Source organism: Emys orbicularis, chromosome 16 (assembly GCF_028017835.1).
Source record: "Emys orbicularis isolate rEmyOrb1 chromosome 16, rEmyOrb1.hap1, whole genome shotgun sequence".
In the NCBI taxonomy this organism is placed as follows: Eukaryota; Metazoa; Chordata; order Testudines; family Emydidae; genus Emys; species Emys orbicularis.
The window spans coordinates 27,582,429-27,725,645 of record NC_088698.1 but is presented as its reverse complement, the minus strand read 5'-3'; the positions used below and the strand labels follow the sequence as shown (position 1 = coordinate 27,725,645).

The window sequence follows — 143,217 nt, the reverse complement described above, 5'->3', positions numbered from 1 at the left end:
CAAGAACAGCCTAGGCAGCTTGCCTGGAGACCCAGGGCGTCACCTGCTTTTACACATAAATATTGATACATTATTTAATGAAAACCGAGTGCCCATCATTGTGATAGCTGCTTGTACTTGACAGATGAAGAGAAATTGCTTGCTGGTCAGTTTCCCAAGCAATGAGACCTGCAATTGATCAACTCTGGCCTCACTCTGAAGTTGCAGGGAAAACAGCGGATGGGCACAGCCGGCATTTTAGTACACTACAAGCCACATTTGGCCCTTCAGCTACACCCTGGAAGATCCCTGCCTTAACCCTGCATTTGCCAGCAGCGGAAAGGGAATTTCGGTTGCAACATTCCGCCGCAGCAATTTACATTTGTAGTACAGCTAATTGGGAAAATGTGGATTTCTGTGTATTATGCTATATTACAAAATACGTTAATTTTTAAAGGCAGGGAGCTTGTTCTCAATGTCTAGGGAGTCCTAAATCCTGAGACACCTAGAAAATTCCCTGTTAAATATTCATAAAATTAAGGAAAATAAGGAATTCCCCGTACTCTGGGGAATATCTCAGAATGCAATAAAAACAAGTTTGCTAGATAGCTTTATATTCTTTCCCATGGAAAACAACAAAATCAGAGATTTGTGATAATTGTCTGAATAGATCACTCAAGTTTGGTTTCTTAGAGAGAGAGAGAGAGAGTGTGTGTGTGTGTGTGTGTGTGTGCGTGCGCACAGGTATCTGGATAAAATAAGAACCAACTGGCACCTCTGCCCAAACCCCGATTTTGGGGGGTTGGGGAATCATAGAATCATAGAATATCAGGGTTGGAAGGGACCTCAGGAGGTCATCTAATCCAACCCCCTGCTCAAAGCAGGACCAATCCCCAACTAAATCATCCCAGCCAGGGCTTCGTCAAGCCTGACCTTAAAAACCCCTAGGAAGGAGATTCCACCACCTCCCTCGGTAACCCATCTTTAGTTAACTTGCTCTAGTTTGCACTCCCTGGTTTCAGATAGGATGGGAAGCATATGCAGACTCAACAGGAGAAGTGACCCCAGGAAGCCCTGGAACCTCTCTCTTGACACTGGCACCCCGTTCATTCAGAGACTTTTGAATGATCTGAGCTCGGCAACCAAACAGACCTGAACCTCCATGTCTTGGAGACTGGCCCGACACTAGCTTGTGCTCTTCTCTCTTTGCGGCCCCGGGTCCCACCTCGGCCCCTTTCTCACACTATAGCCCTATGTTCTACATGCGCCTCACAAACAGCTTGGGTAAAATAGCCAGACAGCTCTGAACTGCCTCTCCATGGGGGCCAATGGGCCAAAGGCAGCGTTCCCTATTCAGGCAATTCCAGCCGGAGCTGGGCAAGCTCTGAGATCCCAGCTGCAGCTGCCTAAATACGGCTGACTTTAGGCACTCCCAGGGGGTCTGGGAGCACGGAGAAGCACGGCCGCCCATTTCTCCAGTCCTTCCCTATTAACAATGTCTCCAACAAACTGAAGAGTGTTGAAAGCAACTTTGCCCGAGTGTCTTGCGTCCAGTGGATGGCAACGTGAAGAGCCTTTATATAGCTCTAGGGTCTTAGGACTCTTGACAAACAGGTTCAGCTGTAACAATGCCATTTTCAGGGCGGCAAAGGGGACACCAGAGTAGCAGCTGTTGTTTGCATCTTAGATCCTGTAAGAAAAGAATCTGCCAGGGTGGCTAAGACAGCTGAGAGCCGGGAGGGGATCTGCAGGGCATTGTTTAACCAGGAGTGTCATTCCAACTCCATTGTACAAGTATGTCTGCATCGCATGTTAGACTTCAGGGGGTGGGGAGGAGATCAAATTAACAGGCTAAATATATGAAGGGGGGGGGGAAATGGTTACCGATGAGTTCAGCTTTGTGAGTCGATGGCTCCTTGGGCTAGTGAGACCCAGACGAGATGTAGCCTGTCCAGCCGGGAGGAGGATCCATCATCTCTCGTCTTCAGTAGCCTCTGCTACAGCTGTCTGTTCTTCCAGGACAAATCAATTGTACCAGCAGCAGCTGACTGGTGAAAGTGCAGCCACGTCTGGGGTGAAACATAGCAACTATTCAACAGCTCACTGCAACGCTAGCTGAAAATGAATGGAAGGCAGAGGGTTAATAACTGCATTGCAGTATGCTGGAGTTAAAGCCATAGTAGGCGTGCGGCATAACTAGGTAGCAGGTGGGTGCCCATCAATAAGGATCAGTAAGAGGGTATGGGCGGGGAGGGAGGGCTGTCCTAACCTGTGTGGGGCCAGACCAACCCCCAGCAGCCCCAGAATGGGGGAGGCACGAGCCGCCTCCTCAGGGTCTTATGCCAGGCACCTGTGCAGGGCTGAATCTGGCCCAGCGGCTCGTTGGATGCGGGACTGCTTTGTTCATGGTTCTGCAGCCCAGCTAGCAACGTAATCCCTGCTGCACTGCCTGGGCCAGGCTCCACCCTCACAGACAGCCAAGCATTTACCTCAGCAGCTCCGAAATAGGACCATGAGATGGGGCCTATCGGGACAGTGATCCCTGGGGGCAACTGGAGGCGAAGTGGGAGGGAGCAGGCCCCCTTCCATCAGGGAGATCGGAGATAGCAGCAGCTGGAGACTGGGGTCCCTCATCACCACCAGGCAGATGGGTGGGGCAGGAGCTCCTCAGCCCCTCAACAAGGGTCCAGTTGAAAAAGCACCTACCCCTCCACCCCAAACAAAGGGTTCTGGCCCACCCCGCCCTGCTGATGCCACGCAAAGGGCTACCTCAGCCCTGGCGCGGTGGCAGCTCACACCACCTGGGCCGTAGGGGCCTTTGGGCAGACGTGGATAGGGTTGGGTGATTGCTGTGCTGTGACAGCTGCCACATTCCATCCCAGAGGGGGCTGCATTTGTGTGGTGGGTGAAGCACTCTGGGATCTCCCAGGGTGGAAGGTGCTCAGAGGCAGATCTGGGTGAGTAGACTGATGTATCTCACTGTGCACAGAGGTCACCCCTAGCTCTATCATGAGGCAAAACAAAACCCTCCATCTGAATACTCCTGGAGTGGGGGGAGGGGGATGAAGTTCAAATCCTGGTTCAGATCTGACATTCACTGCACAGAACCTTCTTGATCTGCAGGCCAGATCGTCAGCTGCTGTAAATCAGCGCAGCTCCAAGAGCTGGCGCTGTACATCTGTATAGACAGACATCCCTAGCTACCGGGATAGATCGCTTCTAGCGTGCTTATCTCGGCCCCAGCAATCCATTGACAAACGCAGGTGTCACTCATTCTGCACAAAGTGCACCCATCTTCAAAGTGGCAGCCCCACAGCCTGCTAGCATTTCTCTAACCTTGAAAACCTCTGTGTCTCACATGTCACACAGTGACAACAAGCTGTTATTCAAGATGAGAGCGAGACAAAGACAGAGAGACAACAGGGCTGGGGGCGGCGGAGGTGGCAGCTAACTTACCTATTACAGCCAAAAGTGGGCATGCGTTTATTTTTAAACTGCACTGGGCTGTATTTATTGTTTCAGCGCAGAGCGGCCTGGGGGATTGTCTTTTGAATTCCTCTTGCAGGAACATCAGGGGCCGTGCAAAGCAACTCCGGTGATGGTGAGTAACGCGAGTGGGCAGCTGCGGGAATGACAGTGAGATGAGCTTGTCAGCGGTAGGATTCTTTACTAGGCGCATCTCTAGCAATCAGTGAGAGAGAGACGCTTTAGTACCCTAATGGCACACACATGCCTTATAGCTCCGGGAACAAGGTAAGCAGCCTAGGGGTGTTTAATTCACTGGTGGCATACAAATAGCAGCAGCAAAGCGGAGGGTTTTTTCTTCTAGGTTAACTGCTGCCCTGTCTTCAAATCAAGAACTAAACAGAGCTTGCAAAATGGTACTGAGCACCTTTTAAGGTCAAATTGGAATTCTTTCCCCTCATCCATGCACCTTCTAGGAAGTACATCTCTATCCCTCTATTTAAATCTTGTTATTCTTATTATTTGTGATTTGTAGTCCCTAGGAATACCAGACACGGCCCCTCTCCATGGGGTCGCTTATAAATCTGTGATTTTTATTTAAAAGGAAAAGATCATAGCAGATCACGTGTGCCGCTAAGGTAGAAAGGATCAGAAGTTCTCAAGAAGGTAGAAACTTTAACACGTGTGTTAAAACATTTCTTGTTTAAACCACAAGAATCTGAATCAACTAAATTCTGGGTTTCATCTTCTTTGATGTAGGAAAGGACAGATTTGACAGCGTTTTAATGTGAAGCCATTGCAGTAACATCATTCTTAAAAAAAAAAAGCAAAACCGTGATAAAGCTCATAATAGCTACAGCCATTGCATGAAATCTCCGAGATGTGCTTAACTATCTTTTCCACTCCCAGGGGTCCTGAATGTCTGTTGTTACAAGGGGAGATTTCTTTGCTTTTACTTCTCAGCCAAATGTCATTTGAACCGCGGCAGACATCACACTGTAGTGTGGCTAGTCATTTTTCACGTCGCTTCCCCACTAATCAATTTGGTGAAATGCATGAGGAGCCCAAGAAACTGAGCTCTACCCTACCTTGTGAGAAGAAATAATAACTCCCATCACTAAAGAACAGTATGTACTTTACCCCACACTTCTTCTGAGCTGAGAAACAGCGGATCATTTCAAGGAATAAAGTGCACCAGCAGGCAGCAGCCCCTAGCTATTCATAAAGATTTAGGAATAAATTCAGGGTAGTTTAAATTTATTCCACATTGAAAAATACAGTGAGTTAATGATAGCATGCTTGAATTCCCCAAGGCACCCAAGAAAGCTAAGAAGAGATCAGAAGGAGCTAATTCCAATGTCTTCTCTATGTTCGAACAAACACAGATCCAGGAATTCAAAGAGGTAAGTGGCCTTTGTTGCAATGACCATGAAGGGTAAAGCCAAGAACCACCAATGGGGTGGTATCGTCAAACTTTTCCTAAATGCTTTTAGGTTCGGTGACGTTGGATTTGGAACAAGAGTCCTAGAAGCTCATTTAAAAGACAACTGCTTTACTGGGGGAAAAAAACTTAATTCAACTACATAATCAAATATGAAGTCTTCTCCCAACTTCACGACACAGCACCCCCAGCAGAAGAGTGAGTGACAAGACCCTCGGCCAATGGCACACAAGACAGCAGCCCTGTATAATCCGAGCAAATTCTCATTGGCTGAGCTGTGACCATGAGGCAGGGCATTCTTACCGAGAACTGGTTAACCCTTTCACGGGCTTCACATGGTTACACATTTTCAGGTCTTAAAAGTTACCCACTGAGAGTCTTTGGATGTGGTGATAATGTGGGGCCTTCTCTAGCCGAGTGTATCCATGTTCTTCCGAGTACGATAACCGAGGACAAGGCAGTGGCCTCCTGCATGCTGGGGCCCGTGGGAGCCAGTTGGGGCAGATGACCTCATGCAAGTGAACTCCCCAACCCCTGTGCTCCACAACGCCGTCTCCTGGCTGATTCCTTCCCCACACACACACACACTCACTGGGCTTGCAAACCCTGTCATTGTTACTCTAACCCTTGGCTGCAGGCAGCGTGGTAGACAGCTCCAGGCCTACTGGGGAGGCTTCTATTAGAGAATAGCCACCATGTGGGAGAGAACATCTCTCACCCCCCACCTGACTCCTACAGAAGGAATTCTCCCACCTCTAGTGATACCTTAGGGATAATCTCCCGCCCCATGGGTCCTGATCCCTGGCTGAGCTTTTGGACAGGGAGATCTGCTCTCTTCTAGCTGATTGGCTGCAAGGTCCATCAATCAGAGAGGCCCATCCCCTGCTAGCATTCTCAGTGCATCTTCTAATGTCATTCTCATGAGCACAGTTGTCAGCTGGGCTCCCAAGACATTAGCAATTGATCACATAGGGTGAGGAGGTTGGGTGGAGACACCTGCTCTGGAAGGGGGACAGTTTTGGGCAGCTGAATAATGCCTCAGCCCACGTCACGCAGCCACTCCCAAAGGGGATCGGAGAGCAGCCTCCAGCCCTGCACCACTGGGCGCCTAACAAACATTGCTGAACAAGAGGGGCTCATTGGGCCTGATCCTGAACGCTGCTGGAAGCCCTCGCCTCCGCTCCCACTGGCATAAATCACTGCGAGAGGCAGGTGCAAGTACAGCTGTGAACAACCACAGTTAAAGCCATGGCTTATGTCTCTTGACAGTTCCTAGCCAGGCTGAAATGTACATGGCTAAACAGAGGGAGCGATATTACACTCTGGGGGAGCTGTGGGTTATTGTTCGGCAAGCTGACATTCCCCTTTCTCCCCTTTCCAGGCATTCACCATCATGGATCAGAACCGGGATGGCTTTATTGACAAGGCAGATCTGAGAGATACGTTTGCTGCAGTGGGTAAGCCTGCACCTTAGAACGTCCCTCCTTCCCCCCAGAAAAGGCTTTGATCGTGTTAGACTAATTATTAGATGAGAAATCAACGACTCTGCTTTCCATTTAATTCAATCCCTGGTTAATTGGATCTTCCATTTCCTCTGCTCAAAACCACTGGACCCAAAATCATTTCTATTACAAAGAGGAGAATGTTTTACCTTCAGCACATTTTTGATCAGTGTGGATCATTTTTTAGGATGACGTTGTTAAATAATTTAGGCCCTGGCTAGAGAAAATGGTTATTAAATTAATTAGGGCCCAATTCCGCCAGCCTTACTCCTGCTGAGTAATACCTTACTCTATGGGTAGTCTTGCTGGATTACGTGATTTATGGGAATTATGTACATCCTTGGAGAAACATAAGGCCTGGTTATCACCTCATTAGAAGGGTGCATATCTGGTGTGACGGCATTGTAATCCAAAGAGGATCGGGCCCTGTTTTTGTAGCTCTATGGATGACAATATGCAGCCGTTTGGTTCTGTTCGTTTTACTGACAAAATGTAGGTGGGAACTAATTCAACAAGTACCATGGTGCAGTTCTGTGCGTTCCCTAGACTCATAGAAATCAGAGTTGGAAATACCTCAGTCAGTGCAGGATTCTTCCCTATGATACATTTTCTAGTGCTTTGTCTGGTCTGGTTCTCTTTCTCTCCAAGGATGGAGCTTCTACCACTTCCCTGGGGAGACTATTCCCATGGTAAAAAATGCACCTTTTCTATGTCTTTTAACTCATTCATAGGCTCGTTTGTGTATAAAATGGGCTCATGTACCTTGAGATCTGCATAAAGTTTAATCCATGTCCCAGGTGATTTGTCTTTTGGTTTCTTGTCTAGGTCGTTTGAATGTAAAAAACGAAGAACTCGATGAAATGATAAAGGAGGCTCCTGGAGCAATTAACTTTACCGTATTCCTGAGCATGTTTGGAGAGAAGCTCAAGGGTGAGATGAGGAAGGGGGACGAAATGAGTGGAAGGATAGTCCGGTGGCTGTTACAGCGCTTGGGGGGGGGGAGGGGGAGAAGAGATCTGGGCTGTATACCTGGCTGTGGCACAGACTCCCTGTGTGACGTGGGCAAGTCACTTAACCTTTCTGTGCCGCAGTGGCCCATCTGTAAACCAGGGAGAATGACCCTGCCCTACCTCACAACGGGTGCTAAGACTTAGCGTGTTGAGATCCTCAAAGTGAAGATGCTAGGAAAGGGCAACGTATATTAAAGCATTAAGCAACTTGATTTGCAGTTTCTCCCCAAGGACCTGATCCTGCACTCAACGGGCGCCTTTGCATGCATTTAAGGGGGCTTTGGCTCAGGACCTAGGAGTCAAATCATCCTTTTCCCCTCAGAAAAGTACAGAAGGTGAAAACGTCCCAATGCCATTCCCTGGGGTTTCTCCTGCATCCTTCCCTCAGCATGGTGGGGCAGAAAATGGCAAAGACAGGGCAATGGGGTGTTGCCAGTCAAAGGCTCATACACGGGATATCCCCAGCAACTGTGCATCTAGGTCTAATGTACACAGCAATTGCTCCTATTGGTTTTCAGCCTCCTCTACACTACGCTATTCCCAGGTCTGCCCCATGCCTGTTGGGTGATCTTGAGCAAGTCGCCACTGCTCTGTGCCTCAGTTTCCCCACCTGTCAAATGGAGATAGCAATGCTTACATCTTTGGGAAGCACCCTGGGGCCTCCAGACGAGACGCGCTCTCTAACAGCTGCCCACGCCACTCAGACGGGTTCGGTGCCACAGACTCCAGACGTGCTGATGTGAACTAGTGTGGCTATTTGCTGCCTAAGTCCTGACAGGTTTTCAGGAGACGATGTTGCCTAGAGCAGCAGCTTCTCTGTGACTCTGAGTCCCTCCCACCCAGCGGCCATATCCCCTCACCCATTGTGCAACCCGAGCTATGTGACGTTGGTGCAGAATTCCTTAAGGCCACAGAGCCCCTGGCTCCTCTGAGACTGGCATGCTATAAATACACTGGGTAGATTAGCTACATATTGGGGGCGGGGAGGGGCAACATGAATGTGCATCTGTTCCTCTCTATGCCATGGTGGTCCAGACAGCAGGGGGTGGGTAGAGATATGTCAGCCGTTGCTGTGCATGGTGGTGGCAGGACAGCTTTCTCCACCACACAGCCTCTGTTTCCCGGGGGATGTCACAGGCTCTGCCATCCCCATCCCCAAAGGGAATGCTACTCTCCAGCGCTGCCCGCAGCAGGGACAATCCCTGCTCCGTGCCAGCAGCGGTTGCGTATGCTCCCCGTTGCAGGTGCCGATCCAGAGGAGACGATCCTGAACGCGTTCAAGGTGTTTGACCCCGAGGGCAAAGGCCTGAAATCTGACTAGTAAGTGCAGAGCAGTGATTGGGGTGTGCATGGGGCGGGGGGAGCTGTTCTGGTTTCCTCACCGTCCCTCCCTCATTCTGACAACATGCTCTTTTATTTGCAGCATTAAAGAAATGCTGATGACGCAGGGAGAGAGGTTCTCCCAGGAAGAGGTATGCATAGGGCTGCTTTTCTCCTCCATCCTTATACAGGGTGCACCATTCAGCAATACCTAGCACTGATCTGTTTACTGCGCATGCGTGGACAGCAGGCGCAGGCTGTAACAGGTCGGCTTACATTTCCAGTGTAGAGCACAGGTCCGTGCCTCAGTTTCCTTGTTGTGACTCAGTTTCCGCATTGGTCTGCAGTCTCCCTTTTGTGGCGGGGTGATCTAGTGCTTTGGGCAGAGAGACAAAGCAAGAGCCCTCCCTTATGGGGCAATCACAAGAGTTAAAATGAAACAGTCCTTCCCCTGCCCTGGACTGAACAGTGCCTCAGTGTTTCCCATAGGGGATTCTCCTCACCTCATGGGGACGATAGGGGAGCCCATGCCCGGCCTCTACGCTGGGACCCAGCCCTGGACCCTGCTGCAACCCCAAGATCATCCTGCGGCACAATTCCCACTGCCACTTCCTACCACTTCCCATACAAATTCTCTCCAGAGCTCACCAAAAAGTCCTCTACAGCCCATTTCTTACCTCTCCTTAGGGTCCTCTCATTGTTCACCGCAGCCCTCCTGGGCAGCCCCCCCAGCTCCCCTACTCTAGGGCTTGCCATGTCCCTGGCCGCTCCCACGCTGCCTACAGACAGTCCTTTGATTGTCCAGCCCTCGCGTGACGTGGGGGCTGGGGGCACCGAGCCAAGGTCAGAGCCATGACATAGGGCTCCGGGGTGCTGGGGGTCCATCACATCAGGCCATTGCACAAAGTAACAACAATTCAATGAAGCAAATCAGTCTATTGCAACAGAGCCCATCTCCCACAGCCTGTCCACCCTATATCCTGGGGTCCAAGAGCGCTGGGCTTTGGGGGAGTCTGGGAGCTAAATTTCACAGCAGGCCCCTCTTTCCATAACCAGTCAAACCCAACCCCCCCGCCCCCCCCGGATACCCCCAAAAGGTGAGAATTCAAACCCGGCCCGGATCCACATGTCACCATCTCTGTGATGGCCGGGACCAAGCCATCTCTGAATTGTGCGGGGGGTGTCAAACAGCACCCAGAGCGGGGCATGGACCCAACCACTGAGCGATGGAATCCCATCAGTGCTTCCCACGGCACCGCGCACCGCGGGATAGGAGTGGACTGGCAAGCGCCTTCAGTGGATTAGTGTAGATCAGGGGCCTTACAGTTAGGGGAGCGCTACAGACTTTCCTTTACCGCCCATATTTCCATTGCTCGGTTAAGAAGCTAGCGAAATAAGGGCAGGCAGCCACAACGGCAGTCTCCAAGTCCCATCCTGCTTCCATTGACGTCAATGGCAGAACTTCCAGTGATTTCAAAAAGCTCCCAGCCCCCTCCTTCAGATCTGCTGACCTGAATACCCAACCATGCTCTTTAACCCTTTCCCTTCTGGGCCCGTTTACATTGCAGATCGACCAGATGTTTGCAGCTTTCCCCCCAGACATCACTGGAAATTTAGACTACAAAAACCTCGTCCACATCATCACACATGGAGAAGAGAAGGATTAAGAACCGGGGTTGCGCTAATTCCTCAGGCACAGTCATGGGGATGGTACCTTGTAACTGGGGAAATGCATACCTGAATTGTGTCCACATTAAATTATACATTTTGCAGGAGGAAATCCAGCTGCCGACGTCAATAGTGATAAGGGTCTGTAAACTAAATGCTCTGTCTGGGGCAAATACAACCCTGCAGAGCTCCGGTGTGTGTGTGTGTGTGTGTGTGTGTGTGTGTGTGTGTGTGTGTGTGTGTGTGTGTGTGTGTGTGTGTGTGTGTGTGTGTGTGTGTGTGTGTGTGTGTGTGTGTGTGTGTGTGTGTGTTAGAGAGAGAGATCTCTCCAGCTGTGGGCTGAGTCACACAAGACTCGGTGAGCCAGATCTAGACAAGGTCACCACCGACAAATTCCTGCGACTGAATTTCTGATGACGAGACTCAGTTACAGGGAAGGTGGCGAAGGCTTGTCCGAGTGATACCGTTCTCACTTTGCAAACATCAAACAGCAGAAGCCCAGCAGGGAGGAAATGGGCTCATACTGCGTGACTCGCTGTCAAACTGCCGCTAATCCAATGGTGCACGGTACATCACTGGCATTAGTAAACTTCTCTTACTGGCCAGCATGCGCAGACCACTAAAGCTTCTCTTTCTCTCTCTGTGATGGGGATCATGCAAGGTATGGGGTGCTTAAAAGACAAAATAACTAAGGCTCAATTGTGCTTTTGATGGCAATGCAGGGCTACCGTGCCCCCTTTTCCAACAGCTACATGACTACGGCTGTCTGCCTTGAGAGCACAAAGACATGCAGCAATTTTATCCTCGCAAACACACTGGAGCAGGCTCCCTTCATTCACACCCCTCTGGAAAAAAACCCACTTCGGCAAAGCGCACAAGACTGCTGTCCCACGTGGCTACAAAACCATCACCACCCGAAGTGAGAAATCTTTCCAAGCTACCGCCACCTCTCTGGATCTCCCAGGCATCTTGTCAGAGTCTCCTCTGTCCTTGGAACAGGAACTGTCAGTGAGATCTTCAAAAGCATCTAAGGGTATCAATGTCTGTTTCAGACTGGAAGATCAGGCAGTAGCTAACAGTCAGGCTGGTTGCTTCCACTTTTGAGCTTTTCTATAGTGATAACAACACCACATAGTTCTTATACAGAGCTTTTCATGAGTAGATCTCAAAGCACTTTACAAAGGAGGTCAGAATCCTTATCCCCATTTTACAGATGGGGAAACTGAGGCACAGAGCCCTGGACTTGAGTTGCCTAAGGTCACTCAGGAGGCCAGTGGCAGAGCTAGGATTAGAGCCCAGCTGTCCAGAGTCCCACTCAAACAGTGCCTCTCCTGCTTTCTAGTTTCCCCCCGTATGTCTAGTTCTCCGGGATTCTCGCCAGTGTTTGTCTACAGATAGAATATTTGTTAACTGAAAAAAAAAACCCACAGAGATGTTAAAAATCATGGACTAGATCCTCAGCTGGGGTAAATCAGCTCTATTGAATTCAATGGCGCTCTACAGCCGAGGAGCCAGCCCCACGTACTAAGAGGTGAGAGGCAGTCACGGTCCAACAGAAGAATCATCTCAGGTCTGAAACACTTAAAAGTGCAGCATCAATTCAGGCCTCCATCCCTTGGTTTATTCTGTGGGGACTTTAAACAGGGGCCTGCCTGCTCTGTGCAGATGCTGAAGAGCCCATGGCAATTTGCACAGGCAGAGGAGATGGAGACGTCAGGTCATGCCCACCTGTGGCCATTAAATGCCTATGCACTTAGTGCACCAGCATTTTGCAACACAGAGGACGCTAGTCCCAGTGCCGCAGTCAAACTGTTGTGAACTATTGTTAGACGGCTGCTGCCCTCCTTTCCACCCCAGAAATGGTTGCATTTCATTATATGTGATGCCTGCCTATAATTTGTAGAGCTTTGTTTTAAGTTTGTAAAAGGCTTTGGGATCCTGCCGGATGGCAAAGGCTATTGTAAATACAAGACAGTACTAGCATTCCAGAGACTTAAAGTTAGCTTTGTTTAAATTAAGCACAGAATCGGATTTTGATTTCAAGTGAATTAAGAACCTATTATTTATACCCAGTGTATTTGCTTTCCCCGGTCTATAAAATTATCCCTCTCTTCTTCTCTTTGTCCAGCGAGATCCCACTGGACTTTTCCTTCTCGAAGTTCTCAATAATCAGGTTGCGCAAACTGCCATGGTCCAAAGGCCAATCAACTGTTTCAAAAGAAATTAGGGTTATTAGGGTGAAAAATCTGTCCAGAGCTTCAGTTAAAGTCCTAACTTGTCACTGCGCTTGCTGCAAACCCACACTTTCTGATAACTGTATCAGAAGGCTGCTAATACCATCTCATTAATAATATGCAAATCCAGGGGCCCACGGAGTTTCACCCACTCACATTAGTGTTAAATATGGCCCCAGCTCTGCTATTGCATTTCATTCCCACGGCCATCTGAGTATAACGTTTCTAAGTCCCCAGACTGTCAGAAATGTGCCCACTCTAATAAAGCAGTGAACCAAATCCTGGGTAGGCACTGAGCACATACATCTCCCATTGACTCCAGCAGGAACTGCAGGCCCTAGGGAACTCCCAGCATTTGGCCCCATCTTAGAAACTATGGGGCCTGATTCTGTGACTCCATTCCTGCGCTAGAGGCAGGGGTGGAGGTGACTTTTAGCCGCCTTTGCTTCCCTATATTTTGGGGCTATAAAGGATCCCGTTTTGTCCCTGGTTTAATTTAGAGCAGCCCCAGGGCTGCTCTTATGCTTCACTTCCCCTGGTCACTATGAGCCCTGGGAAGCAGAGAACAGCCATAGTGCAGTGCACTCCAGCCATCCCATCACAGGAGCTGGGAGCAGGGTTGGCGCAGAGCCCTTATGCCCACCGGGGCAGCCCCCTCCACAGGGGATATTATCGTAGCATCCTTTCCACCTGCTTTAAGGCTTCTTTATGCCAGGGCAATGTAAAAGGGCCTTGGCGTAGTTGGGAACCAGGCCCAGTTAGATCTTTCAGAACAGGCTCCCAAGGGAAGTCGTGAAAGCCCCATCACTAGAGCCATATCAAGCCAGGCTGGATGGAGCACAAGCCAAGATGGGAACGTATTGGCAAGTGGGTGGGGGGAGACGGTTATAATCCTGGGAGCCTTTTCCACCTCTGACTGCTGTGATCCTGCCATTTGATTCACATTCCCCATTTTGTTCCTTTTGCAGTCTCCTTGCTTCCGCCCCAGCCAGGCCTCTATGGTTCCGTTCCTGCGTGTGATAGGTAGCGTTTGGATGCAAGTGAGGCTGAGAGAGAAGGTGTGAGTACTTACAGTCCTCTATGTTCTCTCCCATGTGCTCTATGGTAGGGGAAGATGGGGGTAATTTTGCTGCATCTGTACTTTTAAGGAGTCCTGTGCCACCCAAAAATGGATTCAATAAAGGGAACGAATCCTGCTCTCCCTCGACCTCCTTATAGCGCAGGAAGGATTCAATGAGCAGGAGATCATTTGTTTTCTTTTCTATGATACCTGTGGGGGACAAGTTGAAACCGATGATGCCCCCCCCAGATTAGGGTTGCCAACTTTCTAATCACACAAAACCGAACAGAGCCTGCCTTAGTCCCAGGCCCCCTCTGTGCCACTGACCGGACTTTTAACGGCCCGGTCAGTGGTGCCAACCGGAGCCGCCAGGGTCCCTTTTCGACAGGGCGTTCCAGTCGAAAACGGGACGCTTGGCAACCCTACCCCAGATCCAGGCATAGATACCGTCCATTCCGAGACCACTTCTGGCAAAAGCCCCACTGGGAGGCAGGAACCTGGCTTCTATTTCAAGCTCTTGTGTGACATGGGTTATCACTGGCTAGGTGAGGCCTTGGGTTTGTGGGGCCCTATACAAAACAGACTAGACCCTAAGGTCCCCCCCTAGAGACAAGAATAGAACTCAGGAGTCCTGGTCCCCAGGCCTCTGCTCTAACTAGTCGGCAACACTTCTTCCCAGAGCGAAGAACAGAATCCAGGCTCCCCAGACCCACTCCAACCACTGGAGTGCTATACAAAATAGACCAGACCTCACATTCCCCCCCAGAGTCAAGAATAAAACTCAGCAGTCCTGATCCCCAAACCCTGCTCCAGCCCCGAGACCCCACATTCCCCTCTAGAGCCAAGAAGAGAACTCAGAAGTCCAAGAGCCCCTTGTTCTAGCTACTAGACTCACGTTCACTCCCACCATAAATGTGTGAGTGACTCACTTCTCTCTCAGTGAGTTTCTCTGAAATAGTTTGGGTTTTTTTGGAGCTTTAGTAAAATTCGGGCAAAGGAAAAATAACTCACAACTCACCAAAATACTGCATCAGGTTCAGATCCGTGATCTCCCCACTCTCACCAAGCTGCTCCATTATCTTGGTGTCCTCGCAGTGTATTTGTTTAAACAGAAAGTCCACAGCGGATTTGAGCTGGTCCAGGACCTTGCTGCTCTCTTTACAGGTGTACTCATACAGGTTGGCCTCTTCGATGGTTTTCTTCAGCTTCTCCTATCAGCACAAAGCAAAGCCATCCCAAGAGTTATCTAGGCTCCAGGGCTTGTACCATGTACAAGAGCTGGGCCCAAAGCAAACCCCCCCCAAACTGTGCCCCATCCAAATACCCCAAATTCTGTTTGCAGCTCAGACCCAATTTCAGTTTAGGGTTGGAGGGTTCGAGGAGCATCTCCACACAGAAGGTGAGTGTGAAAGACACTGAGCACAAACCAGTGTGGAAAGGTTTTGGACTGATCTCATCCCTGCTGTAATTCTACTGATGCCATGTGTCTGGGGGGAGTAGCCCCCTCCTGGCAGCCCCTTGAGGATGACAGAATCATAGGACTGGAAGGGAACTTGAGAGGTCTTCTAGTCCAGTCCCCTGCTCTCCAGGCAGGACTAAAGTATGCAGGACATCACCACCAAGTGTCCCCTGAAAGATCATGGAGCAGGAGATACTCAGCACTTAGGAGACAGGCTAACAACGCCCCACTTCCCCCAAGTAATCTCAATAAGTTGGGAGGCCCCAGGTGGCTAGGAAGGGCCACTTGTGGGGAAGAATGAGCCAAGGGCTCCGTGAACTGCATAGACTGGGCCTGGGGTGACTGACAGGGCTACACCCTGAGCGCATCTGACTTGGAGGGTGGTCAGGGTTGGTGTGCAGTTCCCAGTCACAAGGTCAGGCCTGCACTCGCAGAGCCCGCTCCAGCATCCTGAGCCGGAGGGGTTTCAGACAGGGGCTGAGAGAAAGGGCTGGCAAAAGCCAAAGCAGGGTCCTCTGCTCGGATCAGCCAATCACTGCCCCCTCAGCACACACTGGTATCAGAGCTGACAGGAGGGGAGGGAAGGGACACCCATTGTTGTCAAGGAGGGTCTAGAACTAAGGGTGCTGGAAGGGGCAGGGGCTGGATCGGAGGACCCTGAACAGTGGATCTGCACCCTGCACACTACAGAGCTCTGAACCCCACTGGGCAGAGGTTTTCAGGGGTGGCCTGGAGGCAAAGGGGCAGAGCAGGACCAATGGAGGGCAATGGCCATTCTCCTCCATAGGAGGGTAGCATTCGGCCTCAGAGGCTGCAGCACTGGCACTCGAATAGCTCCTTCTGCCAATGCCCATGCAGAGAAATCCCAGTGCCTGGCCAGGCCATGCAGACGGCATCCAAGGGCCCAGAATCTAGCCCATACAGTACATACCGTACAGCCAGGGGGTAAGTCACGGGCTAGTGAGGCTCTCCCCGGACAGCTCCTTACCTCCATCTCCTTGAGGCTGGTGTTGCTTTTGTCATCGGCAAACTTCTGTTGGGATTTTAAGTGAAGAATTTCATTCTACATAAAATATAAGCACATAAGACTAATGATTAGGGCTGCCCCACACTGCTGAGCAAACCATATCCTGGGACTTTGTATGCAGTGTCTGTGTTATACCCTCAGTGGGGCTGATTACACATAGGGTCTGCTTCCTGCAAGGTTCACTTCCTGCTCTCATTTACCCTGACTGCCAATGGGCTTGCGTGGGAACAAGACAGACCAGAGTACGGCTCCTTGTCTTCTTCCACCTTCTGGTAAAATAGTCCCTTCCAAAATCAAGCAGGATTTTCTGAAAGCAGCAGCAAGTCCTAGCAGTATTCCCTCCCTGGGTGTTGGAAGAGCAAATGGGAGAAAAGTTCTACTAATCGCAGCAAATACCATTATTCTGAGCTCATGCCATTGCAGCTTGAAAAATGTGGGCCAGTTCCTCATCAGCTGGTGTAAATCAGTGGGGCACTGCTGATTTACCCCAGCTGAAAATCTTGTCTTTGGTGGAGGGCCTGAAGCTCAGGGGATCGGTATCAATCATTCTCTGTAAGGTATCGATCACCTTAGGATCCAAGTGATTGGAAACACTTTGGGGCACAACCATCTTTTTGTTCTGTGTTTGTACAGCCCCTAGCACAATGGCACGTTTGTACAGCACCTGACACACCTCCTAGGCACTACAGTTATACAAATAATATATAATAAAAAAAATGCTGCCACCCCAATGCTATACCCCTAGTGGAAATGCCAGTGCACTCCCTTGAATGCTTCAACCTGTCTATATTCGTGTCTGTTGGATTCAACTGGAGGACCAGTAGTCCTAGGATCCAGTAGGACCAGTACCCCCATGGCTCTGCTCCAAAATGTAGTGACCAGCTGGAACCAGCTGAACGTTTTAAACTGGAGAATAAAATCACAAGAGATCACAGCTCATTGTGCTGTTCAACTCCAAGAGTGAAACGGGCGTTACAAAGTCAGCATATTGGATTTGTGTTAATTGCTTTCAACTGCCAGTCTGCCGGGTGACTAGAACAACCAGCCAATGCCTGACGGAGGTGTTCCGCACCTGGAAAGCACAAAGCAGAGCTCCAAGGCACATGTGATGCATCGTAAAGCTGAAGGAGCTAAGCAGAGTGTGAGTCCCTAATGTTCTATTTTCACCCACAATGAATACATTGGTTCTTGCATTGGTTGCATGAATTAGCCACTGCTTAGGACACGTTTCCAAACCGTCAGATCACAGTCACTAGGATATAACTGCTTCCTAGTTAGAAGTCAAGAAAGGAAACATTTTTGGTTAGTAGCCAAGATATTCCTTTCCCACCACTAGGCTTCCCTTATCTCCCAGCTCCCAGGCATAAGTATCAGGGCTGGTAAAGTGTTTTCTTCTTTAGTGCCACACAAACAAGAGGCAGTATTGGGAGGTAAAGCCTTGGAACTAATTCCTTCATCCCAGGGGACAATTAACTATCACTGACAGGTGTCCATATCACCAAATTCTCTGCTGGACTGACCCCCGTGTGGAAGTTTCCACAGAGCAGTGAAAGACTAATTGGGCCATGAGGACAGAACATCCTTCTCCCCTGTAAGAGTGGTCCCTCCAGATCTGGGATAAGGCATACTGGTACAGCAGCTGGCACTGCCTATGCTGTACCCTGTTCAGCAGGGGAACACACCTCTTATTTGCTGTCAACCTAAAAGCTTTCCCAAGCACTAAATCCCCATAGAAGATACATTTTAAAGCCCAGCTTTTGTAGAGAAAGGAAGCAGAAGAGATCGGCTGCTTTGCCACGGGGAGGAATTCTGCTGTGTCCAAACACAGGCCATCAGCAGCCTCTCCCTACAGTCCCACTCTCTTTGGCTGTGCAGAAGATGGAACCACCAGCACCCTTCCCCTAAAGGTCTCAGCAGCAGAGCCTGGTGGAAAAATAATTCCAGGCCCATTCTGCTCAAACACAGGCCAGAGAGTAATAGAGTCCCACTGGTTTTCTCACCATATTTTAGAGGTCCATCAGGTAGAACTGCTGGATATGCTGGGCCACGTTCCTCTCGGCGGCACAGAAGTCAGTGTGGCTGAACTGGGGAGCATTTGGCCAGCTATTCACAGCCATGCATCTCTACTAACAGGAGACACCATAGCCACTGAGGAAAACCTCAACAGCTGAGTGTTAAGGTCTGTCTTGAGTCTCTGGGAGACCCCCGGCCAGCTATGTGCAGTATGGGACCCCATTTTCTCCTGAAAACAATCCTCTGTAGCAAAGTAAAACCTTCTCTGAAAGGCTTCATGCTTCCATGCTCCCCCCACGCCTAACTTGTCCATTTGATGGGTCCCTCCCCAGCTCCCTGTCCTTGGTAGGTTGAGAGTGTCCCAAGGAATCCCTTCCAGCTGATCCTGCTTTGATTTAACCAGATTGCATGGAGGCTGCAGTCCGCAGCAGTAATGGACAGCAGGTAAAGCATATGAATTAGAGCATTATCCCATGGCTGCAAGGAGGCCGCGGAACACTCCATTTACCCGTCAAACAAGCCAGAGCTTAGACAGTGGGCAAAGTAAGATCTGGGGATCCGGTCCCTAGGAACTGGAGTGTGGTGCCTATTCAGTTCGAGTTTGGATTTGATGAAAATGTTATGGCAGGAGGGGAGCCAGGTTCCCGGGCAGGACAGAAATAGCTTTCTACTCACAGAGGTAAAAATACTGCTATCTACCACCAAAACCTCAAACCGGGGGCCAAATCCTGAAGTCCTCCAGCACTCACCTCTCTTGCAGCACTCAATGGGAGTCTCGCCCGGGCAAAGCCCTAGGAAGAGCTTCCAGGCTTGATCCCACCCAAGTACAATTTTTTGCACCATTTGCTGTCACATTTCTGTGCACATTTCCAGTGACGGCCACTAAAAATAACATCGGATCGGGTTTGGTCAGCATCTCATGCAGCAAACACCCCCAGCTCTGCACAGCTACTGAGCATCACTTCCTTGCAGTACCTCCTCTGGGTACAAGATGGCAGCAATGAGACGATGATTCTGTCTCCTAGACTAGAGTTCTTTTTTTGGATGCCCCATTTATGTTCTAAAAGTCACACGCCTGCGGTGGGATCGGCAGCTGAGGCCCTAGCGTGGGCGGCAACAGCTGCAAGAGCGGAAAGAAGAAAACCTCCGTCTAAAAGCAAAACGGCAGCGTGAAGGGTGTAGAAAAGCAGCCGGGACTAACCTGCATGTTCTGTGTGTTCTTCTGCAGCCTCTCCATTTCGTTGTTCAGCTCGGTGACATAGCTGAAATACGCAAAGTTCTTCTCCTCTTTCTCGATGAAATCTGCCACCAGCTGGCCAATGTCCCCGTCCTCACTCAGCTTCAGCAGGCGCATGTAAGCCACCTCGTAGCTCTCGAAGCTTTCGCCTTTGCTCTTTCTGGCCCGCTTGCTTGCCTTGAGGGCTGGAAGAGACCAACAGCAACGCGCAAACTGCTGGGGCAGCGAACTACCTCCGTTTCTTGTCATTTCGGCCATGCCCATCGCTGGGCAAACTCAAAAGAATTCACCTGAAAACAGTGGGGATTAAATTCATGCCCATCGGGGGAGGGGAGAGGGAGAGAGGTTGGGGGGGGGACGTGGAATGCAAACTCAAGAAGGCCAACAAAACCGAGAGCAGGGCTGGAGAACGGGCCATGCCAGAGAGACCAAGGGAGCTGATTTATAGAGACTAAGGGTACATCTACACAGCAGCTGAGAGTTGTAATAGCACTTAAAGATAGCAGTGTGGTTGGGCGCCTCGGGTGAACTCCTGCCCGACACCCTGGCTACGTACCTAGGGTGGCTAGCCCAAGCCACTAGCCAGGCCGCCCTGGCCACACTGCTATGTCTTGAGCAGACCTAGAGCGCGTACATCTACCTGACCTGGGATTACACCTCCCAGCTGCTGTGTAGACATAGAATAAGAAAACCCAGGGTGGCGCACATGGCCCATAAGCACCTGCAAGGTAACAGTACAAGTGGAGGATGGGAATTTCTCCCTGAGGATGGCAGGAGAAATGACCTCTGCCCTCAGTCCCATCGGTGCCACCTCACAGCTGAGGCGAAACAATAAATGATTAGCCCCCTCTAGCGTACACTGAAACTAGAGCCTGTTTCCCCTCCCCCACCAACACCTCTCTCCAGCGCCTCTCTCCCTCCTACTGTCGCAAGGTCCCATAGAATCACAGAAATGTAGGCCTGGAAGAGACCCTGACACCGGCTGCCCAGTTACACAGCTCACTGTTGGTTGCCTGGTTTAAATCAGGAGTAACACCGTGGAAGTCAATGAAGTTATCCTGGAGTGAGTGGAGAACCCAGACCATGGTGTCTCCGTAGCGTGGACCATATCCTAGCTTCCCTAAAGCCAATGGGATTTTTGCCAATGACTTCAGCACTAGCAGGATTTAGTCCTCTGTCCACAGACGCCCAAATGGCCTTTCACATCATCATTACTTTTATGGATAATGCCACCCATTCTGTGGGAGAGGGTAGGGGCACTCCCTGGTCCCCTGTGAGCAGGGGGTTAACCCCAGCTCAGCGTCCCCATCCCCTCACACCCAGACTCAGTGCTGGGGTTATCGGAGTGAGAGACACAGGGGTGAGAACCTCTCTGGGAAGGGCAAGACAAGGATGGACCCCAATCTGAGAGTGTTCTATCTTCTTGTTATGAACATTCTTCTCAAAGGACAAGACCCAGCTGATTGTGACCATGAGGTTTTATGCTGAGTCACACACCAGCTTCTTCTATATGGGGGATGGGGGGGGAGGGGTTGTTATCCCATATGGTACCTTCTTCCCTTTTGGCCTGTTCCTCAAAGTCTGAGCGATCCACTAATTTGATGAGCATAAAGGCTTTCAGCTTGGTCTCGTGGTCAAAGACACGTTCCAGTTCCCTGAATTCCACATTATACTGTGCGATGTCTTTGCAGCGCCTTTCCTTCATGGCGGAAATCCGTGCCAGTGCCTCCACCCTAGACCCAGCCAGAAATCACACAACGCGCCCCGTTAACTAGTTAGTCTTTACTGTGTGACAATCCACACGTATCGTTCCACTGGTTCAACAATTAGCTAGCAGCATGGACAGACTGTGGCTCCTCAACAGCACACCTCAGGAGAATGGGATATAGAGTCTTTCCCCTTAAGGACATTGGCTAGATTACGGCCCAGGTTAGTAGTCACCAAGTGTTGTGCCAGCTTAGCTGCTGTTCGGTGGTGCATGGGAAATGACTTGGTGTGGTTCAGTTTCCATAGGACAGAAGTTCACTACCCCATAAACCACCACTGCAAAGGGCACTGATAGACCCCCCAGTCTTAGCTAAGAGGCCAAGTGTTTGACTGGGCCATCCCTACACGATCCCGGTTGAGGTGCACTGGTAGTGGGCAGTTGGGTGAAGACCACCCCACTCTGCCTGTCCTATGGATGAGTAGAGGAGCTCAGATTCTAGGCCCATCAATCAGGCATCTTTCCTGGGCACTAGAAAACTCAGCTAGGCCCACATTTTCACCGTTGATTTTAACTTTGCTTTTGGTGCCCAGCTTTGGACATCTAGGGCCTGATTTTCACAGGTGCTGAGCACCCACAGCTCCAGTGGAAGTCAATGGGAGCTGCCAGAGATCCACCCTTCTGAAAATCAAGTCCCGAGTATTTAACGTTGAGCACCCAGAATCGGTGGGCACTTCTTAAAATCTGATCCTAGGTGGATATTTATGAATGAATAAAATGGGCATTTGTGCCCTGGAGAGCAATACCAAATGTACTGCCAAGAGCTAGCGCGGCCTGTGCCTTTTCCTCTCCCATTTACCGCTGTTCGTATGCTTGGCTGGACTGCTCAATTGCAGTGTCCATTGTTTTCTTCTGCTGATCTAGTGTTTTATGAAGTTTTGAATAGAAGTTGTCAAAAATAGCTTTCTGACATCGCAGGTTTTCAATCTCTTCTCTGAGTGTGGCATTCGTGGTCAGGATGGTGTCGAAATGGACAGTGACCTAGGAAGACAGGTTGCAAATGAAAAGCCTGTAAGGGAGGCAAAACAGGAAAGAGGAGCCCAGCTATTATGGGTCAAACAACATACAGCAGGGCTAGGACAAACACAGCCCAAGGAAGTCTTAAGTGAGCCCTCTGGCTACCCTTGTCTTTAATACAGCAGCGCAGCCCACTGAACCTATGGAGAGGCCACTTGGATCACGATGGAGCTGGGATCTGTTGCTATTGAAGTCCACCTGCCCTGTATCAAAGATGATTGGCTGCAATCAGCTTCATTTTGCTGCAAAGTAGGTGTAGCCCTTGGAGCTCCTGGGAAATTGCAAACATTGCTCTTGGATGGACAAGCCTGAAAGAGCCGAGGATGTGCAATATACAGCAAGAGTGAGTGGGTCAATGAAGACAGGAAAATTCCTTTGCGTTGCTTGGGTGAACCAGCAGTGCTTGAATTTTTAAATTATCTTCATAATAGAAAAACATCTTGCAAACACTCCACATACTGGTAGCCAGCTAGTCAAGGAGCTGCAGTGCAAAATGTATCAATAGCATGGGAAAGCAATTGCTTACATGGTTTAGGCGATTCTCCAGCATCTGAATCTGCTTTTGCAGCCATTTGCTATCATTCACTTGTTTCACCTTTGCTACAACCAATTTTTGGGTTTTGATCTTTTTTTCCATCTCCACTACCTAAAAAAAAATAAAAATAAAAATCTATTTTTACATTCTGGATTTTTGTCAGTGTGTTTAGCCAATGTAAATACCCATGTGTTGACCTGAACTACAGTAACCCATGTCAGTAATGATCTTAAATTTATAGAGCAGCTTTTATCCCAAACGATCCCTCTTTACAGACACTGAAGTACAAACTACAAACAGGAGTCACTTTATTTTTATGTCACCACTGAAATACGGCTACCTCTGGGGTGAAACAGCAGCTGTTTAGGGCACAACAGGCACAGCAAAACTATGCAACAGAGTAGAATAGAAAATGAAGAATATTTTATCATGCTACCTCTTGTGCCATGGTCCACGGGCCACCTACGGTCTGTGGAGCTCTTCCTGAAGGTGCATATAATGAAATGTTTGGAAAAATGAGGAGTTGGAAGAAACTCCCAACACAAAGTGGTCAGAAGAATGAAACAGTTGGAAGACCCCCTGAAACTGACCCCTACCAGCACGATGGTCAATGATTCCATATTGACTCACAAGGGAAGGTGCCACCTACTGAATCTCCCAGATCACTTCTGCAGCATTTGGGTGTTCCTTGGTCTCCTCTAAAAATACTGGCCAGACCCAACTCTGCTGAGCCTATAAGAGCTGAGGATATTTTTATTGTACGTATTTGGTTGTTTTACTTAAATGTCAAGTCTCAGGGCACATAAATGAATGTAACAAAAAACACTGTTTTTGCCTCTTTTCCAAGAAAAACAATGAGAGCAAGCGTGGGGTAGGGAATATTCCCCAGCAAATCCCACACTCACTTTTCCCCATCCAGACCACCCCCTCAAACCATAGTGGTGTATAGGAACACAGGGACCAGAGTCAAACCCAAAGTCACTGGGCGAACTTCCACTGACTGTAATAGGAACAGATTAGGTGGTCCATAATGTCTTCAAATCATGTGATCTTTTGCTCGAGAGGTGACATTATATTCCAAGGCCTGAGCTGACACATTTTATATACAAATGCTTCAAACACAAGATTCCCCCGCAAACAAACTGCAGACAGGCAAGGTTTTTTCCCCCTAAGATTTTAATTATTTGATTCAGAGCTTTATTCCCTTTGGCTATTTCATGCCATGATATTGCCATTGTGGTGATCAAACTTATTAGGTCATAATCCTTTGAGTTACGTTATCAGTTAGAGCAGAAACCTGAAAACATAGAGCCAATTTAGGGTCTGATCCCAAGACACTTACCTGAGTAGTCCTTACTTATGCAAGAAGTCCCACTTACTTCATTGGCACTACTCAGGTAAGACTTACTCAGGTGTGTAATGGATGCATTACCGGGAACCTTGGTAGCAATCAGTGAATTGCTCTTTTGACAAGCTATGAAATGTGAAGACACCTGAAGCTGTACAGCGGCACAGCTGCAAAGCAAAGAGCTACCATCCCAGTTGTGACAGATAGGAGGGCGTCGCTTGTTTTGTGGCTTTGCTAATGTATATCATGTTTATCCATTTAACTGTTCAGATACTCTACCTTATCGTCAAGTTCAGCTATCAGGGCTTTTGTTGCTCTAATAAGAGAATCATATTCCTCTTTGGTCTGTAAAAGAAATTTAAGCTCCATACAATTTCTGTCATCTAACATCATATTTCTCTGTGACTTTGTGAGGCTCAAGAGTAATGCAATCTCTTCATGGTCCTGCTTCAGTGAATATATTTCTTTTCTGTAGAAAAAATGATAAAAATACTATTTGGCACTTAGCATCTTCAAAGCACCATGCAAACATTAACTATTTTACCCTTGCAATTTCAGCTTCTAGCGAGGGAGAAATTAGTTTAGACAAATTATTTTAAAAGACATAAAAGACATTCCCCCAACCAAAAAAATTAAGAGTTTTTCCAAAAATGTATACACTTTATAGCCTAATCCAGCTGTCCTCTTGCATTTAAAACTCCCACTGATTTCAAAGGGAGTTCTGCATAAGGAAGGATCAGGACCTAAGCAAATAGATTAATTCTGTGAAAGCAGGAAATTCAAAAGGTTATCAAGAGAATAGTATCACATAAAGAACCCAATCCTGTATTTCTTGTGCATCCAATATTCCCAGTGGACAAACCTGGCCTAGAGGACTGGGCCCAAAGCCCATAAATGTGTGCTTTTCGGACCTTCAGTATCATGTAGTATGCAAAACACAGAGGGTCATATTCCCAGCTGGTGCACACTGGCATAGTTCTGTTGCAGTCGATGCAGCTACACTGTTTTACACTAGCCGAGGATCTGGCTCAGAGTGATTTTAATGTAACTGCTCCTGGCATAAGTAAGAGCAGAATTAGGCCCACAGAGGACATGTGCAGCCCAAATTTGAAGGTGTCTTTTCTTATTCAGTCACAGACTAGCAAAATGAAGCTGCCCTTACTCCTGATGGTACATTTGCTGTTGAGCCTTGACACCAAAAGACTTCCGTCTTTCTACCATGATCCGAAACTGCTGCTGCAGCTTCCGGAGCTCAGTCTCAGCCATCTTCTCCTTCTCCTTCTCGGTGAATTCCGAAGGGTCACTCCTGGACTGGGACTCTTTCCACCGCTGGGGAAATGGTACAGTTTTGTCAAAATCTTACTAACACTTAGTGCCTATATACAGTAACACCTTCTATTAACTAACATTAACTAGTTCAGCCTCATAGCCGTGCTGAGAGCTAGGGAAGTAGTCCTATTCCTGTGTTACAGAGGGGAAACTGAGGGACAGAGAGGGCTCTGTTATGGCTTTAAAAGCCACAACAGCATTAGGGGATGTCCTGCAGCTGACAGAGGTAGGCAAAAAGTCTGCAGGGTCTCTAGGGAAGCACAAGCAGGAGCAGCAATTGCTACACTCTTGTAAAGGGTGCAGCATTGTCCGCATGCCTGACTTTAGAAGTTATTGTGTACAGGAGTAGGGTGTGGTCATGGCTGTGATACCCCCATGGGCTGCCGAACACCACAGCAGGCACTAACACTGCTTTGCATCTGGAAGTCCGAATCTCAGGCCCCCAGGACAGGAGCACAAAGATGCAGGGCAAGGACTCACAGCACCTTCTTCCCCCGGTTCCACAAAGCCACTACAACAACTCGATGACAAAGGATCAGGCCATAGCAGTGCCTGGCTCCCAGGCCACTGCTCCAATCACTAGACAATCCTTCCCCTCTAAAGCCAGCATTTATTCATACGAGTTGAAATCCTGGCCCCTGGGAGTTCTGCCACTGACTTCAATGAGGCCAGAGTCTCACCCACGATCTTCTTGACAGCCGTGGGAGACAGTTTGTGCAGTTCTGCTCATAACCTTCCCTACAGTCTCTGATGTTGGCTTTGGGGATTTTTTACCTGAGAACCCTTCATTGTTTCCTGTTGACGTCAGCCTTCAGTTCTGGGCAGATACTGCGATAAGGTAAACGTAGCAAACCCTCCTCCAGAGAAGCTCTGTTCTTAAAGAAAAAATAGAGAACTAACCGGCTATGTCAGCAGATTCCCAGCACCGATTCGGGATTCAGTCTGTCTCCCCGCCCCAGCCCCAAACCCCCTTTATTATCTTTGGCACATGAGCAAATAATCACAGATGGCTGCATGCTGAATAAGAGAAGAACATTTGTAGTGATGTCACTGTGAAACATGTTCCTCCTATCCAGTTTATAATTAGGGGAAGAACAGATGGTTCAAGCCTATTCCAACCCATTCAGTATCTGAGTTTCCATAGAAATCATAGAAAGAGCTCATGTTTACAGAGCAGCTGCATGAACCATACAGCAGGCATGGGGACGAAGGGGTTAAAAGAAGATTGGGGAATCAGATTCTGCCCTCGGCTATGGGCACAGAACTCCTACTGCCTTCAGCAGGAGAAGTGACGGTGGACATGGGGGCAGAAGTTAGCCCCAGGATTTCCAACCCCTCTTCAAATACAGCCCAGACAGTCATTAGTCATCAGTATGGGATAGCTCAGTGGTTTGAGCATTGGCCTGCTAAACCCAGGGCCATTTAGGGATCTGGGGCAAAAATCTGTCTGGGGATTGGTCCTGCTTTGAGCAGGGGGTTGGACTAGATGACCTCCTGAGGTCCCTTCCAACCCTGATATTCTATGATTCTCCCACTGGCTGCAATGAGAGTTTGCACTGTGCCAGGACTGAAGGCCGGATTGAGCCAGATCTTTCGGCAGGGGTGTAAAGGAGACGAGGTACAAGGGGCCTTCTCTCCCTTCCCTTGCGGCATCTGCATCAGGGCCCGACCCTGCACTCTGCTCCCTCCCTACTCCTCCAGGGTCACCCGAAGGGGACAGGGATGAGGTAGGACCATGAATCTGCCCCCCACTCCACACAACAGGGTTTCAAGTGGCCCTCTGTATAAGAGATGACATATAAGGAACACTTCCCCGGCAAGTTCAGGTCAGGGATGCCACCCGCTTACTAGGGCTCGTGCTGAGTGGGACAGCTCTGTCTGCCCCTTCTTCTGGGCTGCGAAATTGTGCTGCTATAGCAGCCCACCGGCTTGCAATTAGGGCCAGATTTTTCAAAGAGCTCAACACATTGGATGCTGAGTGCCTTTGAAAATCTGGCCTGGATCAGGGTGCCTAAACAGGAGCTGAGCTGCTGTAGAAATCTGTCGCCATTTGTGGGTGCTGAGCACCTGAAAACCTGGCCCTGAGCTCTTTTGAAAATCTGAGCCTGGCAAACAAATCAGTGTTTATGAGAGATCCCTCCACAGCAACGGGTCAGTATCCAGCACACCCTTTCTGTCCACTACTGTTTGCTCTGTGCAAGGACTGTAAGTATATTGTGGTAACTCTATCTATACTCGGATCTTTTACAGATACCCACTAACAGTTAAAAATTGTCTATATTTGAGAGTTAATTCAGATTAAGGTAGGTGTAAATTTAGAGCACAATAGCTATTCCTGAATAACTCCAGGTGTAGGCAAGCCTTTACACTTAACCCGTAACTTTATTGGTTAAAAAAAAGAGTGCACCTGCTAAAGAAAATTGAAGTAATGAGAAACTATTTGTCCAGTTACTCGGTAAAAACCTCAAGGAAGGTAGAACTCTTTGACCAGTTGTGGATTAAAGTCATTTCAGTATTTACACACGTCTTGTCTTTGGGATACACGCAAGACGAGCACACGCACACACCCACTGACACCCTCGCACCCCACAAGTAGAGGAAACTTGTCACAAATCTCCTAACAATCAGGGCCAATCCTTGCAGAAATGGCCTAAAAAACTACCCATGAAAGCTTGGTTTATCAATCAACTCTCAGATGAAGGGCCAGGCCCAAACCCCACAGGAGTCAATGGGAGACTTTCTACTGACTTCCGTGGGCTTTGGATCAGATCCGAACACTTTTCTCATCGGATACCATCTTTATACAACCACAGGGCTTCAGAGCGGGTTCCACTGGGAGGAGGCAGCGGGTTGTCCAGCCTCTGTAAGGGGTGCAAAGGTTTCCTGCCCCAGGAAAGCTGTTTTTAATAGATGACGTTTAGAGCCACAGGGTGTATTCCAAAGGGGAACATCAGCTCCTGCTTTCTGAGCCGGGGCCCGCCGATTTGCCGAGGAAGGGGAGGGGAAGGAAAGAAAAAGGGCCCAGCCCCATCCCACCGCCCCGTGCGTCTCCCCGGCCCTGCAGGGGCGGCCCCAGCTGGCAGCCAGCCGCGAGGGCAGGACCCCACGCCCCCGCCGGGCACAGGGCGCCTACGCGGAGTGCGGGAGCCCGGCCGGGGCGCTGCTCTCCTGCGCTCCGCAGCCCGTAGAACACGCCGGGCCCGGGGGTTCCCTGCACAAACGGGGCCCCTTTGTGAGGCGGCCGCCTGCCATTGGCTGCCCCGGGGAGGGGCGTGGCGGGGACACGCTCCAGCGTCTACAGGGTCCAGACCCGCTCTCCCCCCGCCCCCCTTTTATTCTTTCGTTCCCCTCCGCCCCTCTCTGCTTTCCCCCCTTCCCCTACGTGCCCTCCGGCCTGTGCGGATCTGACCCCTTCTCTCCAGGGCACAGCTCGCTGCAAAGGGCCGGGTGGGAAGCCAAGATTTCCTGGAGCCCCACGGGTCACTCCACGCAGAGCAGTTCGCTGCTAGCCCGGCATTCCCGGGGCTCGTCTCCTCTCCGCTTTCAACCGCCTAGGCCAGGGGTTCTCAAAGTGGGGGTCGGGACCCCTCAGGGGGTCACGAGGTTATTACATGGGGGTCGTGAGCTGTCAGCCTCCAACCCAGCCCTGCTTTGCCTCCAGCTTTATAATGGTGTTAAATATATTTTAAAAGTGTTTTTAATTTATGGGGTGGGGGGGTCACACTCAGAGGCTTGCTATGTGAAAGGGGTCACCAGTACAAAAGTTTGAGAACCACTGGCCTAGGCATATTAATGGAACCACACGTTTGGTGATTGAGAAGGGCTTTGAAGCACGAGTGGGGTTTTGTCCTCGTGTGTCTTAGGGCTGGTCTACACTAGGGGGGGGATCGATCTAAGATATGCAACTTCAGCTACGCTAGCTGAAGTCGAAGTATCTTAGATCGAATTACCTGGGGTCCACACGGCGCGGGATCGACGGCTGCGGCTCCCCCGTCGACTGCGCTACCGCCGCTCGCTCTGGTGGAGTTCCGGAGCTGATGGTGAGCGCGTTCGGGGATCGATATATCGCGTCTTAACGAGACGCGATATAGCGATCCCGGATAAATCGATTGCTACCCGCGGGTGGTGAAGACGTACCCTAAGGCGAATGCTCGTATTGTTTCGCAGGAGGGTTATAAATCACGACTCCCTAATGCCACACTGTGCTTGAAGAGATTGATGTATTTGCCTGCATCTTTCTCTGTTAGATTCGGATGGAACGATGATTATTAGATCTTTTTATTCTCAACATTCTATTTAGATCAAACTGGCATAGCTGGAAATTTGGATTTTATTTCTGAGTTCAGAAGCCAGCTCCAATTATATAATCCAACTGATTTACACATGTATGTATATGGATGGATGCACTGAGATAATGAGGACTTGATTACAGAGCCCAGAGGTAGATGCATGTTTTCCCATTCAGATATTCACAACTAAGGGTGTCTATGATGGTATGCCTGACATAACATCTGCTTGAGTTCGCTTCCCTTATTTGCAATGGTACTTTTTTGCACAGAGTGGGTGAGGTAATATCTTTCATTGAACTAACTTCTGTTGGTGAAAGAGACAAGTTTTCTAGCTTACACAGAGTTCTTCTCTCACCAACAGAAGTTGGGCCAATAAAAGATATGACCTCACCCACCTTGTCTCTCTAATACCTTGGAATCAACACGGCTCAACACTGCAAACAAACTTTATGTACATTCATTTGGTTTATAGCTAATGGTATTTCAAATTTTGCATTTGAAAATGTAGTTTCAGTCTTTGTGGAGAATCCATCCCCCAAATATTAGCGCAAATAACAATGGCAGGCTATTACTGCTTACTGAGCCTTAGAAAGTAAGAAGTGAAGGACCCTGTTCTAGTGGTCGCTAACAGAAGAGGCCAGCGAGTCAAGCAAGTTTCTGGGTTCTTTTCCCAGTTCGGCCATTAACTTGCTGTGTTCTTGGGTAGGTCACTCTGGGTATGACTAACACTAGCATGCTAAAATAGCTGTGCTGATGTTGCAGCTCTGGCAGATATTTAGACTGGCCACATGAGCTCAAGCCCACCCAACCCCCTAGTGACACTGACCTATCAGGGGTTTTGAGAGGATCAGTTCATTAATGTTTGTGAAATGGTTTGACCTCCTTGTGTGAGAGGTGCTATAAAAAGGCAAAGTACCATAATTAAATAACCTAACTGGCCTACAGTGAGACGTTGCAGTACCTGGACAGTACTCCAGTCCCTATGAAATCCCTATTTTGTACTAGTTGTATTGCTTACTTAGCTCTGGAAAAAATGGAATTACAGGTTCACTGCTGGCAAGACAAGGGCATTTACACTCCATTTCATATGGCCAAGGTTAGCACAGTTAGTTTGAGAAAGTGAAGAAAACCCTCCACAAAAAATGCATTGCTCTTGGGCCTGGTTTGCCCAGTTACTCTAAAGACCTTAATGATCAAGTTTCAAGCTAATGCAAAGCCAGATACACGCTGATAATTTATTTAATTAAAGACGACTTTTGCTGAGGAAAATGGAATATGGCAATAGATAAACGCCAGCAGAAAATAATGAGCCTCGGGGAGGGATGATCTCAACAAAGCAGCCAAGCCTGCAGCCGCATTTGATCCTGGCTTGCCACCAAGGCTAATGAGAGATTTGCTGGTCTTGGTTTCAGTGCTGTGTGGTAAAGAGTCTGAGCTGCTTCCTACTGACTGAGAGCTCTGTGGAATTGGGCTCTCTCCTTCTTAGACAATCCTGACTGGGGCACATTGCTGTTCCCCCTTCCTCCTGTTTAACAGGCAACTTCATCCATTCTTCCCATCCATGGAAGTAGGAGCAGTACCTGCGCAGCTGATAGTAATGGTGCTACTGCAGTGTTTGGGCCTAACGTCTCATAAAAGTTGTAGTTGGAAGACCCAATCAAATGGCTTCTAAGAGGCCCTGGATTTCCTTGGACTGTTCCTGCTATGCAGCGTACACTTCAGCTTAAAAGTACTGGTCATATTGTTCCTTGCATCCATATTCCATGGACCTATTCCCAATTGTTTAGCAATCACCAAGGCGGTACATTAAATTGTTGAGAAGGGTAGAGTCTGTGTCTGTCACTCTACCGCAGAAGCATTTACTTTACCAAAAGGGACATATGTTTTTTACCGAAACAATGTCGGGCTTATCTTGGATGAATGTGACTTTATTGTCTGAACGGACTCTTATGCTGCTGCTCAGCAAAATGGTAATCAAAGTGGGAAAAGATCAACAGTAACATTTGAATCCAGCAGCAGCTCTATTTACTGGTGCATCCAGAAAAGGAATTAATCTGTATAGAATTTCCATGTTATCTAGTGCTCTTGAGTGCTGTTTTTAATCCTCTTTAAAGCTATGTGCCCTGATGTAGCTGATACACATAAAGCTGATTGACATGGAGGAATTATTTCAATTGCAGCTATTTAGACTAATTAAAATTACTTTTGCTACTTTGGGGACCAGATTCTGAACTCAGTAACTCTGGTGTAAATCCAGAGCAACTCACAGACTTCAACAAAATTACTCCAGCATTACACCAGTTTACCTGAGAGCACACTCTAGCATATCTAGATGGTGTCTACAGAGGGCTGTGACCACCAGTGATACTGGGCCAGGTTCTGGTCTCATGTGCACTGGCGTAACTGCACTTGCTTCAAAGGAGATTGCTTCCAATTTACATTAGTCCAGGTGAGAAGAGAATCAGGCCCATGTTTTTAATGCAAATATAATAAATTCATGTTACTTAATCCCTATTTATAACAAATCCAAAACTTAATTCTACTTAACCAATCTTCAGTCTTTGACACATGAAATCTGTGAGTCAGAGGGCTATATATGGAACTTCTTTTTTGCCTGGGTTAAATCATATTCAAACTCAGATCAGCTCCCGCAGCATCACCGGGCGATGCATGAAAAGACTGACAACCAGTAAGGCATACACTATGGTGGGAGGAATATTCCCAGCTAAGAATTAAAAGGCAAAACCTAAAAGTCAGGTTCTGATCTCAGATATTCATCAGGTACTGAGGTAGCCTGACAAGTCTGCTCCTGTGCTCATGCCAGAGACACGGTACATGTAGATTTATATTTTGGGCCTACAGTCAATGGCTTAATTAGTTCTCTGGCTTGTGCGCACAAGCTAAGCTGGTCTCCATCGGACAATCTTAGCCCTGATGTAAGTGGGTGACACTCCAAAAACATAGCTGGATTGGCGTGCTTTTACAGTGGGCTGAATTTTGCCCCTTGTGGTTGCTGTGTAAAAGTCAAAATGTTGCTTTATAAAAATACCGCACAAACCCCACAAACGTTGAAAAACCCACTGCATGAAATTCCAGTGCAATTCTTCTCTCTGTCCTTCCTTGGTTAATAAAAGATGCTAAGTAGTCCAATGGTGCAAGCAACTATTATTATTTTAATTAGTTAATATTTGTATGACAATAACACCTGGCCGCCCCAATCAGTATATAAAAGAAGGCAGGCCTTACCCCAAAAACCTACAGGATACAAAGTAACAAGCATGGCTCTAGCAGTAGTGTTACCAAACCAGAAAAAATAATGCTTAACTTCCCCCTCTCTGGAGGTTTTCCTAGACAGTCTATAACAGCAGCTGACACTATGTTTTAGATATCAGAAGCAAATAGATACTTCTCTGCCAAGGAGGTTAAGTTTCACATCTTAGTAGTAATTTTTACTAAGACGCTTTTCTGGATCTCATCTTGTTGTGCAGCAATAATTCCTTTTCACTTGAAATCTCCACTTACCTGCCTCTGAATTTCTAATTGTAAATTCCCTACAAACAGGTTTCCTCTGAATTATTAATAACCAACAAAATGGAATTTCATGCAGTGGACGTAGACTCCTTTGGGGTTTGATGATTTTAGGTGGTATTTTTAAAAGGAACATTTAGGGACTCATCCTACAGTCTTCAGACCTCTGTCAGGCAGTGTGAACCTAATGGTATAGATTAGTTTTGTTCCATTCTGCTAACTTACATGCTACTTAGGCTGTGACAGATATTCGGCTTATGATGTTGAATTGAACTGGGGTGAGTCAGCAGGGATTTGTGAAAGGGAAATCATGTCAGGCAAACTTGATTCCTTTTTTAGGAACTAGCTGTTGGTCTAGAAAAATGGAAACATTAAGATTTAATATGCCTGGCTGCTCAGAAAGTTAAACCAAGTGTAAGGTTTCACATGATGAATTACTGTATGAACACTGTAAATATGGATTAGGTCATTCATTTTTAAGACAGATACAGATATGGGGCCTGATCCAGAGCCATTTGAAGTCAATAAAAGGATGCCCATTGACTTCAGTGGGCTTAGGATCAGGGCCCTGGTTAGATAGCAGTAGGCACTCAGACATGGCAATGATAGAAGCCACGTAAGTATTTAGACATACAGACAGAGAGCAGACGACTGGAATTAAAGGCAGGAACTTTTTGTGGAAGCTGAGGAATCATGGGGTCCTGCAAGGTGGTATATTGGGATCAGTGCTTTAAAATGTTTTTCTTCATGATTTAGACAAACCTGTAAGAACATAACACCATCAGTGGATTGATGATACCAAAAGAAAAAGCGTGGTTAAGTCTCAGAGGGATGTAGCTGTTTTACAGGCTAAAACCAGCCCAGGGGTGGAATATGAAGTGCAATGTGTCTGAGTGTAAAGTGGTGGCACTTGGCTAGAAATGTTAAAAATAAGTACAGTTTTAATAATAATAATTAATAATTAATATCTTACATAGCACTTTTCATAATGGAATTGAATTAGCTAATACAGCAGAGGAAGGGGTTTAAGTCTATTGACAGAATGTAAATGCTGGTCCTGTCCAATGTATTGCAGCAAGAACACCAGTGTGATGTTGTCTTGTATCAGAGAAATAAACTAATTGCTATGGGTGTCAGAAAGGAAAATCTCTCCCTCTACCCCCAGTACACAGTTGGCTCCATGCATTAGATGGGCAGGTGGAGATGGGGAATACTTCACTTTCCTTTGAAGCATCAGCTATTGGCCACTGCTGAAGGAAAGATTACAGTTAGATTGACCATGGCCTGACCTGGGATGGCAACTCCTATGCTCTTGTTTCCTCACAAAAATGTTTAACAGTCAGAGGGCCAAATTCATTGCTGGTGTAAGTAGGCTTAACCCCATTGAAGTCAATGGAGTTGTGCCCATTTCTGCCAACACTGAATTTGACCAATGGTGTTTAAGCCCCTCATCCCCCAAAAAGTTATCTGAGCACCATGAGCCAAATTCTAACCCCACATTGGTTTAACTTTTGCATGTGTGGTTCTGTTGATGTAAATGGAGTTTCTCCTGTTTTTTATTGCTGTGATATCAGAACCAGGCCCAGACTGTGTTTACTGAATTGTTCTAATTTACAACACTGAAAGCAATACAAATATAGTGGCCAAGACTTGTTGGTGCCCACCTTGCCAAGCACTCTCCTTCAGGCTTAATAGCAGTGAAACAACCATAGACAATGGAAACTTCCCCATGAGGCGCTAAACTGCATGGCCAGGCCTGAGCAGAGCTAACCCTGGGTAAGATTAACAGTGCTTTTCCCAGGTGAAAATGCAGGGGCTAAGAGATTGGTTGCAGCTTGTGTATGTTGCAGCAGAAAGCCAGAGAAGCAGTGGTAAGCATGACCCTGCGTAGAAGCAAAGAGTCAGAGCTCCTTGAGCACAGAGCTTGCTAGAATGGCAGACTTGGGGATTTCTGAGCAAGGAAACTGCCTGCTGGTTTCTACTGTGATCAGGGAAACAGGACTTTGGGTACACATTTTTTTTAAATAAACAAAGATTAGACCAAGAATTCCCTTGATTCATGGGCTCAATTTCTCCTCCTAACAGAAACAACCTTGTAAAGCCCCAGCTAACCACTTGGGCCAAAGAGGAAACAATATGTAGCTAAGCCATGCATGTTGTATACAGTTTATACACACAATCATTTGGACCCCACTGTGCCTGTGCGGTTCCTTCATATTCCATTTATTGTGTAAAGAGCAAAGAACACAACAAAGCCAGCAGGGAACTTAGAGATAAATGATTCTGTTGAAGTGATCAACTCACGCATTTTTTTGAGTCATCAAATAATTGGACCATCTCTACTTTGGAATTTTACTCCCGCTTCCATTTTTCTGAACAAACATTTCAGTTTTTCATTCCAAAGAACAGAAGTTTTCCCAGCCTCCTTTTAACATGTTATTCCTCCCCGATAAAAGGAACAGATTGTTCAGAACATTCTGGTCCATTTGCTGTTTACGCTTGCTGGCTGGATTTGCTGTTTGTCACCACATGCTCAGCCACTGAGCTTTTGCAAGATCACAATTATTGGTCACCTCTTCTTCCATAATCCTTTGGGTTTTGCCTTCTCCTTTCAGCTGCAAGAATTTCAAGAGTGAGGTTGCTGTTTGTTGGCAATTGTCTGGTGTTACTCAATAATTTCTTTAAATAAAAACTTTTAAAAATTCCAAGGGTTTGAGATGCATATTTCTCTGGACAGCTTGAACCCAATTCTGAACTAATTTATATCAGTGTAAATCAGAAATCACTCCATAGAGACACAAGTATAACTCCAGTGAAAGTGGGATTGTAATCAGGATCATTGTATGTTTTGTTTGACATGTTAGTATGCATGTTTCTGGTGGCTAGCTCAAAGGGAGGCTGCATGAGCTGAAGGAATAACACAGGGCTGGGAAGCAAAGTCCTGAATTCTAATCCTGTTTTTGCCACTGATTGGCTTCATGTCCATGGGTAAATCAGTTAAGTGACTTGACCAAGGTCACACAGGAAGTCTGTGGCAGAGTCAGCAACAGAGGCCCAATCTCCAGAGTCCCAAGGCAGTGAAGAAACCACAAGACCATCCTTTCCCTCGTCAATTAAATGTATTAAATATCATTAACGATCTTCTATTTTACCTTCAGTATAGGGCCTCCTGTACAAAACATACAGATCAGGTTTTGGATCGCTGGCAGGGTGGTATGGAAAGGTAGATGCCTTCACCCTACTTTCTATTGGCCACGCAGACAAGTTCAATAGGCAGCAGAACTGTAGCAGTTGCCTAGCAACTTGAATGCAAATTTTCATCCTGTCAGAAAACATTTCTTTCAGCAACTTGGACTAGAGTCACAAAAGGAAGATCAGGCCTAGCTAATCAGATGGTTTAAAAAAATAACACACACAACCGAGGGGGGCTCTGGATCTAATTTATCTGGTCTTCAGGAAAGCTGCCATCCACAGGGCTGCACAAACAGACCAAACTAAAAAAGGCAGCAGTTAGTGCTGAATGGATGGGGAGGCGAACCACCCGCAGGACTGGTTTGGAGAATGAAGACAAAAAGTGCCCTGGAGTGGGATGAGTATTATAGCCATCTCAGAGAAGTGAAGGGTCTGCCAGAATTTCATTAATTCATAAAGGCTGAGGTTGAGATTTTTTAAGTGCCCTGGGGATTTTGACACAGTTCCCAGTGATGGAAGCTGTGCATCTAAATCCCCTAGGTGGCTTTGAAAATCTCAGCCAAAAGGAATAACAACCCTTTGTTCTTGTGGCCATGACAACAACCCTCCTACAAGGCCCTTTCAGCAGCAGTTTGGGGACCTCCAGACACTTTGAATCCACTTACTAGAGTAAAAATTGAACAGGGAGTGGTTCACTATCCTAGATTTAGGGTTGAATTGTCTCCTCCATCTTTGTGTGATGGATCTGCAGGGCCAGGGACACAGAAGGGGGAGCATCACCCCTGTGGCGTTGGTTCTTCCCACACACCTCATCTTCATGGTAACCCATCTGTGGGTGCTCACTGGGGCTTGAGATCTGCCTGAGGAGGGAGGAAGAGGACTCACAGCACACAGGGATTCCTCAACTAAGTTGATGCTTACTGGGCCAGCATTAGCTTTAGCATTAGCAGGTGAGCTCCCTGCTGTTCTTCCTGCTCCAGGGGCAGCAGCTGGCTGGCAAATCCACGGTTTCAAAGGAAGGCTGAACATGGCCATTTTTGTATGGCTGTAGGCAGGAGGCTGAAAGCGCTGTGCCTCACCACACACTGAAGGCGTGCACGCCACTAATCTTGTAATTGACTCTCTCCTGGTTTATTTCTCTATCGATTAAAATTATTAACTGCACACCCGTCATTTTGCATTACAGAAATGACATCCAGGGGGCGGACTGCTGGCATGGGATCACTGTCTCCGTATCTGAAAACAAACAGCCACTGCCTTAGCGCTTTGGACGTAGCAGGTGACAATTATCCCATGGCTGTGGTCTGTTCCTTTGAAACCAACTCTGAAGTATACGCCATTATAACAGTTTAAACAAGGCAGAGGAGCAGTCCTCATGGTGACATGCCCCAAAGTACACAAGGCGGTATGGCTTTTGACTTGTTTGGAATTATTTAGCCCTGAACAATATTTGTCACTTGTACGCAACGCCATGTGGCATATACAGAAGTTGGAAGAAATTACCTGATGCTTGTACTGAAAGGAAATTTAAACGAAATCATGACTTTTTGGAGGAGAGGGCTATATTTCCTAGCTGACTGGAGAAGAACAGCAAAGACTCACATTGACATAACCAGGGCCGGCTCCAGGTTTTCTGCCGCCCCAAGCGGCGAAAAAAAAAAAAAAAAGCCGATCGGTGGCACTTCGGCAGCAGCTCGATCGTGCCGCTCCATTCTTTGGCAGCACTTCGGCAGGCGGGTCCTTCACTCCCTCACTTCTTTGGCGCCCCTTTGTATAGGCCGCCCCAAGCACCTGCTTCCTTAGCTGGTGCCTGAAACCGGCCCTGGACATAACCACCTTTCATCCAACAGGACTTCAAAGCACTTTAGTATAGAATTAACTATCTAGTGTGTAGGTATACTGCTAGTGTGTAGGTATACTGCTGCAGCCTGCTGGACACAAGCAGAACTGCTAATCTGCATGTTAGGCCCTATATGGCTCACAGCTAAGGAGATTCTCCTTTAACTTAAGGGTGCTTCTGTGGAAGAGAAGCTGAGATACCACTGAGCTTTATGGAGTTCTCAGGGGCCTTGGTGTGTGTCATAATGACAACCATGAAGTCCTATGTGGCCACATATTTGTTACATTATGGGCCAGATCCTCAGTTGGTGTAACTCCACACAACTCCATTGTATTTATTTATCCACTTACAATTGAAACATAGCCACTTCTGGGGTGGAACACAGCAGCTGCTAGTGCCCAGCAACATCATGCAATAGTTTAGAATGGGAAGTGACTAATGCTGTATCCAGCAGGAACTTTCGGTAGCCTGGAAGTAATTACCCAAATGGGACTTTTGGCCAAAAGGACACAGGGGTTAACACTTCTACTCCTGGGAAAGGTGCCATAAGGCCTTTAATGATCCTAAGTGGTCATGTCTGCCATTTCCTCATCAGATAGTTGGCATCTCCAGAAACAGAGTGCAGCCAGCAGTGTTGATTTACTACTGATTCAGAGGACAGAAGGTCTCCTACTTCATCACCAGAGTTTGCAGCACCCAAAGCCTGGTCTCCCAGCCCACACATGGCCCTGTTTAGTTTTTGGGAATCTGATAATATCATAACCTAAGCAAGTACAGCTGCAGGAGAAGAGTGATTTCTGCAAGTGAAAAATCTCTGTGCAATAGGAGTGAACCTGATGCCTTTGTGGCTTGGAAAGCTGTATCAATTATCTGCCATTCTTGCTCTCTTTTTCTGTTACATCTTAATTAGGCCTGCACCACAAGTATAGGGTGGTTGTCATGGATCAGCTCTGAGTGACACTGCTGGCAATTCAATCAAGCAGAAGTCGGAACTGGCCCATGTGTATTAACTGAAGTGCTAGCGCTTTCCTGGCGAGCCTCCCTCAATCAAAGAGTGCACATTTAAACTCAGTTTTGAACTGACTGTATGTTTACAGCTGCAGCTGTGCATCAGAAAAGAAACCACATCGCCCTTGATCTGGGTGGGGAAATAGTCGACTCATATTTGTGTCTTCTGAGAAACCACCACTGTCATCACATGGTCACAAACATTTTGACTTAACTTGGGCCTGATCCAAACCCCATTGATATTAATGCCAGTCTTTCCATTGACTTCAATAGGCTTTGGATCAGGCCCTCAGTCTATATCCAGACTGTTTTATGCCTTACATTTATTACATTTGGGGCTGCTCTCTCATACACACACAGGCAGCTGCAGACCTGGTGCAAGCAGCTGCAGCTCCATGGGGGTCTTTGGACCATTTTCAGGGAGGATGTAAACAGTGGTGTAGGTCAAATGCCAGCTGGAAATTGGTCAGGAAATGAGTGCAAGTGAGGATCGTTTATTTTAGCTCTTTTCTGACTAAATCCCCGTTATCCAATAACTTGTTTTACAAACACTGGGTCAGAATCTGATTTCACTCACACCACCATAAGTCTGGAGTAAGAGCTAAATCCTGGTTTAAATTAAGCTAATAGGGCTTTTCCATTAAATAAAATGGGATCAGGATTTGTAGCTGACTCCATTGACTGCAGTGGAGTTACTCCAGATTTTGGGGCAGGGATGTCTCTTTGTTCTGTGTTTGTATAGCGCCTAGCACAATGGGTCCGGGTCCATTGCTGGGGTTCCTAGGGTTGTGGCAATATTAATAATGAATAATCATAATACACCACTGTAACAAAGAAGATTGAAATCTGAATCTCAGTCTCATCCCTTTACATTGAAAACAGAACAGGGGATATATATGGAATGGAATACTGTTGGGATCAGAACTCACTTTGATTAACCCGTCTGGGTTTGTGTAGGGTAGGTCACTGTGTACAGAAATACATTTCAAGGAAGGGGACCAAGAAAATGCAAACTGGCTCTGTATGAACCATTCTCTAGCATTCAGCAGGTGTCTGAACACACAATGTCTCTCTAGGTTTATGTTTCATTGCACCTTGTGTTTTCATAGCAGCACACTTGCCGACAGCAACTTATTGGCATTATGTTCTGAGATGTTTAGCTAAAAACCTGAAAGCAGTTCCTGCTGCTCCTGTAAATAGCCAACGTTCCAAAGTCTCAATTCATCAGGTTTGTTATAGGTGTGAATATTTCCAGAGGGGAAAGACAAATGAATTATCAAAAATCTCTGCTGGGCTACTGCATATTTTGCAGTTAGCTGATTTGTCAGTTACCCAGAACTAGCACTGTTCATTTTAGTTGGAGCTAATCAAGGACTGAATTTTCACCATGTCTCGATTTGTAGAAAGTGAGACATAAAGAACAGGATGACAGAGGTCTCGGCTTTTTTTTCCTATAGATTTTTCTCAGCGGTATTGGGCAAAATTTTCCTCTGGATTACACTGATACAACCCTGTCTACCTCAATGGGATTGCTCCAATGTGAGAGGAGAATTTGGCTCCCTGATACTATACATGAAGCTTCCATCAGGATCTGGCACTTCTAGAGAATCTAAGGTTACTTTGCAAACATTCATTAACCTTTACAACACAGCCGTAAGAGAATGAAATATTATTGTCCCCATGTTAAAGAGAGGCAAAAACTGAGGCAGAGAGAGAGATGGAATGAATTTCCCAAAGTCACACAGCAAATTAGTGGGAGAGATGGAAATAGAATCCAGTGGTGCTGAAGCCAAGCCCCTCGCTCTCACATACCCTCCCAAGCAAAGCAATCCTGTAGCATCTTTTTATATTAGCGCACAATCGCTCTCTCTTTTATATTTAGCTACCAAGTACTGTAAAGAGACGTTATATAACATCCCTGAAGTATGGCATTTTATAATTTACAAGGTCTACTTGTGATGCTTCTAGAAACACTCCTTTGGAGTTTATTCCATTGCACTGCCCAAATTCCTCTTGTTTCCTTTTGATCAGATACAAGCTTGCACTGGGCAGTTGTGTATCTTTCTGTACATACCAGCTATAAACCCCCCATTATTCTGTCTCTCCTGCTATTAGCACCGTTGTCAGCTAAATTCTAATTGTAGAACCTTTAGTATTGACAGTGCTGCAAGAGGCAGAAGAGTCACTTGAACATTCTGTTCTCCCAGGGAGCTTGTCGCTTTGGCAGATAGAAAAATCCTCTTTTGGATGGGGAGCTGATCAAGTGACCTCTGAAATCACGAAGAAGACATGAAGCGGGAAGCCCCAGGATGGCACTCCTCAGAATCGGAAAGCCGTGTGTTACCAACATCCATCTATTAGCTGGCTGCAGTCCTGGTAACTGTATATTATGCATAGCTCCATATTTCAGCCATAATTAAGCAGCTGGGTCTCCAAGTCACACATTGCTACAAACCTCTGTGCCTTCCCCAAATGAAAGGAACTGCTGCGTCATGGCACGGTGTGAGAAGTGCGGCTGTATGACTGCAGGAACTTTTAGCAAATTAAGATAGATGCCTGTTAATCGTGGCTACAATGAAAGAACCGTTCCGGCTGCCTAAATCACAGGCATGGGGAGGAAGGGAGCAGCAAGAGGGCCCGTCCCAACCTGCACACCTGTGTAGGGGGCAGCCATCTGACATTCGAGCACCCTGAACACAGTCAAGGGAGTTTTCTATTGCAGTGTGGCCCCTTTGCACCAGGTTAGCTTTCCCTCTGTAGAGAAGACTGGGGGCTGACTGGGCCCAAGAAGGGAGGGTGAATTAAGTACAAATTAAGGCAGCCTGTGTTGGGAGCCAAACTAGCCCCCAGCAGTCCCTAAACAGGGGAGATATAAGCCACCTCTCCTCTGTCCCTGCATTGGTGCCCAGATGAATTTGGCCCATTGGCTTGGGTAGTCATAGCACCAAAAACAGTGCTAAACCCTATATCCCTGCCCCAACTCTCCATGGGGGGCTAGTGCTCTACCATGCACTGCGTCTCAGTCATTCTGTGAAAGGGATCCCACCCTTTCAGCTAAAACTCAGTCTCCCTGCTAAGTACAATGGGTCAAATTCTGCCCCTGGGTCTTGATTCTGTTGACTACACTGGGGCTTACTCATGAGCATCCAAGGGCAAAATAAGCCTTGTCAGATGGAAAGCCCAATGGTACCGTATTTTGTGCAGCACTAAGGCCATGGAGCTTCAGCTTGGAAGGATTCTGCTGCAGAGATCAGAGCCTAATCCACCATGTTGTAATGCTGCAAAGAAAAAAGCCCCAGCAGCAGTGCTGCGGCTTTGATGTGCAGAGCTTCTGACAGCTTGTCTTGTCTTCTCTGAATCTAGTTCTGCAGTTCAGCACCGGAGAGCAATGTATGCATTAAAGGATTTAATAGCAGAAAGCGCTTGATGTTTTTGGAGGGCACCATTTTACAAGAGGGGGTCCTCTCTCCTGAATACACAGGCCCTCTTTCTGTGACTGATGGGAACAATTAAGCACAGATACACCTGTTTGTACAGGAACATCCTAGGGTGTTGTAAAGAGTACGGTTGCATAAGAACCAGATCTAGTGCACTCCCTCTCAATGCCTCAAGCAAGTTGGGTGTTTCTGCTTCTGCAGAGTTTGCATTTACAACAACAATTTCTTCTCTGCTCTCCCAGTGCAGAAATTTCTACACAGTTCAGCCCTCGTGTAACTCCACCAAAGCTAGTGCAGTTATACCAGGACTAGCATCTCCAAGGTAACACCAGCATGTGTATCTTGGTTTTTACCAGGGATTGAACCAAGGACCAATTCTTTTCTAGTCAATATAGATATTTATACCACGCTCATCACCATAGCATACGACGTCCAGAGCTAAAGCACTAAAATACAGATTTGTCAAAAGGCTCAGCTCCCATTTAGGCACCCAAATAAGTGCCCCATGTTGCTAAAAGTTCTCAGCATGCTGGGTGCACGTTGGATGCTGAACACTTTTGAAAATCTGGCCTAAGTTGTGGGGGCTAGTCACTTAAAAACCTGGCCCTGAGCTCCTTTGAAAATCTGTTTTTAAGTCCTCTGGCCTCTATTCACATCCTTTGTGCACCAAACACAGAGCAGATCACGTAACACACGCTGAACAGGGGGTTCTTACATAGGCACATTCAAGGCATCTTTTGGTAGCTATCAACGTCCAGACTTCACTGCACCGCTGGAATCCTCAAGATGTGCTGGTCCTTGGGGTGGAAGCGCAGAGCGGGAAGCCAGATTGACAGGGCGGGTGGCTATTCTCACCCGCTGTTTGGAAAGTAAAGACGGAAGCCACATCAAAAGGTGTTTGTGGAGGTGGCGGTGAGAGAGAGAGAAGTAACTTAATCCAAAGCTGGGCTCCTCCATGACCGAAAAAGAAGACATGGAAAAATTATATTTAAACATAGACCAAACACAACAGCAAAGCTGAGCCTCTGCTATGTTTTTTACCTTAAATGTGTATTATGTCCACACAAGACAGCTCAAAGCTCAACTGCGTTACAACCTGTTTATGGAGCAACTGCATTGGAGCCATATTTAAACACAGTTCTGTGGGCATTGTCGCTAAGGCAAGCACTGGAAATTGGCCAAAGGTCTTGAACAGCTAAGAAGAGGCTGCTTTGTGAATAATAAACTCAGCATCAGTGAGAGGCTACTAGTGAGACTTCATAGAGTAATACGTGCAGATATGAATTAGTGAGCCCTTTTGTCCAAGAAAGTGTGTGTGTGTGTGTGTGTGTGTGTGTGTGTGTGTGTGTGTGTGTGTGTGTGTGTGTGTGTGTGTGTGAGAGAGAGAGAGAGAGAGAGAGAGATGGAGTTTTTGCTTCTCTTTTGAGAATACATATGGTTCAACACTTGTTTTACAATTCCTTATGTTTCTTGGACATACTTAGCCACTAATTTCTGTCAGACTTATAAGTAACCCTGTTTTCCATTTTCCATGAGCCTACTGTTTATACTCTAAGAAACTGTAATGATCCTGACTCTGCATGCTTTACTTGTATTGAAAAGCCCTTACAAACTCAAGCAGTTCCCATAGTTGTCAGTGTATTAGCTTGCTTTTTAGGGTCCATCTGGCCACTATGCAAAACATTTTCAGCATTGCAAAAACTGTACACTTGGGGGATTTTCACTGTATTATTTCCATTAACAACTTAATTTTGATATGTTTGCTTTCAGGCTGTGTGTGTGTTTTATTTGTTTTAACAAGGCTTGGCAGAATTCAATTTTTATTTTTTTCTAATTTTGACAGATAATATCAATGTTTATTTGCAAGCTTTTTTCTATTTTCATCTGTTTAAATTTTCACAGTGGCAGGAAGTGATGGAGGAAGGGGGTCAGCCAATAACTATTTAATGATAGTAGACATTGAGATTCAAAAAGTTAAAGCTTTATAACCGTTAAAACACAAGTTGTCATCATCACATGTCAAAATATACAAAGTAACTATCCTTAAATCAAACTACAAGGAGTCTGGTGGCACCTTAAAGACTAACAGAAATCAAACTGTGATAAGTTCTCAAGCAGCATTTTTCCTACTTTGCCTGTCTGTGCATTTTGATTATTATTGCTGGAAATATTTGTTCACCAGTTTGGGTGCGTATGGTGAAATCAACATTTACTCATAAAACTCTGATACTTCCCAGCCTAGTTTTAACCTAAAATCAATAATCCTATTTATATCATATAATGACCTTGCACCTTCTTAGTAAGTAATCTTCAACCCTGATGTATGGCACCTCTCCTTGCAATGTAGCATTGTTTTAGACTTTGTTCAGATCAAAGTATCCTAGAAGTTTTGTTGTTATCTGTGACATCCAGCTTCTGGAGACCCCCAAAGCCCGAAATTAGCACAAAAGTCCGGTTGTGGGGCTATTTGCTTAAGTACTGCTTATTGTGAGTAAAGGCTGCAGAATCAGACATTAAATAGTGAAGGAAGAAATCTAATGCAACTGGTTTTGAAATACATGACTATACTGTAATGTTATAGAGTGGCCAGGGTGACAACCTTTAATCTTGAGAAATATACAAACAAAATAGAGGTTATTTAGTGGTTGTTTCATTTTCCATTTAAAAGCCAAATACCAAATTCCCTGCAGGAACCTGCTGGTTCAATGCACAACAAAAATTCAAGGTTGTTTTAATCTGTGAATCAGGAAAAATAACCGCCACAAACAGTAAATGCTGTATAAAACTGCAAGTGCAGTAAAAGAATAAATCCAACATGTTCAATACAGGCATTTTTTATCATCCTTTGAGGTGTATTAATTTTTTTACTAACAAGATCATAACTGTATCATCAAGAAAGGTGAAACTGAAGAGTATAGCATAAATAATCACTTAATGATATGGTGCTCAAAATCTTTTATCAGGTGAACCCTGAGCATACCAACGAGAGGCATTAAATGCTATTTTTCTGAATCACACCTGCTTTGCAGATAAATTATGCTGGCTTTGTCTGAGGAATTCATCAACCTGAAGGTCAAATTCCAAAATATAATAATAGTCACATAAAAACATCTTTCCCAGACCTGCAGAAGAACTCTGTGGAGCTCGAAAGCTCGTCTCTTTCACCAACGGAAGTCACCCACCTTGTCTCACATAAAATTATAGACATTTCAGTTGCAGATTTCAGTCACATGTTACAATGTTTATATTAATCAAATAGTGCTGCTAAAGCACTGATGACTGAGGCAAACAGCAGTGGGCTAGTTGACTTGGTCAGCCCTTCTGCTGCGTGAGAGACTGGGCGAGTTCTTGTTATCCTGGCTGCTTACACCTGAACTATTATTACAGCTCTCTCCTATTGCCCTGGTTTCAGGGTACAGCAAATAACAGCAGAGTTATTACAGTTTCACCAAGTGACTCACTCCATTTTGCCTTTAGATTTGATTTCCTCATCACCTTTCTGTTTCTCATGCAAATGTTATGGCTGGCGCCTGCTGTATTGCAGCTAACTGGGAACATTCCAACCCTTGCATGCAACTTTCATCAACAAAATTCTTGATACAGTTAGAGAAAGCTTGCCCACCAAAGATGGCCTGAGCTATCTTAAATAACTATGAGTAGCAAGTGGCTGCAGTATGCATCAAACCAAAAGATACCAAAGAACTTTATATTAACATATATTTGATATTTAGTAACTTTCATCCTAAAGAATTGCACATATTATGTACATAAAGCCTCATTGAAATGCAGCCACTTCTGGGGTGGCGGGCTGCAGCCAGCCAGCCAACACTGGAGCAGAGGAATTATTTGGTCAGTGACACCTCTTCCTAAACAAAAGGTGCTCTACATGAAGTGGGTAAGATTTAGAGGGGTTAAATCTTATTCTAATGACATGCTGCTCATTTTAGTTAATTATTTCAGGAGGATAAAGGCTAGGGTGAACCCTTCTGGCATATGATCTTGCAATACTACAAGAGCATAGGTTTCCAAGATCCAGGCAGAGATCTCTAAGCTCCTTTAGCTGTAAGGTTCAGTTCAAGCCAAATAAGCGTATTTGGAAAAAGCAGTGTGCATAGGACTGAATGATGAGTCACTGAACCTTCTATACCCAGTCTGTTTAAGGCAGATGGTGGGTTTTTCCAAAGTGAGACACACTGGGAAAAACAGGGAAGCCACACAGGCATCAAAGCGGGTGTTGGGACATGCAAACCAGCTCAGAGGACAGGACGGAAACTGCAGCAAAAGCACAGAGAGGACCAGGAGCCACTGGGCATGGGAGAGAAGTAGAGCAAGACCTACAAAAGCTCCTTGTATCTTCTGCAACGAAATGAACCACAGACAAAATCATTTGGGAAAATGGATTTTTTTCTGTATTGTCCAACTGGCACATCATGCAATTTAGTGTCAAAAAGGATTCCAAGGTAGCAAGATGATCAAACGATTCAGAAAGCACATAACAAGACACTATTTCAGCAAACAGCATATATTAAGTGGGCTCTAATTTCAGTTGTGTCAAGGCTGTATCCCCACTTTGAACTTTAGGGTACAAGTGTGGGGGCCTGCATGAGGACTTCTAAGCTTAATTACCAGCTTAGTTCTGGTCCGCTGCCACCATTCCCTTCCCTGGGAAGCTTTGAGAAACTTTTCACCAATTCCCTGGTGAATACAGATCCAAACTCCTTGGATCTTAAAACAAGGAGAAATTGACCCTTCCCCCCTCCTTCCTTTCACCAACTCCTGGTGAATACAGATCCAAACTCCTTGGATCTAAAAACAAGGAAAAATCAATCAGGTTCTTAAAAAGAAGGCTTTTAATTAAAGAAAAAGGTAAAAATCATCTCTGTAAAATCAGTATGGAAAATAACTTTACAGGGTAATCAAACTTAAAGAGCTCAGAGGACCCCCCTCTGTCTTAGGTTCAAAGTACAGCAAACAAAGATAAACACTCTAGTAAAAGGTACATTTACAAGTTGAGAAAACAAAGTAAAACTAAGACGCCTTGCCTGGCTTTTTACTTACAAGTTTGAAATATGAGAGACTTGTTTAGAAAGATGGGGAGAACCTGGATTGATGTCTGGTCCCTCTCAGTCCCAAGAGCGAACAACCCCTTAAAACAAAGAGCACACACAAAAGCCTTCCCCCCCCCAAGATTTGAAAGTATCTTGTCCCCTTATTGGTCCTTTGGGTCAGGTGTCAGCCAGGTTACCCGAGCTTCTTAACCCTTTACAGGTAAAAGAATTTTGGAGTCTCTGGCCAGGAGGGATTTTATAGTACTGTACACAGGAGAGCTGTTACCCTTCCCTTTATAGTTATGACAAGTTGCCTCCATCTTTTGGGTGGCCACTGGAAGCTGCACTCAGCACCTCTGCATATCAGATCCTAAATGTCTCAAGTTGGTCACCCAAAAACTGGGACACCCAAAATTAGAGACCACTGTTGAAAACAGGTGCATTAAGACAGATGAGCCTGTAAAATGGGACAGTAATACCTATCTCCATCAGAGGGGGACTGTGGGACCGTATTAACTTCTGCTAAATTCTTTGAGATTTCAGAAGCAAGGAACTTGGGACATGCTAATTATTTATTTTTATTATCTTCATCTCCATATTTAGTCAGTGACAAAACCATCTCCTTACAGGTCTATTTTGACCAGGGCCGGCTCCAGGCACCAGCGTGGCAAGCAGGTGCTTGGGGCGGCCACTCCGGAGAGGGGCGGCAGGTCCAGCCATTCGGTGGCAATTCGGCGGACAGTCCCTCACTCCCGCTCAGAGCGAAGGACCTCCCGCCGAATTGCCGCCGCAGATCACGATCGTGGCTTTTTTTTTTTTTTTTTTTTTTTTGGCTGCTTGGGGCGGCCAAAACCGTGGAGCCGGCCCTGATTTTGACATCCTGTACGGAGTCTTCTAACCCTTTCTGAGATGTTTGTCCTTCAGCCAGTCACTTTTTTATTGCCCCGCTCTAAATTTACGTTGTCTTGTATTAGCTTTAACATACATTTTGTTTGTCCTGTATGTATTTTATTCCAAATCATTGTCTAGAGCACTGAGTGACTTTCTGGACTTGCATGTGGAATGGCTGCAATGCAAGCAGATTCAGCAATCCATTGAGCGCAAAGCAATAACCCCTACATGCTCATGGGCATTGACATTAACGATGGTTAATCTGCAAGGTTAAGTGGCAGACAAAGAAAAAGAGATATTTCCACTGAAAATATAGATGACCTTTTCATGAAGGAATACAGGCTCCTTAAATTTTGACTGAGCCACTCAAAAACAAAGGCGAGTGGGACCTTGTTGAACCTTTTTCATTTTTGTTTCTTTAAAAAATGATACTGGCAACAACATTGTCCTGGGAAAGACATTTAATTACAACCATGCAAAAAGAAGTCAGCCGTAGCTTTTATTGCCTTCAGAAAGCCTGATGCACAAACAGATTCAAAATTAAGGATTGACTATCAGCTGGTGGGCCCCTAAGGCTGTCTGGTGACCTACATGCTACTGAGGGGAAAATAAACCCCACCGCAGTAGCTTACAGTGACAAAGGTGGATGACATTCATTGGCAGAGTGCTATACGTTTGTATGAGGGGTGAATCCTGCAGGTATGTTGCATCCTGCTGAAATGAAGACATCTAATGGTCCCCGTCATGCATGGCTAAAGCTGCTGTCAAAGGGATACAGCCAAGCAGCTGCAGAGCTGTAAACTAAAAAAAAAAGTTTCCAACCCTAATGTAGTGGTCTCCTCTAACAGCGGGGGTGGGGAAACATAAGGGTGAAATTTACTCTTGTGTGGAGGGCTAAAACAAGGTCTAGGGACCAAGTGGGATCCCACTTAAGCATTCAAGATAGGAATTGAGTGGTCCATGAAACAGGAGAGGACCTAACAGGAAAAAGTCCCCTCCTTTTCACTCTAGCAACTGTGTGGCAAGGCCTCCAAGCCCTAACATAAACCTCAAACATTTCAGGAGCACCATCACCTTCCTTTACATACATGTTACTACCCTGAGTTAATTGGCAACGAATTCACTCCTGTTACGAACTTCTAGTGCAGACAAACCCTGGTAACTCTAATATAGATAAACCCTCAGGGGCCAGAGAAAGCTGTTGGTAGAGCTTCTTCACAGCTATTTTCTCTTCTCCTATTGGGGAGCAGCTGTAGCAAGACTGGTTCCTTTTCACAGTGCATCTTTCTAGGAGCAGGTGCAGCAAGACTATGCCCTAGGAATTTCTTCTTCTCCATCTCCACATGAGATAGTGGTAACTTCTTTCTCCTCTATTGCTCTGCCAAAGGATCCCTTGGGAATGCAGCACACTTGCCTAGTCACAATTGTTGAATTCAAAGAGCAGGGGGAGTGTCAACCCAGTGGAATCCATTTATAGCAGAGGGAGACTTCATTGGAAATGGAAGGCAGCTTTACTGAAAGGAGTGAAAATCCATTGAAATGTACTGAAGTGTTTCAAAGGCTTTCACTATAACCAAGACCACTATAAGTACATGGCTGTCTCTACGTTAGACACTTCTGGGAAATCTTTCATTGCCCTAGCATTGATGCAGTCTGGCAACCCATTTTGTAGCATTATCCAGCACTGATTAGGTAAAGTTGAGATTCGCTGTCGACAATTGAAAAATATCGTTAGCAGTTGCTAACAATGGTCATTTCACCCCAGAATATACAATATCTTGGTCTGAAACATGGTTGCCAAAGTCCTAAAAACCCCTTTGTCAGGATTTCTTCATATCTTTTAATGCCCCTTTTCCTTTGCTGTTAGTACAAATAACCCATTGGAAATGTAATACTTACACCTGTTTACAAAGGAATTTTAATTTAATGTATGCACCTTGCTCTTTTATTATCAGCTGCCGTGTTAAAATAGATGCTCTACTCATTGTGCGGTTTGCCTTGGATTTTTTGATTAAATTCCCTTTTTAGGAGGCCCAGTCCTGCTCCTATTGAAATCAGTGGGACACTTGCCTGAGGACAGACTGGGGGTCAAGTTCACTGCTACTCTGAGGGCCTAAACCAGTGCTATCCCACTTACGCCCTCCAATGAGGATGTAAGTGGTGTTGGGGATTTGTGTTGTCTCTGTGCACAGGAGTAAATTCCACCTGGAATAAACACGTAATGAAGGCTTTGGGATGTGGCCCGTAGCGTCAATGACAGTTACATCACAGCTTTCCCTCAGAAGGATCCTGAAGCCCTTGTCTTTATGTGGCGGAGCCAGGGCCGGTGCAACCATTTAGGCGACCTAGGTGGTCGCCTAGGGCGCTAGGATTTGGGGGGTGCCATTTTCTTCGGCAGCGACCGCAGCGGCCGGATCTTCGGCCGCCCCGGTCGCCGCCGCCATTTAGGAGGAGGGAGCTGGGGCAGTGGAGCGTGGGGAGGGCTGCCTGCAGCAAGGTGGGGGGGGGGCGGCACACAGGGGAACTCCCCGCCCCAGCTCACCCCTGCCCCGCCTCCTCCCCGAGCACGCCGTGGCTGCTTCACTTCTCCCGCCTCCCAGGCTTGCGGCGCCTAAGCCTGGGAGGCAGGAGAAGTGAAGCAGCCACGGGGTGCTCGGGGAGGAGGCGGGGCAGGGGTGAGCTGGGGCGGGGGGGGGTGCCTCAGGGTGGGGGGTGGGGAGCTGCCGCGGGGGGGTGCCTCAGGGCGGAGGGGGGGAGCTGCCGCGGGGGTGGGGGGAGGGCGCCTCTGGGTGTGGGCTCGGGGACGGGGCGGGGGGCGCAAGGTGGAAGTTTCGCCTAGGGTGCGAAACATCCTTCCACCGGCCCTGGGCAGAGCAGATCCCACACCTCGGTCAGGAAGGCGTTAAAGAGCTCGTGTGGGCACAGTCAGCCTCAGCTCTGTGCACCTGTGAGCGTTGTCAAGACTGGAGATGGGCAGGTCCTGAAAAAGGAGGATCTCTGGCCAGTGCAGGGTGGCAGGATTGCAACTCAGCGTTCCCTGTAGTGATGCCAATTCAGATGTTTCAGGGGAGCAAATTCTGGTCCCCACCTCCTCCAGCTGGGACCCCAATCTGGTCCCCGGTCATCTCCCCTCCTCCCACAGGGACCCTGGGTCTCCCTCAGCCCGGAAGTCTCCCCTCTCTCTAACCCACACAATGCATGAGACAATGCTGCCAGGAGTTTACTTCTCAGTGGACTTCCCTGTGCTCTGCTGTGTAGGAACAGACTCCCCGCGCAGCAGGTTGCGACACCATTTGGCCTGGCCGTCCTTCCATCCACACAGAGGGGCGGTCAGGTCAAATTTCAGTGGCTTTGTGACCCCGTGCACCGGGTTGCAACATCACTCACGGAAATTTGGCCCTGCTGCCCCCCTGTCAGTAGGGGGGGTGGCCAGATCAAATTTCAGTTGCATTGTGACCACACAGCTGGGGGTTGCTGACTGGAGAAACAGCCTGAGCCCCTTGGCTGCCCAGGCCCTCTCAGAAAGGAGAAGGGCTGGTACTTTTCTCTCTTTTTTGGCTTCCCGAAGGCCCAGGACTGCTTTTTGTGGGCGGGAGAAGCATCCTGACTTCTGGCGTGGGCTACTTTAACTCCACCCTATACGGGTGCAGACGCCCTGAATAGCCCAGCTGGAGGGCTATGCCCAGGACTCTGAGGCAGGAGCACTGCCTGCCCTCTCCCCAAGGGGGCACTAGAGAGGTATAGCCTACTGTCTCCATGCCTCTGAAGAAGTGAGGTTTTTTACCCACGAAAGCTTATGCCCAAATAAATCTGTTAGACTTTAAGGTGCCACCGGACTCCTTGTTGTTTTTGTAGCCTACTGCAGCTTACCTAACTCAAATGAAGCCACCTCAGGGTGAACTGGCCTGTTTGGCAGTACCACCCGATGGATCACAGCAGGATTTATCTATCTGCAACGACCAGGCGAGCTGATAGGACCCTTATTCAGATGGAAGAGTGTGGCCTACTGAGTCACCTGCGATTTCCCTGCGGATGTTTTCATTTTTCACCTCTTTCAGTGGGATGCAGAGATGCTTTCTTTTGTAAATAACTGTATTAGAGAGTATCAGAGGGGTAGCCGTGTTAGTCTGAATCTGTAAAAAGCAACAGAGGGTCCTGTGGCACCTTTAAGACTAACAGAAGTATTGGGAGCATAAGCTTTCGTGGGTAAGAACCTCACTTCTTCAGATGCAAGTGACTTGCATCTGAAGAAGTGAGGTTCTTACCCACGAAAGCTTATGCTCCCAATACTTCTGTTAGTCTTAAAGGTGCCACAGGACCCTCTGTTGTATTAGAGAGATCCAACTCTCTTAATTCGGGGTGAAGTCAGGTGGTTGCTGAGCACGGCAGCTCTCTCAGGAGGCAGATACAGCACATGTTGCACTTGAACAATACTTCTGACAGCCTGATCCTACAAAAGGCAAGAGCCAACATCTGAAAGACGTCATCCTATGGCATTACTGCTGGATTCCAGGAAATCCTGAAAGCAGCAGGAAACTATAGGGCAAAGAAACAGCCTGCAATGGCATGTCCAAGGCATCTGAGTGAATTCAGAGGGATCAGTGATTCAAAACTGGCTTGAGTCACACATTCCTCTGAATTCATTCATATACCTTTTGGTGTAACATTATGTAATAACAGCTTTGCTCCTGAAAATCTGCCAGTTTACACTAATAGAAGAGCTGAAAGGAGGAGGTGAGAATGAAAACAAATAAACACACGCACAAACAAAATAAAGGCAGCTACCTACATAAGGCCAGGTTCTCAGATCGTGTATGGTAGTGGAAATCCAGGGTAACTGATTGAAGTCAATAGGGTGACTATGGACTGACACCAGTGTGAGTGAGATCAGAGATCTGGTCCACAGACAGGAAAGGAGGGAAAGGGAACAGTGATTTCACATCCCCTTAACTATGGTCAGCTAACTTCAGCATGGGGAATAGCTTGACTGTATTGAGATTCCTGCCTTCAGTAGCTCAGTGAGCGCTCATGCAATCCCATCTTGCATTTCATGCATACTCAAAACTGCCATTGGAGTCAGTGCTAATTTTGGATGCATAGAAATGAATGGTCAGGCCCCTTTCTATTGTCTTTTTGGCAGCCTAAACGCATGACTGTGTCTCTGGCTGGCATTGCACTTTGTACTCACAAATTGTTACGCCCTTTTGTTCAATGTTTAGGGATTCCCCCCCCCCCAATGTTTTGTTGCCCCAATTTTGGTCTCTGGTTGCTTGCAACTCATTGTTTTGTTCTTTCAAGTGCCTCAGCTGGCTTGTTCCAGACCAACTTTTTCATTCTTGTGCCTCCTCTTGTTCAGTGGTGTTTTTTCCACTCTAGGGTACAAAGGAGCTCTGCCCCCCTTGAGACCAGGAGAACAGAACTCAAGGTAAAATGTACCTTCATCCTAATTCTATACACTGCTCTTCTTTATAGCCCTTCCAGACAAATGTCCAGAGAGCCTGATTTTCCTCTCACACCGGTGTGAATCAGGAATAAATCCATTGAAGTTAGTTGGATTCACTGGTGTAAAATCAGTGTGAGAGGAGAATCAGGTCATGTTTCAGGACAGCCACTCTACTGTGCCACTTGCATAGTGCACATTTCAATGGGGGGCTGCAAAGCAACTGCAGGTTGTTACTGAACAACCAGGCCCCCACATTAAGGCATCTAGGAGCACTTCATGAAGTGACTTCTTCAATCCATGTGAAACTAACGCAAGATACAGTGCCACACCTACATTTTTGAGCTAGAGCTGCCACTTGCTCCTGTTTTAGCATATGATCCGGACTTTTCACTGGGGGAATCCAGTTCCCTATGTTACAAAGAGTGTAAGTTCGTATGTTGAGAAGTTCTTGGATGCAAAGTGATCACAGACCGACCAACTTATTAAAGTGAAGGGGTGTGCTTAAAATGCTCTCCTTTGTGACCAACAGCGTGAGCAGAATTGGTCCAAAATTTTCCAATGGGATGCTTTTCTGTCAGAAAATACTGGTTCATTGAAACCAAAACTTCCTGTGGGAACATGTCAATTTTTACAAAATTTAATTTAGAGAAAATATTGAAAAAAGCGTTTTGATTAGATCGAAATCTTCCTCTGACATTTTCAGAATAGAACATTTTATTATATTATATTATTTCACTTTTTTGTTTTGAAACAACTTTTTGTTTTGACATTTCTTGTATTTGATATTAGTAAAAAAAAATGTTGAAATTGAAACGAAATGTTTCAACTGACCTGAAGTCAATATTTTTCAAACACGTCACATTGTGGGAAATTTCAAAACTATAACAAATGTCAAAACCACGGCATTCCGTACAACGTGAACATTCTGGTTCCTGCACAGTGCTAGACAGGAACAGCTCAGCCCTGTCTAATGCAAACAACTGCATGCAAAGGAAAGGGCTGATGCCTCAACCCACTGTGAGACCCTTCAGTTCAGAAGGAAAATGTGGAGCTTATGTGCTTTCCTAGGTTTCGTACATAGGGGCTGAGGGCTCAGACAGAACTATGTATTAATCATTAGGAGAGAGAACTTAGTGTAGTTTCTGGAAGGAAGCAGACTACACATGTTTGACTATGGACTCGTCTACATTCAGTTTTTGCACCAATTAAATGGAGGGGGCAGAGGCTCAAGCTAGTTGGTTCTAGGAACAGGGCAGTGGTTTCTTACTTGGGATATCTGCACAGGGAGCTGCCTGCGTACAGTTTGTCCTGACTGCTGTTCAGAGAAACAAGACTGGTGTTTATTTTGTAAATAAACAAATTACACTAAGAACAAATTGAACTGATTTCTGTTCCAAACAGGAAACTGACTTGTATGGCCCCAAATTTGCCCGCTGCTCAGCCAAAGGGGGCAACATTACCACCAACCGGTGGTATTGCTCAGAAATTTGTCCTTTGTCAGACTTAAATGGCCCTGTCTATAAAGAAACATCTGAGGCTTCTGGGTCAGCAAACTTTTTTTAGACATCAAGATTGAATAAAATGTGGAGACATTTTCCCTAGATGGAAACGGCAGGATAACTAGCTGTAAACAATAGGAGCCATGGAAACACACAAGCCACGTTTTAAAGTCTAGCTTGGGAAAGCCAACATTGATTCAGTTTTATTCTTAGAATGTTTGCAAAATCCTGGAATTCTTCATTTAAAACACATGGAATTTCGTAGATGTAGCAAATATGTAACCTAAGTCAATGGGGACTGTGGATAATTCACATTTCTTATGATCAACCCATTCACAGCAATAAAAAAGAGCATTCATTAAAAAAAATTAGCCCCAACAGCCCAGATTGAGACAGTCTACTACAAATAATGCAGTTTATATGCTTGTAACAGAGGAGAAAAATGGGTAGGAAAAGGCATTTCATATTCAGGCTTCCAAGGAGTTCTAAACCAGTGATTTATTTATGGAATAAATAAATCACTGGTTTAGTTCCTAGAGGAGAGGGAGGAAGCAACCCAAAGGTCTTGAAGCTGTGGAGCGAGACAAATAGCATGTCATCATGCATTTAGCAAACTATAATGAAAACCTCAGAAAAATAGAGAGGAGGGGAGATATATGTTCTCTAGGCTGGAAAGTTATTGAATGCTTGAAACCAGCAAGCTGAGAGTTTAAAGGATGGAGGGATTTCCCTGCCTCTTTCTCCCACAAACACCCTGAAGCAAATAACTGGTGTGTGTGTGTGGGGGGGGGATTAAATTAAAACTATTAAAAATACTTTGGCTGTGCCCTTTTTTTAAATCAATGACGTTGTTGCCAAGTGAGACTTGCTATTTTCTGCAAAGAACAATTAGTTGACTTCAGAAAAATTCATTTTAAAATGGCACTTTAATGACTGTGTTTTGCAAACAATGTATTTTATTGATATGAATTGTGGTTAGTGTTAGAACAGTCAGTGTGTATGTAGCACTGTCAGTGTACATAGTGCTTTGCAAAAAAGGGCCTGATCCTAAACAGGGTGCAGAGCACCCTCAACCCCTGCTGAGGCCACTGGGAATTGTTAGTCCTCTGCACTTTGCATGATCAGATTCAGAGCAGGGCATATTCCCTGCCCTGAAGAGTTTATGTTCTAAAGGCCAATCCTGCATGCATGCAAGTAACTTCACACAGGTGAGTGGTCCCACTGACATCTTTGCTGTCAGGATTGAACCCTAAAGGCCTGATTCTGCAAGGTGCTGAGCCCTTCCAACTCCTACAGAAATCAACAGGAGTTGAAAGTACTCAGCACCTCACAGGAGGTGCTCAGGACCTTGCAGGACTAGGCCTCTAAGAGAAACAAGATGTGGAACAGCAGTTGAAATATGAGAGGGGATGGAGACCTTATTGGCAAGGAGAACAAGACAGGAAAGATTCCTTGGAAACAGGGGGCCAGATTCTCTGCTGATGTAACTCTACTGAGTTCAATGGAGTTAGCTGCCAGAGAAGTTGACCCATGGAATTAAAGGAGAGATTTAAAAGAGAGAAAGGGTGTTTGGTGGGCAAGAACTGGGAAGTTGTTCCAAGGGAAGAGGCAGCATGAAAACAGATGCAAAGCTGTAAATGGAAGATGGAGACAAATAGAGCACTAAGAAGAAGGAAGAAGTTTAGGGAGTGAAGGAGGAGTAGGTGGAAATGAGGTTTGAATTTAAACACACAAATTTGGAAAATACAAAAGTTGAGTTTTCTCATAGCAACTCATTACACGTGGCTGGCCAGATCCTGATCTCAGTCACATTGAAGACAATAAAGTTACTCCAGATTTACATCAGTGTGGGGTTACTTTGGATTTACACTGGTGTTCTGAGATTAGCATTTGACTCTGGGGTACCCACTAGGATAGACATTCACTCCAGAGCTTAATTTTGAAGGTGCATTTTGTAATGGGCAAATGCCTGTGGTTACCTATGGTCTCTACATCTATCGCCTTCCAACTGCTTCTTCATTATTGGCTCTAAAATGTGCTGAGATTGCAAGTTTCTTGCTTCATCACCATGATCAGCCTGAACTCTGCTCTGGCCCCACCATGATAATGAGTTGTTATGATTATTATATAACTGCTGTGTGAAGAATCGAGCATGTGTACAGTGGAAGCAATTTATCTCGGAGAGGGGAGGAGGAAACTGGATTGGCAGAGACATCCCTGCAAATTAAACTAGGAGTAAATAAACCCATTAAACAATATTCAATCATGGATGCAAAGCAGTGAGCAATAGTAAAGGCCAGCACAGACCATCTCACTGCCAATGCAATATAATTTGTCAGAAACTCAGCTGATTTTAATTGTTTTTGACTTTGCCTCCAATGTGTTTCTACTACATATAGAATAAAATAATTTTAAATATGGATTAAAATAAAATATTTTTTAAAGGATATGCTCATTTCTTGTGCCTTCCTACAAGAATTTCAAAGCACTTAACAAACATCCTGGAAATAACTACAGGCACAGGGAGACTCACATGCATAGTTACTCACTCATCTGCAGAAGTATTGGCAGGATTGAGGCCATTACTGAATTAAGTTTCAGATCACCTCTGGGAGGTAGGTCAGTATGATTTACCCCATTTTATTGATGGAGCAGCTGAGACCCCAATTGTGCCATGGGATCCCCATGGCCTGGCCACATCCCTAAACCCTCATAGAGTTCATTGGAGGATAAGGGTTTAAGAAACAGAGAAATTGACTTCCCCAACACTACACTGTGAGTCATTGCCAAAGCCAGGAATAGAATCTGTGGACCCAATTGTGCAATATGCCCTGCAGTCAGAGCCCTGCACCCATGCATGCAGAGCCCTGCTGAAGACACTGGGAGCCCATTTGGGGTTCATTCATGTTGGGCACCTTGCAGGACCAGGACTTTAATCTCTTGAAGCTCTGTGCTCTAACCAACAGAACCCGTTTTTTACAAAAACTCCCCACATCTGTGGTTGTCAGACAGCTGTTTTCCAGGGTAAACCCAGATGTTCTAAATGGTTGGGCAGGTCTGTTTAAAAGAAAAAAGTGGGAGCCTTCTAAGCAATAGAGCAAATAGTCTCCAAATATGTATTAATAACAGCACTTAATAATCACTTGAAATAGTTATTGATCATTTTTCAGTTAGCATTGTTGTCAATGGCAAATTACAAAGGATATTAATGAGTTATGTGTATTATATTTATGGATTGTTATTATTGATTCTATTAATTATGCAGGATTGACAGTAATAATAATCTTCGCTCTTATTGGCTTGATCTAGTCGATTAGGAACCAGATGTGCACGTCTGGGGAATCTGGCTGTGAGCTACTTTCAGAACACACCATCCCTTTGCAATGCTACGGGCACATGCTGGCTTTAAAGCTCAGGTCGGATCTATTTCCCTGCTCCCGCCCCCTCGCGGCGGAAGGATTCCGTGAGTACGGGACGCTGGTAGAGCGAACCCGCTCTCGGCGCTCTGCTTGTAAAGGGTTCCCGGCTGCCGGGCCGTAGCACTTAGTGTTCATGCGCCACCAAAGCTTCCTGAGAAGGGACGGCGGCCATTTTGTGCGGTGCTGGGTCGCTGCTGAGAGCGGCGGGCGGGAGGCAGGCGAGCGCCGGGCCGGCGGGCAGCAGGGAGAGGCGGGGTCCGCATTGCCGCTGAGAGGCGATGGCGGATATAGACAAGCTCAACATCGACAGCATCATCCAACGGCTGCTGGAGGGTGAGGGAGCGGGGGGACCCTGGCGGGAGAGCGGGGCCTGGGGGGAAGCACGGCGGGGTCCCTGAGGGGATGCGCTCGGCCCCGCCGGCTGCAGCAGAGGGAGGGTCCGGTGGGGCTGGAGCCTGTGCGAGGCTCGCGGCAGGGGGCGGGCTCGGCGCGGACTCAGGGGCCGGCGCGGTGTGTGGGGGGTGGTGAGGGGGCCTCTGGCCCGAGCCCCGCTCGCCCGTGCCCGGCCCCCCTCGGACAGGGCTGGCCGCAGCGGAGAGGCGCTTTGTCTGTGCCCCGGTGACCTCCCGGCTTTGCCCGCCCCGCCGTCTCGCTTCCTCCGGCCGGCCTCTGCGTGTTAACGCCGGGATTTTCTTCAACGCCTGCCCGAGGTGCGTTCCCCTCCCCCCACCCCTCTTTGCAACCGGGGGGCGAGTTTGGGGGGCTGCGGGAGTAGAGAGAGGTTAAGAAGCTGCATGTCCAGTAGCCTGCCCCCCGCACGCATGCGCAGTCGATGGATGCTTGGCTGGGCAGTTACAGTGGGGGGGGAAAATGCAGCTTGTCTCTGTATAAAGCGGTGGTTCTCAACCAGGGGTCTGGTGTCCCTTGGGGGGCCACGAGCAGGTTTCAGGGGATCTGCCAAGCAGGGCCGGCATTAGACTTGCTCAGCCACGGGCAGAAAGCTGAAGCCCAACCGTATGGGGCGGAACCCCGAGCCCCGCCATCCAGGGCTGAAGCCAAAGCAACTTAGCTTTGTGGGTTCCCCTGTGGCATGGGGCCCATGGCAATTGCCCTGCTTGCTACCCACTAATGTATGCCCTGGCTTTTGTATGCAGAAAAACAGTTGTTGTGGCACAAGTGGGCCATGGAGTTTTTAATGGCATTTTGGGGGGGCTCAGAAAGAACAAGGTTGAGAAGCCCTGGTCTAAAGGACAGAGACTGAGTCTGTTGTGGCGGCTTTTTTTAGAATAATCTGGGAGATTTTCTGTTTGTTCAGGTGGGAAGGGTTATAATTTTTAATTAAAACATTGTAATCAGTTATTTGTAGGAATACAAGCCTCTGACCATGGGTGTGTAATTATGAGTTTTAGTTTATAAAGCCTCATATTTGATTTTTTTTTTAAAGTGGAAGTGGGCTGGTTTTGCACTTCTAAATGCCATTTTATTGAAACGGTTTGTCTTGCTGTCCATCTGTATTCCATTGGGGGTAGGCGATAGGGAGGTGCACCCAGTGTCTAGTCTTTCCTAAATAAATATGGGGGTTGTGGTGGGTTTAATTTTTTTATTTGGTCAGCATCTGATTAAAATGGTTTATTAATCTTTGACTGGGGTACAAGGTTGCAAAGTAGCCAATGGATTTATCTAGCCTGTCTCAAGTCTGTCCTTGCACTCATATGTCTGGACTTAGCTTGGAAGAGCTTGGCCAGGATTTTAATTTTTTTTCCATTTGGCACAAAGTAATCTAAGACTTTGCTGAGCCAGATACTCGATAAATGCCTTTCATCTCTTCCTTATTGTAAGATTTCTTTGACCTGGATAATGAAAGGCCAAGGCAAAGGGATAACTGTGCTGCTATAGAAACTTAGGACAAATCCAGTGGATTTGGTTTGTGATTGTGATACATACATACAGCCAGACAGAGAGAGATTCTTGTGTCTCTTGTTTTTTCGCTCCCTAATATAATTAGGGAGTTTATATAACATTTATTGCATTTCTTTGACAAGCTTAGGCAGAAGTGTTCATGAAACATTGCTGCTTTTTGCAGGTGTCCGCTCCTTGTTTCAGCGCATTTGGTGTTTAAAAGTTGTTTGTATAGTGGCTACTTACTGTAGTTCTTGTTTGCCTTGCTATAGCATAACTATCAGTAGTTTTTTTCCAGGAAAAGAAAGTAAATATGTCAAAGTTCTTTAACAAGAAAAAGTAGTTCAAATGTTAAAAGGTAGAACAAGTAGTAAGATGTATTTGATATTTTATATAATGTTTGTTTGCTATATAAGACTTTTTGGGATTGGATGGGAATGTGAAGGTTGCTATCTTGAAATTAGGGCTGTCAAGCAACTTAAAAAATTAATCGTGATTAATCGCACTGGTAAATAATAACAGAATACCATTTAAATATTTTTGGATGTTTTCTGCATTTTCAAATATATTGATTTCAATTAAAACAGAATACAAAGTGTACAGTGATCACTTTATATTTTTATTACAAATATTTGCACTGTAAAAAACAAAAGAAATATTTTTCAATTCACCTACTACAAGTACTATACTGCAATCTCTTTATCATGAAAGTTGAACTTACAAATGTAGAATTGTGTACAAAAAAATAACTTCTATTTTTGAATGCAATGTAAAACTTCAGAACAGGGGTAGGCAACCTATGGCACGCGTGCCAAAGGCGGCACGCAAGCTGATTTTCAGTGGCACTCACACTGCCCGGGTCCTGGCCACCGGTCTGAGGGGCACTGCATTTTAATTTAATTTTAATTGAAGCTTCTTAAACATTTTAAAAACCTTATTTACTTTACATGCAATAATAGTTTAGTTATATATTATAAACTTCTAAAAGAGACCTTCTAAAAAGGTTAAAATGTATTACTGGCACACGAAACCTTAAATCAGTGTGAATAAATGAAGACTGGGCACACCAGTTCTGAAAGGTTGCCGACCCCTGCTTTAGAGCCTACCAGTCCACTCAGTCCTATTTCTTGTTCAGCCAGTTGCTCGGACAAACAAGTTTGTTTACATTTGCAGGTGATAATGCTGCCTGCTTCTTGTTCACAATGTCACCTGAAAGTGAGAACAGGCGTTCGCATGGCACTGTTGCAGTCTCCATCGCAAGATATTTACATGCCAGATGTGCTAAAGATTCATTTGTCCCTTCATGTTTCATCCACCATTCCAGAGGACTTGCATCCATGCTGATGACAGGTTCTGCTTGATAACAATCCAAAGCAGTGTGGACTGACGCATGTTCATTCTCATAATCTGTGTCAGGATGCCACCAGCAGAAGTTTGATTTTCTTTTTTGGTGGTTTGGGTTCTGTAGTTTCTGCATCAGAGTGTTCCTCTTTTAAGACTTCTGAAAGCATGCTCCACACCTCATCCCTCTCAGGTTTTGGAAGGCACTTCAGATTCTTAAACCTTGGGTCAAGTGCTGTGGCTATCTTTAGAAATCTCACATTGGTACCTTTTGTGTTTTGTCAAATCTGCAATGAAAATGTTCTTAAAATTAACATGTGCTGAGTCATCATCTGAGACTACTATAACATGAAATATATGGCAGAATGCAGGTAAAACAGCCGGAGACATACAATTCTCCCCTAAGGAGTTCAGTCACAAATTTAATTAATGCATTATTTTTTTAACGAGCATTATCAGCATGGAAGCATGTCCTCTGGCATGGTGGCCGAAGCATGAAGGGGCATATGAATGTTAAGCATATCTGGCATGTAAATTTTTGAATTAATCGCGTGAGTTAACCGATTAATCGACAGCCCTACTTGAAATACTACATAAATAGTACTTTAAAGAACTCCCCAACAAGGTTCTCAAAGGATATGTCCAAGTCACTGTACTTATCACTGCAAAAATTAGCAGTATTAACTAGTGTTGCATTGATTAAATGCCAAAGCTTTAACATTGAAACTTTATATAAAATCAAGAAATTCAAGAGAGGATTTTAAACTGCTTGGGGCAGGTATTATTTTTCTAGATTTAAATCACTTATAACACTGTTTACAAATATTAACTACAGTTGTTCCCACATCAGCTAGTTCTGCCCCTTTATATGTATTTAGTGTATTATATATTTACTCCTATTTTAATATGAGCTATAGCAAGCAGTTGCTATATGGAGTAAAAACTTAATTTTGTTATAAATCTCAATGATATTGGATTAATGTAGCCTTCTGTATTTAATACCATTTTTTATAAACGAAGGCCAAAGATCCATTTTTGCATTCAAGTAAATAGCTGTTTTGAATAGAAGTGCTAAGTTGCGATTGTGTATCTTAAAAGGGAAATAACATGTAAAACCCACTATACTATTTTATTTTTTACAACTTCCCAACCCTTTTTTCCAAACTTGGGAATGCCGACATCCCCATTAACTATGTAGGTAACATTTTAAAAGTTAACTTGAACAGATGCATTGATCTAAATACAAAAATGTCTTTATGCTCAAATTCTCTTAAAGTGTATTTCATTCCAAAAGCCTCACCACCATTCTTTTCTTCTTCCACTCAGTAAATGTTCTTCGGGCTTTGCTGAGCAAACTTGAGAGAGTGAAGCCCAAATAATGATTTCTGGATTATAACTCATCTAAAAAGAGGCCCTGGATAAAGCTCCTCCTCAACCATAACTACAGCAGCACTGGCAGCATGACCAAACTTTTACTTCCATGAAAATGTGCTAATATTTAGGTGTGCGCACATGCATATATCTGAAACTATTGCATAACTTCATATAATTATATATCAATCAAATTCCCCTCAAATGAAGAACACTTCAGACTGGGTTCTCCATTGATTAAAAGTTTGTTCTGATGGATTACCACATCTCTCAAACCTAATCCTAAAACCCTTTAGTGAAGGCTTAATCTTTAGAGCTATCTTGTATTTCAGTACACCTGTCCTTAGAAACTACATACTCCTGCATTTTGTAGGTAATAGTCATTCTAAATGTTTTGCTAATAAAATTTAAAGCATCTGGACAGGTAATTTGAGGCTAACGAAACCTAATATCAATGGAAATATCTTTGTGAAACACTTCAAATCAATGAGAAGCTGTTGGGATTTAAACATTGCTTCAGTATTTATAACATACTTTAGTCTTGTGCTCTTTGCGGAAGACTCAAAGTGAAACTAACCAGAAAATCTATTTTCATTGTCCAGTCAGAATGAAGTGATTTAATGGTGAAGAGTAAATTACTTTGTTTTCATAATAGAATGTTAATGTAATTGAATTTTCATAAAAAGGATAAGTTAGGTTAAAAATTCAGAGTGTAGAAATTGAACGTAGTGATTGTGCAGTTACCTATAACTTTTAACGTCAGATTATAGTCACACATTCAAAATATAAAGGAAAAGACTACGGTTGACAAAACATGGATTCACGTGTAAAACAGAAATATACTTTGTCTTGAATATCCAACTCTTAATACCCATTTGAAACATCACATTAATATGGTACCTAGGAAAGATTCAATGTGAAATGTGTTAAATTAATAAACTCAAATCTAAACAGATTATGGTTAATTTCAGTGAAAATTATTTGTAGTTCTTGGGCTGAAATTTTTAAAGAAGTTACAAAAAAAAGTTGCTGATATACTCTTCTCCCCCCCCCCCCCTTTTTTTTTTTTTTAAATGTAATCTAGCCCATGTTCATCAAACCATAGAAATGTGCTGGAAGGGACCTCAAAGTCATCAAGTCCAGCCCTCTGTGTTGAGGCAGCACCAAGTAAACCTGACAGATTTATTTCTAACCTCTTCTTACAAACCTCCAGTGATGGGGATTCCCCAACCTCCCTTGGAAGTCTATTGCAGAACTTGACTACTCTTATAGTTAGAAAATTTTTCCTAATATCTAACCTAAATCTCCCTTGCTGCAGATTAAGACCAATACTTCTTGTCTTACCTTCAGTGAACTTGGAGAACAATTGATCAGTCCTCTTTAAAACAGCCCTTAACATATTTGAAGACACTTATCGGGTCCATTCCCATCCCCCTTCTTTTCTCAAGAGTTAAACATGCCCCAGTTTTTTTAACCTTTCTCATAGTGCAGGTTTTCTAAATCTTTTATCATTTTTGTTGCTCCCTTCTGGAGTCACTCCAGTTTGTCCACATCTTTCCTAAAGTGTGGTCAGCTGAGGCTTCTCTAGTGTTGAACAGAGTGGGACAAATGCCGCCTATGTTTTACATATAACACTTCTATTGATACACTTTGGAATATTAACTTTTTTTGCCTCTGCATGACAAACTCGTATTCAATTTGTGATCCAATATAACCCCCAGATCCTTTTCAGAAGTACTACTACTTATTCCCCATTTAGTAGTTTGATTTTTTCCTTCCTACGTGCAAAGTAGTTCACTTGTCTGTCTTAAATTTCTTCTTACTGATTTCAAACCAATTCTCCAAATTGTCAAGATCTTTTTGAATTCTAATCCTGTCCTCCAAAGTGCATGCAAACCCTCCCATCTTGGTGTCATCCACAGGTTTTATAAGCATACTCTCCACTCTATTATCCAAGCCATTAATTAAAATATTGAATAGTGCTGGACCCAGAACTGACCTCTGTGGCGCCCTACTAGATTAACCCCACCAGTTCGTGAACAAACCATTGATAACTACTCTGAGTACAATGTTTCAACAAGTTGTACACACACAGTATAGTAGTTTCATGGAGACCACATTTCAGAGTAGCTGACACTTTAAGAAATGAATCTGTATGATTGGATTTTAAAGACTTGCACACATACTTTAAACTTTCTCCTCATTGTAATGTAAATATTTGACCCTTCCTTTATTCCTCCAAACTTGTATAGTACAAAGCCATTCGACTGGTCACAACCTTTAAGGACAATTCAATGAAAATATAATACTTAGTGATAATTCTGCCTGTAATTGACTCTTTATTTCTCTTCCCTTGTTCTGAGGGCACTTAGAGTTTATATACTCTTGCTGCTTATTCCCGTTTGCAGAATGTTCCAATAACTTTCACAGCATACATTGATAGAAGAACGAGACTTGAAGTGGGGAGTAAGTAACAGGAACACTGCATGGAAGAATGAAGTTTCTTAAAATTCCCCATAGTTATAGAATGAGATGTACAAAAATATGTGCAGCAATACCTGAGCATATATATCAACTGTATAAGAAAGGAGATGTAGTCAGCTTCTGAAATGGCCACTTCAAGATTGCAGTTGCCTGTCTGTAAAATTAAAAGAGCTAGTTACAAGAACAGTATGCTAGGAAAGATGCCTCTGAGAGAATAACCCCTTCACTGGGAAGAGTCAGTAGTGATCAGACAGCCATGAAAAGGGGTTCTAGGAAATGCCTAAACTCCCATTCTTGAGGCCAGAGATTTTTAATCAAGATATTCCAGGGTTTTCAAAGCTGAAACATGGCTTTGAAATACCAGTCTTCGTGCACTTCTGATATTTTGTTTTTATAACTTGAGCCTTCTAACTGCTTTCTGCATTTAGTGCATATCACTAACCTTATTACATACAATATAAAAGTAGGTGCTGATCAAAAAAGGAACTTTGTAGTTTGTGTTGACACTTTCTAAATCAAATACAACAATTTTTTGATTCAAAATGGCTTTATTTCAAAATGTACTTGCTTTATTTAAAAAAAACAAACACCTTAAAGATTAAATGAAACTGCTTTTTTTGAACAAAACATTTCATTTGACCTGGAACAAATCTTTTTACTCTTTCATTTGCTGAGAAATCCAAACATTGCTTTGGGTTGACTTAGAATGAGTTTTCCAATTTTATGGAATGGTCAGCAAACTGAGAAATTGGTTATTCATGCAGCTGGACTCCACAATAATATGTCTTGAAAATGAGATTGAAACTTGCTCAGCTTACTGAGGTGGCAAAAGAAAATAAATCAATCACAGAAAAAAGGATTAACTGACATGTTAAAACAGCTGACCAAGATCTTAAATCGGTGCCTAAGGGTAGGCTCCTAAACCTATCATAAACCATCTGTTTCTGAAAATCTTGGCCCTCTCTATGCTAGAGCTTCCACAGTTACTACCAAAAGGGAGCTGTAAATTATGCATCCCAACTTTGCCAGTGTAGATGCAGCCAAGGAAGGCTAGAACTCTTTTTTTTGTTTTTCGAGAGAGAGCGTACTGAGATCCCGGCTAATACATGAAAGACTCCAAATCAAATATGCACATTTTCTACACCCAGATTTCTGTTCCTAGTAATGCCTCTTACATGTTAGCTTGGGGAGACATCCATCTATCTGTAAATGGGGAAAGAGGATTTCCTGGGCCTTAGAAAGGGAGGCCTTAGGTGGGAGGGAATATGGATAAACTTGCATAGGCAGTGTTTATAAAGTTTTGCCTTCTTCCTAAAGCAAATAATTTGATTTTAAGTTTTTTGTTTGTTTCTCCCCCCCCCTCCCTCTTTAACACTGCATCTACTCATTCCTACCTAACCAAAAGTTTAAGGAAGCATTTTCTAGTGGTTAGTGCATTGAGCTGGGACTTAGTGCCAGGAATTGAACCCAGCCTCCTATTACATCCTGTGTGACCTTGGGCAAGTCATTTTCCCTCTCTGTGCCTTGTTCCCAGCCTTCTGCTTGAATGTGTAATACTGCTCTCCCATGTTTTGTCAATTTAGAATAAAAAGGTGTTCAGGGCATGGACTGTTTCTTACTATGTTTGTACAGTACCTAGCACAATATGGCCCTGGTGCTGGTTGGAGCCTCCAGGTGCTACTGTAATACATATAACAACTTACTAATCAATGTTTTAACCTTACAAAGCACTCTAAGGTGTATCTTTGGGAAGAAAACTTTTTGTGGGAAAGGAAAAGTATTACATGGAATTCTTATTTTCTAACTTCCTTAGGTAAAAAAGGGCCTTTAGTTTCTAGAAGTAAATGCAAATATTTTTCATAGTTTTTCAAAAAATTGAGTTCTAAATACTTTTGCATCTAACATTTCAAGCATTTCCTTGTTTTTGTGAAGATCCTTATAGAGTTCATGCAGTTGTGGAAATGAAAATGCAGTCTTCCTCAAAACAAGCCACCAAGTTCAATCATTGTTGTCTTTCACAAATACAACCATTCCACCATGTTCTTTTAAGGAGAACCACTGCCCATGTGCTCCTGTAGCTGGTCATAATGCTAGGGATGCAAGTTGAGGTGGTTAGTGGTGATCACTGAAACAGCAACAGTGTTTGTGTGGAGGTGTCTCCATGTTTGCTCCATAGTCAGTCTTGTTTCACAAAGGAGCTAGCGTGGTGAAGCTGTTGAAGATGAGCTCGGAGACACATTCTTGCCAACTAATCTTGTTCTTGTAGCATTTAGGTCAGCTGCCTGGAGCGCACAAGTGTTGACTTCTGAATATGAACTCGTCTGTCTTTTTAAAAGTTCACTGCACTCAGATCTGGCAACTTGTTCTGAGACTTCTCTGGCTTTCTTTTAAATCCCATGCTGCTGACAGAATTGTAGGAGCATTTTATTAAACAAGCTATTTAAGTAACCCTATTTCAAAGCTCATTGGGCAAGCCTGGTGCATGTGGTACACATGGTGTCCCTAATTAACAAGGAGTGCTCACTAGTTTGGAAACGTCTAGTTTGAAATGGGTCATACCCTTTAGTGGACTACATTCTGCAGGGATGCAACAGTGTCTAATAGAATTAGGTACTTAAAAGTTGGAAGACCTGGATTGTATTTCTACTGCTATCACTGATGTGGACAAGTCACTTAACCTCTGCCTCAGTGAATGCACATTACTACTTATAACAGTCTGAGTAAATATTACATAAAATGCTATTTTGTTCTGCAGTCGTATGCGAAGTACACATTTTCAATTTGATAAGACTAAAGCTCACAGTAGCACCACCAAAGTTAATAGCTCTAGAATTTTCTCTCTTGGGGTATGTATACACTGCAGTGTAAGCCCAGGGTTCAAACTTAAACTCAAACCTAACCCCCTTTTTGTCTACACACAAATTGCTCAGACACAGGGTCCCAGGACCCCATGGGGGAGGAGGGTCCAGGCCTGGGCCTGAGCCAGGCCAGAACCCAGAGTTCAAGTCTTACTGTTTTGCAGTGTAGATGCTGCTCTACTGGACTCATGCTCTAGGAGTCTGCCAAAAGTATTCCACAAATCCCACAGGCTGACACTTTGTCCTCTGGACAGTCAAGTTTGGTGGGCAGTTAAGTTTTCCCACATTGCACCATGAACAGAGGGCTAGAGCAGCCACATTTTTTGGGAGGGCACTAGGAAGTCTGGGATATGGATGGTTGGACTCGGGCCTGCATAATGTGGTGTAGATGCTGGAGCCTCAGGTTGGGATCCACAGTTCAGCAGTCCCTAACATGGGGTTATAAATGAGCGTAGATGCTCATGCCCTTGGTTAACAAACCCAAGGTCTGCTAACTTGAGTTCTGCTAATCCTGGGCTTATGTTTCAATATAGACATACCCTTAGGTTGCCTACACTGCAGTTAAAAACCCACAGCTGGCCTGTGCCAGCTGACTTGGGCTCTAGGACCCTGTGAGGTGGGAGAGCCCAAGTTTTGGGACCGTACCCCAATCCAAAACATCTACACTACAGTTAAATAGCTATTTAGCCCAAGCTCCGTGAGCCTGAGTCATCTGGTGTCTAATTGCTGTGTGTACATACCCATAGAGGCTCGAGCATCTAGGAGTAGCTTTTCGGTTCCAGTTCTGAATCTGAAATGGCCAACTCAACATAGTTACTGCTCAGTCAGCTAATAGTTGAATTTTAACCATTTGCAAGGTATTTATCCCTTTTACGCCCTTGATACAAAATTTAAGTATAAAATATCATAGGAATGATAATCTGCAAATGCCTCTAGTTTGGCCTAAGTTAGACCAAGTCATCTTGGGCCGTGTCTACATGAAGTGCTTTGCTATTATGGCTGTGCAGGTATATTGTGCTAGCAAAGTGCTACTAGTGTGGACACAGCTTATACTAGCAAAACTGTGCTTTTGTCAGGAGATGTAACTTCTCCACTGGAGGAGAAAGCAACTCTGCCATAAGAGCAAAATAAGCTATACTGGCAAAAGCGCAGTTTTGCTGGTGTAAGAGAGATGATCCCTGAACAGCATAGCTGTGCTGGTAGAAGCCCTCGTGTACTGTGCTTTTGCTTGTGTAACTGCATGTACGCAAGGGGCTATTGCTGGCACAGCTGTGTCAGTAAGGGCTTGCATATCTTCATATCCCTGACTGACACAATTGTTCTGGCAGTTGTTTGTAGTGTAGACATGGTCTTATACACAAGCGTTGGTTTTTGGTTTTTTTTTTATACACAAGAGTCCTGCATTTTTTAGCTGACAGCACTGTAAATGTCACTTTTAACCTAATATAAGGACAAGAAGAAATTTGGTTTCATATTTGAAAGGATATTTTGAGTAATATTGTACGTATAAAGGGCTCTGTCCACAAGTCCCTTCCTATTCTCCCTCTACACCTTATTCCTGAGCGATATAATCTATTCTTACAGCTTTTATCATCATAGGGTGCATCTTCATTAGAGAATTGTACTGCTGCTTATTGAACCAGTGGGATAACACTAGTGTAGATAGCAATGATGAAATGTGCTCACGCTGACCATTCCTTTTGGGCTGCCGTTCTGTACTTTGTGCGCACAGCCCTCTAATCAAGCATTGCAAGCACACTGCACTCTGGGTACCTATCGCACAGATCCCTGAAACAGTGGCTTGTGGGAGATTTGTAAAGGTCTACCAGGAGCCCACGGTGTGTTTGTCTCCCTTCTGGGAATTGCAGCCATTTCTCAGATATTACTTGTTAGTTAAACCTGCTCATTCCACCACAATGGATGGAGCTTAAGCTCTTTTCTTCCTTTCTCCTTTCAGTTCATTTGCCCTCTGCTGGACTGATGCAACACTGCATTTTGATCCTAATTTATCTTCCTCAATTTCACAGAGTTGCTTTAGGCTGACTACTCTCCAACAGGGTTTTAGAGAGAGTTTTTTTCCCTTAAACTTCTGGGAATTTGAGTAGTTGGAACCTGTTAGCCTTTCTTTTATGACAGCTTGAGGCTTCTGTGATGAATCTTCATGTCTTCAGAGGTCAGTCCTGCAGTAGCAGGTCAATATGAAGGGAGAAAACAGTCCCAAAGGCACCATTGGTTCTGTTTGTCTCCCCACAGCTATCTTCACACATTGCAATTTAGAGTCATGGAAAGCGCCAATGGACTAGTGCTTCTGGCTAGCTCTTTTAGTCTTATGACTTCAACCTCTGATTTGTCAGAGTATGTTCCTTCAAGATGGCCATGGGCAGAGTCAGCAGCAGCTATGTGTAGAGGTGATGGTGGTTTCCAATTCAGGCAGCCTTAAAAAAAGTACGTCCATTAGAACGTTGACATCTGGTGAAGTGGGAATTTTCTGTAATACTTTAATAAATGATGTGCCTGGCAGTAACTTACTTGACTAGGGGTTGCTACCCCGGGGGTACAAAAGGGTTAAAAAGCTACTTTGGGGACAGATCAGGAGGCATTAGGGGTTCTCACATAACTGTCTGTGGTGGAACGAATGCCTCATTAGAGGACTGCCTGAAACCGACCCATATCAGTGGAGGATCTGGGAAGACCATGGGAGCACCAAGAACTGATCAGTTAACATCTAACCCTGAAACTCCTGAGGCACTGGAGCATGTGAACTCAACCTGGATGTGCAGGAACACAAAGGACTGAGAGGTGATAGGACTATATGGCTTTTGGGAGAGACTTGGCATCTCACCTGGGACTGACAGAGGGAGAGATGAAAACAATGGATTCCATGTCTACTTGGCTGTATGGAATGCTAGCTTAGCCAGGATGGACTGTCTTAACCTTGATTCTCTATGCTAATGTAAGGACTTCCTGATTCTGTGTTTCAGTTGACTAATAAATCCTCCTCCTTTTTGAAAAGGCTGTCTGGTGTCACTTGTTGAGGTGCATTGCTTCCTGAAGAGTGTAAAAGTCTCTGATCAGGAGTCTGGCACAGTTGCACTTGCTGAGCAGAGCTCACATATGATACAGTGCCGGGGTCCAGAGGCTCAGTCTCAGGTGTGGAGACTGCATCACGTACCTGTAACGAAGAGCGAGACCCCTTGGGGGTCCGGCACAGTGAAGGGATTCTTCCAAGGGAATGTTCAAAAGCTGGAGTGTAGCACAGGACCCAGAGGATTATCATCTTTCCCTTATCTTTCATTCTGGCCACAGAGTTTCTCCATAATTTCTCATATCTTCCACAATGGAGAAGATTGTCTTGCTAAGAGAAACAACTATACCAAGAGGCCTTAATCCAAGTTTCTTCTTGATAAGAGAATCTGTCTAAAAGGGGAAAGAATCTGTCATTGTATTTCTTATTGACATTGGAGAATAAGACAGCAGTATTAATATATCCCTAAAGATCAGGAGCAAATGGTACTTGGGATGAACTATTTTATTCTGTTCTCAACTGAATCCTCCTGAGCCACTATAAATCCCAGAATACTTCAGTTCTTGGATCTAGAGATGGTGCTTTCAATGCCTCTAGAAAAATATTAATTTATATGTACAATACTATCAAGCACACATTTAAAAAAAAATTGTTTTTTTTTTGATTACATGGCCAAACTGCCAGGTGGTATCTTCCTGCATGATCTCAGCCCAAGCTGCTTTATGTTGGTCTAGAGTTCAAAGAAAAATCAGAAGTTTACATCACTATAGTAACAATCTGTGACTTTTAGTGTGATTAATTTATTTGGAGAATCCCTCAGAGCAACCTCTTAAGGATTCATTCAGGCTGAATATGCTGCTTTCTCTGGCCAGCTCTCTTATTGTGGATGAGAATTCTTGTTCCAAAAATATAGACAAGTTCTCATATCACAGGCAGTCCTACTGACCATCTTGTACTTCTGAAGTCAGGAAGTACCTTTCCAACACATCAGGACAGAAGTATCATATCGCCATCAGCAATTCAAGCAGATTATGCATATTTGCTAGTTTAGGAATCATTAAGACCACAGAGAACTAAAATTTCCATTCTCTGGCCTGGTTACACCTTTGGAGCAAAGCATTTCAGAGGTCATGGGGAAAAAAAGTACCTCACTGAACTTCAAGAGATTTCCCCACTTCGCTCTTTCCGTCTATCATTTTATGGTAATGAGTTTAATGTGCACTGGCAACAGAGCGATCAGTTTCTATTGTCAAGACTATCAGCATCCAAAGGGCTAGAAATTGCTTGTTCTTACATGAAAACAAAAGATTCTGGTGTTTCAATGGACATCTACAGAAAAATCCCTGAAAATTTAATACTGATTTCGGTTTCAAATTATCACGTAAATTATAGCAAAAATAGACTCGTGCCATCTTTGTTTGGTCTAGTTACAAATATAATTGAGTGCCTGTGGACAGCATAATATTGCTCATTCTAAGCCTTTTTAATCTCCTTGCTTTTTTAGAACATGGGATGCAGGGTTTCAGTGTAGTAGTAGTACCTAGTAAGACTGACTAATGCAAGGTTAAATCTGTTTCCTCTCCACAGAAATTACAGATAAGACCAGACACTTGTTAAGCTTTTTAAAGCAAAGTTTAACTTTAATATTTAAATGTTAATTTTGCTCTCTCTTATAATGCAATTAACTTTGATCACTTTTTCTATAAATTTCTGTTAATTGCTGCTGGATATTTGGCATTTTGGACAACTTGCTCAGCTCAGAAAGTGTTTAGAAAATTGCTATATGGCTGAGTAGCTTCATGCGCAATAAACTATTAAATCTTTATTTCATAACTTTCATTTCCATGCTTCATTACTTGCTTTTAACATTTTAATGGAACACTTGAAATTTAGTGGCAATTCCAGTAATGCCATGTAATATCAATGATGTATGATAATATTACAGATATGCAGTGTTATAGCCATGTTGGTCCCAGGATATTAGCGACACTGTGGGTGAGATCAGATATTCTATTGGATCAGTTTTGTTGGTGAGAGAGACATGCTTACATAGAGCTACTCCTGAGGGAATTCTGTGCCAAAAAATTAAAAATTATGCGCAAAATATTTTAAAATTCTGCATATTTTATTTGTCAAAATACCACATAATCACACCAGTTTCAATTATTTTGGGTCATTTATTTCAAAATACCTGTTAGCAAGTATGTCTGTAACAATACAGACAACAAAAAAGATTCAGGAAATGTTTTTTGTCAGATTCCTTACTAGGCATACAGAACTCTGAGTAATAATTCATTTAAACTACAATACAGAACCATTTCTCCCGCACCCCTCAGAAGCAGTGCAAAGGCTTGGGGGAGTCAGGGGTAACAGAGGAGCTGAGGGAGGGGGAAATAAATTGCTGGGAAGGAACCTGGGTGTGAACTTGGAGGGTTGTTGGGTATGGGTGGGAAAAGTATGGAACAGGTTTTTTGGGGGGTGGGGAGGGATTGTTGGGGAGCTTCCCTCATGCAGACCCTGGCTGACCCCTAGCCTCTCCCATTCAGTCAGGCACATCTGCCCCTGTTCCCATGTGTTCCTGCACCCCCATGTGTCTTTGCACCACGTGTCCCTTCGCCCCCACTCAGACACCCACCCCCTCCTCCATCCCCATGTGACTCTGTTCCCCCACCCAGCCACTCCCCTGTTCTTATGTAGCTGTGCACCTCCTCCCCCCTGTGGCCCTGTGCCTCCACTCCCATTCAGCTTCTGCCCCAGTCTGTCCTCACTCACTAACCCTTATGAGCCCCTGTGTGACCAACACCCCATGCTGTCTGTCTCCCCATAGCTCAAGTCTCCTGACCTGGCCTGACAGGCGCTGCGAAGAAGGCACTACAGGCTCTTTCTCTTCCCTCGCTGGCCGGGAGCAGCTGCTTTGTTCTATCGCCACTTTGTCCTCTGGTGGGAAAAAGGCAGAACTGTAGCAACATTTCAGCAGAAGCTTTTTTCTGCACAAAAAATTTAAAATATGTGCATCTCATTAATTATGTGCATATGCAGTAGCACAGAATTTCTCCAGGAGTAATAGAGCTCTTCTTCAGGTCTGGGAAACATGCTCAGGCCTAGTCTACACTGGCAACGCTAAAGTGCTGCCATGGCAGCGCTCTAATGTGGCTTGTGTGGGTGCGTGAACCTCCATGAGGGGCATAGCTACCAGTGCTGGGAGCATGGCTCCCAGCGCTGGTGCACTGTCTACACTGGCGCTTTACAACGCTGAAACTTGCTGCGCTCAGGGGTGTATTTTTTCACACCCCCGAGCGAGAAAGTTGCAGAGCTGTAAATTGCCTGTGTAGACAAGCCCTCAGTGTCACAGCTAAACACAAGAATGAATCGATTGTTTATCAAAGTAGTTAACACATTTCAAGGGGCCATTCCGGGTGAAGTGGCCTGTTAGTACTGCCCATAAGGGAGAAAGGAAGGTGGGCAAGGCAGCTAGGGTGGGCAGTGTGTGTGTGATTGTTGTAAAATAAGCCATACATCCAGTGTCTCTATTCAGTCCATATTTTTTAGTAGCCAGCAAAGTTATGAATTTAAGCTACCAGTCTCCTCTTTTGAAAATGTCTGGGTTTCCTTTTGAGGATGACTGATAAGTCAGATACAGAGTGATGTCTTTGTGAAAAGTGTTCACCCTCCTGTGATGTGTGTTTTGTTTTTTATCATTTTCCTGTGAGTTCATTCGAGACATAGTGATTGTCTGGTTTCACCCACATAGTTGTTGGGACATTTAGTGCACTGGATGAGGTACACCATGTGTTGTGATAGGCATGTGTAGAACCCATGGACCTGGAAGGGTATGTTACGGGGGCTGTTGATCATTGTAGCAGCTTTTGTATCTGTTCTTGCAGGGTCTGGTGCCACTTTGAGTAGGTGTCCAGGTCTGTGGGGAGCTGGCTTCTGATGATGAGCTTTGAGAGGTTGGGGGGGTGTTTGAAGGCCAGAAGAAGGGGTTAAGGAAAATTTTATTTCAGGATGGGGTCCTCATTGATTATGGGTAAAGCTAAGATTTTGTCATAGATATTTTTAGTAAAAGTCACGGGCAGGTCACTGGCAATACAGGGGGTCCCTGGTATACGTCTCCCCTTTATCTGTCATTTCACGTATCCATCGCTCATCAATAGGGGAACGTATTCTGATTCACATCAGTCCTGATCCTCATATCAGTCACTTCACCTTTTGCATGACTTTTTTTTCTTTGGGCGCTTCCCCCAGTGTTCAGGAGGCGCTGGGAAGGAGGGGGAAGAGTGGGAATGGGGCATGCTCGGAGGAAGGGGCGGAACTGGGCGGGAAGAGGTGACCCAGGCCATTATTTCTTATGGGGAAAAATTCCCCGGTATCCGTTGTTTCAGTATCAGTCATCCTTTTCAGGAACGCAACCCCGACGTATACCGGGGACCCCCTGTAAAGAAAATTTCACGGAAGCCTGTGACCTGTCCCTGACTTTTACTAAAAATATCCATGATAAAATGGGAAGGGACTGGGCAACTGTATGGTGGCTGGGAGCTCTGGGGCCCCCACCACCTGTTGAATTTCAGAACTTCAAAAAAACAATCAATTTGTGATTCTGCAGCGTTGTCTACACTAGGAAAAATAGTGTAGGCAAGCCTCATATGCTGGAATTCTGTCTACACTAGTGGTTAGGTCATTGCTACTACCATTGCGACTGTACCTGTTATGACAGTCGATGTCACGCAGATGCTAATTTTTCTAGGATAGATAAGGCTGCAGAATCACAAGAAACATACTTTAAAAGGTGTTCTGGAAAGGAATTGGGCAACTTAGTTTTTTAAAGTTCTGAAACTGAACTTCACTATAAAAATTACAAGTGGGGTGGGGGCGCTAGGGTCAAAGAATGGTATCTTTTAGTCCATTAAGAGTTAAACCGGCTATATGTGTCTATACTAGAAAAGTGAGTACCCATATTATGCTTGCTGGCTGCTATAATATGGGTATTCTTTTCTAGTATAGACACCTTGTCTGGACTAAAATCTAAACCTTTTTTTAAATTCCTGACTTTGTGCTATTTATTTTCAAATTGGAAAACATCACACCTAAAGACTAAGCACTGTCAAATTTATTTGTTAAACTTTGTGTTATGACACTGGTTCTTGGATAGTAGTGCTAATTTTAGCTTCAGTAAAAATTAATTTAAAAGTTATCTCTGTGAATACAAAGGGTTCAACAAAGCAGATTTTTTTTCTTTGACTCTAGGTCACCATTGATGAAATAATAACCTTGTTATACTTGGATGATTATTTGTTCTTCTATTTAAAATGTATATAAATGGATACAGATTGGCATGCATTATTCTTTACTTGTTAATCTTATCCCACCTGTTTAAGGTGTTTGAAACTGATTTACAACTTCACTACATGTTCAGGCAATGTCTAATTTGCACAGATAGACTGCAGGATAGAAGTGGATAGAATGTGTAAAATGGGGGCGGGGGGGGGAGAAAGTGTCACTGGTGGGATGCAGAGCTCTCCCTGCAGCATCGACTCCAAAGGCTTCAGTGCCGCTGGGCTTGGCTCTCTGCTCTGGGCATTGTGCCATGCTGCACAGGGTCACAGTGCTACTCAGGTTTGGCCAGCCACCTCTCTGTCATAATGACAGGGCTGGCTGGGCCAAATCTGAGAGTGGTGCTACAATCCCATAAACCTAGTCACAAAGCCACTCTCTCAGATTTGGCCTGGATGTCTCCCTCCTCAGGGGGACCAGACTAAACTTGAGCAGCACTGCAACCTTGGAGGTTGGGAGTAGGTTGACACTTAACAAGTCATTTGATTCATTTAACCAGTTTTTAACTTCTTCCCACAGTGAGGGGTTCAAAACCAGGTAAAAACGTCCAACTTCAAGAGAATGAAATTAGAGGACTGTGCTTGAAATCCAGAGAAATATTTCTCAGTCAGCCTATTCTACTAGAACTTGAAGCCCCACTTAAAATATGTGGTAAGTATTGTGACTTACTGTGTATTGGTCAGTTGACACTTGGCTTTCAGTGAACAGGCATTAACTTGGAAATATATTTGCAGAAATATTTTGTTTCTTACATACCTATTGATAGGTGTCTTAAATCTAAATACAATAGAACTAATGTAAAACATCAGTTGTAATCAGCTGATCTGAACAAAAGGCTATAGCACAAGGGCATAAACAAACAAATGTCCGGTTAATATAAAGAATAGTAATGAAGAGGGTAGCAAATACAGAAGTAAAAAAGTGGGGGATGAGGAGCAGAAACCCCAATGACAAAGATAAGTTTGCTGAAACTAGACTACCAAAAAAGTATGGGCTACTTCTGGATTGGGGATGCGGGAGAGTCCCAGAACAGCAGACCTTGTATGAAGAAAGCCCTGCCCTCAGCACAGCCCTGATTGAATCTAGGGGTAGAACAGAGACCCATAATAGTTCTAGGCAAGGTATTTGGGGCATAGATTCCTAGCCTAAGTAATTTATATTGTGATGAAAGGCAAAATAGAAACCACTCCAGTAAGAATATGTAACTTCAGCTCTTAAATTACATTGTTTTATTAAATCCTTTTCTAAGACTGAAGATTACCTCAATTTAGAGTAATTTGTTCATTATATCTTATAACTGCACAGCTGGTTTAAAATCTAGTAGTCTTTATAAGTATGATTGTTGGGCATGATCTATTTAAAAAAAAAAAATCTAGACCAGAAGTGAAAGTAGCATTCACTTCCAAGCCAACTTTGCAGCTAGGATTTGAATAATCTTGTTACTTTCTTAACACATCCATAAATGGTACTCAAGATTTATATCTAGGAGGGATCTTCTAATACTTACATATGCAGCATTCTGAAATGAAAAGCTGCAGATGGATGCCATCAGGAGGCATTAAGACCAATATAAAGGGTCTTGATCATAGAATCTTTTCTCAGGCAAAACTCACAGTGAAGTCGAATGGAGTTTACCTGAGTAAAGACTATAGGATTGAGCACAAAGAGCTTTAACTTTTGGGTTGAGGTATTAAAAAATACGTATGAATATTCTTAAATAGCAATTCTTTGGTCATTCAGCACAACTTGCTGGGTTATGTAACTTCAGTGACTCTGTATACTGCTGAATGTGCATAATTTTCATACTAATAGACTAGAGACCATTTGATTCTTCAGACATCTGTGGTGGGCAGCATGTAGCTTTACATGAGATCAGAAATAGATATAGCTTTTCTCAAGTTTTATTTGGCTAGCAAGTCAGTCAGCGATTGTAGTGAAGGTCTCGCTTATGTACCACCGCTTATGAATGCCTTTGTTTTTAAGGTGACATCCATGGACAATATTATGACTTACTTCGACTCTTTGAATATGGAGGTTTTCCACCAGAAAGCAACTATCTATTTCTTGGTGACTATGTTGATAGAGGAAAACAGTCTTTAGAAACAATTTGTCTCTTATTGGCCTACAAAATCAAATATCCTGAGAATTTTTTCCTTCTTAGAGGGAACCATGAATGTGCCAGCATTAATAGAATTTATGGATTTTATGATGAATGTAAGTAACATTTGTTTTTTTGATGGATGGAGGAGGAGGGTTGTTATGCACTTAATTATGCTAGCTTACAAAAATTCTCTCCCAGTCTGGTTTTATTTGAACTGTGTACCAACTTACAGCTTCTCTCTTGCATAGCTCAGGTGGCCTCTTGGAAATTTGTACCCTCAATGATCTAATTATGGTTTGATCAGCAAAATAGAAAGTACTGTGTAGAATGACTGGTAAAATGTTATTCCTATTTGATCACTGCTCTGATTAACAGCGCTCACTGCTGTACACTGTTAAAGTTCAAATTGTAAGCCTATCTAATCTTGTATAAGATAAAAATTCTAAATTGCAGCACAAAAATATTTACCTTTTCTCTGAAGTATAAAACTTGTGTGTGTAATTACATTGTAAATCCTTTAGCGAATAAATGGTCCTTTATCTTCTACCCTGCTTACCAGATAATAAATACAAGATGTGACTTTTTATAAAACTGTTTACATTAGAAATAGCTGATCCTTATTTCTGCTTTTCAGGAGGACCTGAATAGTGATACAGCATGATATGCATTTGTACTTTCTTTAGGAAAATAACTAAAAAGGTTGATTTTTTTTTTTTTTCTCCTTTGGTAACCATTTGTAACTAAATATAGCCTTTACACTAAATTTGATGCTTCTTTTCATGAACCAGTAGGGTACACTATATCTATAAAAATGTATTTAAGCAATGATATAACTTAATATACATGGTGATGGTGCTGCCCACCTAATAACTTTTAGCCCAGAGTACTAGCCTGGGATGAGGGAAACCCAGGTTCAATTCTCCCCCCTCCATGTTCCAGAGACACTTTATTATTTATCTACAGTGGAATAGCATGACTGAGGGAGCCCCACATCAGAATATCTCATAGCTCACTGGTTAAAGAATTCTCCTGAGAGGTGGGAGACCCCTGTTCAAATCCTCTATCTCCTGACAGAGAATGGGGGATTGAATCTGGGTTTTCCACAACCCAGGCAAGCTCTAACTACTTAGCTAAAACCTACAAGGTAGGTGCCACCTCTGTTGGCTGGATTTTCTCCTCCATCTGGATTTTGAACGAGTCCCAATCCTGTAAACAGCCTCTGAGCATGCCTACCAGACTGGGCCATATACATGACTTAGGTGGCCAAATACCTGTCTTTACCCGGTTCAGGAATCGCTCTGGGAATTTGGCAGGCAATAGGACTCCAGACGCCTAGATTGAGGCAGTAGTGCGCATTCCCAGAGACAGAAACAGTAAGCTCCTAGGGAACTCTTACAGCAAAAACATAGGAGTCGAATGTAGGCACCTACAGTGTTCAGCTGGAGTTTTGTGGATTGTAGTGGAGCTAAAACATACTGGGTCCAATCCTATCCTATGTTTTTCGAGATTCAACTTAGTAGATCTCATCCTCACACCTATTTTTTTTCATAGCTTGGAAGATAAAAACAAGCTTCCCTGCTTTTTTCAACTTCCAGTTGGTTTCTTAACTTCAAATGAACTAGTCATAAAACTCAATTAGCAGAATAAACTGAAATGAAGGGAAAAATCTTTCTGCACCTGTAGAAGTGACTACTGCTTTCCAAAAGCTGGTTTAGCACTTCAACAATATCTGGTTCCAGTTACTTAGTCAGTGACTTCCACCACTTTAGTGGTTTGACTTTCTTTAAAACTTGGCAGCAAATACGTTGTACTAGTTAATATTTTTTTGTATTTAATTTAAATGATTTTAAAGATTATTAAATTCAAATGTAATTTTAGGGTTTTTTTTAAATGAACTTGTATTTAATTCAAATAAGTCCACTTTTTTAAAGTCATCAGCTTTTATCCACCCTCTGCTGCCCCTCTCTTTAGAGGACACACAGAGGCTGCTCAGATTACAGGATTGACATGTTTCATCTCTTCCAAAGATCACGTCAGGGTCTTCCAACAAAGGGAAGACAGTAAGGACCTGATACATTTCAAATATTGTATATATTTTGGAGGCAGGGGGAGAATTGAAGCTATCTTTGTGCATCCTAATGGAACAGTAAATACTAAAATTGACTTGTCTTTGGCTTGCAGTTTTACTTCTAAACTAAAATTGTAACTGGCATTCTTGTCTCCTGGTAAAAATAATTTTGCTGACAAGTGACTTATTTATTGGAAATCTGACTGACTGTAAAGGTTTTGATTCCACTTCACTACTGGCTTATTAAAAGAAAACTCTTAAGATTTAAATATTCATAGTTTGGCAATGGAATGTGGAATCTTTCATGTCTTGTTCAGATCTATCAGACTGGCAAATTTGATCTTGGTGGTCTTAGTATAAATGTATCCACATCATTCAGTTGCTACTACGGATGACAGAAGAGGGGCCAAGGAGTGAATGGTTCATGAAGACTGAATTACCTTCTAATACAATATGGAGAATGCTGAATTCCTATTACCCATACTGTGACTGTTCTGTGAAGTTCACCAATATGCATGGTGTGAGCACAAGGGCTATGCTTCACTTAATTTTTCAAAATTGGGCTTAAGTGGCGCATAGACCTTCTGGTCCTCTAAACATTGGTGAACCTAATCCTTTATGAAGAGGACTTCAGTCTTCAAAGACAATTTGGCAACCAGCAATAATACTCTTAAAAAGAATGTTCATGTAAACTATATGAAAGCAGGGTAGAAACTGACCTGCAGTAGCACGCTGTGATGGGCTTGTTGCTTTAACATTTTTCTAGTAGTACATGATCAATAATTACACAACCTTTCAAATGGAATTGATGAAATGAGTGCAGCTTTCCTAGTTATTGTGCCTTGTGACCTTCACTGTTGGCTGTGTGTGGACTAAAAGCACGCATAAAGACAATTTTTTTCATCTGTGCTGTCCACAATATACACATTTGATTTTTAAAGTGATATGCTATTTCAAAATATAAACTTTGCTTGGAAAACCATTACCTCTAAGTTTTAAAATCCCTTAGCCCTTTTTATACTCTGGGGAGTATAAGGATACAAATTGTGCAGAAAATAAAGACAGTTTTTTGTTTCACCCAACTTCATAGAGCTGGCTTCATAACTTATGATTCTTCATTATTAAAACACTTTAAAAGTCAAAAGAACCCACTACTTTTGATACAGTTGAGGGGTACTGGTGTCCTCTGAACTCTGAAAAAGATAATTTAGGTTTATATACCAAAATGTTAGTATGGCGGCAGTACCTTGTCCTATATTATCTTGTGCTGTGATCTAATTTGATATTGCATGCTGAGCAGTTTGGACAGTATGTGTATGGATGGAAGACCTCAAAGGAAAACCTAGGTGCCCCATGAAATTACATTGCTGATTCAATAGGTGGCCTTTGTCCCTGAGTGTTGGTGTGGACCCAGTATCTCACCATGGTGTTGAGGGTAGCTTTTGGTAAACTCTGAGCCACATACAGTGTTGCTGTGTACTGTTGTCACTTGCCACTGGGAGAAAGTGTTGATTCCTATATTAATTAGGCTCTTTTAGGACAAAGACTACATAAGTATACAATGTAAATCTTAGCATAATTCCATACACAAGTTGCCCAACTTTAGGGGGTCAGTAAGCAAAATAAACTCTGAATATATTTGGTCTATGCTAAGAATATCTCTAAACAAGTGCTTGGTTAATCATAACTTTAATGTACTTAAAGTTACGTTTAAAAGGCTTCTGGGGTGTAATTAAAAAAAAAAAAACTTAGGCTGGATAACTTCACTTTTAAAGGGTTGAATGAAAATAGGGGGAGAACATGTTATCTTGCCCTAAAATTATTTGTGTTGTGGGTCATTTGCTTTGCTAGTTGCTTACGTGATACTTTTAATGCAAAATACAATAGACTTCATATGGGAGTGGGGGTCTCTTCCAACTTTATCTCACATTGATTCATCCAGAACATTCTTTGGATGAATTAATGAGACTTCTAAATCTTCTACATACTCACTGTTGGACAACATAGATTAGTCTTAGATGTTTTTATATAAAATAGCATGCACCTCTGTGGTGCTGCTTAGGATAACTTGTATAAACACAACTTTTTTTTTTTAATGTGCTTAAATTTTAGGTCCAGGTTTTCTACTAAGCTTAGCTTCAACTGGGTACAGTTGAGTAGGGGGGTGTTAGGGAGACAGTTGCAGCTCCCTGATTCTCTGACTGGTTTTATGTCAGGTACAGTCCCTGCTAAGTTTAGAGTAGCCTCAAGGCTGCTCTGAATACTAGTCAACAGTGGTTTCCAAGGGACAGTCTTTTAGTTACGTATTTCCAGAGTGCAGCATACTTCAAAATGCCCCTATACTGGGGCTGCGTGGGGTGGAGAGTAGGAGTTGGTTGAACTGGCTCTGTGCCTGTTTGAGAAGATATGAGCAATGCAATGGAAGTGGAACAAGCCAGAGAATCTGGCCCTAATCTGTAAAAGGTCAGTCTCATTCTACACATGGAAACTCCTACCACTCCAAAAGAAACCTTTAAGAGCCACTTGGCTTTTCCGAATTCGCTACAGTCTGAGACATCTTAAAACCTTTTTTCATCAGCAGTAAAATGCATTGCGTCTAAGAGGAGCTGTGTGTGTGTGTGTGTGTAGGCTTCATTTCTACACCGTGGCAAAGTTAAGACAGCAATAGTAGCATTGTAACACTGTTGGATCCTTTCTAGTTCTCATTCGGAGACCATATTAATTGTTTTTCCCCTAAAACTTTGTAGGTAAAAGAAGATATAACATTAAGCTGTGGAAAACTTTTACAGACTGTTTTAACTGTTTACCAATTGCAGCCATTGTGGATGAGAAAATATTCTGCTGTCATGGAGGTATGTGGTGCTTCTCTAGTGGTTACTCAAGTGTTTGCTAATCTGTTGTCTAGGTGTGCTAGTTCCATGTTTGTGTTTATGCATTTTGCATAGTTGGAAAATGACTCCCTGTTGGTTTAATCCTCGTTGCTGAAATTCTGAAACACCTGTTCTCCCGGGGGGAATATGGGAGGCTCAATTCATGCACTGAGCTGGATATTGAAGGTTGAGGTTGAGCTGGATATTGAAGGCTATGTTAAGTAAACCAACCCTAAATAGGTTGTTATGCAGCAAGTTCCAGAGCTTATATTTTTAGGCATTGAAATACTTAATTGAGCAAGTAGTTTAGTACCATTTGGGATATATGGCGGTCTGCTTTTCCTGTTCTATAGAAGTTCATCTGCACTCCCCTCTCCTTTCAAATAGAGAATCTACGTAATTTGCCGAATAGATGGTCTGAGTCCGATATAGATTCTACAAAGGACAATAAATTCTTGGTCATTGGGGGGGACCCCCAGGACATGCCAAGGGGTTAGCCTACACCTAAAAGTCAGTCTTACCCTTTTTGAAGTGTACTTAGGTTAGGTTTTTTACAGCTGTTTATACCACTTCAGTAACTGGATGGGTCTAATGTATAAAACAGTCCAAGTATCTCAGCAGTGACATGTTGCCTATTGCAACTCTTGGTATCTGTCTATAATTTGCAACAATTATAGCTTACCTAGATACTACAGTGAAAAATAGTATGAATATTACTTATACTAAGTTACTGTAACACTATCTCCCCATCTTAGTATTTCATGTTACTATGCCTGAACAATCTGACAAGTACAGTATTCTTTCTACTATTTAAATATCTTTCAGTTTGTCTTAAAGGCACACTTTGTAGGTGTTCACAAATATTAAGCAGTGAGAATGATGTATTCTGTAAAATGCGGAAGTGACCTTCCTCATCCTTATACCTAAATATGTGAACATGCACAATAGGCAACTGTTTCTGCTAAATCGTAAAGCTGTGAAGACAAGTCACTTACACCTCTTTGTGGCATGGTGTGGCCCTTCAAAGTACCCTGCACTCAGTTCCCTTCCTGATTCTCCCAATAATTCATTTACAGCCTGGGGTACTTAAAGTAATGTCCCCTTCCTTGGAGTCTAATTTATTAAGTTGTTATACAATAGTGTGTCTCTCAGCCCTTCAGACCCACACTGTCCCACTTGAGACTTCCAGTTCATGCTTGTAGGCCACTCGGTTCCTTCCCCTTAGTTAAGGGGTGTTGGGCTGTGCTGTATTTCAGCAGTCAGGCTTCTCCTCACCAGGCTTTCTCTCTTCCCCCCCCCCCCCCCTTCTTCTTCTCGTTTCCCCCACCCCCCAACAGTTGGTCTTTATCGTGTTCAAGAGGTACCTGTATAACATCTGGTAGTCATTTGCTGGCTTGCATGCCACTCCTTTGAACTTTTTTCCTTAACGAGGCCATGTCATGGAATAGGGTTGGCTGGCTCTGGGCCCCACTGCTTCTTGATGGTGACAGACCACCCTGTTACAGAGAGCTTTTAAAATTGGATAAACATAAAGAATCGCCATAAAACTTTATAGATACTAATCGCCACCAGCAAATCAACAGGATGGACTTTAAGGCTTTTTCTGTCTTAATAGGTGATTCAAAATGTTTGTTAATGTGTGGAACATACTTTGAGTAAAACACTAACCATTTATACATCTTAAAACTCCTAACAGGCCTGTCGCCAGACCTTCAGTCAATGGAACAGATTCGGCGAATTATGCGCCCCACTGATGTACCAGATCAGGGTCTTCTTTGTGATCTGTTATGGTCTGACCCTGACAAAGACGTCTTAGGATGGGGTGAAAATGACAGAGGAGTGTCCTTCACATTTGGTGCTGAAGTGGTTGCAAAGTTTCTCCATAAACATGATTTGGATCTTATATGTAGAGCTCATCAGGTATCTTAATTTTACAAGTACAATCCATGGCCCTGATCTCCCAGTGGGATCCTAGTGCCTCAGCAGAGTCCCATAATTTCATTGCTATTAGATCACACTGCAGGAGTGGGCCCTGTATCCATTCGTAATTCTGTTTTGATCTACTTAGTTTAGAACTTCTGTTGTCTAGGCTTAAATGGCTCTTCCACAGCTGTCTGTGATAGACAATCATACCATCTCACAGCTGTATGTGGGCTAACTTAGATGCATGTCATTTGAGAAATAGTTATGTGACTGGTAAGAAATTATTCTACTCTAATAGAGCTATTTTTCTATTAAAAGGTGGTTGAAGATGGGTATGAGTTCTTTGCAAAAAGGCAATTGGTAACTCTGTTTTCTGCCCCAAATTACTGTGGAGAATTTGACAATGCTGGTGCCATGATGAGTGTGGATGAAACTCTAATGTGCTCTTTTCAGGTACAGTATCTTAAGATTTTGCCCTTTAACAAATTTGCTTTTTTATTAATAAAAAAAAAAGTACTATTTCTCACTGCAAATAGATTTTTACAAATGTGAAAGGTGGCTGGAAAGGCTACATTCAGTTCAGTCACCCTTTCTCTTCTCAGAAAGGATTTAGGTTCTGTCCACATTGGCATAAAGTAGAGCACACTTCTCACCTTGAATTAGATTTTTCCAACTGAAGTCTCATCTGTTTCCTGACTCTTACTGTCACGTGATTCCAGATAGTCTGGTCTAGTACTAGCATAACTGTTAGGTGGGCAGGGAGCACACTACTCCTAGCATTGAGCATGCAGAGCTGCTGGCTGACTTTACTCATAATGGTCACCTGTATGATGTTTTTTACAAGCAAATTAGCAGATTGGCTAGTTATTTGCTGGCTAAATCACCATAGTAAATGACTGAATTGTCTTTTCAGATTTTGAAACCTGCAGAGAAAAAGAAGCCTAATGCTAGCAGACCTGTAACGCCACCAAGGGGTATGATCACAAAACAAGCGAAGAAATAGTAAATTTGGTACAGCCTAGTTGGGACTTGTATTATAGTATATAACCTCCATTTTTAAAACTGTAACGTGTACTGTTCAGCTTGCTCAAAATAGATAACGTGTTTGTGGTTTTTCATTTTGATTTAATGAATGGCATTTGCTGGTTGTAACAGCAAATGAAAGACTTTTCTCCCTTCCCAAGAAGAGTTTTTAAAACTTCCCTTATGTCGGTGTTACAGCTGTACACTCCACAGCATCTTATCCTGTCATTATGGGTAATTGTACAACTGACTTTTTTGAATCTGTACAATTAGTGTAAATGCTTGTTTTCTTCTTTAGGAACTAAAGAGGGCACTAGTGTGCTGTGAGATTAGAAATTTGTTACTGTCTGAAGTTACATACTGTTTATACAAACTACTGTGAACTTTTTTTACTTTAAAAATTTGTTTTAAAGGGATTGCTTTTCTTTTAATGTCTTGTCATGTACACATTAGTTTTATTGCTGTCAACATAAGAAATAATCCTCAACCTGACCAGCATCACTGGTATGATGTATATTTAATTAAAGCACACTTCCCCTCCCATATGCTTTAAATGAAAATTAAAGCCATTATTTTAAATGTTTGTGTCTCTTTCCTGAAGCCAAAGTTTCTGTTTAAAAAGCTGTATCTACACAACCCATCAAGATGAATTGGCAGGGCTTTACATTCATGCCTTTCTCTTGGAGATAAAAGGAAGTTCTGACTTTAAATAGCAAGTTGTAATGCTGTGCTGTTTGTGCTATTAATGGTAAAGGTAAACAACGTTTTGTACAATTTCAATATATTCTATTGAGTGAACCTTCTTACAGTTGCAGCTGTCCTGTGGCAGCCAGTTCCAGAAAGCAGTAACTTGTGGAAATGGTTCTAGATCTGCCTGAGAATTTGTCCATTTCTGGCCTAAAGACTTGCTTCCGCAAAGAAGCGTAGAAAATAACTTGCTAACCACCCAAGCACAGGAGTTATTTCTGTTCACCAGTTTATACAAATCTAAGTCTCTTGTTTTTAAAAACAAAACTGTTAATCTTTTTTTGAACAGATGACAGTGTACAATACCATGTAGTGAAAATAATTCACTTATTAAATGAAGAAATTGTTAAATCTTCTCAGTGTCTATTTATCAGCACAATACACACCAGAGTTATCAGAAGATTTGGCTAAATTAGGTCAATAAATTGATCTGGAAACCCACAAACTCAACTTGGAATTATGTCTGAGCTTCACACACCTGAGGTATGTTTCTAAAGGGAAGGTCTTGATATAGATCCATCATGCTTACCTGTAAAACTTGAGTGCCTCCCAATTAAAAGCGAGATGGGAGAGTTGTGCTATCAGACTAACTTGTTAGACACACTCCTGTAGATCCAGTATAGTGTACAAGTAAATCTAAGTTCTAAATTTGTCACTGAAAATACAGGCAGCTTAAATATTTGTGTCTTCCATAGATCAGGATAGCTGCAACACAACTCCTAGACAGTTTTGTTCGCTTTCCACTGGAATGGGGAAAGAATGTGCTGTAAGATCTTCCTGCAACCTTGAACTCTGCTGTTTTGCTTTCCCCTCAAACTTCAGACTCTTTGGAACTCCGCCCCCAGTTTCACCTTTGCAACCCAAAACTTGGCCTCATATCTTCAGTAGGCTTTACTAGTATAATGGTATTTCCATTTAGTAGCAGTATAATCTGAGAGGGAATGTAGGTTTATAGTTAAAGCCAAAAGCTTTAAATGATAGTAAATTCCTGGTGATGAAGTTCCCAGATAAGAATACTAATGGGGAAAATACACCACACATTTTTTTTCTGAAAGAGCTTGCAAAGTAGGATTTTAAAAGTAGAATAAACTAGTTTGTCCAGTATCACCAGCCTTCTTTCAAACAGCTTTGTCCGGAAGAACTCTTATCTCATATCTAAGTCTATGGTTATCTGGCTGTGTAATTACAGAACAAGTCTCCATCACTGTGAATGTTAGATTCATAAATTTTTAAGGACAGAAGGAACCATTAGATCAAGAGTCAGACTGAAGAACTTCATTGTTACTCCAATCTGAAAGGGATTATATGACGGGGGTTGGCTGTGATAGCAGGGGACTGGACTCAGCAGATAGGACTGGAGGGATCATTGAGCCCAATAACTTTCATTTGAGCAAAACATATATCTGAGAAAGTCATCTAATCTTGATTTGAAGACTCCAACAGATTGAGAATCCACCACTTCTTTGGTGGCTTGTTCCAATAGCTAATCACCCTAGCTGTTTGCAATAAGGCAAAAAAATTTAACTTTAATTTGTCTGGTTGTAACTTCTAGCCATTGGCTCTTGTTCTGCCTTACAGATACCTTCTCCATAAGAAGCAGTAGTGACAGGTTTTTTTCCCCTGGTCGATTTTGTGTAAGAGAACTTGTGCCAAGGCACGGTTCTTATGCCATGCCCATCATGGTAAGTCTTTGCAGCTACTGAGGCTCATCACTTCTCCCTGTTATGCCCTTCAGCACTATCTCTGTTTACACCCGTCTAATGGGATAAAGTGCTAATACAGGAGTAATATGGTGAGCACTAACTAGCTAAGACCGTTAAAATATAGTCTTAAATATTGCATGTCCCTGTTGAGTATTACTCAGACTTGAGCTTGTCTCTTACTAGAGCACATGGGAACCAAGAATGGATGCTTCTTGCTCCTATCTTTAAGTTAAATAGATGGCCCCATAGTGCCCTATTACACAGCCTTACTACATCACAAATGGGAACCATTTGCCTGATGAGATTTCCTCCAGTAGAGTTGGATCATGTAGCCCTGGCTTAATGTAAGTCAGAATGCAGATTTGATTAGGAAAATCTCAGGGTGAAGTTCCTATCATACCACATGTGTGTTAACCTTGTAATATTTACAACTTATTTTCTACTCGCATTGAATAGGGGAGTAGAAAATAAATCCATTTAGTCTCTTTGGACAAAATTACAACTCTGGTTGATAAAGGCAGCTATGTTGATGTATACATGGACTTCTTGAAGGCCTGTGACAGCACTGTAAGACTGCTACAAGAAGACTTCAAGAATGTGGAAATAGTGGAGAAAGCTCAAAGGAGGATAACAAATGTTATCCAAGACCTGGAAAATGAGTCTTAGGATGTGAGGCTTAAGGAGCTCAGTTTATGCAAAGAGAAGGTTAAGAGGTGGCTTGATTAAAAACATATACTGTAGGTACTGACACATGCAAAATATCTAATGGGGGAAGCTCTTCACTTGTGTTGACAGACATAACCAGGCCCACTGGCTGGGAGTTGAAGTTAGCCTTGAAATAAGACACCATGTCCTAGCAGTGAGGATAATTAAACATTGGAATATCTTACAGCAGAGGTGGAGTCACCATCACTAGGGAGTTCTTAAAATTAGATACCTTTCTAAAAGATGTACTTTCCTACAGCTTGTACGTGCAGGGGCTTGGGCTAGTCCTGGGTGTCCTTTCAGGCCATGAGGTCCTCCCCATCACCTTTCCTTCATGACCCATGGGGAGAACAGGATTGCCTGCATTGCCCTCAGTACACTTACAACACTGGCAACTCTGCATTGACAATGCCTATAATTAAAACTTAGGCTTCAGCTGGTTACCTGCAGCAGTCTTGAAAGATTATTTTTATGCATAATTGGCAACATGTATCCAGGGTGTTTTTTACATTCTTTGAAAGAAACAAATTATCCACAGATAAAGATGGTGTGCCAGATGTGGTGGGCCTTGCCTTGAGGTGGGTACAACAAATCTTATCCTATTATGTAGATGCCTGCCTGGTGAGTCTTGCTCAGGGTGTGACCAACCTTCCCCCTCATCCCTAAAGAGGTACGCCTAGGCAACTGTTCAAAGGCTGGGGGCATAGCACTGACCCTGTGAATCTGTGACAGCTGCCCCCAAATAGTCTCTCGGTCTTAAGCTGACTGCCAGATTTTGAATCTGGAAGAAATTTCCCCCCAGGTCAGACAGAGATGTTGGCAGTTGCTTATCTTCCTCTGAAGCATGAATTGACTGCTAGGATCATCTGGGCATATTTCACCTAATCGGTTCTCTGCTATTGCAGGGGCCTAAGGCAATGGTGACACTGTGGTGTCTCCTGTTTTCTGCCTGTGGCACACAACAGTTTAACCTCTTAAGGATTTGGAATGCTTTAGTCTAACTGAAGTCAATAGGGTTATCTGGGTGAAATTCAACAGTGATATAGAGGTCAGACATCATCTAATGGTCCCTTCTGGACTTAAATTCTATTAAACTATGAATTAGGGAACTATAACTACTGGAAACTCCAGTCCCCAAACAGTAACTTCCTGTATCTCCTGGAAATTACATTTTTCTACTATGAACAAAACTTCTGTAACATCATCTGCCTGGAACTGGTCACTTGGCTCATGTTTAGTGTCTAGGCTGACTGACTGACTGATTACTGCCACCAAGAGCAACAAGGAAGATAAATTATTCTTTACTAAAGGCACTACTGAAAATGAGTGGGGTGGGGAGGGAAGAAATAATCTATAAACAAGGATATATGATGCCTAATAAGGGAACTAAAATAAGTAACAATGCTGCTTACCAGATAGAGGAACAGTTTCTCCTAAAGTTCATCTTAAAGAGCAAGTATATCTGTAACAATCTAGAATGTGAGATAATCCATGTATTCTAAACATCAGTAACTGAATTTTAAAATCCTAAATTATTTGGAGATTGAAAATACAGATGTTCTGTTCTTTGACAGTGAGGGTAAATGATAACGTTGTTTTGTATTAGGAGTTTTAAAATGTACTTAAAGATACGTATTACCACTGTTGTGTGTGGGTTTCCTTCATCTTGGGACAATGGTGATTTCAGTGGCCCTAACTATTACAAAGTTAATTATTTCAGGATTTGCAGGTGTCACTGGTGGCTTGTAATACTTACTTCCATCTACATATGCTCTAAAGGTTACCTCCTGTCCAGACCTTACTATAGTTCATGCTTTTGTCATCTCCAGGCTCAATTAGGATGATTTATTCTAGTCCCAAGTGCTCTTGACTTCATTTTATGCAGAATGCTATAGTCAGCTTAATCTTTGCTATTAGACTGGCTACTGATAGTTTCTAAGAGTAGTTCAGAGTGCTGGTTATCTATAAAGCCCTGCATTTTCTGGGCATGGGAGAAGCTTCCCCTTGTGTCTTGTTAACGACAGTTAAGAGTAGCTTGCAGGTTTGTGCTGTCAGTTCCTGATTAAAAACTGCAATATCTTCACTTCCTCTTGTGAAGAGCCAGATTTGGGCAGTCACCAGACCCCTGAACAAGTTTGTTCCTACGTGACTCCTAAGCAGTTTAAGTAGCTTTGAAGTAGCAAAATAGGGAAGTTAGATGAGATACCTGCATTTGATTTCAGTTGTGTACTTTCTAAAACTACTGTTTTGAAACGGGTCGGAAAGAAGCACTAGCATAATAATACCTAGCTCTTTCATAGCACTTTTTGTCTTTAGAGCTCAAAGCACTTTATAAAGAAGTTCCGCAACATTACCTGCATTTTACAGATGGGGTAACAGTCTTTGCTTTCGTTAGTAGCAGGAGATCAGAACTGAGTCAATTTTATGGCAGTTTTTATATTAGAAATTTGCCTCAAAGTGCTACCTCTTCTTTCTGGTAATTTTGTAGAAGTTACTCACTTAGGGTACGTCTACACTTACCGGAGGGTCCGGCGGCAGGCAATCGATGTTCTGGGATCGATTTATCGCGTCTGGTTTAGATGCGATAAATCGATCCCGGATCGATCCCGGAAGTGCTCGCCGTCGACGCCGGTACTCCAGCTCGGCGAGAGGAGTACGCGGCATCGACGGGGGAGCCTCCCTGCCGCGTCTGGACCCGCGGTAAGTTCGGACTAAGGTACTTCGAATTCAGCTACGTTATTAACGTAGCTGAATTTGCGTACCTTAGTCCGAAGTGGGGGGGTTAGTGGGGACCAGGCCTTAGAGTTAGCTAGGAGCTGGGCCTTTTCTCCACTACTAAGCATAATATAATAATTCCTTGCTCTTATACAGAGCTTTTCAGCAGTAGCTCTCAAGATGCTTTACAAAGAAGGTCAATATCATCATCTTCATTTTACAGATGGGGAAACTGAGGCACAGAGAGTGACATGACTTGCCCAAGGCCTGTGGCAGAGCTGTAAATAGAACCCAGATCCTTAGTCCCCATCTAGTGCTCTATCTACTAGGTAACACTGCCTTCCTAAGTCTAATATAAGGCTATTAATTTGAATAAGTTGTTATCCAGTCTAATGTTCTGTGAGAACATTTTAATCATTTCTTTGGAGTACTGTTTTGGATAATGGTGCATCATATTTAACTTATCTGAACAAACAACAAGATGGGTCTCTTGGTTTAGCATCTCATTCCAGAGAGCACATTCTCTACAATGAAGCACCTTTCATTTCCCCTGTTTCTCTTCACCCAGACTCCTACTAAGCTATTAACATCAGCAGGGCCTTGAATCTTAGGTTGATAATATCCTGTAATAGTTTAAAACCAAGAACTTTGCCCTTAGATATACTGTGTGCAGTGCCCTTGAGGGCAGAATTTGGCCTTCTGAACAATATTAATCAAGTATAGCTGGAAATAAGGGCATTCTGGAGGCAATATCAAAAACCCTATTTGGATCTGGACTTGACTACCCCGATTGCACCTCTCCCAGAGCACTACTACTATAGCTGCAGTGCTTGAGGCATGGATGCTAGGTGTTCTCAGTGGAGGATCCCCAGATAGGAAACTGCTGCTTGTTTAAACTGCAGATGCAGTGGGGGCAGAGACCTTGCCTATAGAGTATCATGTACTCTTAGAATACTGTGCAAGTAACTACACATGCTGTAGCTATGCCTAGTTCAAACTTACCTGTTCTGTTCATTCCCTCTGGGGCACCTGGCACTGGCCACTGTCGGAAGACGGGATACTGGGCTAGATGGACCTTTGGTCTGATCCAGTCTGGCCATTCTTATGTAAACTTGCTGACCCCATGATCTAAGGTTTATCATTTTCTCCAAGGATTTGCTTGACCTGAGACTAAGACTAACAATTGTTCCCTGTCTTGTGAGGCTGAGGTTAGTACTATTACTGCCATTGCGGGGACAATACTAGGACATATTTTGTTTTCAATGTCTATGGTGTGCCTAGAGGCCATGGAAATAGACATGTAGTAAATTGTTAAACAATAGAACATACAATGTTCTGTCTGCTACTTAGTGGATCTAGATATTTCTTTTCTTTTATTTTAACTGTGTAGTAACTGAACGTGGAAGTATTCTTCCTGTTCTGGTTTGGGAAGTAAAGGTATGTCTGTACCTTTAAAACGTGCTGGTGGTGGTGGTGGTCTAGTCTTGTGGATTGAAGGCAGTGGTGGGGGTCAGACTGATGAGGTCAAATTCTGGCTCTGCCTCAGCTCTGTGTGGATTTTGGCAAGTCACTTAACTTCTCAGTGCATCAGTTTCTGCATCTGTAAAATTATGATCATCACGTATATTTGCCGACTTCATACAGGCTACGTTGGGTTTAATAAATGACCATGCTCTGAAAAAGTAAAGTGGTATCATCATCAGTAGAGCTGTCGATTAATTGCAGTTAACTCTCACACGATTAACTCCAAAAAATTAATTGCAGTTTTAATCGCACTGTTAAACAATAGAATACCAACTGAAATGTATTAAATAGTTTTGGATGTTTTCTACATTTTCAAATATATTTATTTCAATTACAACAAAGTGTACAATGCTCGCTTTATATTTTTTATTACAAATATTTGTACTGTAAAAATGATAAAAGAAACAGAATTTGTCAATTCACCTCATACAAGTACTGCAGTGCGATCTCTTTAACATAAAAGTGCAACTTACAAATGTAGATGTTTTTGTTACATAACTGCATTCAAAAACAAAACAATATAAAACTTTAGAGCCTACAAGTCCACTCTTGTTCAGCCAACTGCTAAGACAAACATGTTTGTTTACATTTACGGGAGATAATGCTGTCCACTTCTTAGGGTATGTCTACACTACGAGAGTAGTTCGATTTTACTTAAAGCGAATTTGTGGAACCGATATTACGAAGTCGAACATGTGTATCCACACTAAGGACAGTAATTCGACTTTGTGAGTCCACACTAACAGGGCAAGCATCGACATTGGAAGCGGTGCACTGTGGGCAGCTATCCCACAGTTCCTGCAGTCCCCGCTGCCCATTGGAATTCTGGGTCGAGCCCCCAATGCCTGCTGGGGCAAAAAATGTGTCGAGGGTGGTTTTGGGTAACTGTCGTCATTCAACCGTCACTCCCGCCATCCCTCCGTGAAAGCGCCGGCGGGCAATCAGTTCGCGCACTTTTCTGGTGATTGACAGCGCGGACGCCACAGCACTGTGAGCATGGAGCCCGCTGCGACCATCACTGCAGTTATGACCGTTGTCAACACCTCGCACCTTATCATCCACCTTTTTCAGAGGCAGATGCTGAGAAATCGGGCGAGGAGGCTACGGCAGCGCGGTGAGGACATTAAGTCTGAGAGGGGCACAGACCTCTCACAAAGCATGGGACCCCGCGCTGTGGACATCATGGTGGCAATGGGTCATGTTGATGCTGTGGAACGGCGATTCTGGGCCCGGGAAACAAGCACGGACTGGTGGGACCGCATAGTGCTGCAGGTCTGGGATGAATCACAGTGGCTGCGAAAGTTTCGGATGCTTAAGGGAACTTTCCTGGAACTTTGTGAGTTGCTGTCCCCTACCCTGAAGCGCAAGGACACCTGGATGCGAGCAGCCCGGACTGTCCAGAAGCGAGTGGCCATAGCCCTCTGGAAGCTTGCAACGCCAGACAGCTACCGGTCAGTCGCGAATCACTTTGGAGTGGGCAAATCTACCGTGGGGGTTGCTGTGATGCAAGTAGCCAACGCAATCGTTGAGCTACTGCTCTCAAAGGTAGTGACCCTGGGAAACGTGCAGGTGATCATAGATGGCTTCGCTGCGATGGGATTCCCAAACTGCGGTGGGGCTATAGATGGAACTCACATCCCTATCCTGGGACCGGCCCACCAGGCCAGCCAGTACATTAACCGAAAGGGCTACTTTTCAATGGTGCTGCAAGCACTGGTGGACCACAGGGGACGTTTTACCAACATCAACATCGGATGGCCGGGCAAGGTTCATGATGCTCGCGTTTTCAGGAACTCTGGTCTGTTTAGACAGCTGCAGGAAGTTATTTACTTCCCGGACCACAAAATAACTGTTGGGGATGTGGAGATGCCTATAGTCATCCTCGGGGACCCAGCCTACCCGCTAATGCCGTGGCTCATGAAGCCCAATACAGGCGCCCTGGACAGTGAAAAAGAACTCTTCAACTACCGGCTGAACAAGTGCAGAATGGTGGTGGAGTGTGCTTTTGGACATCTAAAGGGGAGATGGAGAAGCTTACTGACTCACTCTGATCTCAGCGAAACCAATATCCCCATTGTTATTGCAGCTTGCTGTGTGCTCCACAATCTCTGTGAGAGCAAGGGGGAGACGTTTATGGCGGGGTGGGAGGTTGAGGCAAATCGCCTGGCTGCTGATTACGCCCAGCCAGACAGCCAGGCGATTAGAAGAGCCCAGCGGGACGCGCTGTGCATCCGGGAAGCTTTGAAAGCTAGGTTCCTGAGTGAGCAGGGTAACCTGTGACTATTAAGTTTGTTTATTCAGAAGCTGAACCTGCCCCCGTTTCTTTACCCAGTTAATGTTGACTATCGTCTCCAGTTACCAACCCCCTTCCTCCCCTTCCAACACACCTTTAAAAATAAAATAAATGAAACTTCGTTCATTAACACCGTTTTCTTTATTAAGGATTTCGTGGTAAAGTGTTGAACCTGGGACGCAGACTGTGGTGGGGAGCGGGTGTAGTGATGGAAAGGACGCTTCTAAACTCGAGGAATGACAGGCTCCTGCTCCTAGAGCGGTCCGCAGTGGTGGACTGGTTGTTTCAATGGAGCCTGCCACCCACCCCTCCTTTTCGGGACTCTGTGTGTGGGGGCTATATGACTTTGTGGCCGGGGAGGGCGGTTACAGATCCCCTGCTGCGTGGCTCTGTCATCCAGGCTAAGGACCGCTGCATAAGATCTGTAAGCGCCCTCCCCCGCCACAAACTCACATAGCCCCCCCACACAGAACATGAAAACCACCTCCCAGACTGACCAAGGTGCCTAGTGACTGCAATGTGTGTGTGACCTTCCGCTGAACCTGCCCCCGTGTCTGTACCCTGGTAAAGGTGACTGTCCTCTCCAATTACCAACCCCCTTCCCCCCCTTCAAACACACTCTCCTCTAAAAGAACATGACGGAAACAGCAATTAACAGAAACGTATTTTTTATTAACAACTACACAGGGGATGAAACTGGGACGGGGGCTTGGATGAGGTGCTTTTGGAGTGAAGGAAAGGACTTATCAAATCTTTGGGAATGAGAGCCTCCTGTTACTTGAGCAGTCTGCAGGGGTGGAGTGACTGTTTTCACGGCCCCTGCCGCCCCTCCTTCTTGGGACTTTGGGTGAGGGGGGGATGGGACTTTGTGGCGGGGGAGGGCGGTTAGAGATAGACTGCAGCGGGGCTCTGTCCTCCTGCCTCCGGTCCTGCAGCACATCTACAAGGCGCCGGAGCGTGTCCGTTTGCTCCTTCATTAGTCCAAGCAGCGTTTGAGTCGCCTGCTGGTCTTCCTGCCGCCACCTGTCCTCCCGTTCGCTGTGTGATCGCTGGTATTGCGACATGTTCTCCCTCCACTGGGTCTGCTGTGCCGCCTCGGCTCGGGAGCAGCCCATAAGTTCTGAGAACATCTCGGCCTGTGTCCTTCTCTTTCGTCGCCTGATCTGCGCCAGCCTGTGGGAGGGGGATGCCGGGGTAGCTCGGGAGACACTCGCAGCTGTGGGATGGGAAAAGGGGAGTGAATTCCTCAGAAAGATACAGTTTTGCGAACAATGAGTATAGTCTTTCTCTGTGAACAAGACCATGCACAGCACCTATCACATGCGCACTCAGTACAAGGTCGAATTTTCGGCCTTCCTATTGAGTGCCTGGGGTCTTGCTGTACAGATCACACAAGCAGGGCTGGACAACGGAATTCGGCTAGCAGGCGGACATGGTAAGCCGTAGACTTTTGGCTGCTTAAAGCTTAATTTATAGCAGTGCCCTCCTTTCACGTTCCAAGCAATGCTCCTAGCGTTGGCCAGTTCCTGCTGCCGGCAATCCGGCCAGCATGAACTCTGCCCCTGTCCCACCCCCCTCGCGGCTGTCCCCGGGAAAGATCCCTGCATGCTGCCTCTGTCACGCCTCCACCGCGTGGCTGTAAACGGCCGGTTACAGTTATGTAAAGGAACAGGCAATCAGTCCCAATACTAACATTCCCCTAATTCAAAGCAGGTCACCATGAGTGATACCACTCTGATGAGGATTTCGGAGACAGAGAAAGACCGCATGCTGCGTGAATGCCAGCAAGCACCAGGGCCGTATGCCGCCATGCTTTGCGAGGCAATGATCCCGGAGTACTTGCTGCTAGCCTGGCATGGAAAAGTTTCCTACCATGGAGGACGCAATAAGGCCGCTCTCCCCAGGAACCTGATGCAAAGGCTTTCACAATACCTCCAGGAGACCTTCGTGGAGATGTCCCAGGAGGATTTCTGCTCTATCCCCGGACATATTGACAGAATTTTCCAGTAGCTGCACTGGCAAGGACTAGAAACTAAAGCGCCTAGGGGCAAACTAATCATGAAAAACCCATTGTTAAGATACCATTCCTATTCTGTTCAAAATAAATGTTTAAAACACTTACCTACTGATGTTTCCCCTGATTCACGGTCTGGGTTACCGCCTTGGGAGGGTTGGTAGGGGATCTCCGTGAGGGTGATGAAGAGATCCTGGCTGTCGGGGAAATCAGCGTTGAAAGTGCTGTCGACTGCCTCGTCCTCCTCATCTCCTTCCTCATCTTCCCCGTCCGCGAACATCTCCGAGGAAGCGGCCGTCGACAATACCCCATCGTCAGAGTCCACGGACAGTGGTGGGGTAGTGGTGGCGGCCGCACCTAGAATGGAATGCAGTGCCTCGTAGAAACGGCATGTCTGGGGCTGGGATCCGGAGCGTCCGTTTGACTCTTTGGTCTTCTGGTACCCTTGTCTCAGCTCTTTGATTTTCACGCGGCACTGCGTTGCATCCCGGCTGTATCCTCTCTCCATCATGGCTTTGGAGATCTTCTCATAGATCTTCGCATTCCATTTTTTCGATCGCAGCTCCGAAAGCACGGACTCATCGCCCCACACAGCGATCAGATCCAAGACTTCCCGCTCAGTCCATGCTGGGGCCCTCTTTCTAATCTGCGATTGCATGGTCACCTCTGCTGGAGAGCTCTGCATCGTTGCCAGTGCTGCTGAGCTCGCCACGATGTCCAAACAGGAAATGAGATTCAAACTGCCCAGACAGGAAAAGGAATTCAAATTTTCCCGGGGCTTTTCCTGTGTGGCTGGTCAGAGCATCCGAGCTCGGACTGCTGTCCAGAGCATCAACAGAGTGGTGCACTGTGGGATAGCTCCCGGAGCTATTAGCGTCGAATTCCATCCACACCTACCCTAATTCGACATGGCCATGTCGAATTTAGCGCTACTCCCCTCATCGGGGAGGAGTACAGAAATCGATTTAAAGAGATCTCTGTCGAAATAAATAGCTTCGTTGTGTGGACGGGTGCAGGGTTAATTCGAGTTAACGCTGCTAAATTCGACATAACCTGTAACCTGTGTAGACCAGGCCTTATTTACAATGTCACCTGAAATGAGAACAGGCATTTGCATGGCACTTTTGTAGCCATCATCGCAAGGTATTTACATGCCAGATGTGCTAAACGTTCGTGTGCCCCTTCATGCTTCGGCCACCATTCCAGAGAACATGCTTCCATGCTGATGATGCTCTTTAAAAAAGTAATGCGTTAATTAAATTTATGACTGAACTCCTTTGGGGAGAATTGTATGTTTCCCGCTGTTTTACCCGCATTCTGCCATATATTTCATGGTATAGCAGTCTCAGGTGATGACTCAGCACATTTTTATTTTTAAGAACACTTTCACTGCAGATTTGACGAAATGCAGATGATACTAATGTGAAATTTCTAAAGATAGGTACAGCACTCGAATCAAGGTTTAAGAATCTGAAATACCTTCCAAAATCTGAGAGGGACGAGGTGTGGCACATGCTTTCAGAAGTCTTAAAAGCTCAACACTCTGATGCGGAAACTACAGAACTCGAACCACGAAAAAGGAAAATCAACCTTCTGCTGGTGGCATCTGACTCAGATGATGAAAATGAACATGCGTCAGTCCGCACTGCTTTGGATTGTTATCTAGCAGAACCCGTCATTAGCATGGAATCTGGAATGGTGGTTGAAGCATGAAGGAACACACAAATCTTTAGCGCATCTGGCATGTAAATATCTTGCAATGCCGACTATAACAGTGCCATACGAATGCCAGTTCTCACTTTCAGGTGACATTGTAAACAAGAAGTGGGCAGCATAATCTCCTGCAAAGGTAAACAAATTTGTTTGTCTGAGCGATTGGCTGAACAAGAAGTAGGACTGAGTTGACTTTCTAGGCTCTAAAATTTTACTTTGTTTTATTTTTGAATGCAGTTATTTTTTTGTACATAATTTTACATTTGTAAGTCCAACTTTCATGATAAAGGGATTGCACTACAGTACTCTTATTAGGTGAATTGAAAAATACTATCTCTTGTTTTTCACAGTGCAATATTTGTAATAAATAAAGTGAGCACTGTACACTTTGTATTCTGTGTTGTAATTGAAATCAAAATATTTGAAAAAGTAGAAAACATTCAAAAATATTTAAATAAATGGTTTTCTATTGTTTAGCAGCACGATTAATCGAGATTAATTTTTTTAATCGTGATTAATCACGGTTAGTTTTTTTAATCGCGTGATTAATCACGGTTAGTTTTTTTAATCGCGTGATTAATCATGATTAATTTTTTTAATCACTTGACAGCCCTAATTCGTCAGGTGATGATAAAAGTCCAACAATGAATTTCCACTCTAGCAACATTTCTAAAGTGACTCCCAATGCAGTGAATGGATTAAAAAATAAAATGCCAGCAAAAGGGATACATGTGGAAGCAAGGATTTATATACCGGTAGTTTGGTTTAAAACCAGTTAATACTGGAGACTTGTTCTCATACTTCCCCAGAAGAGGGAGGAACTGAGGAATGTCTTGCAAAAAATGTACAGTTAATGAACTTTTGTATTAACAATAAGCGTTTGGATGAAGATTCCCTGTTGCATCAAAGACTTCATTTACTCCATGTGGGAGTTTAAACCGCAGGCAGTATAGACACTGGGAAAACATTTACGATTGATTGGCTTTAGGATAAGGTAGCTTCACTGTTAGGCTGTTGTGCTTCAGAGGCTCCAGTTTTGTTGCTATGCTTTTCATCTTCCATGCTCAATTATTTATGGCCTCCTTTAGCTGTTTACCCTCACTGGGTATCTCTCATCACAAGTGTGATGGCTGTGTTCCTCCCCAGGACTAGGATACAAATGGCCTCACTGCCCTGTTTGAACATTGGCCTGCTAAACCCAGGGTTGTGAGTTCAATCCTTGAAGGGGCCATTTAGGGATCGGGGGCAAAAATCTGTCTGGGGATTGGTCCTGCTTTGAGCAGGGGGTTGGACTAGATGACCTCCTGAGGTCCCTTCCAACCCTGATATTCTATGAAGACTCACACTTCGTGCTCTTTCATGGACATATGGATCATGGAGTTATTCATTTATTGCATCTTCTGAAAATGGAGCCTTGGGTGTGCAATCACCCTGATAAGCTCATCACCTCAACAACTGTGCTAATAAGTGCCAGGGCCTTGTCAAATAAATCCACTCTAATTCATGAATACCTGGCTGACCCTGGACTAGATTTATCCTGTATTAGAAAGACCTCTTTTGGCTCAGATCACTGTAGTGCTATCCCAGTGTTCTCATAGCAGGGAAAAAGGAAAGGGGAATTGGTTAGCTACAATTGACAGGGAGTCGGTCTTTTTCATCTCCGACTTCTGAGATTCCTTTATAATTGTGTGGCACTCTGCACTTTACTGTTAATAGCACCAAAACAACAGAGCTTCCTTTCTGCACACAAGTGGGGTAAAAATGCCTAGATGGAGGGAAATTCCCAGGGTGAAATCCTGTCCCATTGATTTCAGTGGGGCCAGAATTTCAGCCTTAGTCTCTTCTACACCTCCTCAGTGCTTTCTTTGTGCAAGTAGATGGTTGTGGGGCAAGGTACTACCACTCCTACCTTCTGTTGGATGGAATAATAGATTGACCCCATCACCTGGAAATAATATTAAGTCCTAAAACTGTTACAACTAACAGAGTCTCCTTCATCTTAAGAGGGCAGAGGCCTGCGTTTTTGGAACTGAAAGGAAGCATTTTGAAACTGTAAACTAAATATTAAAATTCTTTGGCACCAGGCACTGTTTGAACATTTGTTGAACAATATTTCCAAGGAGAGGGTGAGTTTGACTTTTTCATTAGAAGTTAACTTTGTGGAGATTTTATTTCATTTGACAAGAGCAGTGGTCTCCAAAGGGGGGTGTGCAAGAGGATCCGTCAGGGTGCGCGGCATGAGGAGCGCTGCCAGAGCAGCGCCGCTTTGGCAGTTCGGGTGGGAGTCAGAGCGCTTTTTTTTTTTTTTTGGCTTGGGGCGGCAAAAAAGTTTGGAGACCACTGGACTAGAGAACAGCTAGAGCAAAATGAGGGGGGATTTATTTTCCTTCAGTGAGACTATTTCAGATTTATTCCAACAAAGGAGAACAGTAGACACATTCCCTTAATACCTTTCAGAGCTCACCTGCTGCTATTCCAAAATCAAGCCTGGCTTAAAGAGGAGGGGGGGGAACAATCTAAGAAGAGGATTCTTCAAGACTTCTGATGAAGCATGGGGTCTGTAAAGTGAGATGGGTTAATCATGGCCTAATTTTATAAGGTTTACACTTGTGTAATCCTTTTGACCCCCACACCTTGGACTACTTTGCGGAATTAATCTGCACACATTGTCTGCAGCTGAATTCTGATCTCTGCATAGACTCATGCTTTAATGTCATGCCTTGTCTGAATGTCAGTGGCATTTACAGGTTAAAGCTTGTTATCAAATCAATAAATACCACTTAAAAGAAACAGGTGTGTTTGCATGGTACACTGTTCCACCAAATGCATGTCTGCTTAGCTAGGCTCCTTTTAGTATATAGCAGTGGGTCTCAAACTTTTGTACTGGTGACCCCTTTCACATAGCAACCCTCTGAGTGCGCCCCCCCCCCTTATAAATGAAAAACATGTTTTAATATATTTAACACCATTATAAATGCTGAAGGCAAAGTGAGCTTTGGGCTGGAGGCTGACAGCTCGCGACCCCGCCCTGTAATAACCTCGTGACCCCCTGAGGGGTCCCGACCCCCAGTTTGAGAACTCCTGGTATATAGTGTGAAGCGATTTTTGTAGTAAAACATTTTTTGCTATGGAACTGTAAGGCCTGAAAATGAAAAATGTCAGTGATAAAAAATGAGAAAAAAGTTGGATTGAGGGGAGTGATACAGATGGTGTGATACTTAAAGACCATTGGGGAAGGAAAGAGCTAACATTTATTCAGCAGTGGAACGAAAGCTAAAGGAATCAAACTTTTCTTAACTGTTACAGACTTTCACAATAGAACTCCACTCTCCTTATCCATCCTATTACCATGAGAGCAGCTTCTGCCTTAACTCTGCCAATATGATCACCTGCTTCTTCCACAAACATCTATGTGCTGTCTCCCATGCTGACCCTTCAGTGTGGGAAGAGCTTTTCAGATTTTGGCTGGGAGTTACCCCCTTACGCTCCAGGTTAGTTGGCCTCCTCCATAATGCATATAGAAAACCCTCCTCTCAGACTGGTTAGGCAAGCGGTGAGTTGTGATTATTACTACTGATTGACTAGGATTTGCATATGTAAATCTTTGATGCAAAACAATTCCATTTTCTTTATTCCATCTTCCTGACTTCCTACATACTTGTTTGTCTCAGCCAACAATATAGCTAGACTTGATCATTGTTCCACAGTAGAATCTAAAATGCTAGTGTAGACAAGACTATAGGGAACTCTGGTGACAGAGATTGTAGCTTCTATATTTGGCTCATCCCCTTTTCTGAGTGCCTTCCAGTAGTGCACTAAGTCAGTGGCTCTCAACCTTTCTAGATTACTGAACCTCTTTCAGGAGTCGGATTTGTCTTGCACACCCTCAAGTTACACCTCACTTAAAAACTACTTGCTTACAAAATTCAGAGATAAAAGTGCAAAAGGGTCACAGCACATTATTTCTGAAAAACTGCTGACTTTCTAATGTTTACCATATAATTATAAAATAAATCAATTGGAATATAAATATTGTACTTACCTTTCAGTGTATAGTATATAGGGCAGTATAAATAAGTCATTGTATAACATTTTAGTTTGTACTGACTTTGCTAGAGCTTTTGATGTAGCCTGTTGTAAAACTAGGCAAATATCTAGATGAGTTGATGTACCCCCTGGAAGACCTCTGCGTACCTACCCCTGGTTGAGAACCACTGCATTAAGTGACCTGACCAACATTATCACGTGTTGTTCGGTCGCTCATTCTATCCCAAGAGGGGAAACTTGAGGATCCTTTGTGGCTTATTTATTTACAAGCTTGAACTCACTAGCATTCATCAATTTCTAAACTATAGTTTATAGTTACCTTGAGTAGCCATTGTTCAGCCAGGGAGCTCTACAAGTATTTAAATAAGAAAGGGGATGGGAGTCCGAGGTAACAGATACAGTAGCTGCTATTAGTGATCACACTTACCACATCAATCCAGGGCTTTCCCATGCTGAGTTTAGGGAATACTGCAAATACTCCTATGTATTTATTTGCAGCTACGGTGAAGGGTAGGGCACAAAAACTGGAGATAGCTTTTCCTCCCGCACTGGGCACAGTCCTGATCAGTGACCAAGAATTAAGGGGAAATTGTCAGGGAGAGATTAAAAGCCATTAAAATAAATCACAAAACTATAAATTGTGTTTGTATCTAAATGAAAACAGGATTGCCTTCCCCTGAGACGTCTGCAGCCCAAACAGGGCCGGAGAAGCAGGCAGTGGAGTGGAACAGACCAGATTATGGTCACTGTCCTGCAGCAGGGTGAAGCGCAGACGATGTAAGCAAACAGCAGCAGTGGGGGGTAATAAGGGGATCGGCACGTTCAAATACCCCGAGCTGTTGTTAGTGGCCGGCTGAGAACATGGTAACCCCCACAGACGCTGCACGAACTCTCAGGAAAGTTTCCCCCCTGGCTGGGGAAGGCAGAATCCACCGCAGCCGGCGGGGTTTGATGTTTCCCGAGCAATAGGAACTCGGGCCGGGGCCAGGGCCAGTGGCTGAGTTTCGGGCGCACCTTTCCCCGGGGGAACGAGACGCCAGGTTTTCTTCGCCTGGCCTGCGCCACGTGGGGAGAGGCGTGGACGGGGGCGGGCTGGAGGATGCCAGGGGCCGAGGGAAAGTTTGCAGGAAGAATCCACCTTCCAGGAACCGGATAACGGGAAACCGAGTCCACCCCTCAAACTTTGTTTTTTTCTCCACTCTCTGGCTTGCACCAATGAGGGGGAAGGGGTGGAGGGAGGCCACGCATCCGGCGCAGGGTTACTGCCAGTGCCAGCCCCGGGGCGGGGGAGAGCTCAGCTCAGCTCGTTCCGGAGCTCGGCCGGGGGGGCAGCGGCTGGCGGACGCGGGCAGCCCGGAGACACGGTACCGCTCTGCCTGGCGGGGGACTGGCTTTTCCTGGCGCTCCGCGGGCGGGCTCTGGGCGGCCCCTGACTCTGCTGCTCCGGGCGGGCGAGATGCCCCGTGTCCCGCAGCGGGGCTCAGCCCTCCGGCCGGGGCGTGGGGCGGCGGGCTCTGCCCGGCGGGGAACGCGGGTCTCTGGGCGGGCGGGCGCCGGGGCTGAGCCAGGAGCCGAGAGACTTAATGAGTCCAACAGACCAGCCCCTCCGGGGGCACCGGCGGGACGGGGACGGGGCAGATCACCGGCAGGGGAGGCGCTGGACAGGCTGCCTGGCTGGGGGGCACTGGCCCAGCCTCCGCTCTGGGTCTGTGCTTGGGGCAAACAGCCTCCCCTTGTGCGCTACCTCCTGGTGCCTTCGGAGTTCCTGGGCTAACAGAGGGGGGAGCATGTGAAGTCTGTCCTTGTGATGGCTGTTCAGGGAGCCCATCCCCATAGCCTCTGGTCTCTGCACCACACACCAACCGCTGCATAGCGCCCCCTGGGGACGGAAAGTGTCTCCAAGCGGCAGAGGCTCTGATGCCATCTGTATCTAGACAGCCTGCTGAGAGACAAGCTCTTCCTAGGCCATCTACAATGGACTAAACAAAAGCCGCCAAGTTATGCCCCTGCTCCTTATTTTCATTGATTTATATGTAGATTTAAAATAACGATGCCCATCCACGGCTCCAGGTGCCCGTATGTAGCTAATTGTAAATATAATTAAATAGAAGCATTAAAATAAGTTCCATAGGCACTCAGCCAGCCACCAGTCCCCTTCATCGTCTAGGAAGCACCCCCTGCACTTTCTCCAGCGATCGCCCCAAACTGGCCTTCTGCACTGGGCCTGGTCAGTGGCCAAATCTAGGTTATTTTGAACCAAGGAAGGAAGCAAGCAAGTTCCAGAGTCTTGGAGGCCTTCCCAGTCACCCCTTCTCTTGTGTAACAAAAGGGAGCCAGTTTGAGTGCAAGTATGGCATGGAGCGGTAGGGTGACCAGACAGCAAATGTGAAAAATCAGGACGGGGGTGAGGGGTAATAGGAGTCTATATAAGAAAAAGACCCAAAAATCGGGACTGTCCCTATAAAATCGGGACATCTGGTCACCCTATGGAGTGGGAAGGCTGGTCCCAGGCCGTTTAGGGCTTTAAAGGTCATAATCAGCAGGCAGCCAGTGCACATCCCGGAACCCTGGTGTCATTTGCTCCCGTGAGAAGCCCCTCGCAGCAAGCAAGCTGCTGCCTTTTGCATCAGCTTCACTCTCCAAGGGTACGTCTATGCAGCGGCTGGGAATGGGCCTCCCAACCCGGGTAGACAGACTGGTGCTAGCTCTGCTCGTAGCATCCATACTGCTCGTTTTAGCACACCAGCTCAAGCAGTGCCAGCGTGACTCTGTCTGCCCAGGCTGGGAGGCACAACCCCAAATGGTTTGAAGGTGCAGCTCCACGTCAATCACGTTGCAATAGTCTAATCTTGAGGTGACAAAAAGCATGGGTGACCATGGCCATGTGCCCTTATCCTAAAGGAAAAGTCACCTCCTCCTAGCCAGGTGCAGATGGTAAAAAGCTGACGGGGAGACTGCTGTAATGTGCAGTGTAATCTAATATTTAATGCTTGATCTTCATGCAGGGGCTGGCAGCAGCCTCTTTGGAAGAACCTCTCACAAACTTTCAAGCATGTTATTCTTTCAGTCCATTTTAATCAATCCTGAGTTGTGATCAGTGTACAAATAAGTGTGTATGGGGGGGAGGGGTGACAAGCCTGAGAGGGATGGTGGACAGGAAGAGGTTATTGCTAACTATTGAGCAATTTTACTAGTTAGTGGGTAAACTAGACTTGGATCTCCTGTTTATTTTACATCACTGCCAGTGATTCATGCTGGATTTAGTGCATGTTTGAAGACTATTTCATAGTTTGCAGTGTATTTATTGTAACAATTTGAGACTTGATTTTTTTTTTTAATATGTCACCTGACGACATTTTGCATTTGTTTTGTTACTGTGGCTTTATGGGGCTGTTTTTGGCATAGCATTACTTTCATTTCTTCAAGACTTCCTAATTTGGCAGTTGGGTGTAAATATCGAACTTCTCTTAATGTCATGTAACATCTGAGCGTGTCTATATAAGAAGTGAGGCTGAACCAGTCACCCCAGGCCTTTGGGGAAGTTTGGACCAGCGTGACTCTAAACCAAATGTCCTGTGTTTCTGGAGAAGTTTAGACCAGGATGTGATCTTTCCATGTGGACCTATCTGATTCATATGGGGTTCACTGAAGTCAATGGAAAGACACCCCCACTGACTCCACTGGGTTCAGGCCCATGTAGAGTAATTGAGTCCAGGAAGTACAGAATAAGCAACCAACGAGGCAGATTTCTAATTGGACTTCTATTGATGAAAGTGAAGCTAAGGATGTGCATTTAGCGATAGGGGTGGAAATGGTCCAGTAGATACGGCAGTAGACTGGGACTTGGGAGGCTTTTGTTCTGTTCCTGCCCTGCCATAGACTCCCTGTGTGATCTTGGACTAATCCCATAGTGCCTCTTTGGCTCAGTTCCCCATGTGTGAAATGGGGTAATAGCACTGCTGTACCTCACAGAGGTACTAGGAAAATAAATCCTATCTGAGCTCTTCACAGTGGCAACCAGATAAGTATCTAACATAGATTAGTGGAGACTAATAAAACAGTATCAGAGTGGTAGCCGTGTTAGTCTGTATCCACAAAAACAACGAGGAGTCCGGTGGCACCTTAAAGACTAACAGATTTATTTGGGCATAAGCTTTCGTGGGTAAAAAAGCCCAGAGCTCTCCAGGCATCTGAAGAAGTGGGGTTTTTACCCACCAAAGCTTATGCCCATATATATCTGTTAGTCTTTAAGGTGCCACCAGATTCCTCATTGTTTTAATAAAACAGTGACACCCCGACCCACTCCAGGCTGTATAACCCCCTGACCAAAAAACAAACACTGAACTGCAGCATCTTGCATTTTAATCTGAAATCTCCAGTGATCCCAGGGACTGCAAAACTGACCACACCACTGCCATATTTTAGGAGCTATCTTCTTGTGAACGTCTGAAGCTGAAATGGTAAATGTTTGACTAGGAGAATTCTGACTTCTGTAAGAGGAATCTTGTTCTTCTTATTTTAGTACTGGGAATAAAAGATTTTTCTTTTGTTTATTGGTGCAGATCTCAGCCCATTTGGTAAGATGCAAGATCAGCTAAAGAGATGGAACAAAAGACAACAAATAATAAAGTCAGGGAAATTTGTTTTCCTGCCTTTTGGAGCCACAGGCTGTCTTTGTAGCTGCCCTTGAGAGGTGCTAGGGAGAGCCCCTGAGAAGGGTAAAGTCCTCCAAGACATGATTTCAACTGCAATTCACTGAGCTATTTATTCCCAGCCAAAGGGGAGTCAGAGGCTACAGGTTCTATTGCAAGGCAGGGCAGAAGATGTTCTGTAGCAGCAAAGTTGACAAAGTAACACCAGATGCAGCACCCCCATCTTATCCCATCACATCTAGCCGGTATTCTAGCCCAGTTTAGGGCCTGTTCCAAAGTCCACTGAAGGCAATAGAAAGACTCCCTTTGACTTCAGTGGCTTCTGGATTAGATCCTTAACCTGATTTAGTTTTAGTCTTCCCTTCCCGCAGCTACAGAAACTCTGGTGTTTACCTTGAACTTTCTCCTATAGCTTTTCACCTTTTGAAGGATTCTTGAGGAAGCAGGATTATCCCTGAAGCCGTAACTCTGAAGTTTGCTCAGTACAATATGGAGGCCTTAGCCCTGGTGAAAATAAGATATCATCATAGTGACAGTTTCACACAATGCACAATTAACCTGTGGAACTTACTGCCACAGGATGGTGTGAAGGCCAAAAGTATAATTGGGTTCAAAAAGTACAAGAGAGGTCCATCAATGGGTATTAGCCAAGATGGTCAGGGATGTGACCCCATGCTCAGGGCGTCCCTAAGCGTCTGACTGCCAGAAGCCAGGAGGGGAAGACAGGTGGATCTCTCCAAAATTGCCCTGTTCTGTTCACCCCCCATGGAAGCTCTGGCACTGGGCTAACTGGACCACTGGTCTGTCCCAGTATGGCAGTTCTTCATTCCCAGCACTAAGTCTGCCTGTGTTGCTGGAATCATAGAAGCTCTCCACTCCCCCATTTATTTTAGGATAGATTGTGCTGCTCATGTTTTGTTTTGTTTTTTCCCCCAAGTCCGCATCCTCATAGATCAGGGGTGGGCAAACTACAGCCTGGGGGCCACATCCGGCCCTCCAGATGTTTTAATCCGGCTCTTGAGCTCCCCCTGGGTAGTGGGGTCCAGGGCTTGCCCTGCTCTGTGTGGCTCCTGGAAATAGTGGCATGTCCCCCCTCCGGCTCCTACGTGTAGGGGCAGCCAAGGGGCTCTGTACGCTGCCCCCGCCCCAAGCTCCTATTGGCTGGGAACCGCAACCAATGGGAGCTGTTGGGACGGTGCCTGTGGACAGGGCATCATGCAGAGCCACCTGGCCGCGCCTCCGCGTAGGAGCCAGAGGGGGAACATGCCGCGGCTTCTGGGAGCTGCTTGAGGTAAGCGCTGCCCGGAGCCTGCACCTCTGACCCCCTCCTGCACTCCAACCCTCTGCCCCAACCCTGATCCCCCTCCCACCCTCCAAACCCCTCGGTTCCAGCCCAGAGCACCCTCCTGCACCCACAACCCCTCATCCCCAGCCCCACCCCAGAGCTATCACCTCCAGCCAGAGCCTTCACCCCCCCCACACACACACCAACCCCCTTGCCCCAGCCCAGAGCCCCCTCCTGCACCCTGAACTCCTCATTTCTGGCCCCACCCCCTGAGCCTGCACCCCCAGTGGAGCCCTCACCCCTTCCTGCACTCCAACCCCCAATTTCCTGAGCATTCATGGCCCCCCTATACAATTTCCATACCCAGATGTGGCCCTTGGGCCAAAAAGTTTGCCCATCCCTGTCGTAGATAATCATGTAAACCAGGAGACTTGAAAAAAAACATGAGCCGTGTGCAACTCTTTGCTTTAGATTTTGTTGAGAAAAGTTTGACAGCCATGGTTAGATCTTCCTGCACTTCTGTTTCTGATCCACTGTTACCGTTCAACAAGCATGTTCTGGTCAGAGGCCTCAACCAGGTAGAGTCCATTGTGGTAGGTGCTGCACAAGCACAATTTTCAATTAAATTCAGTGAGACTCTTTGGCATGACCCATTACGTAAGCATTGCCAAAGCATAGGGAAATGACAAGACCGCCCTCAGCCATCTGTCACAGGTGGGTACAACCCACCCCGGCTACACACTGTGTTGGGGTTTGATCCCTTGTGGCCATTAGTCATTGCTGTCTGGTCTGATCAGGTGGCCGATTGCAACAGCGTGTGATGCCATCTCTCCTTTCTCACAGCTCTTCCGTGTCACTTTTTGAAGAGACGTCTCTTATTGTTCCTGATCGTTTGATGAAATATTTTTCTGGCACTTCCCCATATTTGGGACATTGAAGTAGAAAGTGTTTCTCTGTCTCAGTCTCTCCCTCTGTCACAGTCACTTCATCCGGTAAATGACAGTCCCTGCTCCAAAGAGATCTAATTGTTTCTATCCTTGTATGTTCTCTGAGGGTCATGTACATTCTAATTTTTACCTTTCCTAGCCCAGCTTCTTAAAAACAAACCCTCGTTATTGCTCAACTCTGAGGATAGCGACATTTGTCACAAATGGAATGATGTCCGTACCCATTCAATGCGCGGTAATATTAGAGAACCCTAATCAAGTTTAACTTCTAAGAGCCAATCTCCTCGTAGGCATAAATTAATGATAAACAATACTTATTGGAAATCCTACATAAAGGTCATCTAACTTCCCTGTGTTACATGTTTTACTAATTTTCCATTGTTGGTCATAGTAACTTGGTGCCTAATGGAAATGCAGCCGTTTGATGGATGAGCAGGTCAATTGGGCCTTTTATTTTTCACCACTAGGTTGTGGGATAAGTGGTGGTGTTTCACCTCTGTCATTTTATTATTTGTTTTTAGACATTTTGAAGTATCTAGTTAGTCTCCCTGCTGTTTGGCAACACACAAGGAACAATTCTCAGACAAGTAGTATAAACAGATTAGCTGGGCCAGGTACCTTGCCCTCTTCAGGGGAAAGGACTTCCTGGCTCTAAAAACTTCCCTAAATCCCATGTTACCTATAGTGTTATATCAAGGGTGGTGCAGGGGCAGGGGGGTGTACAGTACCCTAGCCATGGTGATGGAGGGGCGGGGGGGTGTACGGTACCCTGGCCGTGGTGGTGGAGGGGCTGGGGGGGTGCGGTACCCCGGCTGTGGTGGTGGAGGGGCTGGGGAGGGTGCGGTACCCCGGCCGTGGTGGTGATGGAGGGGCGGGGGAGGGGTACGGTACCCGGGCCGTGGTGGTGGAGGGGCTGGGGGGGGGGGGTGCGGTACTCGGCCCGTGGTGGTGGAGGGGCTGGGGGGGGGGCGGCACCCGGGCCGTGGTGGTGGAGGGGCTGGGGGTGTGCGGTACCCCGGCCGTGGTGATGGAGGGGCTGGGGGGGTGCGGTACTCTAGCCGTGGTGGTGGAGGGGCTGGGGGGGGGGGTACGGTACCCCGGCCGTGGTGGTGGAGGGGCGGGGTGTGTGTGCGGTACCCCGGCCGTGGTAGTGGAGGGGCAGGGGGGGTGTGGTACCCCGGCCATGGTGATGGAGGGGCGGGGGGGGGTGCGGTATCAGTGAGGCATGTGGGTAGCTGCAGAATGGAACCATCCAGGCTGACTGTCAAATCAGCTGCTAAAATCTTGAGATGATTTCCCCATAACCTGTGAAAGCTGCTGTGCCACCCCAGAAGGCAGCAACGCTCCGATCCTGCAAACGGTGTCAGCAGCGCTCAGTGCTAGCCGGGGTATTTGCCAAACAGTTACTTGTAAGATCAGAGCCTGAGTGCCTGGACTTCATTCTCAAGTTCCTGCAGGGGCGGCAGAGAGGATCTTTGCAATGATTCAGAAAGGGAGTTAATTTAACCCCTTCCTTCCTTCCTATGGCCTAGATCCTGCAGTGGGTCTGCTAACTCAGGCTCTCTTTCCTGTGCAGATTCCTGATCCCCCTCATCCCTTAAAGAGAGCAGAGCACTGTAGAGTAGCCCTCTGGCTGCCAAATTCTTCACAGGCAAGGATGATTCTCTGGTATCCCCCACAGCACTGAGAGTGCCCCAGGACATATTCTCTTTCAGCTCCCAGGGGTTCTGTTAACTGACCTGGACCTGGCTGCTTTACCAGGTGGTGGGTTTAACCCGGAACCTGCTTGTCTGGGTCTTTTCAGGAGAACAAGGAAGAAAGGTTCTGGTGACCAATTTGTGCGTTTTCCTTTCCCCAGTATGTTTTGTATCAAAGGTCACTGTTGCAATAGGGGGCATCCATCCACTCCTTCCCTTCCTGCTATATCCTTCTCTGCACCCAATGCCTTAGGGCTGGTTCTGTTGGTGCAACATGGAGAAGCACTTAACTGAGATTACAGTTAAAATAATCATTATTGCATCTCTGTTTGTTGTGGGTGTGGACCCACCTTTACCGCAGACCTTAGTGGAATGTAACCTGTCACCACCTGGTAAAGCAGCCAGGTCCAGGTCAGTTAACAGAACCCCTGGGAGCTGAAAGAGAATATGTCCTGGGGCACTGTCAGTGCTGTGGGGGATACCAGAGAATCATCCTTGCCTGTGAAGGGCATGGAGAAAGAAGACGGCACTAGAAGCAGTAAAGCACAGAGACCCCAGACAGAGCAATCAGGAAAAATGTACCCCAGAAGTGAGAGACAGAAACTTAAGTTACTGAAATACACTGAGGCCTGAAGGATACATCTGTTCCTGAAAACGTGCGTAAAGCCTTGGTTAAATAACCGTTTGGTTCCATGGCAAAAGCCTAAATAGACATGAGACCTGTTTCCGCTAAAAACTGTGCTGCTTGGAGACAGATGTAAATAAAGCATTTAAAGTGACTACTTTTTCTTGCACTATTTGTCCTGCTTATCTGTCTGCATGCGAAAATATTTGATTTCCCTCAACCCTATGACAACATGCAGGTTGTTAAGCAAAGCAAGTGACAATGTCTCTAAGCAATTTTTGATCAACAAGGTCAATTTCATGCCAGTCTACAAACTACTTGCTATCTTCTAAAAATAACACGACACTCTTGTGAACTACCCTTGTGGGAGAACTTATTTGGAGAGTATCCCTAATGCCTCGTGGAGCACTAGGACAAATTTGGAAACCTAGATACAATATATGTGATACCTGTAGTAAAGCATCTGTTAGATGGGAAAGCAGACCTGTGTGTTAACCAGCTTATCTTCGTGGTGTGGTTAAGAATCTGTCAAGATTTGATATTGGAAGAGATCAAGCAGGAAACAGATATAAGTTTCCATTGAGTTGAGCCTCACACCCAGAGATCTGAATGGGGTCAGTGTGGTTCTGAAACCTGAGTTGTAAGTAGATACACTTGCAAGTATTCAAAAGGCTGTTGTTGCTTTCCCATTTCAAAGCATTGCTGAGCTGTGTTTTGGGAGGAATTCAGATTCCTGGGATGTTTCAGGGCAGTGGTTTACATTGCTGAACTAACGTTCTGACTGTGTATTCCCATAGTGTGTTTCTGCAGAGTAATGTTCGCTTAACCAAGAGCCATGTCGCTGTATCTGAAACACTTCACTGTTGTGGGAGACGACCCCGCGCAGTGGGGCAATGACTACAAGAAATGGGAGGAAGAGCAGGTGGAGGAGGAAGGTGGGCAGAAGCCGGAAGATTCAACGATTAACATGAATTCCTCAGTCAGACCTCGTTCCTTCCAGGACATGATGAAAAAGCTCTTCAGCTCCCACAAATTTCAGGTAGGGTTACAAGCAGCCAAGAAAAACCCTGACTCACCCAAGTAGGCCTGTTGAAACAATTGCATTACAAATTCATGGAATTAGAATAGATGTAAAAGAAATAATAAATTCTAACATTGAAGGGGGCATGGGCAGATAAGAACTCTTTAAAAGACCCATAATCTCCTATGTGAAAATCAGCAAAGAATCTGCTGAACTAGTACTGTGTGATATGTAGAATCTGCTGAACTAGTACAAAAAGAACAGGAGTACTTGTGGCACCTTAGAGACTAACAAATTTATTAGAGCATAAGCTTTCGTGGGCTAGAACCCACTTCTTCGGATGCTGTAGCCCACGAAAGCTTATGCTCTAATAAATTTGTTAGTCTCTAAGGTGCCACAAGTACTCCTGTTCTTTTTGCGGATACAGACTAACACGGCTGCTACTCTGAAACCTGAACTAGTACATTCTTTCTCAAATCCACGACTCAGTTTGAAGTGAGTCACAGCATTTCCTGAGATGCTGAGCAATGGAAAGCTCTCCTAATGCTGATCTTTCTGTGAGGTGGAGGCTGAGTGGGAATTCACCCTGAGTTCCTATGTGAGGAGGGATTTCCTAATGAACTCCCATTGCTGAGTAAGGAGAAATCTTTGGTTGACCTGGAGGGACTTCTGCTTATTTTCAGTACTAAACGAGGTCACATGTAAATGAAGCAATTTCATACGTTTAAACAGGACTTTGCACATTTAGTTATAAACTACTTATTGCGGGCAGTCATCTAAACTGGAAAATCAAGGGCCAGATCCTGCAACCCTTACTAAAGCGAGTAATCCACATGATATTAATGAGACTGCTTCCATGAGTAAGGAATTACAGCATTGAGACTGGTAAGTGTTCCTTTCGCTGCAGCAACTGTCTGCGTTAGTGATGAGGGCACCTAGGGTCTTAGATAGGCACAAATGGAAACTAATCTAAATACAATCAAGCCAATCAGCCATCCAGGGCAGCTTTCACAGCTCTGCTAGTTTTCAGGCTGAATGTCCTGGTAAGATTGTACATATGCAGGCTGGATAATTTTAGCATGAATTTGTTTGTCAATTGCCCTAAATAGTGCAAACATTAAACAAAAGAGAGTATTTATTATCCTGCTGTTGTTTTCCTCTCCTCACAGATATTGATTGTTTGCTTGGTCATTTTGGATGCTTTGTTGGTGCTCGCTGAATTGCTTCTGGACTTGAAAATCATCCACCCAGACAAACATGAAATAGCACCAAAGGTAAAATGCAGACAAATCTCTGAGTGAACCAGTCTCTCTCCTCCACGGCAGTTCAAAGCCAGATAGCAAGATAGGGAGGCAGACACACAGAATTCTTCCTTCCAGCAGCCACTGGGATTGGGGAACCTCAGATCTATCAAAGTGGTAGTAGTTGGAGGCTACAAAAGATGGAGATCCCATGCAGGGCCTAAGGATGGCACCCTGGCTTCTGCAATTGAGACCGGACTAATCTACCCTTCCCCACTCTCTGGTCTGGGTCTTGCTCTATAGCATTTGTCTCTACAGGTACTCAAAGCTTTCCCGAGTTGCAGAGTGAAATTACTGTGATCCCTGTCTGCTTTATGACTGCCCATAGAGTTCTGAAAGGCGGCAGTGAAAACTGACAAGACTTTGCTCTTGGGACTGCTCCACACAGCACAGGCCTTGTAGCTCTTTGTCTGCAGACGAACGAAGATGACACTTAGGCTTGGTCTATGCTAGAAAATTAGGTTGGTTTAACTATGTTGATCAGGGATGTGAAAAATCCACACTCCAACCGGTGTTGTTAAGCCGACTTAAGTCCTCGTGTAGACGTCAATGGAAGAATTCTGCTGTCAACCTACCTACTGCCTCTCGGGGAGGTGGATTACCTACACCAACAGACGAACCCTTCCTATCTGTATAGACAGAGTCTCACGGAAGTGCTACATTAGCGCAGTTGTGTTTTAAGTGTAGACAAGCTCTTAGTTATCCACTGTTGTTCTCTTAGGACTTGCTTTTTCACTAGGAAAAAAAATGTATTTTTAATTGGTGTTAAAATAAGCAGTGTTACAATCCTAGTGAAGACAAGGCAGTTGTAGTTTTAACCCATGTTAGCTGGTTGAAGTAAACTCTAGGAGGGACCTCATTTAGTATGTGTTAAAGGCCTTGTCTACACTAGACTTTTAAAACATGTTAGCTAATGTGCTGACAACACCCCTGACATCCTAGTTTAGGTAAGGCCTTAGACCATCCAGAGATACTATGCAAATGTTTGGTGGCTTCTCTTCTGTTCAGCAAGATCCTTTTGTTACACACATTTAATCACTTTGCCTATTCGCTGTTCAACCAAAGGTGCAGGAGTACTTCTAATATAATGAAGGACATGCATCAGACTAATTTGCTAATATTAATAGCTGTATGGCTTCTACTTACTACCTGGCATTGTCTTTTCCCAGGTATTTCACTACCTGAGCCTTTCTATTGTAACCCTCTTTTTGGTGGAAGTTGGGTTTAAAATATTTGTCTATCGCCTGGAATTCTTTCACCACAAGTTTGAAGTCCTGGATGGAATAGTGGTGGTGGTTTCGTTTATCATCGATGTCGTCCTTCTGTTTCGGGAACATGAATTTCAAGCGGCTGGACTATTGATCCTACTCCGACTGTGGCGAGTGGCCAGAATTATAAATGGTAAGTTTGTCAGATAGTTAGTTTCAGGGAATTCGCTGGCTATTTTACTTGCTGAACCAAGTGTGTGTGTGTGTGGGCAGGGGGGCGAAGGGTTCCAAAGACGTATGCAAGAGGCACATTTGCTAACCTGTGTCCTGATCTTGCATTAAGTGCCATGTGGACACAGGTGTTTTGCCCATGCAGATTTTGTTGCAGGAGTTTAGCCTGAGTTAGTTTGTAAGCTCTTTGGGGCAGGGATCATCTGTTTGTTGTGGTAGCACAGCTCATATGCAGTAGGGACCCGATTTGTGGCAGAACCCAGATGCCCTAACCAAATAATACCCATGTATCCAGCACACTACTCTTAAAACATTCTTAGATTACTCACTCTTGAAGAGGGATAACATATGCTTTGTTTTTGTATTATGTGAGTGTCTTAATAACATGTCAGGGGGGAATAGTGTAGTCTCTGTCCTTCTGGGATTCCAGTTCACTAGTAAAATATGCATTTTGCCACTTCAGCACTTCCTCTTGTCACTGTCACTTTTCCAGATTGCTGCTGGTGGTGATCTGGATAACAGCCCTTGTGCTACTTGGGATCTTTTTCCAGTTGATTCTGGTTTAATTGTGCAGTACTATGAAAATATGTACAAGCCTACCTGCCCTAAATATGTCACTCACAAAAAAGGATTTAGAATTGTTTACATTTTTCCTTGAGATCAGCAAAGAAAAAATTAAAAGGCTGGCAGTGATATTTCTCCTCCTCCCTCCCCTTCCAGACCTTGCTGCTACTGTAACAAAACAGTACATATAAAAAAGACACATACCCAGTAGCTGGAACCATTTCCTTCCTGCATCACAAAGAACCTATTTTGGCATTAAATATGTGAAGTCCTGATCTTCCCCCATTCAAGGCTAAAACCTCAGACCTACACCTGTACTGTAGCCCCTGTACACAGCGCCTACAAATTCACTTTACACAACTGCCCATTAGTTGACACAGTTGTGAATCACCATTTATTTAGGACAAAGCGAAGATATTTGTGTCCATAACGTGTGGCTTGCACAGATTTAAATACAAAATGGTCACCTCTAGGAAAAAGGGAGAATAAATGAACTTTGGGGGTAGAAACAGACGCTGACCTTAATCTGGAGTGAAGGTTGGAGACTAACAGTGGCCTAGAGTGAGTCTCTAATGATGCATATGTAAGTCACTGCTATCAGTCTTAAGATGTAATCTTAGTTGAAGCTAAACGTTTTAGTCCTGTCTCAAATATTTACAAGGAAGGGGAGTTCTTATCTTTGGGGTTTTGCTTTCCCTTCCCTTTGATCCAGATCTCCCTAATGTTCATAACAGGAGTCTGTTGTACAAATAAATGAAGCCAGGTCGCTCACATTTCCTGAATTGCTGGAAGGAACAAGTTTAGACAGGGTGGGGACAGATTCTGGCTTTATCAGGATTCCATAGCTTTCAGGTTGTGTTCAGGCCAGGTGGTTGCAGTCATCAGATGCGCACACATGCCCTGGGAGGAGGTGGAATCTATGCACAAAAGCCGTGTAGATGTTTCCATTCTCCTTTAGAGAGGCAAGAACTTGAAAATCAGGGCCGTGAAGTATGCAGAACCGGCTCCAGTACTACAGCATGTAGCAGCAGGTATACAAAGCATAGGATGCCAGCTTTTTGATTACATTGCACTGTCACCCAACAGGAGGCTCTAGCGGCTAGGAAGAATTTGGTGATGCAGTTCTTTGTAAAGAAAAGGGTGGTAAGATAATTCTTGCCTCAGCTATGGGGGAGGAATTATATGCAATGGCTTTAGTAAAGGAAAGACACTTGTATCCTGAAGGGAAATGGAATGTCCTTCTTCCAGAGGCATTTAAAGAGAAGTTAAAAGCTTTAAAGAACAAGTGAAACCCTGGTCAAGGCAGCACCCCAGCCTGTGGATCTAGACTGGATGGTCAGTGTTTTATCTTCCTGTTTTAGTGGGTTCCAAAAGAGTACTTGCTCTCCTCAGTTGCGCTTTATGCTAGGTTAGGTTAAGGCCAAGGCCATAACAATGGAAAACCTGTGTTTAAAATGGAAGGAACAAATTGTTACTCAACCACACATCCCCTTGAGTTCTGCTGAAGGACTAAATTCAAAGTAGAGATTTGAATGACCGGGACCTGGTCATTAGTGGCCGAGTGCCACTTCTCAGCAAGCTGTTGGTGTTTGAAGTCCCTGTGGGGCTAATTTGAGAACCGTATTACGAAAAGCATGACTTGGGGGCAGAAGAGGAGGCAGAAGCAGAGTTTGAGAGGCTACATGGATATAAAACAAAAGACTTGAGCACAAACCACAGATGCTATTAACTTCCTACTGTCTGCTGTTTTACATCATAAAGCTAATCCTCCCTGCATTGTTTCCTAGGAATAATTTTATCAGTAAAGACACGCTCTGAACAACAGGTGTCGAAGCTGAAGCAAGCAAATCTGCAACTTACTACAAAAGTCGAACAACTGGAATACAGCTGCACAGAGAAGGTAAGAAGGGTCATAAAAATGTAAACAGCTGCATGAGCTGGACTACAGTCCTTTCCCAGCAACTAGCTATCTAGGAGACCAATGGCCAGCGTGATGCTCTGGGCTCTGTTTTGTCCCAGCAATATGATTTGGAATGTTGCACGTTGGCCATGAAATCTACCCAGCTCCTATGCAGTTGGTACGAGAGCACTTTGGGGTGTCCTATAAACAAAAGGGCCCATTCAAACAAGGGTCATGATATTTCCAATTCCCTCTACCACTTCTATTATGTAGGGTAAGCACATATTTGATTTAGCAATGCCTTGTTGAAGAGCTGCGCTGTTTCCCTGCAGGGATGGCTCCCTTTTCAGCAATGGGAGAAGAGCTCTATGGTTATAGCTTGGAAAGTGTTTGAGGATGAGAGCTACATTAATAAGATTTTATTTCCAACAGGAGCAAGAAATCGAAAGGCTCAACAAGCTGTTACAACAGCATGGACTTGTCCGCCAGCCCCAATAAAAGACTGTCTGTCTAGGGCGAGGGAAATCCGTCCCTGAGGAAGTTCCAGTGCAAAAAATGCTAGTTTTAACCAACCCTTGTTGACCTCTAAGATACTTTATATACCTCCGTGCTCTCTTGTACAGTATGGTCTAGATGTAGTTTCTACTTTACTACCCCTGAGATTTAATCAAAAGAGTCTGGCTAAAGGTGTTGCAAAGCTCCTGTAGTGTACAGGTAGTCTTACAACAGATTATTGAAAAATTAAACACGCATTCTCCCTTAAACAATGTATTGCATAAATCTTTAATTGTAGAGCTGTACAGTGAATGCTGCAACAAATGTAATAAAGTCAGATATTTACAAAGCGGTGAATATTGGGGGCGCAACTTATTTCAAGGAGTTGCTGTTTTTTGCTGCATGTTCTTCATTTGCAATACCCGGTAGGAGCTTGCAGTTCAAGAAGACAACCAAGATAAGAGTGCAGTCTGAGGAAGGTCATTTAGTTTACAGCTCAGCATTATTCTGTCTCTAAACCACCTCTTGCTCTATTCCCATTTGTCTTTTGTCAGAGTAGCTTCCTCGCTAATCTTTGCTCTGGCCGTATTATCCTGTTGCTGGGTAGCACTTCTGGAGGTGCTGTTGTACTTAATTGTGCAATTAGTCCCAGCACGTGTAATTTTGAACAAGAGCAGAACCACATCAGCTACATCCAGATAAGGTAGGTGTCCTCAGCAGCAGGCTTGAATACTCTGCAGTATATTATTTCTTCAGTTCTTGCTCTTCATTTTCATTTGCACGTGGGCTGGGGAAAAAGGGAACTGCGTAACTGAAGCTCTTAAAATAAAACATTAAAGTAGTAGCGTGTGTAAAAGTTAGTGCGCTACTGAAGAGGATTATGCTCCAAAATAACCTATCATAACAGATCATTCCAGCTAGCAGGATTGTTCTTTCGACTCAATGCAAACTTGACTAAGGTGCTGGAAAAGGCCCACTCAGTGAGTGCACTCTTACTACATGTGCAGGCATCGTTTTGAAGTGTGGAAACTGATGGGTGGGATTTCAAGAGTACTTGGTGCTGGCAGAACTGCTCTCGTTGATTCCCATGCAAGCAGAGGACATAATGAGGACATTGGAAAATCCCCAGCCTGTCTGTTTAGCTTTTTTTAAAGAGAGTTTAATTTCAGCCTTCAGAGTTACAATAAGCAGTTTTTTCCCTACTATCTTTAAAAGCAGGTGAAGCTGAGGGCTTTATTCATCTAATGCTTGGTGATTACTTAGTTTAAGAAGTAGAACTTGAATGGGATTTGGATGTATACTTACGTTAAACAAATGGAAAGAAAAAATCAAAGGGTAACTTGGCATCAATGGTTGGTTGAGCTTTATAGCCTGGCTCTGCCGGTGTAGAAACATCAATGAAAGTAACAGAACTTGCTATCTGAATAGTTCTTTCACTTCCAAAATTAGTCTGCAATAAAGATACAGATAAGTGTTAGGCTCACTCTGGTTTTATACAGCTGACTTTTCACTAGGGATTAAATATTTAGCTGTCACTGCCACATGCATCAGACGAAGTGGGCATTCACCCACGAAAGCTTATGCTCCAATACATCTGTTAATCTTAAAGGTGCCACAGGACTCTGTTGCTTTTTACTGGTAACATCGGTACTTTGACATCACGGAATTTCCTTTTTGAGACGTGTGTGTGTGTACAGTTTCACTGGAAACTTGGTTGTAGCAAGGAGTCCACACTTATGTTTGAGTTGCAATGAAAACTGATGGATACAATACATTCTAACAAAGTTTTATCTTGATTTGTTTCTGACAAACTAAGGGCTTGCCTACACTGCACTTTACAGCGCTGCAACTTTCTCGCTCAGGGGTGTGAAACACATTCCCCCCCCCCCCCCCCCCCCCCGAGCGCTGTAACGTGCCAGTATAGACAGTGCACCGGCGCTGGGAGCTACGCCCCTCGTGGAGGTGGGGGTTTTTTAGAGCTCTCTCCCAGCGCTGTGTCACGACTACACAAGCCGCATTAAAGCGCTGCTGCGGCTTTACTGCAGCCAGTGAAGAAGTGCCCTAAGGGAAACAGAAGAGCAACAATGTTTATATAACAAGGCCTCTTATGTACAACTTATAGGTAATGTATAATAAACCACCATCTTTAGTGTTCTAAATAAAACACATTCTTCCACTCTTAAATCAAGCAAATTTACCACAGACCTGGGCCAGTATGGTGGTAATGACCGTTGCTGAGACGTTCACGATTTTAGCTTGTGGGTTCACCAAAGATCCATATTTACTCCACTTCACTTCTATTTCAAATGATACTGGGATTTGGCATAGGCCCTGAAAACATCACAAATTAGCTTATATTGATTTTTGCTTCATTCATTTTATTAAACATGTACAATACCCAACAGCTCAATGTGGGAGTTTTGTAAATTATCAGAGTAACTCCATAGTTCCCCTCAATAGACAATGCTGCTAGCCATGTGCTGTGGTACATTATTCATGCAAGCATAAAAGCACTTGGGTCCTCACCTGATGTTAATCACTGTAGCTTCATTGACTTTACTGTGGACTTCAGTGTCCATTTACAGCAGCTGAGGACTCAAGTGTGTGTGTTCTTAAAAGAAAAATTAGTTATTTTCACCTGTTCTGAAGATTGGATGTGAGTGATTGGCACCCAATCCAATACATCTTGGGCCTGAGAATTTCCAAATGAAGCTACATATTCTGGAAAATTTTGTCCTTTCAGTAAATTCAAGATGATATTGGCCAAGAGTTGACATTCTGTACTTGCTGTGATTCTTTCAGAAAAGAAAAGATCAATTTAAGTGAAATCCTGTGGGTTAGCATAGCAATGATTTCCCCTTGCTCTCATACAGTGCTCAATTCTTCTGACTATAGCTGATATTCTATATACAACTATTCCAAGACAATTCCATTAAATTACTTTTAAACTAAGTACTCAACACCCACCTCCACTACTGGTACATTGTACAAAAATTCTAGCATCTGAACAAATATTCTAATCAGGTAAATGGAACTATTACTAGTGGATTATAGCTTGAGAATAGATTGATAAATGCTCAATGGAAAGTTACCCTCTTACCTTAGTTTACAACCAGATATCATATTATAACCAAACAATACTGGGGTTCTGACTCCTTCTACAGCAAGACAGTCCTGGTTAGATGAGCTTTGCAAAATAGTAAGTTGACCGTATGTATTAGAACTCTGAATAATGCCAGATGTAATAGCAGAGAGTTAAGGCATAATATTAAATATTCACACTGTGTTATGAAGTGGAATCCTTAGTAAAATCCTCAAAATGCAAGTGAAAATGCTACAATAATACTAGATACTCTGTAGATAGTTTAGAAATGTTACTAGAATACATAATTAGAGCCTGATCCTATTTCCTTAGAAGTCAATGGCAAAGCTCCCACTGATTATAGTGGTACAGGATTGAGCCAGTAGATATTTCTGAAATATGGGCTAATAGGAATGCATAACTTTGGGAAAAGATAATGCTATAAACCATCCTTGACAAATAATCATGAAGATGTATCAACCCAGGCACAAAATCTACTTGCCCACCTTTTACCATGAAGATGGTCAATGCTTATATGTCATTCATTGAGCTAAAGTTCTTGCCCTAGGCAAGAAGCTTTTTCAAAGCTGCTATAAGCCACATTTAGATGTGAAAAGGATATCCAGGCGGTCTAAATCCTGCCCTCAGAGGCAATCCAATACCATAACCAGGATTTCCACTAAGCGGGACTGGCTTTGTGTTTAGCTGTAACACAAATTACACATTAGTTCTTATGTTTTACTTCAATATTTGGAAGCCAGAGACAGTCAATTCATTTAGGATAAGCGGTCTTGAATAGTTTGAAATATCAATCCAAACAAGACTTCTGCCTAGGACTACACGAGTGTTTACGGAAATCAGAGCAACACTTTGCCTTAATTACGCACAGGTGTACAGTCACCCGATGAGCCTTCAAAAGGAAAAGCACCAAAGCATTTGGAGGATGTGAACGCACGGCTCTGAAGTTCTGCCTTGCTCATCCATCCAGTGTAAGCTGTGCTCTACTTTACTGGTAATTAGTTCTGATGGAAATTAATTTAATAACAAACCTTATTAATATTTCAGCAAATTCTCTATAATATCTTTAGACGTTACCTGAGTAAAAGTGATTTCAAAGCTTTGTTGTATTGGAAGCATTGTATTGTTAATTGTCCCCAGGACAAAAGAAACAGCTGCAGCCGTTATTTCTCCTGCATCGGTGTACGTAATAGAATAACTCACCTGAAAACAGAGTTTTCCATATTAATTAGAACAAGTAAAAAATGAGCTAAAAAACAGACTATATAGGGAATCTTTCCACACTTCTCCCCTTCTTTAGGGATAAATGTCCTGGAAGATCACCACCACCATCATCTAGAAACATGCACCTTCTCAGTTGCAATACCCATGTAAAGTCACGTGGCTGTAGAACGGCAGGATTCGAATCACTAATCAGTACATGGCTGATCATTTTATAGTGGCCACATATTAGAAGTCAGACATACCTGCATATGGTTTTATAAAATGTTAATCGGTAGGGACTGATGGAGTCTGGGGGGAAAATAACCTCTATATTCTGGCTTTTCCCCTCATCAGGAAGGAACTTTGGAGAAAAGCAAATAAGTAGGCACTCTCTCTCTATCTCCATTCATCTACTGACTACAGAAGTGACGTTGAAGGAAGTAGTTGTGGTCTAGCCTAGAGAAAAATGTGATACTTACAAAGATGCAAAGAGAGATCAGTATCCCTCTCAATAGATGTAGGAGATAAAGGACACAAATGTAACAAACCAATACATTAGTTATCAGTGTATAGGAATGATTTAATGCTTCCCAGTTTCCTCAAAACTGATTTCCTGACACCATCTCTCCTACTCACTGTCCTATACCAACCCTCAAGTTTAGTTATTTTCAAAAAATGTAAAGACATGAACTAACATGCATTGTACCAACCCAACCAGCAGTTTAATCTTATTTTGTGTATCCCTTCTTCCCCCAAGCATCCTGTCTCAGATTCATCTTAGATTCTAAGCTCCTGGAGACAGAGACTGTATCTTGTCTATGTAAACTGCCACACACGAATAGTAAATATTAAGTAGTAATAGATGGATTTGATCCCACGTCTCCATTTTGCATTAGTGTGCATTTCCAATCCAGTTGCAGGATACCATGCTGTATATTGTAAGGCTCTGTTCTCCCAAAGATAAGTTTCTCTTCACCACATTTTAGCTGGAAATGTCATGATTTCCAATAGTTTCAGAAGTAGGAGTGAAGTAGGAATGATCTAATACATACATGCCTTTAATTTAGTACAAAGAGGAAAAACAATTTGTGTACCTACCCCAAGAACTACATTTATGCACACTTGATCATCCAAATACATGGGGAGCAAAAGGACATCACTACTGTTAAGCAGACTACGTGTTCCACTCAGAGACTGGATAGTTATGGTCTGGACAGTAACATTAACCTGAAACAAACAAGTGTCATTTCTTAATACTGGGTATAACTGAACAGTTAGGCACATGATCCTGCCTGGATGACTGATACTTTTTCTTGTTTAAAAGAAATCCAACTGTTATAATTCAGAAGTCTTAGAACAGTGGCTTCCTGGAAAGTAGTAGTTTATTTCCTAGAGACAGCTACATTAGTCAGGAGCTACAAGCATTTGTCTGTACCCTAGAAGGGCATGCTCCAGAGGGACAGAACAATGGTCATGTTACATGAATTGCTGAATACCAGTCAGATGTTCCATTTTTAATAGCAAATATGAGCTAACCTAGAGTCTATAATTATATTTGGGTGGGGATTCAATCACCAGAATTAATAAATCCTCTCAGGGAGTAGCTCCAAGCTCTTGAGCACCTTTCACTGGTTAACTGTACCACTGCTGACAGAAGACGTGCTAACTGGCTTCAAGAGTGAAATCCTGGCCCCGCTGAAGGCAATGACAAAACTCCCATTGACGTCAATGGAGCCAGGATTTCATCCCAAGTGTGTCTCAGCTAAGAAATAATGTTACTTACCATCTGACTTGACTTAGGTACCTAGGGGAGGGAACAAAAACAAGCTATTTCAAACAACAGCTAGATCATTAGCTAAAAATAGCAAATAAGTAAAAAGGTAAGTGGTTAAGACAATTGCTTTGTCTATTTCTTTCTTCTCTACCAACAATTATCTAATATTACAATGGCTTTCACATCAGGGAAGTAACTAGAAATACCATATATTATCCTCACTGCCAAAATTAGCAGCTACTCATGACTTCAGAGCAAAATCGTGTAGTCCTTATGGTCTGATCCAGTGCCCGTTGAAATCAGTGGAAAACTTCCTAGATTTCAATGGGTTTTGCAACAGGCCCTAACTTTGGCTAAACTCCCACAAATAATAATAATTAATAATTAATAATAAATTCAGCAAGGAATAGGCGGCTTTACGATTTCCTTAAAAGGTTACCAAAACTTGGTGTCTGCTCTTACTATTTCCAGTCTTGCCTGCCTTTTTGCAACACAAACTCTGAAGATAAAGTGAGCAGGATATATTATGAAAGTTTAGTTGTATCAAAAACACAACTTCAGAAATGGCACCTCTACTTTACATAACAGTTGTTCATATGTCATACGGCTTAGCTTATTGACAAGAGTTTATGCTGCAATAATTCTGTAGAGCTCCACAAGCTCCAAGATTGATTCTTGCATTCTGCATTAAATCACCAACTAAAACTTGTTTTTTGTTGGCAGAGGCGCACAAAGCAGAATCTGGAATGTTTAGGTCCTGGGTTCGTTTGCAATGCTGTCAAGACAATCAAGTTGGGCTTAGTAAATTGAGCAAAACTGATGGAGATTTCACTGACAGAATAATAATGAATGCCCATGTGTCATTTGTGCAACCGTGGCAAAGTCCAAGGCCCAATGGTTGACAAAATGTCTCCTTTTCCCTTTTTTGGAAAATAACTAAGAAGAAGAGAAGAATAGGAAAAAGATTCATTCTTGAAAAAGTAAGTTTTAAACTAGAACAAGAGTGGGTTAGATGGCAGCAGGGCTCTGTCTTGCTCCAGTAAAAAGGGGAACTGAGGGACAGTTATGACCATCCTGCCTTTTATGGGAGCATGAGGAGGCAGAGGGCACAGGTATGGCCCCCGACACTGCTATTCAAAAACATCCTATCTGGGGCCACGAAGTGCATGCGTACCTACAGGGATCCACACACTCAAAGAAGAACATTAATCTCACTCTACCAAAACCCTGGCCACTGCCAGCTTAGGCACTCTAGCCCAGACCCCCAAAGGTATATAGGCTCCTAACTTCCAGTGAAATCAAGTTAGGAGCCTAAATACTTTTGAAGATCTAGGCTCCTGGCAATAGGCTCTTTATGAAAGCCTAGGCATGCATATTGAAAGCGGAAACCCATGCCTCTACAATAAGTCCACTAGCTCAGCAACAGCAATCCTAGAATCATACACAAACTCTCATCTTCCAGGCCGTCTTTTGGTTATCTAAGCCCCCAACAAATAAGTGCTTCTCCTTTCTGAGCTTGAAAGGGGGATGGAGGGAATGGCTATTTCTACAAGGTATGATGGTTATGAAGATTTTTTCCAAATCCCATTTAAACTCCTATATAAAGTAAACAGTCATCATCCCACTTCTCTTAGGAAGTGGAAATTACATAATTCTAAAGATGTGAAGAGGAGATAGGAAATAAATACCAACTGTCAGCCAGCAGCTGTGTTTCAAAATCCTACTTACTGCTAAAATGCTGGAGTTGGTGTAGAACAGCATACTAAGTGCTTGAATGGTGTTACAGTTTCCCACATTTATCATTCTACTGCATTTCACAGCCTGGTTTACTAGAAAACCTATAAAAAAAAGTATTACTGAGAGAACTAAAGAAAAGCCATTTATGAAAAGCAAAAGACATAAAAATCTCAAGTAAATGCAACACAGAAAGTGAATGTGAAGTAATTCTTTAGACAGCTGTCAATTAAAAGATTGTCTATTAACACCTCCATACAAGCATATGACTATATCTTAGAATCAGTGCCTATTATGCAGCCTATGGTACAACTGTAGCTAAAAAGCTTTATCACTTCTGTAGTGAAAATCCTCACGCTTCAGGTTAAATTCAGAACTAAGAGTTTACCTTTTCATTAAAATTTTAACCGTCATGGAGGGCAAAACAAAAAAAAGGGAACTTATTTTCCATTTCTTTGACATTTTGACTTTTGTTTAGAGACAGAAAAGAGAGCCACACTTTTTCACATAGTTTAAAGAGGATTTTCATGATTTTATCATCGATCACTAATTATGTGCATGTATGCTCATTTAGGACATGATCGCATTCTTACTAAACATTATTTCCTACAAATAGAAATTTACAACAAAATCTACTATTAGACTTATGTTTGCATTTAGGGCTCTCAGAAGCTTATCTTTCTTCCTTTAACTAGGGATTTCTCAGTTTCTCTTCCCCCATTATCTACCAGATGCCAATACTTTTATTTGTCATCTAGTATCTTCTGTAACATACACCGTCTTGTATTTATCTCTGAAGCATTTTCGGATATTGTTGGTATGAAAGATATAAATTCAGGGCCCAACCCTACAACTCTTACTCAGGCAAACAGAGCTTACTTGTGTGAGGAACTTCCTTGGCTTCAGTGGGGACTCCTTCCAAGAGTTGCAGGATTGGGCCTTGTTTCATGTAAACACCATCTCACCTTGCATTATCACCCTCACACTAATTCTATTGCATCCATAAGGCCAAAGGGGCTCAGTTTCAGAAACGGAAAAGCAACCCATTAATGGGACTCAGTGATTTATATATGTGACTCTGAATGGCTCTGTCTACATGGAACACAGTTTCCTGTCTATGACCAAAAGGCACTAAAATAGCTAAGTACTTTTTTTATAAATGAAACTTTACCCAGATTTGGACAGGGAAGTGTGCTAGTTCATTTGAATCATCTATAAATTGGAGTGGCAGGATAACAAAAACACACACTAAAGAGAGGATAAACAGGAATTAGAATGCATTCTCCAACCTGCAGGATTAGCATCAGAGCACTGAGAGGAGACAAGGGGAGCAGGCAATCTCAGAAATGCATCAGCCGTCTGTACAGGAACACCATACTGCCAAATAAAGGGGCAAACCCAAGCTTGTAGATTTTCAGTACACAGAAAGATGAATAAAATATACAACAAATTTAACCAGAACTATTAACATTTTGTTTGCTTCTACCATGGCTCCCAATATACCAAACTTCTCCACCCACCAATATCTCAAGCCAAGATCATGTTACCATTGTAAACTGACTGCTAAATTAAAGATTTGCTACAATCACTGGAAATTCTCCAGCTCATCTGCTGTTATAAAAATAAAACAAATCTTCTCAAAGACTACAAAGTCCATATTTTAAAAATTTGCACTGACAACTAGCTAGATAAACCCTACTTGCTATATTTTAATAGCATCTTGCCATTTTCTTTTTTTCTTGCCAACAATAGCAAAAGTAGCATAAGGAAGCTGCATGTTTCCCAGATGTTAAAAATTCACTTTGATTTTGGAGAAGACTAAAGCCAAATGCTGCACTTTAGTCTTTTGCTCTGAAATGTTTATATTTAATGAAGGACTATAATGAAGTCTGTATTTTTCAGAAAAGTAACTTTAAGTTGATGCAAACAACGTTTATTCAATTATATACGGAAAGATTAATTAGCGAGAAAGTGTTTTATGATCAAAGAAAGTACATTTAAAATATTGCAAATATAAAAAGAATCAGATTATTTTTACCTCATATCTAGCAGTTTCATTTGCATCAGAGGAATTCTGAGCATCTGATTCAGTATTCAAGAGAACATCAGATTCAGCACTGAAGGTAACACCTTCAAACTGTTTAAGCAAACTATCAAAATTTTGTGAAGTGGGCATTTCAGGAGGAATAAAGGACAGTGCTTGTTTATCTGTGAAAAAATATTTTATAAGTAAGAAAGTTTTAAAATAAAAGTTATAAAAATTGTGTTTAGTAGCATACATTTCCATTGTGGAGACAGGAACATACCCTTAGAATTTAAAAATGGGAAGGAAAATACCAGAATAGAATGAATATTTCTCAAAGTTTTCTAGGAGGTATCAGCAGGTATCCATAATTTGGCCCCGATTCAAAAAAGCACTTAAGCATGTGCTTAAAATTAAGTACAGAATAAAATGCTTTCCTAAATTTGGGACCTTTTAGACCAAAGTCTCTGATTTGCTCATACATTCTGATACCAAGACATACCAATTAATGGATGGTGCTTAAATTACTATTTCACAGTCATGATGAGATGCAAAAATTACAGCCTGAACTCTATTTCATTTATGTGAAAGCCCCCACAAAACGGACACTGGAAAAGCTGGAACAAATGTCACCAGTTGCACAGTCACAGCTGGAGCTAGTTAGTTCCCCCTGCAGAAAATATCGACTTTTCATCTAAAAATTTAAACAGTTTTAGCTTTCTGATGACAAATTTAAAATGTGAGAAAAGCAAACATTGTCTGCAATAATCTTCATTTAGTCAAAAGCCCAATTTCCCACTGAAAAAAGTTTTGATGGAAATCTTCAACCAGCCCTAATTAGATCCCAATCCCATTCTCTCTATAGAGAGGCTCTGTATGAGGGCAAAACTCCATTGATAAACCTGTTAGTGTTTTGTCAGGGCAAGGAGTATGGCACCAGACCCCTCAGCATACAGGATAACCAGTCTTCTTGCAAGTTTGGTTACTTGCAGTTTTAGTCTTTATTTTTGCCATCCAAAGAGTTTTGAAGATGACAATATTGCATTGCTCAGCATCAGTTACAGATCTACTTACAGTTTGTAGCGTGAATGCAGAAAATACTTGGATTGTTCTGATCAACTAACTTAAATATCCTTTCAGGTGGATGTGCTGCAACATCGATTGAATATATAGCTGCTTCCTGACTGCAAAGCTGGCTGTCACCTCTGCAAACAAATATACAGATCCAACAAAGTCAATCTTGACAGTGTTATTTTAAAATCTTTATATGCATGTATTGTTGTAACAGAAGGAAGGCAACAGTGGGGATGGATAACTGCAGTAAAGATTTGAAGATCATTTATGCACCTTTATAACACTTTATACTGTTTATCCCAGGGACAAACAACAGCAATTAGCCATTCTCCAATATCTTTCCTTCATGGATTTCAAAACAGAGGGATGTGATAATAGCCACAGTTCCAAGTATGACAGCATTTGATGACAATGATATAAAAGATGACAACTCAGATGGGATCCAATTGGCTTCAGACACCACAATGGCAGATGTGCTAAAGACTGGACATTCAGAAAGTGCTTTTATTCATACCAGAGAGAAGGTAGGGGATGGGTCGGAACGAGGTTGAACGTAGAGAAAGCTGCAAGAGGATCAGGAGAAAATGAGGTGCATGGACTTGAGATAGCAGCAGAATCATATCACTCATCTTCATAAAAAGAATATAATGAACTGCTCACAACACATAGGAGACAAGGGATGGAATGAGAAACATCAAAGAGGGGAAATATTGAGTATCAGAGGGGTAGCCGTGTTAGTCTGAGTCTGTAAAAAGCAACAGAGGGTCCTGTGGCACCTTTAAGACTAACAGAAGTATTGGGAGCATAAGCTTTCGTGGGTAAGAACCTCACTTCTTCAGATGCAAGTCAACCTGAAGAAGTGAGGTTCTTACCCACGAAAGCTTATGCTCCCAATACTTCTGTTGGGAAATATTGAGTTAGTTTAGGATAGGTACAATGTGTTACCAGGATCCTCAATGAAGATCAACAAGAGAATTTGGTTTTGCAGCGGTATGGTCAATAGTGAGTGGTGTTTTCCATGCACCTCAGTGGATGGTAGATGTCACACTCTGAAGAGTACTAATCCCCCCTACATTGGCTGGTGGACTTGAATATGAGACGGTGATTCCTCATGTGCTTGAGTGTGTGGATACTGCAGAGTGGTCAAAAGCAGTGAAAGGACATTATCCAAATTAAAAGAAATTGCATATATAGAACTTATATAATCCTGACCCCTACATTGCTCTTTTATTAAGTGATGCTAGTTAGACATCACCCATTAGGTAGACAGTTGTAAACTATTTCATAAGGTGAACCACATCATGGACCGTATTCCTGCTCCCTCAGGATCCCACAAAGTACCTCCCCTCCCATTCATAATTATAACACACCTGTAGCAACTACAGCAATTGCTTATATGAAAGTTACCATCTTTAAAATGAGAAGTAAAACTTGTGGTCATTGACAATCCCTTGACATGTCACAAAAGACAGCTTGAGAAAAAAAAGTACAGCTTGATTTTATGCATTTCTAGTTGACAAGAATAAAATATTCATAGCAGAGGATTCAACTGTCATTCAAAAAGGCTTTGATTACACCTTTCGGATAGATATATAAAATACCTATACATGGGTGGCAATATGCATTGTGGCAAGAACAAAGAAATAGCAGTCCCAGGTGGCTGAATGATTCAAATTTCAAAGCACTGAGAATAAACTCCGCGATTCAGATTGGGCTAATTTATGCAGGCAGTGGGTTGAAGAGCTATGCTTATTGTTCTGAGAGGTCACATTGAGCTATTTTAAATTAAGACTCTAAAATGAGCTTTCTTAACTCCTGTTTGAGAGGCTGAAGCCAGTGCAAAGCTACAGACTAAAACAGGTTGTAAACAGCAACAAAAAAGAAACAATAATCCAGCATTATATTACTATCATGTTATATTTGAATATTTTACTATGTTACTTTAGAAAGGCATAAGTTGCCAATGAGATGAAGAGATTCTATGCTTGCTCCTAAAAGAGAGACCAGAGGAAAGCTCACATTATCTAATGATGGCCATGATGCTCTCACGTTCCTAGTTAACATGACTAGGACTCCTTACAGCAAAGGGTTCCCAAACTAACACTGATGGACTACTGGTGGTCCATGGAAAGAGCCACGTGCTCACCTGGTGCTAACACTCCTAATTTCCAGCTTCTAAATTGTATTGATAGGAAGCTGCAAATATTTTACTCTTTCTCTTAAAAACAATGCCCTTAATGTCACGATAAGGCATTGAGTCAGTACTGACACAGAGGGAAAGGTGTAACCTACATCACTCCCTGCAAAACCTGCATTTTCCTTCAAGATCTCCTATCCGAGCAACAGACAGACATGGCCTTGCTTAGTTTGACAGGTATGATGAGATTACAATCCAAGGCACAGCACAGTAAAATTAATGTAGAAGTTCAAACATCTGTTCCAAATAGCCACCCAGTGCTATAATGGATACTAAATTACCTTTGCATCTCCATGTCAAGATGTAGGCTGAAGTCATTCCTGAAGTATTAATAAGAATTTAAGTGCTGGCACTATTCTTGATGTCAGAACAATTAGAGGTTCAGCTCCATAGCCTTAAATATTCACATCCCACTCAAAAGTGATTTTTTACAAACGTACAGCTCCCTTTTTTACTCCAGAAACAGTTCAGTGCAAACAGACACATGTCCCAACAAGAGACCATTATCAACCTCCCTTGGGACTTCTCTTCAGCTGTAAAGAGATCTCACTAAAACTAACTCCAGGCTGTGATGGGGATATACAAACCCCACATTGGACAGGAAGGGGTTAAAAAGCAGGCATAAACTGAAGCCTCCCTGCCCCACCACATCTGTGAGGCATTTCAGGCCTGGATTAAGAGCCTTAAAAAGAGGGAAGCCCAACCCAGTTTGGGGAGAAGTGTAAATGAGGACAAAGACTCCTCCATGACCACAGCCAGTCTGAGCAGAACTGGGCATACCCTGAATGTCTATTTCAGAGCTCCTGTCAGTGATTTACCTGTGGGCTTTGAAGCCTTATCCAGACGGCTGGAGGTCCCTTGTTTGAAGGCAGGCCTGCTGCTGTCTTTCATTAGTTTCTTTATGATAGTCCCAGAAAGGGAAGATTCCCATGGGACTCAGGTGAAGGCCTGAATCTCCCAGGCCCAGTAGACCTGTGCTGATGACTGCCTAGGTGCTGAGGACTGGATGGCGGGTGAATGCAGTGCCCTGTCACAGGCAAGGGGGTTCTGTGGGAAAACATGCCCACGACGCAGACCCTAGCCTGAATTCATTGAATTCAGTAACAAAATACCCATTGAATTCAATGAGAATATGATGGGACTCTGCAACTTCAAGCTGGAAAAAAAAAGTTATTTCTGAACTTACGTGACAATGTGAACTGAACATGTAGTAAAGAGACTGAAATCTGCGGCACTGCAGTCTGGGTCACAGCAGCAATTTACATCACACTGTGCCACCGAGAGGTCACAAACACACAACGTAGCAACTGGAAAGAAGAAGATTTAAAATAAAATTAGGAATGAATTTTAATGCATAACAAAACATTCTTTATATTTTGTTTTCACAGTGTCCTTCTTTAACTGCAGTTAAATGTTTGGATCTAAATCCCAAAGTATTGTTGTTTTTAAAACCATGAATTTTTATTTAAGATACACATTTTCTCAAGCAGTGACCATATGATGAGCAATTAACAAAATCAAGGGCATACTAGAGACCTGATTCTGCATTCCTTAGGAATCCAAAACTCCTAGTGAAATCAACAGGAATTTTGAAGATGTCAAAAAAATATGATTTCTATATATTGATATAGAAAAAGTCATATTAATAAATGTTGATCTATTTGTTTAGATTCTAACATAAATATAAAACATTTTGTTATAACTCCCACACAATTCCAAGGACAAGACATGCTCCAGGTATAGTAATATATTTTCCTGATGTCTCAATATGAGTTGATTTTTTTCAAGATGTGCACTTTCTTTCTTTCCTCCTGTTTCCATATAATCTTTGCAGCTTTATCTTAAAAATTCTTCTAGTTTCAATTAACCCCCTATAGGCTGCACCTGGAGGAAAGCCAGAGCATGCTAAGGCCTAATTTGCTGATGAAGTCCAGCTTGGAGAGGAGCTGGGCTGGGCTTATAAAGCCAGGATGCTGGCAACAGAGAGTTTGGCTATAGCACTCTCTGACAGAAGGGAGGTGAGTTTGAGGCTATAGGGCAGGGGTTCTCAAACTGGGGGTTGGGGACCCTCAGGGGGTCATGAGCTGTCAGCCTCCACCCCAAGCCCTACTTTGCCTCCAGTATTTATAATGGTGTTAAATATATAAAAAATGTTTTTAGTTTATTGGGGAGGGGGGTTGCACTCAGAGGCTTGCTATGTGAAAGGGGTCACCAGTACAAAAGTTTGAGAACCACTGCTACAGGGCTCTGCAGTTACTCCCTGTGAGGGAGAAGTTTGAGCTGGTACACAGGGGGGAGGACCAGATGATATAGGAAGAAGCAACAGCGTCCGAGTCAAAGAGACCTACAGTTTGCAGGTACAGGGTCTCTGGACTGGAACCTGGACCAGTGGGCAGGCCTAGGTTCCCCTACTGGCCACAAGGGAAATGGCACAATCAGGGCAGTGCTGGATAAGACTGCCTGAGACCAGTTGTGCAGAAGGACTCTGGCACCTGGCTGGAAGGCTGAGTCACGAAGAGGAGGCAGCAGCTCCTGAAGCAAGAGAGGCGCCACAGCTAGCAAAAGTGTGTGGTGGAGACAGTGCAACCACAGGAAGGGGTGTTAACTGTACAGAGGCAATCCTCAGGAGGGGGTGCCATCTGCGGTGAGTAGTGCACCCTGTCACTTCTCAATGAGATTAGTTGCTTTTTCTTTTAATTCCCATAATTTAGTGTTTCAATTAGGACAAAACCAAAACATTCTTTGGACTATCACTTTTGGAAGTGAGGGATTTTGACTGACAATATGAAACTGTCAAGTCCAGTTAGTAGTAAAATGGTCATTCTTTGCACATCCATAGTAGCTTTAACAGGATTTCAAGGTGTCTAATCGTTTAAGCTTTAGAAGTAAGCAAGCAATACTATTCTAATTTTAAAGGCAGAGAAAGCCAGGGCTTGAACAAGTCTCCAGAGAGTCAGTTGCAAAGCAAGGACTAAAACTCAGTAGCGCTAGCACCCAGGCCACTGCTCACCATTATTTTATTTTTATTTTTTTTGCCATTTGCTGTTGTGAGTAAATATAGACTGGAGGGAGGCACTAGAGATTGAGTCCGAAACCTCTGGAATTTGGATCAGTGATGTATTTACCCCTGGACTGGAAGGGCCAAAGCCTAGAACAACAGTAAGTGAGGGATAACAGCTGGCAGTCAGGAGACAGATGACTTTTTCATATCTTTCTATTTTTTAATTTCAATTTGTAAATTTTAAATGTCACTATGGCCCACTGGATGCTCTCTGATCGCCTAGACAGTGTCCAACATGCTCTCATTAATGCCTGAAGAGCTCGGTGTATGCTTGAAAGTCTGTCTCCCCCTCATCAACAGAAGTTGTCCAATAAGATATTACCTCACCCACTGTCTCTCTCAAGTTCTAACAGCTGAATTTGGCACCAGACTTCTGAATGGGCTATGTAAACAGGGATCAATTTTGAGGGACTTAAAGTCCTCTGACCTTCGGAAAGGAGTGCACAGGGGCAAACTTCTTAATCCCTCAAGTGATGTGGGGTGAGGATGGGACAGTAGCAGCTGTCAAGAGAGACAAATCAGGAGTGAAATGCAAAACACAGCGACCAGTTGAAAGACCTTGTCAGGAGGAGCCACTCTCAGCATAAAATTATTTGTATCGTGGTAGTGTCTAGGAGCCCTAGTCATGGTCCTCAACCCCATCACGCTAAGTGCTGTACAAACACAAAACCAAACACTGCCACTTCTTCAAAGAGCTTTCAGTCTAAGGAAATCCTGAACCCCACCAAAACAACCCTTAGCCTTTAGGTGTATCAGGGGAAAAGCAAACCCTAAAATACATGTTTCCAGTTCCTCATAGGAAAGTGTTTTTTTTTTTCTTTTTTTTCCCCCTCTGTATGCAGCACCATAAATGTAAACAGGGCTTTACAGAACATGTAAAAACGGCAGGGTCCTTGACCTGGAGAATTTATAATAGGAGTACTTGTGGCACCTTAGAGACTAACAAATGTATTAGAGCATAAGCTTTCGTGGGCTACAGCCCACTTCTTCGGATAAGCCCACGAAAGCTTATGCTCTAATACATTTGTTAGTCTCTAAGGTGCCACAAGTACTCCTGTTCTTTTTGCGGATACAGACTAACACGGCTGCTACTCTGAAACCTGTCAGAATGTATAATGCAACCCTGAAAAGCAGGATGCAAGGCACAAAAGTGAAGGCAAAGGTGGTATGGGGGCCATTGCTAGCAAGAAGCCCTGGGGTGAAGCCTTCCCCACAGAAGTGGGGCTTCACAGGAAGGATTTCCAGGATGAATAGGGGGGCAACTGGCCAGCAAGCGATTGTTCCAAGTCATAGGCAAGCATGGAAGAAGGCATGAAGCCAGAGGGGGAGAAGGAACTGAAGGGAGTAGTTAAGAGGCAAAAACCATTTAAAATTGATCTTTTAAATACACTCAGCAGCCCACTGCTTTAATTGAGGAAGTGCCACCTGGGACTTCAGAGAATTATAGAGATAGAAGCTACAGGTGCTGGGCAACTAGTGCTGGGAGCAGGGAGGATCTCCCCCCCGGGATTCCCATCCCTGAATCAGTCTCCATAGGTTCTTCCTGTGCCCCCCCCTCCGATTTTTCCCATCACACCCCTCCCCTCTGCCCCATCGTTAGCCAGATCTCTCTTCTCCCCCCCCCATCCCTAGCCAGAGCCGCCAGATCCCCCCCATCCCTAGCCAGAGCCTCCAGCCCCTGCCCCATCCCTAGCCAAAGCCTCCAGCCCTATCGCTAGCCAGACCCCACCCTTCCCCTCCAGCCCTAGCCTGACCCAGCTCCCATCGTCCGATCCTCGCCCGTCCATCCCCTCCTCAGCCGGTAGCTGGCTCCCCCAGCCGCTCGCCGGGCGGTACCCACCGTCTGTGACTGGGGCAGGCCCGGGCCCAGCCCGAGCCTCCGGAGCCGCTGCCGCAGGGGAGGCGGCGGGCGGAGCGGGGGTCTCTGGTGGCGGCGGCGGCGGCGACTCCGGGGCTGGGGAGGAGCCCACGCCGAGCCCGGGAGCGGCGGGGCGGACGGGAGTCTCTCGAACAGAGGGGGCGGACGGGCCCGAGGGCTGCGGGGTGGCACTGGCGGAGCGGCTCTGCCCCGAGACCCCCTTAACGGCCGGGAGCGGCGGCAGCAGCAGGAGGATCCCGAGCCTCAGCGTCACTGCCGCCATCCCCGCTCCACCGAGCCCAGCTCGCTCGCGCCAGCGCCTCGGTAACCAAGGAGACGCCGCGGGGCATCATGGGAGAGGCCAAGCTACCGCCCCGGGGCATCACGGGAAAAAGGCCAAGCCCCAGTCCTGGGGCAGTATGGGATGGGCTCAGTTCCTGTCATGGCGGAGGTCGCGGGGAGCAGGGCCCCCAGTGTCAGACCAGCGTTTGTCTCCGGACTGGAAGAAGGGAGGGTGAGATGGGGTCAGGCTGTCCATATCTTATCATTTATTATTTGTGTTGCTGTAGGAGCTAGAAGCCCTTGCCCTGGACCAGGACCCCATTGTGCTAGGTGCTGTACACCTCCGAGCAGCAACATGCTCCTGGCCCCACATAGGTGCACAGGCCCAGAAATTCTTTAGTCTCTGTTGAGTCCTGCAGTTCACACCCAGGCTAAATTCCCACTGACTTTAGCGTGGATGGGTAGATTTGGGCATATTGTACTCTGAGGTTTTGTCTACCAGCGATATTAGCATTTCTCACCATTGCAGCTCCAACGATGGTAATAGCTGTAATGGGCTCTCCAGTGTAGACTAGCCACTGGTATTTTAATCACCTTATCATGTATTCTACTCAGAGCGGGTCTACAGGACACATTAGTTAAAAAGGTGGTGACCCATTGACACTAGCACTCCCATCACTGCTACCACCAACAGGCCTATATCAGTGGTAGGGCAACTAGGGAAGGTCTTAGAACATAAGAACAACCAGACTGGGTCAGACCAAAGGTCCATCTAGCCCAGTATCCTGTTTTCTGACAGCAGCCAATGCCAGGTGCCCCAGAGGGAATGAACAGAAGAGGTAATCATCAAGTGATCCATCCCCTGTTGCCTGTTTCCAGCTTCTGGCAAACAGAGGCTAGGGCCACCTGCCAATCCTGGCTAATAGCCATTGATGAACCTATCCTCCATGAATTTATCTAGTTCTTTTTTGAACTCTGTTATAGTCTTGGCCTTCACAACATCCTCTGGCAAAGAATTCCACAGACTGTGCATTGTGTGAAAAAATACTTCCTTTTGTTTGTTTTAAACCTGCTGCCTATTAATTTCATTTGGTGACCCCTAGTTCTTGTGTTATGAGAAGGAGTAAATAACACTTCCTTATTTACTTTCTCCACACCAGTCATGATTTTATAGACCTCAATCATATCCCTCCTTATTCGTCGCTTTTCCAAGCTGAAAAGTCCCAGTCTTATTAATCTCTCCTCATACGGAAGCCATTCCATACCCCTAATCATTTTTGTTGCCCTTTTCTGAACCTTTTCCAAGTCCAATATATCTTTTTTGAGATGGGGGTGATCACATCTGCACACAGTATTCAAGATGTGGGCTTACCATGAATTAATATAGAGGCAGTCTGACATTTTCTGTCTTACTATCTATCCCTTTCTTAATGATTCCCAATAAGAAAATTGCTAGGTTAAACATAACTTCAGTGTTTATGCAAAACTCCAGTGACTTCAATGGAGAACAACATACAAAATGAGGGTACAATTTGGCCCTAAATTTGATCAAATCTCTTGATTCATAAATTGATGCAACTATTTGATGCTATCTTGAACTAAGTAATACTGAATAACTTCTAAATAAACACTTAATGCATTATTGCAATTGTATTTTTAAAACCATAATTAAATATCCCTTTTTCTTAGGAAGAACTCTAGGGCTTTTGGGACACTTTAATTGAATGTTTGTAATTAATTTTAACTTCACCACATCTCTGAGATATACAAGCATTATACCCATTTTATAGCTGGGGAAACTGAGGCAAACTGGTTAATGGCTTACTCAAGCCACAAAGTTAGTTGCATAGGTCAGGAGTTGTTCCAGACCTATGTTCTGACCTATAGAAAACATAACTTCCCCAGTTAAAGGGCCATTAATGGCTATAGGCACATGATCAGTGCACATCAGCCACTCTCAAGTTTATTGGGGTAGCTATACAACAAAGCTCCTGCAAAAAGATTCTCACTCCTGTGCATGAGTCATTAATGGCCACTTTTCCTAATCCCCTATGGTGTGCTGCATAACTGAGGTTAGGCTGCAGGATATTTTGAAAGGTCTGAAGCTTCCTCTTACTCTGTTTTGTCATAATCTGAAGATGAATGTTTTTGCAACAATTATTTTCTGCTTGTGACTTGACCCTGCATCATTATAAAGGGATTTCTTCTTTTTCTGATCAAGTTCATTCCTGTTACAGTAGAACCTCGAGAAACAAACACCAGAGTTACGAACTGACCAGTCAACCACACACCTCATTTTGAACTGGAAGTATGCAATCGGGCAGCAGAGACAAAACAAAACAAAAATACTGTACAGCACAGTACTTTGTTGAATGTAAACTACTAAAAACAGGGAAAGTTTAAAAAATTTTTTTGACAAGGTAAGGAAACTTTCTGTGCTTGTTTCATTTAAATAAAGATGGTTAAAAGCAGCATTTTTTTTCTGCATAGTAAAGTTTTAAAGCTGTATTAAGTCAATACTCAATTGTAAACTTTTGAAAGAACAACCATAATGCTTTGTTCGGGGTTATGAACATTTCACAGTTACAAACAACCTCCATTCCCGAGGTGTTTCACAGTGTTTCTCGTATGTGGCCACCAGGGGCTTTTCTTGTGGCCACAGCCTCCTGGGCTGTGATTTGGGGGGGGAGGAGTGCCTCCTCCCCCTCCTGTTTCTCCTGGATGCACTGCACTGGTATTTGGTTGCTGGGGCCACCAACAAGGGTTGGGCCCTGCCCCCATCTGGAGTCAGCTGGGGAACAATGCTGTAGGTGCAGGGAGCTGGTGAGTTCCCTGCTTTCCCAGGGGTGGTGGGGCTCAGGCTTTGGGCTTCACTGCTGGGATGGTGGGGCAGCAAACTCTGGTTCCAGGGCTTTGGGCTCCAGCTCTGGGCTCTGGCTGCACGACTGCAGACCCCACGCTCCAGCCACTCAGCTTCGGGCTCTGTCCCTGGGCACTGTCCTCTGGCCATGGGGCTTCAGACTCTGGTCGCAGGGCTTCAGGCTCCAGTCCCCTGCTGCTTCCCCCAGCCAACCACCCCCATCTCCCCTGGCCCCCACTGCCTCCCCTGACCCTCCATCCAGCTTAATTTGTCCCCAGGCTTGCCAGGGCAGAGTAAGTCTGCTATGAAAAGTGACACTTGTATGTTTGTTAATATCACTTTTCACAACAGACTTACTAGCTAGCAATGAATAAATTATAATGTTTTGGATGTGTTTGTGTGTGTATTTATTTAGTTTTCCTAAAACTAATTCAATATTTTAGGAGAAAGTACAAGAGCAGCCACCAGCAAGAGTTGGTGGCCCCACACTGAGGCCACCAAAAAAAATTGTTCTGAGAACCCCTTGCTATCTTTACGACCACCAGAGGGCGCATTGAATTTTGTAAATAGCACATCAGAATCCTTACAGTGCCATTAACAATATCTGAATAACATAACTTCCAGTTGTAACTTTTGTGTGCAAATTCTTAAATTTTGGAGAGGTTTCAGCTGTCATACTGGAGACTAAAATATTTCCATAGACTAGGTACAGCATGGGCGGCAGCAGTGCCAACTTCTTCACGTTGTCCTTAGTCCACATGCTTCACACCTGATCTGGACAGACCACATGTAAAGTCCCTATGGTCTGCTGAGACTGCCAGCAAGAGGACTAATTAGTGCCAATTGTGTTTGAATTTTGTTAGGCTAACAACTGTCTGCCTGTAACTGTATCAAGACCACAAAATGAATGGTTACCTATTTTAAAAAACAGCCCTCCATTGGTAACAACTGTCAGTCACTACTGATTTAGGCTGGATTTGAATTTACTTCTTATCATGTGACCGTTTCCTTGAGTCATCCTGCTCCCTAGAAATTCATTATTATGTTAAGGACACGGTCTCTTCAATGCACTGCACTCTACCTGAAACCCCAGAGCAGCTTACTTGCTACAACTGTATCACTTGGTTAGCCCTCTAATACAGTGTTCTGTTAAAATGTGTATAAACCTACTTTATTTCCTTCTATAAGCAGAGGGAGGAAAGCTGATAGACACTGACATTTTGGGGGGTTTTGCTACTTTTATCGTTCTGGGTTTTTCCTGAGTTTGATGCAACTGGTAACAAGTCTCTGCATTTCCTTTAAATTAGGTCTAAGGAAAAAATCATGGTTCTTTTTATGCTTAGTCTTCACATTTGGGAAAGAAG

At 44.3% G+C, this 143,217-nt stretch overlaps 5 protein-coding genes across 7 annotated transcripts; 3 read left to right on the top strand and 2 right to left on the bottom strand.

Moving 5' to 3' along the window:
* Positions 1-3,390: 3,390 nt before the first annotated feature.
* MYL2 (myosin light chain 2) lies at positions 3,391-10,384 on the top strand. Of its 3 annotated transcripts, XM_065417702.1 has the most exons (7): positions 3,391-3,419; positions 4,781-4,847; positions 6,267-6,342; positions 7,213-7,317; positions 8,642-8,717; positions 8,821-8,869; positions 10,286-10,384. In XM_065417702.1, exons 2-7 carry the CDS (start codon positions 4,812-4,814, stop codon positions 10,382-10,384), a joined length of 441 nt encoding a protein of 146 aa, XP_065273774.1. In that variant the 5' UTR covers positions 3,391-3,419; positions 4,781-4,811. The 3 variants fall into 3 exon arrangements, with proteins under 3 accessions (XP_065273774.1, XP_065273776.1, XP_065273775.1); XM_065417704.1 differs by lacking the exons at positions 3,391-3,419; positions 6,267-6,342 and adding an exon at positions 6,951-6,968 and having other exon boundaries at positions 4,764-4,847; positions 7,185-7,317; XM_065417703.1 differs by lacking the exon at positions 3,391-3,419 and having other exon boundaries at positions 4,764-4,847.
* Positions 10,385-12,477: 2,093 nt separating this feature from the next.
* CCDC63 (coiled-coil domain containing 63) lies at positions 12,478-26,198 on the bottom strand. Its single transcript, XM_065417996.1, has 11 exons — positions 26,184-26,198; positions 25,243-25,409; positions 24,360-24,549; positions 22,724-22,843; positions 21,980-22,161; positions 20,967-21,148; positions 19,380-19,600; positions 16,127-16,201; positions 14,698-14,890; positions 13,692-13,889; positions 12,478-12,593 (listed from the first exon to the last, which is right to left on the bottom strand). The coding sequence occupies exons 1-11, from the start codon at positions 26,196-26,198 to the stop codon at positions 12,478-12,480; spliced, it is 1,659 nt and encodes a 552-aa protein (XP_065274068.1).
* A 33,083-nt stretch (positions 26,199-59,281) lies between these two features.
* On the top strand, positions 59,282-88,387 carry PPP1CC (protein phosphatase 1 catalytic subunit gamma). Its single transcript, XM_065417987.1, has 7 exons — positions 59,282-59,336; positions 77,835-77,966; positions 79,299-79,529; positions 84,232-84,336; positions 86,051-86,274; positions 86,596-86,730; positions 87,191-88,387. Exons 1-7 carry the CDS (start codon positions 59,282-59,284, stop codon positions 87,278-87,280), a joined length of 972 nt encoding a protein of 323 aa, XP_065274059.1. The 3' UTR covers positions 87,281-88,387.
* A 17,719-nt stretch (positions 88,388-106,106) lies between these two features.
* HVCN1 (hydrogen voltage gated channel 1) lies at positions 106,107-121,054 on the top strand. Its single transcript, XM_065417886.1, has 6 exons — positions 106,107-106,125; positions 114,765-115,006; positions 116,158-116,262; positions 117,459-117,690; positions 120,080-120,192; positions 120,625-121,054. Exons 2-6 carry the CDS (start codon positions 114,803-114,805, stop codon positions 120,688-120,690), a joined length of 720 nt encoding a protein of 239 aa, XP_065273958.1. The 5' UTR covers positions 106,107-106,125; positions 114,765-114,802; the 3' UTR covers positions 120,691-121,054.
* A 364-nt stretch (positions 121,055-121,418) lies between these two features.
* On the bottom strand, positions 121,419-138,994 carry TCTN1 (tectonic family member 1). The gene is made up of 15 exons (XM_065417848.1): positions 138,694-138,994; positions 134,979-135,099; positions 131,596-131,726; positions 130,537-130,706; positions 129,788-129,875; positions 128,493-128,602; positions 126,774-126,794; positions 126,089-126,217; positions 124,865-124,990; positions 124,392-124,474; positions 123,788-123,928; positions 123,326-123,482; positions 122,893-123,018; positions 121,993-122,137; positions 121,419-121,474 (listed from the first exon to the last, which is right to left on the bottom strand). The coding sequence occupies exons 1-14, from the start codon at positions 138,992-138,994 to the stop codon at positions 121,994-121,996; spliced, it is 1,848 nt and encodes a 615-aa protein (XP_065273920.1). The 3' UTR covers positions 121,419-121,474; position 121,993.
* Between the last annotated feature and the right edge of the window lie 4,223 nt (positions 138,995-143,217).

Excerpts from the sequence above, each read along its gene's own strand:
- HVCN1 (XM_065417886.1), top strand. The coding sequence starts at position 114,803 with ATGTCGCTGTATCTGAAACACTTCACTGTTGTGGGAGACGACCCCGCG. Across the intron at positions 115,007-116,157 it reads TCAGCTCCCACAAATTTCAG|ATATTGATTGTTTGCTTGGT; the intron begins GTAGGGTTACAA and ends CTCTCCTCACAG. Across the intron at positions 120,193-120,624 it reads AATACAGCTGCACAGAGAAG|GAGCAAGAAATCGAAAGGCT; the intron begins GTAAGAAGGGTC and ends TATTTCCAACAG.
- CCDC63 (XM_065417996.1), bottom strand. Across the intron at positions 24,550-25,242 it reads CAGCAAATGTACCATCAGGA|AAAAGAAATATATTCACTGA; the intron begins GTAAGGGCAGCT and ends TTTTTTCTACAG. Across the intron at positions 21,149-21,979 it reads AGCCAAGCATACGAACAGCG|GGTGGAGGCACTGGCACGGA; the intron begins GTAAATGGGAGA and ends GGCTGGGTCTAG.
- MYL2 (XM_065417702.1), top strand. The coding sequence starts at position 4,812 with ATGTTCGAACAAACACAGATCCAGGAATTCAAAGAG. Across the intron at positions 4,848-6,266 it reads AGATCCAGGAATTCAAAGAG|GCATTCACCATCATGGATCA; the intron begins GTAAGTGGCCTT and ends TCCCCTTTCCAG. Across the intron at positions 8,870-10,285 it reads AGAGGTTCTCCCAGGAAGAG|ATCGACCAGATGTTTGCAGC; the intron begins GTATGCATAGGG and ends TTTACATTGCAG.
- TCTN1 (XM_065417848.1), bottom strand. The coding sequence starts at position 138,994 with ATGGCGGCAGTGACGCTGAGGCTCGGGATCCTCCTGCTGCTGCCGCCG. Across the intron at positions 130,707-131,595 it reads CTGCATTCACGCTACAAACT|ATAAACAAGCACTGTCCTTT; the intron begins GTAAGTAGATCT and ends ATTTTTTCACAG. Across the intron at positions 129,876-130,536 it reads ATGAAACTGCTAGATATGAG|TATGGTGTTCCTGTACAGAC; the intron begins GTAAAAATAATC and ends TTTATTTGGCAG.
- PPP1CC (XM_065417987.1), top strand. The coding sequence starts at position 59,282 with ATGGCGGATATAGACAAGCTCAACATCGACAGCATCATCCAACGGCTG. Across the intron at positions 59,337-77,834 it reads CATCCAACGGCTGCTGGAGG|TGAGGGGTTCAAAACCAGGT; the intron begins GTGAGGGAGCGG and ends TTCTTCCCACAG. Across the intron at positions 86,731-87,190 it reads CTCTAATGTGCTCTTTTCAG|ATTTTGAAACCTGCAGAGAA; the intron begins GTACAGTATCTT and ends TTGTCTTTTCAG.